The sequence below is a fragment of the Talpa occidentalis genome, unplaced genomic scaffold, assembly GCF_014898055.3.
Source record: "Talpa occidentalis isolate TD23 unplaced genomic scaffold, MPIMG_talOcc4v2.1 talOcc4.9, whole genome shotgun sequence".
NCBI classification, from domain to species: domain Eukaryota; kingdom Metazoa; phylum Chordata; class Mammalia; order Eulipotyphla; family Talpidae; genus Talpa; species Talpa occidentalis.
The window spans coordinates 106,401,434-106,538,961 of record NW_023605305.1 but is presented as its reverse complement, the minus strand read 5'-3'; the positions used below and the strand labels follow the sequence as shown (position 1 = coordinate 106,538,961).

The 137,528-nt window shown below is 52.3% G+C and overlaps 8 protein-coding genes and 2 pseudogenes across 11 annotated transcripts; 3 read left to right on the top strand and 7 right to left on the bottom strand.

The window, feature by feature from the left end:
• The first annotated feature begins 3,962 nt into the window (after positions 1-3,962).
• Positions 3,963-4,509, top strand: LOC129145194 (L-lactate dehydrogenase B chain-like; annotated as a pseudogene).
• A 27,991-nt stretch (positions 4,510-32,500) lies between these two features.
• Positions 32,501-42,567, top strand: EPS8L3 (EPS8 like 3). The gene is made up of 18 exons (XM_054691556.1): positions 32,501-32,531; positions 32,672-32,736; positions 34,332-34,490; positions 34,779-34,925; positions 35,064-35,119; positions 35,385-35,569; positions 35,814-35,920; positions 36,170-36,293; positions 36,381-36,442; positions 36,690-36,764; positions 37,130-37,278; positions 39,636-39,717; positions 39,978-40,039; positions 40,542-40,719; positions 40,912-41,025; positions 41,289-41,362; positions 42,205-42,388; positions 42,556-42,567. Exons 1-18 carry the CDS (start codon positions 32,501-32,503, stop codon positions 42,565-42,567), a joined length of 1,866 nt encoding a protein of 621 aa, XP_054547531.1.
• A 3,608-nt stretch (positions 42,568-46,175) lies between these two features.
• On the top strand, positions 46,176-49,243 carry GSTM3 (glutathione S-transferase mu 3). Its single transcript, XM_037500178.2, has 8 exons — positions 46,176-46,313; positions 46,670-46,745; positions 47,072-47,136; positions 47,858-47,939; positions 48,033-48,133; positions 48,446-48,541; positions 48,629-48,739; positions 49,039-49,243. Exons 1-8 carry the CDS (start codon positions 46,266-46,268, stop codon positions 49,135-49,137), a joined length of 678 nt encoding a protein of 225 aa, XP_037356075.1. The 5' UTR covers positions 46,176-46,265; the 3' UTR covers positions 49,138-49,243.
• Positions 49,244-59,373: 10,130 nt separating this feature from the next.
• On the bottom strand, positions 59,374-63,431 carry LOC119237287 (glutathione S-transferase Mu 1-like). The gene is made up of 8 exons (XM_037501477.2): positions 63,299-63,431; positions 62,967-63,042; positions 62,481-62,545; positions 62,108-62,189; positions 61,911-62,011; positions 61,271-61,366; positions 61,078-61,188; positions 59,374-59,592 (listed from the first exon to the last, which is right to left on the bottom strand). Exons 1-8 carry the CDS (start codon positions 63,332-63,334, stop codon positions 59,503-59,505), a joined length of 657 nt encoding a protein of 218 aa, XP_037357374.1. The 5' UTR covers positions 63,335-63,431; the 3' UTR covers positions 59,374-59,502.
• Positions 63,432-67,617: 4,186 nt separating this feature from the next.
• LOC119236898 (protein SGT1 homolog) lies at positions 67,618-68,664 on the bottom strand (annotated as a pseudogene).
• Positions 68,665-72,904: 4,240 nt separating this feature from the next.
• Positions 72,905-78,272, bottom strand: LOC119237284 (glutathione S-transferase Mu 2-like). 2 transcript variants are annotated; one of them, XM_054691015.1, is made up of 8 exons: positions 78,200-78,272; positions 77,546-77,621; positions 77,082-77,146; positions 76,712-76,793; positions 76,515-76,615; positions 75,690-75,785; positions 75,504-75,614; positions 72,905-73,471 (listed from the first exon to the last, which is right to left on the bottom strand). In XM_054691015.1, exons 1-8 carry the CDS (start codon positions 78,266-78,268, stop codon positions 73,382-73,384), a joined length of 690 nt encoding a protein of 229 aa, XP_054546990.1. In that variant the 5' UTR covers positions 78,269-78,272; the 3' UTR covers positions 72,905-73,381. The 2 variants fall into 2 exon arrangements, with proteins under 2 accessions (XP_054546990.1, XP_037357369.1); XM_037501472.2 differs by lacking the exon at positions 78,200-78,272 and adding an exon at positions 77,915-78,041 and having other exon boundaries at positions 72,913-73,471.
• Positions 78,273-78,280: 8 nt separating this feature from the next.
• LOC119237285 (glutathione S-transferase Mu 1) lies at positions 78,281-84,377 on the bottom strand. The gene is made up of 8 exons (XM_037501473.2): positions 84,283-84,377; positions 83,772-83,847; positions 83,331-83,395; positions 82,959-83,040; positions 82,768-82,868; positions 81,913-82,008; positions 81,724-81,834; positions 78,281-79,826 (listed from the first exon to the last, which is right to left on the bottom strand). The coding sequence occupies exons 1-8, from the start codon at positions 84,316-84,318 to the stop codon at positions 79,737-79,739; spliced, it is 657 nt and encodes a 218-aa protein (XP_037357370.1). The 5' UTR covers positions 84,319-84,377; the 3' UTR covers positions 78,281-79,736.
• Positions 84,378-86,713: 2,336 nt separating this feature from the next.
• LOC119237286 (glutathione S-transferase Mu 1-like) lies at positions 86,714-91,457 on the bottom strand. Of its 2 annotated transcripts, XM_037501475.1 has the most exons (8): positions 91,422-91,457; positions 91,081-91,156; positions 90,641-90,705; positions 90,019-90,100; positions 89,820-89,920; positions 88,986-89,081; positions 88,794-88,904; positions 86,714-86,803 (listed from the first exon to the last, which is right to left on the bottom strand). In XM_037501475.1, the coding sequence occupies exons 1-8, from the start codon at positions 91,455-91,457 to the stop codon at positions 86,714-86,716; spliced, it is 657 nt and encodes a 218-aa protein (XP_037357372.1). The 2 variants fall into 2 exon arrangements, with proteins under 2 accessions (XP_037357372.1, XP_037357373.1); XM_037501476.1 differs by lacking the exon at positions 88,794-88,904.
• Positions 91,458-91,527: 70 nt separating this feature from the next.
• LOC119236897 (glutathione S-transferase Mu 1-like) lies at positions 91,528-112,562 on the bottom strand. Its single transcript, XM_037500831.1, has 7 exons — positions 112,553-112,562; positions 95,431-95,495; positions 95,059-95,140; positions 94,719-94,819; positions 93,891-93,988; positions 93,751-93,809; positions 91,528-91,595 (listed from the first exon to the last, which is right to left on the bottom strand). The coding sequence occupies exons 1-7, from the start codon at positions 112,560-112,562 to the stop codon at positions 91,528-91,530; spliced, it is 483 nt and encodes a 160-aa protein (XP_037356728.1).
• Positions 112,563-119,819: 7,257 nt separating this feature from the next.
• On the bottom strand, positions 119,820-131,686 carry AMPD2 (adenosine monophosphate deaminase 2). Of its 2 annotated transcripts, none has more exons than XM_037499310.2 (18): positions 130,689-130,821; positions 126,843-126,973; positions 126,495-126,625; positions 125,985-126,053; positions 125,785-125,896; positions 125,357-125,543; positions 124,980-125,121; positions 124,780-124,869; positions 124,408-124,537; positions 124,090-124,284; positions 123,873-124,004; positions 123,542-123,705; positions 123,140-123,266; positions 122,895-123,058; positions 122,512-122,632; positions 122,064-122,237; positions 121,810-121,920; positions 119,820-121,667 (listed from the first exon to the last, which is right to left on the bottom strand). In XM_037499310.2, the coding sequence occupies exons 1-18, from the start codon at positions 130,777-130,779 to the stop codon at positions 121,458-121,460; spliced, it is 2,481 nt and encodes an 826-aa protein (XP_037355207.1). In that variant the 5' UTR covers positions 130,780-130,821; the 3' UTR covers positions 119,820-121,457. The 2 variants fall into 2 exon arrangements, with proteins under 2 accessions (XP_037355207.1, XP_037355206.1); XM_037499309.2 differs by lacking the exon at positions 130,689-130,821 and adding an exon at positions 131,652-131,686 and having other exon boundaries at positions 120,553-121,667.
• Between the last annotated feature and the right edge of the window lie 5,842 nt (positions 131,687-137,528).

The following is a 137,528-nucleotide window of genomic DNA, read 5'->3' as shown; positions in this document are numbered from 1 at the left end:
TTCCACCTGTCAGCCAAACAAAGACCTGATTTGTCCTCTCCACCTAGGACAGGGTCCCCTCCAGGTCTAGGTTAAGAAATGGAACAGTGTCTCCACCAGCCGTCATAATGGATGGGTTGGATCAGATGTTCTGCAAACACGCAGCAGTGAATGCTGTCACTGGAACTTTGGGTTTTTCCCAAGTTTGTTGTACACGTGAGGAGCAGGATACACATGGATATTTGGTGACCAGAGGAGTAGACTATGGGACACTTCAGTCACCAAAATCCATTCTCCCTTCTTCCTTCCATTGTGTCAAAGTTAAGGTCAGGCACATGGCTGTCTAACGGGGTGAGGAAGTGGGGGAGTGGAGAGTGGTTGGTGGGGGTGGCAATATTTCCTAGCCCTGTGCATTTATTTTTTTAAAAGATTTATTTATTTATGCAAACTAGAGCTGGGGTACAGGCCAGAGATGCTGGGGCGGGGGGTGAGAGGATTCACCAGAGACAGAGTAGGGAGCAGAACGGGCAGACTGGCTGAAATACACTGCTGAGGGGAGCAGCAGGTTAGTCAGGAGAGATCTGCTGCACCATGTGGGTTGCTTCCTGGACGGCTGGGGATTGAACTTGTGCTGCAGAGGCTGTGGATTGCTTCACAGTGCGGTGCTTAAGCCCTTGCACCACCAGGGAGGCCCGCCCTGTGCATTTAGATGGGGACTTATGGCTACAGAGAAACTGGCATGTGCCCCTTGGGCTATGATGGTTTTAAAATATGAGACAAATTCTTTGACCCTCTTCCCATCAGTGGAGAGGGGGTGGTTATGACCATCCACTTGAACCTGGGCAGCTTCAACCCAGAGCACCGCTACAGCAGCAGTAACATGACTTCTGAAGCGACACAGCTTCCACCTTGCTCTTCGAGCCCTGAGCTGCTGGAAAGGCCAGCTCTATGGGGCACTACGCTGTAGAGGCCACAGGCCCGTGCCCTGGTGCCGCCACGGCCCAGCCCGCTCTTCCAGCCAAGTGCCAGGGGAGTGAAGCTACCTCCAGACAGTTCAACCCCAGCTGGTTAAGACTTCCCAGAGGAGGCCCCAGAATTTGAAAGCAGAGTCAAGCCATGATCCCTGGGCCCTGCCCAAATCCCCACATTCCTCCCAGACCCACAGAATCCGTGAGGATAATGAAACATTACATTTACAGCACTGAATTGGGAGGTGGTTTGTTGCTCTGTGATAGGTAACGGAACCCAATCGAGACCTAGAAAACTCTCCCTGCTCTGTTGGCTCCAACCCAGATGTGGCAAAGACCCGGCCTCAACTATGCGATGACAACTCCCAGCGAGGGCAGAAGCACACGCTGGAAGGAACATGGGCCCCTAAAGGAGCCCATGGAGCTGATAAGAAACACTCACTGTGCGGCTTAGTGAGAGAGGAATAAATGTCTTTATTCCTTAAGCCAAATATACAGCAGTGAACTTTGTAACTTTGAGGCCTGATCCCTGCTCTCTGGGAACTTACATCTTTGACTACAGAGGAGGGTGGCGGGAAGGGTCCCAACAACAGATCAAACTCCTCAAAATTATACAACTGGTCACTCAGTGGCAGTTATAATCAGCTCCAAGCAGAGACATACAGGAAGCTGTAAAAACAACTCCCAGGGCCTCTGATCCGGTGTGGGTGGACATGGGAGATAACCCCAAGGAAGTGATGCTCGCACGGAGACCGGAGGGGGAGTAGAAATTAAGTAGGAAGGTAGGGAGGAGGAAGCAAGAATGTTCTGGTATGGGAAGTAGGTAGAGTACGTGCAAAGGAAGGAGATGGTGAGTTTGAGAAACTGAAAGGGGTAGGGGGAGCCAATGTGGGCCTTCTGGGTCAGGCCTAGGATTTCTAATATGGTCTCGGGGAAATAAGGATCACTGGGGTAATCCCAATAGGAGAGTCGCCAAATCAGATTAGCCTTTGGAGATGTGTGGGGACAGATGGGGTGCAGGAAGAGCATCAGAAGCTATGGAGATCCATCTATGCAGATAGAGAGAAGCGATCAAGTCTGAGAGGTATTTGGGAGATACTTGATAGGACTTGGGGTACACAAGGAGAACTTGTTGAGAGAGGGGTCAGGGGTGAAACAGCAGTGAGAGAATGTCTGGTGAATGAGTAAACTATGACATCGTGGCCAGGGAAACCAACCGTGGCAACCAAGCCATGGCCAAATCCACAGCAGCTCAGCGCAGGGGAAAGGGACTTGCACTTGTGAGCAGTGCCTTTGAGCAGGACGTCTTTCGCACCCTGACATCTTCATCTGTAATATGGGAACAGGGCTGCTTTCAGCATAAGGAGAAGGGCTGCATACACGCCTCCCAAAACATTCAGTGGGCACTACCTACGTGTGCAATAAATAATACTAGTCCATGAGCAAACATAGGTTAGTGACAGCGCTAAGGAGAAAAAGTGAAGGCAGGCCAGGCACTGAAGGCGGAGGGAGAGTTTGAGAGGAAGCTCGGGTATCACACGCTCATGAGCAGGGGGTCCGGGTTCTGTGGAATCTGAAAGCCCTCGCCTTTAGAAAAAGAACTTAAAAATGTCCTACTTCTGCAAATGTTTTGAAAACATGTGACCACATGAAGAGGTTCCGAGGGCTTTGGAAGGGGCAGGTATGAGTGAGGAACTCAGAACATAAGCTTCAAGAAGTTTCTTAGTAAACCCACTTCTGCCTTATGAGTAAGAGAGTTGTGGGAAGGAGAGGCATGTGACTGTGGGTGTCATGAAAAGAACCTGCATTCTGTGACTTACAGCAAGTCATTCAACTACTCTGACTTTCGATTTCCTGACCTGAAAAAATAGAAAACAGTGCCATGCCCGTATAGGGCTTGAAGGAGTAAATAAGGGTGGATAAGTCAAGTTTTTGTTTTACAGTAAGAAGTGGTAGAGCCTCCCTGGTGGCACAAGGGGTTAAGACACAACCTATGAAGCTGTCCACAGCCACTGCAGCACGAGTTCGATCCCCAGTCAGGGAGCTACCCACATGACAAAGCAGACGTCTCCTGTCTTGCCCGCTGTTCCCCTCAGCAGTGTATTTCAGTCAATCTGACTCTTCTGTTCCATACTCTGTCTCTGGTGAATCTCTCACCCCCCACACATCTCTAGCCCATACCACAGTTCTTGTATGCATAAATAAATAAACCTTTAAAAAAAAAGAAGTGGTAGCTCTGATTTTCATTTTTATCCATACCCCACACAGATGGAAGCCAGAGTTTCAGTCTGGGCAGGGACTAGAAAGAACCAGAACATAAAGGGCATTGGCCTCCCACTGCCTGTGTGTGCCGACTCCGAGGCTCAAGGCTCCGGGGATGCACACCCCGTGTGTGTGACATTTGACCTGTGGAACTGGCCTGTGACACGGCCTCGTGTGCTGCACTCTGGGGGACGATGGAGATCACACATCCAGGGAATACCCAGTTGCCCGCACAGATGTGGCTGTGAGAGGGATGAGCAGAAAGAGTAGAGGCTGGACATACAGCTGACATCTCCTTCACACGAATATTACAGCCCCACTCCCTGCACCCGCAACCTTCCCTCTCCTGTGCACAGTGACAACCCATAAGGGTAAACTGACCACACCCACTGCAGCAGCGGTCAACGATCCTGAACAATAAGGTCCTTTAGTGAGGTTGCATGCTGCTACCGTGCATGCCTTCAGCGTTCTGGGGAAGTCTGGCTGACAAACTTGCCCTTGCAGATGTTTTGCAAGATGAACTCAAAGGAGAAAGGATGACCTTAGGGTGACAGCTCCTTGCTTCAGGCAACAAAACCTTGGCAGGTGAAGATGACTCTGTAACTGACATCTGTCACATTGTGGTGGTAACTGCTGGACTCCACCAGCAAGACGGGGACAGCCGGCTCCACCTGCCACTGAGGGGTGTTAGTCCCCAGATCCTGATGGTGTTGTAATTGTGGCTTCCAACCAGGGGATATTTTCATGTGTGTTATGGGGAAACTAAGTGGATGACCCACACACCATGTGAACTGAAGTGGATGCCATCTGGACTCTGCTCAATTTTGCTATCTAATGGCTGGAAATTGGATTTGAGGAGGACATGACAACTCAAATGTGGTTGTGTGGAGTGCAGTAAATGTGGCAGGTACTTCTCTCTAGGAACTGAATCCAGAAATGGGAATCAACGATGATGGTGAATATTGGAAGGAAGTATGCAAGATGGCGGTTAAAAAACCTATGAAGTCATCCAGCTAAGAGGATATACCGACTGGGCTATTAAGGAACTGATCTCATTGACTCCGTAAGGATTCACCCAGTGTCAGCAATGGTGACAGTGTGGCACTGTGAATGAAGTCTTCCTAGCCAGCCACCAACACTCAATGCTCGGGGGTTAGCTGGTACGCTCAGCCACAGACTGAAGGCTGATGAGGCGGCTCAACTCGAGGAAAGTGCAGAGCCACTGTGAGACATCCAGAAGGAGCTAAACGCTGGGCGTCCAGATTACAGGCTACAGACATTCAAAGCTGCCATCCTATGACTCTTTCCCACTCATCCCAGGACATGGCTCACAATTGCAGTGAACCTAGATTCCTCTTCCTAGATGGGTGAATTTGGGCTCATGAAATCAAAGCCCATGTTTGGTTTAATGTTTGCTAGATGAGCCCTTGGATAAATAAAATTAACTAAATAAGGAAAGAGAGAGTGGAGACAGGTACTCAGATGGCCTAGGTTTCAATTCCCCCTGGCTTGGACGGCCTGAGACGTCACCTGTGCAAGGGGCTGCTCCCTCAGCTATCACTGGGTGGGACGGTTCTAACATCACTGCGCAGGAGGGCACGGGGGTGTGAGGTGCACGCCCAGGAGGTCACGGCTTCTGTCTTGCTCCCCTTCCCAGTGGGACACACACTCCGGGATCCATACCAGGCCAGAGATGGGGCTGCGACAGCCTCGGGCACTAGGTGACCAAGAGTTTCCCCGGGGCCCAGAGTGCCACACAAATGCCACCACAGCAAATGCTCCCGGGGATATAACAGAGCAAGTGTGGCCCATGGTGGGTGCTGGTGACGTTCGATGACCTCAAACAAGTAAGCCCATAATCAGAGGGTGCTCAAACTCAGCTGCTGTGGTTGCCTTGCCCACGAGTCACAACCTTCCTGCTGGGATTGTACGTTAGCCGTTAGCCCTCAAAGTTCTGTTGCTAAGAGATTATGAACCAAATGATTTTTTTCAAAAAAAAAAAAAAAGCCACTACAGGATGTTCCAAGATAGAGCCACAATAACAGCCCAAACAGAGAGGATATGCTGTTATTATTAAATCTTTGTAAGGAGCAGAGGAGGAAGAGGGTAACTGTGAAGCAGCCCACCAGGCACATCCAATGTCAATGATTGATTTGCCAAGGTTGGACTATTACAAAGTAGACTCTAGGCTCAGTGGTGAAACTGAGATAGAATATCTTCTTTGTTCTACAAGTTCTCCAATTAACCAAGACTTATTTGTTGACGACCTCTTTGCCTATTTCTTGCACATTTGTGATCACCTCGGCCACATCTAGTTGCAGGCAGTGACTAAGTCTAACATAGTTGCAGCCACAGGGTTGGCAGAGTGCCTGTGTGTGGTAATTGATTAAATGATTTAACTAGCCGTTTGCAGCCTCCTCCGCTATCGGTCTGTTGCTGGGGCAACAGGAACCTATGAACTAACAAGCCCAGCTAGAGGAGGACAGAGGCTCTCCCATCACAGGAAAGTCAGCAAACTGGGCACTTGGATGAAACTGTTGCCATCTGGCGCCTAGGACAGTTCTGCCCACAGGACTTTCCTGGGACAGTACAGCCATTCGGCTCTGCATCTTCGCTCGGTCACTCTACCAGGCAGATGGAGCCATACCGAGTAGCTGCCAGGAAAGGAAATCCAGAACTGGGTGCAGGGCAGCACAATGCCAACCCCTCCAGCCACCGCTGCTTTCTCTCTCTGCTGGGCCCCGGCTGCTGCTGCCTTATGGTGTCCATTTATCTCATTGGATGATGAGGTAATGGAGGGCAAATTGTCTCTCATTTTACAGAGGAGGAAGCCCAGGGCCAAGAGAAATGATGAAGTGTCAAAGTCACACAGTTAATAAGTCAGGAGGCAGACACGTGTCTTCTAACCCAAATGCCAGCATCCTCGCTGCTCACCAGACCCCAGGCACCTTATGATGTGTTGCACAGGAAATCGCTGGCTGTTGCAATGCTCTCAGAAAGGGTCAGTGTTTCCATGGGCTAACCCTGGTGACCCTTGGTCACTGTTTGGCGCCCAGGGAAGGAGAGGAGAGGAGTCACAGCAGTCTGCCATCCTCATTCTCCACGGGGCAGAAGAAGGGGGCATGAGCCAAGCAAACCATTAAGAGCCCAGACTTGGAATCATTTGCCACCCACTACTCGGGCTGGTTACTTAATCTTCTGCAGAGAAGTTTCCTCTCTAAAATTTAGGGCAAGCTTAGTAGCAACCTATTTTATAGGGTTCTTGAGAGAATACATGAGGTTAAGCTGGTAAAGTGGATAGCAGGGTGTGTGAGAATGCTTGGTAAAAGCTAACAGCAGCAGCAGCAGCCACAGCCATCAAACACAGTGACTTCCACCCCCAGCATCATCCACTCCTGTGCAGGCTGGTGCTAATGGCATGCCATTGTAGGCCCCGGTAGTGACTAGCCTGTGCCACCAGGGCCTCTAGTGCAAAGGGGACACATTTCCAGGGCTCCAGAAGTTGAGCTTAAAGAATAGAGAAGCAGCTGTTTCTCTATGGGTTTCTGCACTTGTCTAAATTACATGTGCTCCCAACTGGTTCTCCCAGCTGGAATTCCCCGGTGCCCAGCCCAGGCTGGTCGACGCCACTGCCCGACGTCCCCCACCCTCTATCATGTCAAGCTCCCACCCTTGGCCAGGCCTGGGGGGCTTCAATGGCCGGATGCTTGAAGTGGGAAAGAGCTGAGCAGCCTAGGGCCTCTCCCATGGCCCCTCTAAGTCCGACCATGGAAGGGTGGACTGGGGGAGGGTGGCAGGCTGGAGCAGAGGGTTACAGATCACCAGCCCTGCCACTTGGCACCCACCCCAAGGCAGTGGCTCCAGTTATCCTGTGGGGTCAGGATGCTATTTCTGCTGAGTCATCCTTTCTTGCCCAGAGGGATCCTGGCCCAAAGCCACATTCCTGGTGGGGTCTGAGTGCCACAGAGTATAGAAACTTCCTTTCTCACCAGCCCCCAGATCTCAGCCCCTTGCATAGACTGGTCCCTCAGCAGCCTCTGCTGGCAGCACTGTTCCAAATCTGTGAGTGGCCCCCCAGAGCCCCCTACCCACCCTAGAGTCTGAGTTCCAGGACAGCCAAGAGCACTGCACAGGACGGGAAGTGTGCCCATGTGCCAGTGCCCAAAGGGAACGGGGAGTGGCGGGCCTAAGGGGAGGGGGGGCCAAAGGGGGATTAAGGAACTATTTAAAATTCCTGTCTGCCCATTTGGCAGCCCTTACTGCCGGTGGGGGTCCAGCAGCCCCATGAGAAGGAGCTACTGCTCCCAGACAGGCCTGGGCAATGGCCAAGTCCCAAGCCGACTAAGAGACAAGGCAGACTAGGAGCTCTGTCCCTGGTCCCACACTGCCCCCCAACCAGCAGCTCCAGCATCTCCTTACAGTGCAAAACTCCCCTATTCCCAGGCAAGCAAGCTGGCCATCCCTTCTGCAGAACTCATGTTTCAGGAAAACGTTTTGAGCACCTATGTGCCAGGCACTGTAGTAGGCACACTGGCTCCGTGGCAGTGGACACGACAGATGTGGCCCCGTCCTGATGTCTCTCCCATCCTTTCCAGTCCCACTATCTTACCTCCATGTCCCTGTGCTCGCATTCAAGGCTGCTGGGGTTCCCATATTGGCTCCCCACTTCTAGCTGTGTGACCTTGAGCAAGTTACTTTACCTCTCTGCGCCGCTATTGCCTTGTCTGTAAAATAGGAGCAAGCTGATATCTACTCCATAGGGATGCTAAAGAGGTAAATAAGTTGGTGTGTGTAAAATATTTGAATCAGTTCCCGGTACAAAAAACTCAGCGTGTGTGTGTGTGTGTGTGTGTGTGTGTGTGTGTGTGTGTGTGTCTGTCTGTCTGTCTGTCTGTCTGTCTGATTGTATCTGCCCACTACCTGGAGACTATTTGTTGTTCTTCTTTTCTGTGGGCACCTGTCATTTTAGCCTCAGCAGAGTTTCCAGTTTCCACCAACTGGGGGCAGGTGGTCCTAGGTTGGCACTGGCAGAGCATTTTCCTAATTTGTCAAGAATTTTGCATCCCCTGGGAAGATGAGCAAAGGCAGCTCAGGGAGGTAAGACATCCACCCACTAGGCAGTGTTGGCTGTGAGGAAGAGCTTGAATATAGCCCTGTCCCTGCAGACACCCTGAGGCTATCTCAAATCTCTCATGGGGCCTCCCTGGTGGCGCAAGGGGTTAAGACACAACCTATGAAGCAATCCACAGCCACTACAGCACAAGTTCTATCCTCAGCCAGACAGGGAGCAACCCACATGGTGCAGCAGACCTCTCCTGACTCCCTGCTGCTCCCCTCAGCAGTGTATTTCAGTCAGTCTGCCTGTTCTGCTCCCCACTCTGTCTCTGGTGAATCCTCTCACCCCCAACACCTCTGGCCTGTACCCCAGTTCTTATATGCATAAATAAATATATATATATTAATCAAATCTCTCAAAGTTCAGCACCCAGAGGACAGGGCCCTCCTGGTCCTTCAGAGACCCTGGAGTCAGCAGTTTGTCTCTCAAAGCTCACCGGGCTGAGGAAGACCTGGATTGAGGGGTGCCACCTGACAGAGCCCTGTGGAGGCCCGCAGGAAGAGTTCATCCCAGGAAACTGTGAGCAATGCTGGCAGACCACAGAGCGCCCAGGCTTCCTGTCCTCTCCACACAGGCTGCCCTGTCAACGTCAACGGGTTTGTGAAACCCTGCGGGGTGGGCAGTGGAGACATGAGGGGCCTCAAGGTTCACCGGCTGTGGTCGCCCTGTTCCCTCACGGCCCAGCAGAAGGTGGCTTTCTAGAGACTGCCGGCCACGCTGGGTGGCGTCCAGCTGCTATGAGAGACAGGCACCTGGGGGTGGCCCCACTGTCTCGGGCCTCAGCCTCCAGACTCCAGGGCTCTTCCCCACAGTTTTATTATCTCCTGGGTCCCCACAGATGCAAGGAACAAAGCCATCGGGTGGGATCTGTGGTTGGAGGACTTTGGAGTGAGAGAGACACGGGTTATGAGTCTCTTTCATAACTGCTAGCTGTGTCACTTTGAGCAAGATGGTTAATCTCTCTGCACCTCGGTTTCCTCAGATATAAAGTGGTGAAAATGGTAATTGAAAATAAAAGCACCTGCTTTTGTGTGAGGATTAAACAGAACAATAAATACAGAACTTTTGGCACAGTACCGGGGACCTGGTAAGTTCTTGATAAATAGAACCTGTTTCGTAACCGCTATGAGTGACAACAGAAAACTGGAGTGTGAGTACTGTACTGCTTTGATTTTGCAATTTTTAAAATTAATTAATTAAAACCATCCAGCCCCAATCTTCCTTACTTGAAAGATCTATACTTTTCTCTTGAAGTTTCCTGTCCCTTTGAATCACCAAAGAACCCCAAGTCTCACATGCTCCCAAAGAACGGGTGGAGGGCCCATGTCCCCCCAGCCCCCCAGGCCAGAAGAATGGACCTGTGACAGGTCCCGGGCAGCAATGTTTGTCAACGATTCCCATGTGGTCAGAAAGGGGAAGTTTCCTGTGCCACTAGAGCTCCAAAAGGCTAGATGCACCTTCCAGGGGAAGGACATCAAGTGTGACCAAGGGCAGCCTCTGCCCCCTCCTGGCTCACTCCCCACACTTGTCACTTCTTCATGCCCATAAGTGGCCATTCCCAGTGTTGAGTGTATGGGGCTCCTGGGTTCCCACAAAGACTGGACCGATATTTAGTCTCTTTTCCTTTCTCAGAGGCCCTGCTGAGGTTGGGGGTACTTCTCCTTTTCAGATCCCCAAACACAACTGATCTCACTATTCTCCTGTGTCTGAAAGTTCCTGGACAGCTGCACACCTCAGCCACCCCAGCCTTCACCCTCGATGCCCAGCACCAGTGCTCACTCATCTGGCCAAGAACCAGCAAGGTAACTCTTACTTACACAGCAAGGTAACTCTTACTTACTCCAGTGCGGATCCTGCCATTCCATTTTTCTTCTCAGTAACTAGACAGACATCAGGGAGAAGCCAAAGGCAATGCCAGCACAGCAGCAGAGCTCTTTTTCGTTATGCTCCAAGACCAGTAGATGTGAGCTCCTGGAAACGGGGAATGGAAGGGTATCCCTAGGCTTCCAGAACATGAACTTTCACCAACATGGTGTGACATGTTGATTGACTGATGGACTGACTGACCGACCAACAGCAAAAAACTTATCTGAAGTGGCAAGGATCAAGCAGAGGTGCCAGGTTGGGCAGAAGAGGGAAATCAACCAGGGTAACTGGGTTAGGGTTAGGGTAAGAGTTAGGGTAACTAGATTGGGGGGTGGGGGGGTATATGGGTGCACAGTAGGCATGAGCTGCCTTGCAGGAACAGAGTAAAGACACACTTCTAATGCAGCCTGAACATAAGGGTCATATGCAGCCTGGGTCTAATGCAGCCCGAACATAAGGGGTGGTCAGAGTGGCGCTGCAGATACTGAGGGTGCGGGAGGCATCTCTGCAGTCTAGGTGTGCAGAGCAGCCAGGTTAGAGTGATGGACCTCTCCCAGCCATGTCGTACCTTTCCAAGAACCTACTAGGATCCTTCTGTCCCCCAACCAGGGCTCCAGGTTCAACTGGAAGAGGCTGAGCCTTGGCCCGGGAGCATAGGAGGTTTCTCACCGTGGCAGGGAAATTGCTGGGTTGGGGGTTCGGGCAGCCACAGTGACCGTCTCTCTGCAGGACGGATGCGGCTTTGCTGACAGAGAGTCTGCGGCCTGGACATGCCAGCGGTGCAGGTCTGAGGCCAGCAGTGGGGAGCCGAGCCCACCACGGCCTCGCCCCTCCCAGCAGGGCCCCACTAGGACAAGGCATCTGCTTTCAATCAGCCGCCCCTCAGCCCAGGAAGGAGGCTGAGACCCCCCCCAGGCCTGGCCGCTCACCACGCAGAATGAACATCACGGGCAAAGGAGACAGGGGAAGCTCCAGGGACTCTGGTCAGAAAGGACTGGAGAAAGAGGTTTATTATTGTGGGCGACCTAAAGGAAATCCCCCACTTACTCCCTGTTGCCTGGTCCAGCCCAGCCGGTCCCCCCACCCTCCCCGGACTCCTGCTGCAGACACTACTCTGTCAGCCACTGCTCTGTTCCCCACTCCAGGGCCTGGTATTGCACCATGAGCCCGGAGCCCGGGGGCACCTACCCTGCCCTGCATATGACCCCTCATTCTTCAGCTTACATCCCATTTCCTCAGGAAAACCTCTCCCACCACATGCCTAGTCCCCAGGAAATAATCTAGTGGGCACACTTGAGTCTGTCCTAGTGTATCTGTGTGGCCAGGTCAGCCTGCACCCCTCTAGACTATAAGCCCCAGGCAGGTAGGAACTGTCTTCTTCCTTGAGACTGTACCCCTAAAATCCAGCACAGGACCCGGCACGGAGTAGGGGCTTCATAAATACTACTGAATGAATGAATGAATGAATGAATGAATGAATGAATCATGCCTCATCATTTTCCTAGCAGTTTCCTTCTGTCATCTTCAGTGTCTTGGTTTCCCCTCCATCCGGGACAGTCAGGGCTCACACACCTGTTAGAGGCCCAGAGTCAGGGGGAGCTCCCAGAGCCTATGTCCATCCAGTCCTCGTCTTTTGTCTGGGAGCATGGACTTCTACACTGGGACAGGAGAGGTGTGTGTCCTATAGTCAGAGACAACAGAAGGGCTGGGCAAGGGCCAGAGGGGGCGGGGGGCGCCCGCAGGCTCCCGCAGCCAGGTACTCCCATAAATAATGCATCAGTCAAACCAGAAGCACCCCCCATTTCCAGAGAAAGTCCAGGAAGATAGCCAGTAGGGCTGGTGTCTCATCAGTACCCCCCCAATCCCACACTCCACCCCTAAAATGGCCACAGAACACCTAAGCTGACCCTCAGTCCACCCCAGCCCGAGTGGCACAGGAAGTTTAACTGGAGTAAGCTTTGTTGTCAGCCTCCTGGGACCAGCTCTGCTAGCCCAGACAGCAACTCAACTCTCTGAGCCACAGTCTCACTGTCTACACGATGGTACAATAATAGGACTGACCTTCATGGACCCTTGAACCCATGAAAGTCAAGTGCATAGCACTAAGGGTTGGGTCTCAGTGCTCCTGCGGCCCTCACTGGTCATGGGCATCATTTCTCAGGCATTAAGTGGTCTTTCTTATCCCCCTGCACCTGGGAGCACCTTGAGGACAGGGACCAGGTCTCATGCCTGCCTCTTCCAGTGCTCTGAGGCCAGCACAGGCCCAGACTGGCAGCTTGGTTAGATGCATGGATGCATGAGTGTTTTCTCCATTGTAGAATAAAAGCTTTGCTAATTTTTCTGCTGATGAGAACAAGGGAGCAGGAAGGAAGGCCCATGCTCCACCTGACTGTAAGGGCTGCATGAGGAGTGTGGAAGGCAGGACCGTGGAACAAATGGGAGCTGGGAAAAAAAAACATGCTTTCCAAAAGAGGGAGCAATAAACCCCAGAGCAGGGCAGGGAGTGGGTATGACCACTCCGGGGAAAACCCAGGAAAGAGGTGGCGGTGGAGGGCTGCAGAGGGCAGCTGCACAGAAGTTGGTCTGGATGGGGCCTGCAGCCTGGAGAGGATGCGTGGGGAGGGATCGGAGAACTAGCCTAGTCCTAGGCCTGGGGTTGTTATGACAACTTTCCAGAGAATCAGGCGGCACTCAGAGAGGTAGACCGAAAGAGAGATTTATTCGTCACACCGGCAAGCCCAGCGGGATATCTCCCAAAGTCTGAGCCCCATTCAATAGTATTTATGAAGCCCCTACTCCATGCCAGGTCCTGTGCTGGATTTCAGGGGTACAGTTGCAAGGAAGAAGATAGTTCCTACCTGCCTGGGGCTTATAGTCTAGAGCGGAGCAGGCTGACCTGGCCACACAGATACAGACACTAGGACAGACTCAAGTGTGCCCACTAGATTACTTCCTGGGCACTAGGCATAGGGTGGGGGTGGGGGGTTTCCTGAGGAAATGGGATATAAGCTGAAGAATAAGGGGTCAGTCCTATCCAGGGCAAAAATGGCAGGGTTTTACACAGTTCGTATGTGGAAGCTTGTCACCCCGTCCATCATGGACTTTCTTTATTGCTTGGGAAGGGGGTCAGGGCAGCCGTAGCTACTCCTATGGGCAAGCAGCACACCTAGCAACTTTCCACTCCAGCAAGCAGCAAACTCCAAGCAGGAGACTTAGCAACTTCCTGCTTCAGGGCTGTGAGAAATGAGACTGAAGATGGCAAAGACACAGTATAAATGCAGAGCTCTGGGGCCCTGTGATACTCAGCTGACATGAACTTTGCCTCTGGCTTTCCCTTTGCAGCACAGCCTAGAACAGTGCCTGGCAGAGAGCGCATGCCCAATGCACCATTGTTAAATGAATGACTAAGGAGGAATGAGGTTTTTCTATAAGCATTTTATCTGGTCTGTCTGCCTCCCTCCTGAAGCCATTTCCAAAATGGCCCAGCCGCTTGGAACCTGTGGGTTCCCTCCACCGGCCGGCCACGGCAGAAGGTCCCCGCAGTGGTCTGTGAGCCAAATCCGGATCAAGACCTCTCTTGTTTGCCCTGAGCTGTGTGTTTTTGTTTTGTTATGTGTTGAATTTGAATGAGCTGCTAACAGCTAAAAATAAAGGTGCCCACACAAAAATCTGAGTTTCCAGCTTCTTGAAGAGTTGGGCGGCCATATCACACTGGGAATGCCTGCCCCGGGGGGGACAGTGGCTGGGGGGAGAGGGGTGAAGGGGTGCTGAGTTTTGACCCTGCCCACAGATTGAAGCCCAAAGTCCTCCTCCGCCAGGCCCCCAGGGCAGGGCCTCAGTGACGTGACACTCAGGAAGACATCCCCATCAGTCTGTCCCACTGTCCTAGTGGCCAAGATTCTACTAAACCACGTGACTTCTAATTCCCCAGCCACCTGTACTTCCACATTTCTGAGCACCCACCTAGTGGGACCTCAGCCCTGCTGCCTGCCCCACTACGGGGGTCACGGGGGCCACGGCCAAATGCATCTGATCTAGTGCAAGCTCAAGATCCCTGGGCAGTGGCACCGCAGCTGCCCTGCACCAGACAGCAGAGGAGCTCAGGGCCATGCAGCACACGCCCCTGTCCTCTGCCCCGCCCCTCCAGACTGTGGGCTCAGGGGCCGTGAGAATTGTGGCTCATTCTCTCTTTTCTCTGGTGCCCACAGGACCAGTCTCTGACTAGAGGACAACACTGTGGACCCAGTTCACTGCATTTCTTGAAGCAATGAGTTAAACAGAAGCTCTTGATTTCATGGGTGGCAGGGACATGAAAAATTTCCAAAGAACACCAAAGAGATAGAGAAGTTTATGGCCCTGCCAAGGGCTACATTTTGTCATATGTACCCCCAACACACACACACACACACACTCACATCTACCACATGTGCGCATGCACACACACATCTCGTGCCAACTACCAGAGTGACCCCGTCTTACCTCCACCAGGGAGCCCCCGCTCCTTCACAGTCCAAGCCTTTCCTCACCCGCCTCCCGCCCACAGCTGTGTTCTGAGTTCTCCGTCTAGACCCGCTCCCTGAAGTCAGCCTGCTGAACGGATGGCGCTGGGCAGCCCAGACCAGAGCTAATGTCAGAGGCTGGTCATCAAACGTGGGAGCTGACAGGGACTTCCAGCAGACCCACCCATTTTACAGTCAGCCTGGAGTCAGCCTCAGCAGGGCCTGGTGGGCAGGGAGGCCGGGGAGTAGGAAAGCACCACGGGGAGAACTGAGCACAGCAGGCCTGACCTGATCCTCCTGAGACACAGAGCAGGGTCCCCCCAGGCCACACTTACGGGGGGAGACCACCCTCCACATGGTGGGCTGGACTCGCCCTTCATATGTGCACCCCAGCTCCAAAGCCACGCTCATCATCATGTTGTGAGAGAGGTCCCGGGCCGTGACAGGCACCAGGGACCAGGACAGGGGAAACAGGAGCTAATGTGCCTACTGCGTCACACCGTAGGCAGAAATATCATTCAAACTCCTTCTCATAGCGGATTTATATATTCAGTGAGATAACCTTCCTGCAAACCAAAGTGAAATGTTTGGGAGGAAAGGCAGTTCTTTCTTACAGCCTCCTCCGAGACCCCATGTGGACCCTGGCAGCTGAGGGGGACCATGAGATAACAGTGGGAGAGCAGAGCCCGCACTATCTCTAAGTTACCACCTGGCCCTGTTTTAAAGGGGAAGCTAAGACTGCGCAGGGTGAGCTGCTGGCTCCAAGACTCGTTTCCAAGGACAGAACCCGGATGGGCCTGCCTCTGCCCCTTGCCCTGGAGTGCCCTTCCCTCTCACCAGGCAGGGAACAGGGCCAACCTCTCGTGCCCCAAAGCCAGCCCTGGAAGATTTGGGGGCATTTGTGGAAGGGGGCAGGGGAACTTCTCCCCCACCTAAACCCAAGGTCTCCTTCCCCAGCCCCCAGGCAGGGGTGGAGGGGTGTCCGGGTCCAGCAGGGGTGCTAGTCCTCCCTGGCACCCACCACAGCTCTAGGTGCTAAGGGCTCTATGGGTGCCAACGAGTCTTCTTAACCTCCCCTGACTCTGCCTCCATCTGCTCAGGCTCCCACAGCCAACCCCATTAATCACCTCCATCGCCAATCCCCAGGAATGCGGTGGTCTTATAAAAGTCTGCCCTGGGTTAAACAAATAAACCGAACTGGAGGCTTCTAAGTCAACTTCGAGGCTTTGCCAGCTTTCTGGCCTCCCTTCCTCCGCTCTGCTCATACCCCCACCCCACCACCACGAGGACTTAGAGCCACCTCCCAAACACACTCCAGAACTAGGAGGGAGCAATGTCACCTGAGTGAAACCACCTTTACCACTCTTAGATAGGGCTGGGTACCCAAAAGCCTGAAGACCACCCCCCACCCAAAGCACCCCTCCCCACCTGCTCCCACCCTCACAGCATCTGTGTCCTCCCCCACTCTTCCTCAGGACATGCAGGCCTATATGCCATGTCTAGCACCCCACTCCCTAATTTGGGGTTCTGAAAACCACCTCTCCTCCTGTGTGAGGACCTACACGCATCCTCAAGGGAACAGGATGTGGCTCTGGGAAGATTTTCCAGAGGAAGTCTGGAAAGGCCAGAAAGGGCTGGGGCCAGCTTGGGGGGCTCTGGGATGTGTCCCTTCCTGCCAGTTCTGCCCTCCTCCGTCTCCTCAACCCCAGGACTCAGCACTAGTGGAGACTCCCTAGGCCTGACCTGGGGGCAGATTCCATGCTATCCCAGGGACTTTCTGCTGAAGGGAAAGTGCCTATAAACAAAGTGGAAAATACACAAACACTCAGCCTACTCACCAGCACAGAAGAATCCACAGCTGGACGGAAGGATGCACGCAGGTGCAGACCACACTGCTGCTCAGTTTGCTCACTAAAGTGGCCACACCCAGGGCTGCGGCTCCCACTTATAGGCCCCAGGCCTATAAGGGGCGCCTCAAATCACTAAAATATTCCAGAAAGCCAACAGACATCCTACACAAAGCATGGTTAGGCTCCAGAGATCAAGAAAAAATTCCAAGGTTTTGCTTTTGGCTGAAATTACATCAACTGAATGCAGAAACCCTGGCCACCGTGTGCTGATAAACATTCTGAGGGCCCATGTACAAGTATCAGTAACGGCAGACCGCTTAACTGCCATTGAGCAAAATCTTCCCAAATGTGGAGTTTATAGGAAATAATAAAATGCCTCCTAGATGCTTATGTCCTTAATATACAAAGAGTTCCTATAAATCAATACTTACCCTCAGAGCATTTGATTTTAACTGAGATGCCATTCAACTGTCACATTAACAGAGATTTAAAAATTGATAATTCCAGTGTTGGAGCAGGTGGAAGTGAATGGGCATTCTCTACACTGTTGGTAGAACTGCACATTGCTACAGTGTTTTTGGAAGGGAATATATATATTTAACTTTTCAACACACATCACATTTAATCAGTTGACAATTAATCTATGAATTCAGTTCATCTCAGTTCATCTATAGTTCATCTCAGCATTGCTTGTAAGGACAAAAACTGGAAGCTGTCTAAATGCCCATCAAAAAAAGAACTGGTCACTAAAGTCTTTTCAATGAACTTTGAAATTATTACGAAGAACAGACGTCAATGAGAAAGAATGTCAAGACATAACATTAGGTGAAAAAAGGGCAGGCTGTACAACAATATGGTTATGGTGTTAGCCTGTTAGTATTTTTTTTTTCAAAGCACACACAGTTTCCTGCCTATAAAACGATTTATTTTAGGATTAATAAGAAATTGTTGCATGTTTCCCTGTTTCCCTGGGAAATAGGTGGGGCAAGAGTCAAAATAGGTAGAATGCTTTTAACTTACATACCCTTCTCTGCTGTTACATCACTACCAGACTTTCAAAATTTTTAAATTGATTTTAAAGGCTGTCCTAGTGAGGACAAGATGAGATTCTCCCCAGTTTAGAAGACTGGATGATTACTAGGAAGAGGTCACAGGAGGGCAGAAGGACAGCTGTACCCAGGCCGGGGGGAGCAAGGGAAGATAGGGGATTGGGGGTCCCTTTGCAGAGAAGGGAAGCCATGTACGAGCAGGCCTCTCTCTTAGCCTGAAGAGGAGTCCTTGGAGGGAGGTCTCCCTCTCAGCACTTCCACCCCCTCATTCAGAGTGGAGACAGATGGAGACTGGGGGAGAAATCAACACACACTCACAACTGAGGATTCCTTCTCTCTCTCTTTGACCCAGGCCTGGACAAAAATCTCTGCTCCCATGAGAACAGGCCTTACACAGAATTTTTTTTTTAATGAACAGAAAAAAAGTGAGAAGACTGACAAATAAATGGCTTTGGGGGAACACTCTCTGACCAGAAGATCCACAGCCAGGCCTCCCTGGTGGCGCAAGGGATTAAGCACGAGCACTGCGAAGCTGTCCGCAGCCTCTGAAGCATGAGTTAGATTCCCCAGCCAGGGAGCTGACCCACATGGCACAGCAGACCTCTCCTGTCTCACCCGCTGCTCCCCTCAGCAGTGTATTTCAATGGATCTGCCTGTTCTGTTCCCCACTCTGTCTCTGGTAAATCCTCTCACCCCCACACCTCTGGCCTACACCCCAGTTCTTATATGCATAAATAAATCTTTAAAAAAAAATATGGGAAAACCCACAGCCTGACCAGAGATGGGCCTCTCTGGGAGAGAACATTTCTTGTCTTTGTGTGACTCCTCCCTTCCCTTCCCTCCTCTTGAACTCCAGTCCTATGGAGGCAAAGGGGAGCCACATGGACCTCAATTGGGCCATCACTTCTTCAATTCCTTACCAGGGTTGTCTCTCTCCCTCCCTGCCTCTCAGTCTCTTCATCTGTAGGATCTGGGGCTCCTGGCACCTGAGGGTTCATGTGATAATTAGAAATGCTATAAATACTGTAGCACAATGTCAGCCATATAACAAGTGGTTGTTTAAAAGCACACGGGCACGTAACTGTATCTGTTCTTCATCATTCCCTAAATAGTCTCACCTCCGTGCCCCCTCCCATCCAGGATGTTCCTCCTTCCCCTTCCCACAGAATCCACTAGTGTTTCCGGCCTCACTCCCATACCGCCTCCTTTGTCAGAGAGAGTTCTCACTGAGCAGCGGCTTTCTCTCCCCCGGGGCTCCCACAGCACCTAGCTCGCAGCCCGCAGCTCCAGCCCTGACCCCCTGAGAGATGGGGTATCAGCCTGAGCGCCAGAGCCTTGGGCAGATGCTGCCTTCCATCTTTGCGTCCCTGTCCCTAGCACAGAGACCACAGCAGAAGTATCTGTCAAATGCCTGCTTGAGTGACTTCCCCTCAGCCCGACAACCTGCCCTCATCCTCCAGGCCCCTTGCACTCCTGGGACTGGTGTCCCTCCTTGGAACCCCACCAAGAGTGGGACTTCTCTGTCTCTGGTTGAACCTTAGATTTGGTTTGATTCTAAAGGAGTTGGGGGGCTCTAGAGATCCAATCAGGTACTTCATTATGGTGGGGCTCCCTTCACTGAGAAGGAGGGTCTTGACATGCCAAAGGGAGAAGGGCACAGCTGGTAAGCTGGGCTGGACTGGAGGGTTATGCCCGGGAAGTGGGGATGTCCATCCCAGGGCTGAACTATCAGGTCACTGGGTCTTGAAGCTTCAGTGACCACAAACCAGCCTTTTGAGGAAAGCAGCTGTCTAGCTTCCCCGTGCCAGCTGTGCACAGCTGGGCTGTCCCCTGTGTGCCTGGTGCTCCTCCCCACTCCTGAAGAGCCACCCCACCCAAGACCTGGGCCAAGGGTCTGCTGTGGGTCAGTCCTGCCCCCTGCTGGCCACCATGGGAATGGCCCCTCAACCAGGAGGTAGCAAGGAAGCCCCCAGGGGCTGCCTGGCCACTCTGTGTGGGATTGTTTCAGAAAAAAAAGGCCACCCCAGCCGGGGTGTTTCCCATTGTCCTATGGATATCACCATTCAAACTTTCTGGTTCAGGTCCAAACCCACTGCCCTGGCGAAGTCCTCCAGAACCTGACTGCAATGTCACTTTCCAAATGGATTTGACACTAGTCCCTCCCTAAAGCCTTGGATCCAGGCAAAGCCACTGTGCCCTGACTATGCAGCTCTCCTTCCCTCCAGCAGTGCCCTTGCCTTTTCTCTCTACTTCAAGATCCAATTCAAGTCTCCCTTCCCTCTGGCTGCGGGGGCGCCAGCCACCCTCACCCTGCTGAGCTTTTCCTCTAGTTCTCTCCTCAGGAGCCCAGTCCAGTCGCCTGCAGGTTGTGCCCACCCTCATCAGTGTCAGTCACACAAGCCCCTGTACACAAGCTCAGGGGCTCAGCAAAGGGCCTGCACACAGTCGGTGCATAATCAGTGCTGCATGGGGAAGGTAGTCAATCCCAGCACCTCTATTCCCCCTACCAGCACAAGGGCTTGGGGGAGGTTGGCAGGTGCTTCTATTTAATGTTTAGGACCCAGTCAGCCTCCAGCTTCCTCATCCTCTCAGAACCAGTGTTTAGAAGCCCCTCGGCTGCCAGGGAGAGGCAGGAAGGAGGGTGGGTCTCCCTGACACTCAGCCAGAGATATGAAAGAACCATCTACCCCCCTCCCATTTCTGTGCCCCTAATTTCTAGTTCATTCATTCACTCACTCAGTGATCACCTATTAAATGCCAGGGACTGGTTGAATGTGGTTATTGCACAGAAAAAACCCAAAACCCTGTCCTTCAGTAGCTCATCAACTAGTGGAGGAGAAAATGAAACACTTTACCAATATCTTGCAATCAGGTTTTTGACAGAGAGACACACCAAATCACACCACACCCCTGAAACCAGCTAAGGAGTGATTTTTTTTTTTTCTTAAAGGAGAGAAACTAAATGATTTCTAAGCAGGGGGTGGTGTGTGTAGATCTGAGTTTAAGATGGATCTGTTGAGCAGAGGTGGGGAAGGTTAGGATAGGGGAATGCCTGGGGAGGAGAAATGACACAGGAGGTTTGGGGTGCTGTGGTGGAACAAAGGGGGGGTGCCTGATTATGGCAGTAATAGCAGGGAGGGGAAAAACAGGGGGATTTAAAAAAAAACAGGGGGCCTCCCTGGTGGTAGAAGGGGTTAAGCATAGCACTATGAAGCTGTCCGCAGCCTCTGCAGCAAGGGTTCTATCCTGGCGGGCTATTGAGGCGCCCACATGGTGGGGCAGACCTCTCCTATCTCGCCCGCTGCTCCCCTCAGCAGTGTGTTTCAGTCAGTCTGCCTGTTCTGTTCCCCACTCTGTCTCTGGTGAATCCTCTCACGTCCTGCACCTCTGGCCTGTACCCCAGTTCTTGTGTGCATAAATAAATAAATCTTTAAAAAATAATTAAAAAAACATAGGACTCAGTGATTAGGTGTTGGGAGTGGGATGGTGGGACCATGGACTGAGATGGGGAGACCAGAGGGGTGCCGGAGGGCTATGGAGAGAGCAGGCTCAGTATGGAGCACGGTGAGCTGGAAGCATTTGAGGGACACTGAACACAGATGACTACGAGATGGCCATATAGCTGGGCCAGAGGTACAGAGAGACTCGACCTCGGCTTCTACACTGCAGCCTGGGGAGGGAATGTGGGGACAGGAGAATAGGGAGGTCGAGATGGAAGGTCCTCTTCATTTTAGGGGCTCTATTGCTAATCACTGAGGGTTCAGGGAGGCAAAAGCAAACTAGAAGCAGTGTGGTTAGTGGAAAGATATTCATCACAAAGGGGGAGGTTCAGATCCCATCCCTTCTAGACAGGTGACCATTTCTTCATGTGGCCCTAATAATATCTGCTTTGCAGTATTTTTGAAAGGAAAGGAAATATACCCACAAGCACACCACACAACTCCTGCCAAAGAGGAGTTCCATAAGTGAGAGCCACTATCTTGACCAGCAAACATGAAAACACTATAAAGTTTCCAGAATCTTCCAAGTTTGCCAGCACTTCTAATCCCAAGCCTCTGTCTGCGGACTTCATTACTAGCTGGATGAGCAAATCCAGGAAGGACCCAGACGTCCCCATGGCTCCCACTTGTGTCCCTGAGCCACACGGGTTGGGAGACCCAGATCTCTGGGTCTGTCCTTCTCAAGGATGGGGTTCTCTGGGTATCTGCCACAGCCCACAGCTCCTGACCCCTTTCTTGTGTTTCAGAATCTCCCCTGAAGCTGCAGCTGCTGGCAGAAGGGCACAGCAAGGGCCTCACCTTCTTCCCAGTGCCTGAAGCCTTGTGACATTCCCGCCACACTGGACACCCCAGAGGAATGAAACGGGCTGAGAGGAAAGGGAGGGGGTGTCAGAACTGCTCAGCTGAGGGGAAAACTCCCTAATCTATGGGCCATATAGGCAAACTTCATGCAGAAAGGTGGCCACCCAGGCCTCGGTTTCCTCATCTGTAAATAGATGATCCTTCCAGGCCGCCTCTGAGTCTCCCTTACAGCCCGCCCAAGATTCCACCTTGTCCTCTCCTTTCCTGCCTGTGATTGACCTGCTGTCCAGCAGAGGGAGCCCACACCTCTTCCCAGCCTGCCCGCCTGGAGCCAGGGCCCAGGAAGCCTGCCAAGAGTAGGGAAAGCGTCTTACTAAACCACCACTGTGCAGGGCATGTGACATGCTTAGTGCAACAGCTGGCCTTCGAAGGGAAAAGGAAGCCTTCGAGAAGAGGTAGCCATGGTTGTCTATTTCAGAGAGGAGCAAACTGAGACTCCAATAGTTTATGTGAACCTGGGGCTCTGATGCTGATTCGGCGGCTCCAGGAGGGTATGACACTATCTCTGGGTAACTGAAGGTCTTGCCTCGAAAAAAGGACCCATTAGGTAGACATTTCAAGAATGCAGGCCTAATAATGATCTAAGGAAGAATGTTCCAGGTCTAGGAGGAGCTGGCTGGTTGAGATAGGGACTGCCTTGGCTGTCTGTGAGCACACTATTCAATAGTATTTCAACAGTATTTCCCCCTCCAGCCCAGGGGACACATTCTGAGAGGACTAAAGGGCAGTGTCAGCCCTGAGTCACAGAGGCCACTGCCCTTGCAGGCTTGGCTCCACCTGGGGCCTCACCACTGTCTACCTGGGACATGGTCAGCCTCAGGCATGGAGAGGCTTGATATTTCCTCCTCAGGCTTCTGGATTCCAGTCACAGGCTGGGGGGTCACCTCACTCTCTGTTTCACTGCTTGGCCCTCCTGCTGGTGCTTGTTTTGGAATCCAGGGCAGGGTCTTTGGTGGCGTGGGTCTTATACTCTGTTTTTAAGGGCTACAACCCAGCCTATAGCAGAGCCACCTATATAGTTGGTCAAGAACATTCTGGAAAGATCTAGAGGCTATCTATCTGGGCCTCTATATGGACAAACATTCTGGGTCAGGTTTGGAGGGTCTGGGGCTCCTGACCCGGCTACTGTCCGGTTCCAGAGCAGAGCACAGCAGAACCAGCTTCTCTGGAAAGACATAAATGGGCACACCCAGGGGACTGTGTGGGGAGGACAGGAGACAGTCAGGGGGACAGTGTCCCATGTCCCAGCTGGCCAGACAGCACTAGTCACTAGTCTAGCACTAGTCACTTCTGTGTGATACACTTAAGGTAGGACAAGGCCAAGTGGACCACAGTGGAGCACTGTATCAGAACCAATGGGAAGACTTAAAAAATTCAATTCTGCTGGGACTCCTTCCTGGACTCTCCATGGGGGACGTCTTTCCAGGGATTCCCATAGAGCCAGCATTTGATAAACTGCTCCAGAGAAACCAAGATGGTGGCCTGCCTGGGTACCATACTATTCTGCGGTGGCTGAGGAAGCTGGGAAAACCTGCCCGGGGATAGACACCTCCAAGGGATCAGGTCCATTCCAGGTGGTTCCACAGGGAGAACTGGAGCCGCAGGAAGGACTCCCAGGGCATGCTTTGGGGGGGCACGTTCAAGGGCTGCAGGTGGCCATGTCAACCTGGATGGTCCCCACAGTAGTCCTCTGAAAATGATGTACACATCTCTCTGAGGACTCACATGGGACCATATAACTAAAAGCCAGCGCTAGGGTGCAGTGAGGGTTTCCGCTCCAAGGCCCTTGCTCTGCACTGTGTAGGGTCCCATGGCCCCGCATTGCTAAGGAGGAAACAAAGCCTAAGAGGGTCCCAAGAGCAGCTGGCTGCTACAGACTTGCTTTGTGTGGAAGCTAAACAGCATGGGTGGGAGTGTGGGAACTGAGAAACCAAGTTGATTTCCAGATTCTTCAGTTGGTCCTGTGCTCCTATCTGCCACCCTACATACATACAGACACAGACACACACCCCTGCCCGAAGGCCACCACAGCTTGTCCAACGCCTCCCAGTGCCAATCAGGGTGAGACCTGGCCTCAGCCCAAGACCCATGCGGTGGCCTCAGTGGGGAGGCCTGAGATCCCCCTGGCACCACCCAGGCCCTCTGGAACCCCACATGAGGCCACAGCTGGGAGAGTTGGCCCCTCCCACTGGCCTCCCCAGCCAGGCACCCCCTGCACAGGACAGGGCCAGTGCTGCATTAGGCAAAGCTTCCTAGGACAGCTTTGTCTTGCTTTATTATCTTTAACATTCTTATTTATTCGGTGTTGGATGAGACGGGAGTGGTGATGGCTGGGTGTGCTCTTTGGGGAAAAACTGCATGAGAAGAAAGTAAAACTGCACCCAAGCTCCCACACCCTTGGAGAGGACTAACCTTGCTTCTTGTGTCTTTTCTTCAAGCCACTTCCGGGCTGTGTGACCTGGAGCCAGCTCCTTAACCTCGGCCCCTTGCGCCTCAGTTTCTTCATAAACTGGAGATGAAACGAACAGAACATACCCTGAAGGGTTCTGAGTGTCTCTAAGTCCAGATGCAGCCCCGCTCCTGTTCGCGTGGCGACCATCCCTCCTGTTTGAAATTTTCAGGATTACAGTTTTTTTTTAACAAAATTGAGCATTGCCACTTTTTGTCTAATAAGAATGACATTAGCCTTTTTTGCCTGTTACATCACGAGCATTTTCTACATTCGATTTTCATGATTGCAACGCCTTTCTGCTTAGATTACATGATCACACGGTTTGTTTCCTTTTTTTCTATGTTTCCATGTAGCTGATTTCAATGTATTTACTTGTTGCTCATTTGTTTGTTTCCTGGTCTTACCCAGGACTTCCAGCATCTGCCAGCTGGCCTTTTGCACCTCATACTCCAGAGTGAACTTCTGAATAATGTCCACCGCAGGCCTGCTAGGGCTTAACTAGCAGCCCAGTGGTTTTCTTGGGCAGTGGTGTGAAGGGGGCAGGGGCAGGAGTGCAGGGTGGCAGGGGGTGCCGATCAAGCCCTCCCCACGCCCAGACGTGGCTGTCTGACTCGCAGGCCAGGCCAGGCTCAGGGAGAAGTCACATGCCCCGTCATGCTCATGATGGTGGGCCAGGCCTGAGACAAGCCCAGGTCACACTGCTCGCCTGAGATCATGAGGCTATGTCCTTCCTAAGCAGCCCTTGCAAGCCTGGCCTTCTGCTCCAGTCCAGGCCACCTTCCTGAGAAGCTGACTGACTCATGGTCCAAGGTCCAGGCCACTGTTGGGGGACTTTCCAGCTGTCCCCTGAGACCCTTTCTTCTAGAACTGTCTGGGCAAGCAGGGCCACCTGACCCCCTGATGAAGAGTGGGGTGCAGAGAGGAAGGAATGCCCAAATCCACTGAAGCCCAGCCCCTTACACTCGGCGCTCCACATCAACAGGATCTGCTTCTGTGCGCTCAGCTTACTGACGTCCACAGTTGGTTTAACCAGAGCACGCGGAACACACATACAGGAAAAAATCCATACATAAGGCAGATTTGGCCAAGGGTCAACTGTACTTCTCTCTCTCTCTGTCTTTCTCCCCACTTCTCAACAGCACTTGACCCAAAGGTCCTCTCTTTCCTTCTAGAAACATGCTCCTTCCTACTTCTTCAGTACCTTCCCAATCTCTCAAAGTTGGAGCACCTGGGCTGCGTCCCCAGGCCACTTCTCTCCATGCACCTGCTCGTCCGGTTGGTCCCTCCAGGCTTCTGGCCTTCACTGACCACTTGCAAGTGCCATTTGATGAAAGTCCCATTTTGTGACCTGCCCTTTCACCTATACAGCTGGTGAACTTGCCCACATGTGGGCTTTTGCCTGAGAGTTTTGAAGGGCTGCATTGTGGTTGCCCCACTCCACTGAGCTCCGAGACAAAGTTCCTCCTGCCTTGCAGCTACTTCCACTTGGGAACCAAAACCTCAAACAGAAGCCACCCAGAATGGAACTGACACTCTTCATGCCTCCCTGTCTCCCAGCCTTCTTGGGCAGCCTTCCCCACCTCATCGCTGCCCTTGGCACACACCCAGTTGTCCACACCCTCAGCCTGGTTCTCCTGAAGTCCTCTCTCCTGCACCCTGTTGTAATGCCCAGAGCACCCCGTCACCCCCACCCACATCAGGTCTCTATCCTCACTTCCCTCCATCTGTGATCCCTGCTCCCCACCCTACTGCTCCTTGTCTCCCCGGCTCCACCCCACTCCCTCTACAAGCAGTGTCCCGGCCACAGCAGAGGGCTTCCTCTACCACGTCTGATCAGCTCACACCACCCCTCTGCTTAAATGTCTTCCCATTGCCCTTGGAATAAAGTCAGGCTCCTGGTAGGGTCTGCAGAGTCCTGCATGCTTGATCAGTGCCCTTCCCGGTTCACCCCATCTTGCAGCTCCCTGCCACCCACTCATTCCACTCATCACCCCCCACTTCCTTCCCAGCTGCGGGCTGCGGGACCTCTGCCTGCAGCTCCCTCTCATGGGCACTTCTGCTCACCCTCTCGTTCAGCTGAAGCTCCCCATCTGAGAGAAGTCTTCCCAATCACACGCACCCCCATGTTCTGTTTTTTTCCTTCCTGTCACTTATCAAGGCTCTAATTATCCTTAATCTGTGTGTTTCTTCTACCTCTGGAATGCAAACTCCAAGCACACAGGAAGTCATCTCTGTTCGCTTCTTGCCTGACTCATAGAAGCTGCTGTCCCTGGCCATGTCCAGGGCAGGTGTCAGTCCCTGGCCGGGTCCAGCCCTCCAGCCCCCAGGCCCTCATCTGACTCTGCAGCCTGGCTCATCCATGCAGTGCGCCAGCAAGGGCTGGACTGGCCCTCGCTCATGGGGACTGGAGTCTGGCCCCTTGAGTCCAAGGTGCTCCGAGCTGGCACCCAGTCCTGGGGCTTGGTAGCCAGAAGCCGGCCTCTCACCCAAACATCAAGCCCAGCACTCTCTGACCTTCATAAAAACAGCGCCCTCTGGAATAACCAGAGCCTGCTGTGGAGTTTCTGAGGAGTCAGGCCAAGTTAGCTGGAGGGGTGCCTTGACCCTGTATCCCACCCCTGAGAAGCCTCCCTCTCTGCCCTGAGAACCAGCAAATGACAGCACCTTCCCAAAAGACGGCAAACCAGCCACATCCCTGCCACAGCCTTGTGCAAAGCCATCCTGTGACCTCACTCACCGCCAGGCATGAAGACCCACACGTGCCCTGCTGTCTGCACCCGTCCCCACACACCCTGTCTGTACTCTGGCTAAACCTACTTCCTACCAGTCTGTTACTCCCGCCCATCCACGCCATGAAATGGCTACTTCCTCCACCTGGCATTCCCTCTCCACTTCGTCTTTTGTAGGGACCCTCCGTGATCTTTAAGAGCCAGCCCCAGCATTCCCTCCACTGGGGAGTCCCCGCTGTCCCCCAGAGCTTTGGCCTTGGAACCCAGGATGCCATGACGCATGCATTGCTGTGAGCCCATCTCTCCTCTAGGCTGTGGCAAAATAAAAACAACCCAGGGCCTCAGGGATCCTGGTCTGATGGGGACACGCCCCTTGAGGTGACCTGGGCAGGCACACAGGAATGTGTCTGTAGACAAGGGCCTGGGGAGAGTCATGCAGACATGAAGGCAGGGCAGGTTTCTCCCGGGCACTTCAGGGCAGGTAGCCAGGGACCAAGCTATGACTCCGAGGAATCACTAGCCCTTGTCCCTGATGAGTGCAAAGTACAAGGAACAGGGGGCAGAGGGAGATAAGGCCGGACTCAGAGGCCGGGGCTTGATGTTGGTGCAGCAGCTAATCCATTAAATAGGGGAAATGTCACTGGCCACTACATCTGGGTAAGAGTGAACAGGAGCCTCTTGCGTGCTTCTGTGGACTCACTGACCACAGCAGAAATGATGCCCAAGTGGTCCAAGTCCCCATTTAACAGAGTGTGATATTAAAAGCATTTGTAAGGAATCCTAACTCCTTCAAAATCTAATTCCTAGAATTTCTAAGTTTCCTGGGGTTAATATGAATTTATCCAGTTCTCTATTTCAAAAAGTTACTCAATATCTGCAAAGTTTTAACAAATGTATGCATCCTTCTTTTTTTTTGAAGACCCAGGATAAGGAGTTTGGATTTTATCCTGGAGCAGCAGAAAGTCAGGGATGAGTTTTTCCAGTTTAGGATGATCCTGCGTCCGCAAGGAGAAAGGAAGATAATAAGAGTTAGGCTGGAGGCAGGGAGGCCAGGAAGCCACTGCATGGTCACGGGCAGACAATTTGAGAGGCTCTGAGCGCAGGCCCTGGCCAGGGGGTGGGAGGGGGGTGGACCTGTAGAAATGTGCTAAGGGGGTGGGTCTCACAGGATGGGTGATGGACTGGGTGTGGGGGCTGAGAGAGGACTCCAGGATGGAAGTCCCCAGCTTGGACGCTTGGTTGGGGGGGTGTTCATGCCGTCACTGAACTGGGAGGACAGGTTGGGTGCCTGGAGGGAGACAGTGAACGCAGGCTGAGTTCCAAGGTGTCTCCCAGCCCTATCCAGCACAGTACCTGGCAGGCAGGTAGCCTCGATATATAGCTGTGGGGCTAATAATGAAAGAATGGATGGATGAGGGTCCAGACTTCCTGGCCTCACAGTTCAACGAAACATTCTCTGAGTCACGACTTCCTTCCCTCCCCCCAAGTCCCAGCTCCTGATGCCCAGCTGTGAGCACTTTACCAAAGAATTATATCGGACCTTGAACTTTATTTATGCAGAAGCATCAATTATGCCTCCCAAATCCCCAGGGGTGACCTGGCCTCTCTATCCCTCCTAGTGGCCCTCCGAGCAGGAGGACCTCCATGCTAGCAGACATTCCCAATGCCTGGCCCCAAAGAACATTCCCAATGCCTGGCCAGGTCCGGCCCCCACACAGTCTGTGGCGACTCATGCCACTCCCAGGGCACCCCTATGGCACTGAGTGCCAGATGCTAAGGGTACCTGCTGGGATCCTTGTTTCTCTGCCCGAAAATGTCACTGGCACTATCCCCTCCCCAAGCCCTGCCCCCAGGCCTCCCTGAAGGGGGATAAGGGGAGAGCCTGCTGTTTACACTGGCCACTGACATGAGGAGAGGCTTGAGGGAGGCCTGAGCTGGAGGAACACAGCCTTCTGGACTGGGAGGTAGAATGTGGCTGCATTCTTGATGAAGCTGAGACTGGGACTAGGAGATACAAGGAAGGAACACGTTGTCCAGTCCTGAAAAAGCTGAATAACTAAGTGAGGAGACCCAGGGAGGTCAGAAGGGCAGGTTCTCAGGGGGCCATGGCTGCCCGGTGAACTCTTGCAGACAGGGAAGTCCCCTGATCAGGACAGCGTTGGCTGGGGTGGGGGTGGGAGAGCAGGCCAAGATCTCCTGGGATGTTATCAGGGAAAACAAGGGTTGGGGTGCAGGAGGCAGGCTGTGCCCCCCCCCGACCACACAACTCTGTGACAGACCCTGACATCCCCTGCCCCCCAACCTGGCCCTCTCCCCATGAAAAGCACCCCCATGCTAGCCATTCCCTACTCCCCATTCCCTTCTGCCTTGCTTCCACGGTTTCCACGAATGCTTCACCCCCTCGTTAGCCTGTGAGCCTCCAGTGGCAGGCAGCCTGGCCCACCCTGGGTGCTGGGAAAGTTTTTAAATCAAAGGAAGCACAGAGACCGGACACACCTCACTTTTCCATCCTTCCAGAAGTCATTCAGGATTGACCAGAGGCCTGGGGATGGGGTAGGGTAAGGAAAGAGAGGGGGAGAGCAAGAATGGGGCTAAGAGGGCTCCCTCTGGGATGGGAGGGGACCATGGAAGGACAGAATGTGGTGGGCCCTGCCAGAAAGAAATCCCAGTCCTTGCTACAATGGCCAAGGTGGCCCAGTCCCTGTCCCCATCTACTCTTACAAGGCCCACGTCCTGCTCACGGGCAGCACTGGGCTCACACACACAGGCACACCTACCAGTCCAAAGCTCTCCCGAGTCTGGGCCACCTTCTGGCCCCTGGTCCCTAGCCACAGTGCCCAGACTTCCTTGAACCCGGGCCTCCCTCTCCTTCTGGTCCCAGTCCCCGTGTCTGTTGCTGATCTGGAGCCCCAGGGGGGGTACCCTAATGGCAGAGGGCAGAGGGCACCCTACCCTAAGGACAGGGGCAAGCAGTGGAGGAAGTTGGGAAGCCTGGGTCTCTGGTTAAGCCTGGGACTCCTGCCAGCGCAGACTCTGCCACAGATCCAGTCTTCTGGGTTGGGCAGGTAGAGGCCTGGGGGCCTCCCCACCCAGCAGAGTCCAAAGAGCACAGGTGTGGCTGCCTCATGCTCTCGCCACCATAAGTCCTGCCTGCTCACAGGCTCACCCGCTCACAGGGACTCTGCCTGTGGCCACTAGCAGAGAAGCCACCGCCAGCAGCAGGACACCGGCTCAAACACCAGTCCCCTGGGGGGACCGGCCACCAGGCCTCACTGGCGTCCAGGTAAGGACCTGGTTCTCGGGAAGAGCAAGGTCCAGCTCAGCTGCAGGTATCCCAGGGTGGTGGGGGCAACCCAGTGGCTTCTGAGCCAGAGACTCCAGCCCATTCCCAGGGGCAGCTGGGAGGGGCAGTTCCTCCAGGGGCTTGGGACTCGGCAGCGGCTTGGCTGACAGGGAGCTGGGCAAGGCACCAGGCCTCCAAAGCATCTCTGGGCTGCTCCTCCCAATGTCCATGATATAGGTACGCCTTCCCTTGCTCTGAGCCCCTAAATCTGAAGGATAAATGGGGGGCCTTGGGGGTGGGGGCAAGCTAAGTCAGTGCCAGTCCTCTCCTCCTCTCCTGTTGTTGGGGTGCTGAGCAGATGCTTCCCCACCTCAACCTGCCCATAGGGACCATGCTAGCACAAGAAGGGGGCGCAGGGAGCAGGGCTGACCACATCAGGGCTTACTTTCTCCTTCTCCTCCTGATGGAAAAGCAGGAAGGAGGGGGGAGGCTGGAAGAGCAGTGGCTGGAGAAGGTAGTACAGGCTTCCAGCACCTCTAACCTTTCCCTTTGGAAAAAGAGCAGGGCCAACCCCAACAAGGAAAACAGATCCAGCGCCAGCTCCATAATGCCTTAATTGTTCACCAGCGATTGGTGCCCCCATCACTGAGTCACCTTATCAGAGCCTGTTATTTTCATAACAGTCCTAATAAACAAGGGTGTGTGTGTGCTCTCGCTTACACTTTGCCCAGGATATTTCAGGGTTCTGGATAAGTCAGGTGTACCACATAGGTGTACGGACACCCACACTGCTGACATGATGCAGATAAACCTCATTCAAATAACTCATAACCTTAGGCCACATAATCAACGGACTCCCTCCCTGGCCCTGCCGTTTGCACACATGCATTCTAGACTCCCTCTGTGCCACTAAGGCCCTGGGGGCACGTGGGGGGTGGTTGGAGGGGTGGCAGGACAAGCCAGTCCCCAGGACCTCCCAGCCTGGTGGCAGAGGCACGAATATAAACGATTTGGGTGTGGATCTGCAGCCAGGTAGGTGGGGGTTTCACTCTCTGAAATACTCAGTGACCTCAGGCCTGCTACGCACTTTGAGCCTCAGCTCTGGTAGCAACAGTAGCCACCAGGAGAGGCTGTTTCGAGGGTTAAATGAGTTGATGAAGGGAAAGTCTGTCTGTCCAACAGTGTGCAGCACAGGGAGTCCCGAACTACAAGCGGGGGAAGGGGAGGTGACTGGGGGAGGCAGGGGTGGTAATTAATCTTATGGGGGTGCCCCCATAAGAGGCTTGGCACAGCACTAACCAGCTGCTGTTGGACAGGAATGGAGGAGGTTTGGCCTGGCACTGGGAGGGCGGCTACCTGGGCACAGTGGAGTGGGTCGTCAGGGAGGGCTTCCTGAGGTGGTGACCCTTGAGCTGGAATTTAGAGTGGGGAGGGGCTCCGGACAGAGGGCTCAAAGCATGGAAAACCAAAGAGACAGGTGATTCGGTGAGCCGTTCGAGCAAATGCGGGTCACTGACAGGGCCTCAGAGACCATCATAAACACACACCACATACGCTCCTGAGAAGGTCCCAACTTCAGAGCCAATGGCTGACTCCCTGCAATTTGCAGAAATGAAGCACTTGCACAGGGGCTTGCTTTGGCAGGGAGCCCAACGACTTCCCGGCCGAAGCGGGTGCAGCTATCCATCTGGCATCTGTCACGCTCAGGTCCAGACTGAACCCCGTCCCAGGTGCCCGTCCACACAGCTTCCCTGGGGCTCCTGGAATGGGCCTTACTGGCCTTACTGACAAAATTAGGGGAAGCCAGGAGCCTGCCTTGGGTGTCCCAGGTCCAATCAAATGGAGGGCTCCTCAGTGACGGCACGGTGCGGGGCAGCATCAAAGACCCCTGAAGTCAGGGGCTTTGGGTCTGATTCCCAAGGCCCCAGGTCAGAGTCTGGTCCAAGCCTCAGGCCCAGGTCAGGGATGAGCCGCAATAGCCTGCCCTACCCTGCCCTGGTGTTTCTCTCCCCAGCCCTGAGGGCTCTCTCCGGTTCAGTTTGGCTTCTAGGGAGTCATCTGTGCTCAGCAGCGGATAGTCCTCAACATGTCCCGGCCCAGCAGCAAAACCATTTACCGTAAGCACCACCACCCATCCCCTGCCCTCCCCTGAACACCCTGGACTCTGGATCTCTCCCTCCCCACACTGACCACCCCCTGCAATTGTCTCTATCTCCCCCATTCGTTGGCCCCCACCATCCTGTTTTGTACCCTACAGTGAACCGGAAGGAATACTCACAGAACCTGGTCACAGACCCCAGCCACCTGCAGCACAGGGTGGAGGTGAGTACCAGGGTCCGTTCCCCACGTACCTGATGCCCTGCCACATCCAGACATCTCAGACGAGTCCTGCCATGGATGCCAAGGGCCTAACCCAGCTCCATCTGGTGACTCGGGTCTAGCTGAGCCTCTAAGTGTGAGGAAGGAGGAGCACTCTGTGGGGCCCCACAGGGAAGGCCAGGTGGGAGGTTAGCTGGTGGGTGTCCTGTCCCCAGGCAGGAAGGGGGTACAGGGATGGCTCAGGAGCACCCACAAACACCACCCCACCCCCACCTGTCTCCCGATCCACTCCCTGCCACGCAGGTCCCCAGGCAGCTGCTCTTTGCGCAGACTCTGCCATGGCCCCGGGCAGGAATGCCTGAGGTCAGTGGCCCCTGCAATAGCTTGAGAGGGCCACGCAGGGAGACAGGAGGGGTCTGGCCCCAAGCTCATGGGAAGGGCAGGCAAGCGCTACCTGCAGTAGGAACAGAGTCTGGCCCAGCCTGGAAGGATGACTGAGCCACTTGGAAGTCTGGTTGCCTGGAGGGCTGGGGTCACGGGGATGAAAGCACAGACGAGCAGGGCCTGGCGGGAAGGCACACAGCTGGGCAGGCCGAAGCATTCACGGCAGAAGCAGTCCCAGGGCAGCAGCAGTTTTAGGGCTGTCAGCAGAGAAGCAGGAGGGATATGGGGTGATGACCTAGCAGCTCCATAGAGCAATAGAGGCAGGGTTCCCCCAGCCAGCTGGGGTGGGGGGAGGGCTTCAAGGCAGAAGTGGGGGTTGGGAAGTAGCTTCATTTAAGTCCCAGAGATGAGAACAGCGGGAGGTATGTCCAGGATGGGGGGAGGGGGTCCCCTGATACGCTGGCAGTGTGGTCACTGTGCCAAGGGCAGAGTGATCAAGGGGCAGACAGCAGCCCCCCAACAAGAGCTTAGAACAGAGGGGCGAGCAAGATTTTGACCTATGAGGGCAGCCTCAGACTGGGGAAAGTGGGGTCTCTTTGAGGAAGAAGAATAACAGCAAAAACCTGCAGGAATGGTCACACTAGCAGCTGGGAAGGACCTGAGAGCACCTCAGACCTTGCTGGGCAAGAATCAGGGAGAAGGTGGGGCTTGATCCTCCCGAGAGACCAGGAGGTAAAGGACTACGGGAGGTGGAAAGGCATTCTGGATGTGGGGAACAGCATGAGCAAAGGAATGTGAGGTCAGTGAGGAGAAAGACCAGGCTAGGCCAGTATGTCCCCAAAGGGAGCAAAGGAAACCAGGGACAGAATTGGAGGGTCCTGTCTCCCGCCCAGAGTTCAGATTTAGTTGTTGGGTATTTGGAGCCCACACCCATGGACCAATATCCAGTCCCCCCCACCTGGGCTATTGAAGGCCTGACAGTCTTTCCTCCAGAGTCCTGAACCCCCTTGTACAACTTGGGGCCCCATCCAGGGCCTGCTTCCGGCCCTCACCTCAAAGGCTGCTTTATCAGGATGGCCTGGGACCTCCCCACACAAGAAGTCCAGGGACATGTCTTCCTCCTCTTCTGCCTTTCCCCCACCCCCTAACCTGCCCACCACTACCTGTGACCCGCCCCCCTTAACCTTTTCCCTGCCCCGGCCTCCTCCCCTCAGCACCTGATGACATGTAAGCTGGGGATTCGGAAAATCCAGGAGCCCAAGGATGCCCTGCAGAAGCTTCGGGAAATGGACATTGAGGGCCGAGTGTGGAGCCAGGACTTGCTCCTGCAGGTTAGAGATGGCTGGCTCCAGTTGCTGGACATCGAGACGAAGGTCAGTGCCGCCCCCACCCCATATCCCATAATGGGTCACAGACTACCTAGGCTATAGAACAGCAAGGACCAGACTCCTGAACTCCAGGCCTCCAGGCCCTGAACAAAGCCATCCCCTCACATGCAATCCATGTCCCGGCCTATGAAGAAAGGGGAGACAGAAGCCCAGGGGCCGGGGGGATGCCATCAGTGTCCACCCTCTCAGAGGACTGGAGTGACTCAGGCCAGGTGCTCCCAGAGGACACCATGGCCCTCAGTGACCTCACAGCTGACTTCTCACCCCATTCAGGAGGAGCTGGAATCTTACCGCCTGGATGGCATCCAGTCCATAGACGTGGCCAGCACCTGCTCCTACGACTCGGTTCTGTCCATCACGGCGCAGGATTCAGGGATGCCCGGCATCAGCACCATGCTCTTCCAGTGCCAGGAAGTGGGGGTGAGTGGCCAGAGGTGGTGGGACCAGGGACAGAGTGGGTATGGGGCCCAAAAGCAACACACACACACTCTCTCTCTCTCTCTCTCTCTCTCTCTCCCCCAACGCCCAGTCTGATTTGCCTGATTTCTGCTTCCTCAGGCCGAGCGACTGCAAACCAGCCTGCAGAAGGCCATGGAGGAGGAACGGGAGCAAAGGTAAACAGCTGCTGCCCCAATCACCTCTCGGCCTTGGAGCTTGGACCTGGGTGGGTCAGACTCTGATCCCACATCTTGGAGAGCCTGATCCAACTGGGCCTGGAGCTTGGGAAGTTCAAGCTGGGACCAGGACACAGATGGGCATGGAGAAGGGGCAGTGAGTGGGTGGACTCCTGGAGAGAGATGATGCTCTCTCTGGTCCTGTGGGCAAGTCATTGTCCTAAGGAGCCTGTCAAAGATGTGTCCCCACCATATATCCCACCAGGCCCCGATTTGGAGCCCTCCACCCACAACAGGACAGATGGAGGGGGCCTTCTCTAGAAAGGCCAATTCCTCTGGAGCCAGGACCCCCCGTGGAACGGGGGCCTCCCCTGGAGCGGGTGCTCCCTCCAGAACAGCCCTACAGGATGCCCTCACAGCGGGGGCCTCTCCTGGAGCAGGTGCTCCCTCCAGAACAGCCCTACAGGATGCCCTCACAGCGGGGGCCTCCCCTGGAGCGGGTGCTCCCTCCAGAACAGCCCTACAGGATGCCCTCACAGCGGGGGCCTCCCCTGGAGCAGGTGCTCCCTCCAGAACAGCTCTACAGGATGCCCTCACAGCGCAGTAAGTTTGGAGTGTGGGGGCAGGTGGGAGAAGAAAGTTTAGATCAAAGAGTATCTGGACCATGTTCCCTTTTACATTGCAGACACCTCATCATCCCCAGGACCCCGGTCACGCCACCCCAGTGCCCAAGAACCAAGCATGTTCCCTCCATCTCCTCCAATGAGGTCCCAATCCCCTGAGGACCCAGAGAGGGATGAGGTAACTGCAGCTGTCCTGGGCTGGCTGAGGCTTTCTGGGCCTGGCAGAAGGGAACACACTCACCCCTCACCCCTTGGAGGCCAGGTCCTGGATGACCCAGGCAGGCCCTGGGCTGAGGAGGGAAAAGGGGGTTGGTGAGGCCTGGATTGGGCCTGAGCTTTGGGCTGTGTGGTGCAGGGGCAGACCCTGGGTGGGAGTTCCAAGGCGGGCCTAACTGCTCACTCAAGGCCCCCGTTGTTTGGAGCCCAGGAGGTGATGAACCACATCCTAGATGACATCGAACTGTTCACGAAGAAGCTGAAGGCCCAGGCAAATACCAATCAGAAGAAAAAGAAGAAGAAATTGGGGAAGAAAAAGAAGAAGGAACAGGGGGGTGTGTACTGAGGGCCAAGGAAGAAGCATGGAAGAAGGGGTGTCTCAGGATGGCCTGTGACCCGCCTCCTCTCCCCTTCTCCCCCAGGGATAGCTGAGGCAGAGTATGTTGAGTGCTTTCAGAAGATCAAATACAGCTTCAACCTTCTGGTACGGCTCCCCACAAGTTCCCCACCGCTTCCAACCACCCCCACCGCAGCAACCCCCTCTTCTCGGGTCTCAGACATGCTTCTCCAACTTAACCCCCTGGAGCCTCCCCTCTCCTATCCTGGAACTTTTGGAAAGTGCCAGACCCCCAACCAAGAAAGTCCAGAACAATTATGAGCCTCTGTGGTCCCAGTGAAGGTGGGAGTGGGGTGGGATGAAGGGTGCTGATGGTGTCGCCCTATGTCCCCAGGGAAAGCTGGCCAACAGTCTGCAGGAAATAACTGCCCCCGAGTATGTGCACATGATCTTCCAGATTCTGGAAATGGTAAGTTGGGGCGAGGGCAGGGTGGTAAAGAGAGACAGGCTGAAATTAAGATGGAGCTGAGACCAGGGTGGTGGGTAGAAGGTGGATGGCAGAGGGAAGTTGTGGGGTCTTCCCCTTGCTCACCCATCACACCTTTGACCCCAAGACACCAACCCCACTATGCATAGCACCCCTTAGCCAGTTAGATGGACTGAGGGTAGGGGGGTAGAGCCAAGGACACCAGGGAGATAGGGAGATAGGAAGGAACAACAGGCCTGAAGCAGGTGGGGCCACTGGCAAAAGGGGAAGCCAGGAGCGCCAAGACTTTTCCTGCTCCCATTTGGCCCAGGAGCCTAGGCTTCATGACAGCTTTCCTCCCACCCTAGATCCTGAACCAGTGCCCTGTACCTGACCTAGCAGCCCGTGTCACCTCACCCCTCCTCACCTCCAAAGCCATCGACATGCTGCAGTCCAGTCTTAGCCCGCATGAGGAAGATCTCTGGATGGGGCTGGGCGAGGCCTGGACCACCAGTCGGTGAGTGAAGACAAGGCCTGAGCTGGGCAACGCACATGGGGGCACAGGGCAGTGGCCACTGGAAGTGGCCAAATTCGACATTGTCAGAAACCAGAAGTACCTCAAAGCAAATTGAAGAACTGTACATAGGGGTTCCTCAACTTTTTATTAGACTGAGTTGTTGTTGTTTTAAATGACCACATTTACCATTACCCACCACGCAAGGAAAGGCATTACCTCAGAAAGAAAGAACAATTCTTCCTAAGGAGAGTTGGCAACCTTCCACTAAAATATTTTCTCATTTTTATCAAGGACAAAGTGAAAACTTTGTCTCAGTTCAGCCTAAAATTTAAGAATTGCTGACGTAAAAGATACTGCAAATGTAACATCGGTAGGACTTGGCAAGCACTGGCAGAGGAGTGGAGAGAGAAAGATATTCCGGGCCTATGTGATCGTGAGATGGGCAGCTGGACAAGGTCAAGTTGATAAGAGCTACAAGGAGCTGGGCTGCAAAGCAGCTTGGGCCGGCAGAGCTGGGGCCAGGTGGAACACTGCCCCGAGCAGGTGGAGACCCTCAGGTGCCCACCTGGCTACACATGGAGAACCAGCCGTAGGGAAGTGAGAGATGAAGCCCCCAGAGGTGAGTGCTCCAGTTGGTAGTTCTGGAGCTCCAGGTACCAAGCACTACCCCCCAGGAGAGGGGGCAGCATCTGGGGAACGTCTTCTGCAGGTAGATGGTGGAAGGATAAAGGGCCAAGGAGGCAAAGAAATCCCAGAAAGTTAAGAAGAGAAACAATAAACCAGGGGCAGGAAACTCAAGAGCAAAGAGGGTTTCAGAAAGACAGAGAGGTCAACTGGAAAACGAGACAGTGGTTCTAATGGGAATTTTGTTGAGAAACCAGTTCTTTTCCCTTCGGCCCCATGAAAGGATTTTCAGTTTTGTCCACCCCACTAAAGACACGAATTAAAATTCAATGCATTCTATTTATTTTATTGTGGTAGACTCCACATAAGAAAACACTTACCATGTTAACCATTCTTAAGTGTATGAGCCAATGGTCTCAAGAATAGTCTCAGGACTGTACAAACATCACCACTATCCATTTTCAGAACTTTGTCATCATCCCAGTCACTCTATATCCATCAGTCAAATCAATTAAATAAAACTCAGTACCCACGACTCCCTCTCCCCAATTCCACATAACTTCGACTTTCTCTTTCTATTGTATTAAATGTAAATTTAAGTTAGATGCGCCCTAAGATATTTTCTAATCTCTTAAAATAACTAGAAGTGAAAGACAAACGCAAAAGATGTAAAAACCCTGAAAAGAGTTAAATTTCAGGCAAATCATTTTAAAGTGACTTGACCCAAAGTTATAAATAGCACTAAGTGCTGGGGTGATCAAGAAGGAAACAGACCGTAAGAGCGATCGGGACATCATGGGACTGATTTCAATAAGTAATGGCCGTGGTAGAATTCAGGCTGCGAGAAATAATAAAAGAACCAGAGGTATGAAAATGTAGGCTAGGCGATATAGAGCCGTATTCTCACACATGGGGTAAAGAGGTAATAGAATGGTGGCTTAAAAGGAATACTCATGGCATCAAAGGCTTGAGCATGTTTTTAGGGCAAAGGAATCTAAAAAGACTGAGAACAGGGAATAATGTTTGTGTTCCCCATGAATAAATATGCATCAGTACTTCCTAGGAACCAACCACTCGACTCGGGACACGCTCTCAGGTTCAAGTCATTAATAGTAAGACAGTCGTGGGAGCGTCCCGGGCAGACACCGTGTGAGAGGAGCCATAACCCAGGGGCCCCACGTCCAGCTGTAGTGCAGAAGTAGAAACATTCACCTACGTCTGGTGAGGCAGGAAGCTGAGTAAGCATCCCCAGGTTGCCTAGTGGGGTGTATTCCAAGCCGCACAAGCCTGGAGGCCACCGTAGCACCCCTTTCCTGGGTCCAGTGCAGAGGGCAGGGGGAGGCTGAGAGGCAAGTCCACCCCCACCCTGAGTCAACCGGAGCCACTCAGCTGTGACCCCAAGATGGAGCGCCACACTCTAGTTAGCTACAGTGCTGCGGGGAAACTGAAAGCAAATCTAACAAACATGCAGGAGACTCCAACAGGGTCTGTGGTTCTGCCACTTTAATGCAAACCCCAGCCCTACCTGCCCTTCGTGGGCAGTGATGTGCCGCAGCCTGCCTGGTGGCCTCTGTTCATGCTTTACTCTTGGCTGCTTGGGGGGTGTCCCGGGGCCTTTCATCTGTGCACGTGGCTGTGTCCTCCATTACCAAGAAGCTCCCCGAGGCTAGGCCCTGTCGTCTTCTCCCTTTCCAGAGCCTGGCAGAATGGACTCAGCTTTGCTCTCTCCTCAGGGACAACTGGACGGGCAATGAGCCCCCGCCTTACCAGCCCACGTTCTCTGATGGCTGGCAGCCCCCGGAGCCCTCCAGCCAGGTAAGGGGGCTTCGGACACAGTCCTGCTCAAAGCCCTGGTCCTCAGCGAGTTTCTGCTCTCAGTCCAAACCAGAAGTACATGCTAGCTAAGTGGCAGGTGGGGTCAGCAGGGCACCCATATATGCAGGGCGGGGAGGGGAGGGGAGAGAAGGGGATACTTGGTAGCTGTGTGCCAGGGGGTCTGTGGTCTGATAACCCAGCTTCCCACACCCTGCCAGCTGTCTTCCTGCACTTGTTCACTCTCTGTTGTGTGCCTACAGGAGCCCTCGGGATACCAGGACTACACCTACGCCCGGTATGCCCTAGGCTTAATCCGGTCCACGTGGGAGGGAGGGTCAGGACTGATCCTGTGACTCTCTGGCAGCTGCATCTCAGAGACCCTCGGGGCTCTCTTGCAGCCAGACATACACATGTACAAACAGAACAGCACACGCCTCCCCGACCTTGGATGAATGAGCAGTTTTCACCCTCTTAGTCTCCAATCCCTCTCACACCACTACCCACACACGTCTCTGACTTCCCAGCGCCCAGGCAGCAAGCACTCGGAGGAGAGTTCAGACAGAGAACAGTCCGCTTTCAGGAAGACTCTTGGAAATAAGGGACATTTCAGACCCCTCCCGCCTGCAGAAACAGCCCCCCACCCCCAACCCACCCTGCCCAAGCCCCACCTAATACTGATGTGCTATTAACCTCAGGAAACCCAAAAGTTACTACCAGACTCTAGGTGGGAGATATCTGGGGCTCTGAGGCTGGACAGGGCTCCCTCTCTGAGGGCCCTTTCTCCAGTCATCCTGACTCTGTGTTGGGGTGGCGGGGAGGCCTAGGTCTGGGAGCCCCTCACACTTCGCTCAAGAGGAGACCTACAATGGTGGCCCTGGGGACCAACCTGGCAGGCCCTCCAGTCCCAAATCTGCCAACTCAGCCCTGAGAATGCAGGTCGTATGTGAGTTTGAAGCTAGGAATCAACAGGAAGTGACTGTGGCGCAGGGAGAGGTGCTGGAGGTGAGACTGGGCATGAGCCTGGAAGAGTTGGTGGTGGCGTTCTGGGTGGCTGGTCTGGGCATGGGGCTGCCAGAGTGGGTGGCCCAGAGAGGGAAGGCGCGTGGGGAAGGACCAGGTGGGAGAAGCCCTGCTGGGGAGGAGGAGGGCTGGGGACAAAGGCTCAGAGGTGACTGAGGCAGGGACTCTTGGCAGGTTCTGGACCAGAGCAAGCGGTGGTGGCTGGTGAAGAAGGAGACGGGGCGGCAAGGCTACATTCCCAGCAACATCCTGCAGCCCCTACCATCCTCCCCATCGACACCCCCACTGGTACGACCCAGCCTAGACCAGCCAGGAGGCCTGAGTGGGAGGCAGGCCAGGGAGGGCTCAGTGACAAGTGAAGGAGACAGCCCTGGTTTGACTTAACCCAAATTATCACACACCTACCGTGTGCCAAGCAGGACAGAGAATAAGCACAGAACCTGCCACAGAAGCAAATCATGGAGTGAGATGAGTGATTTGATGGGAGCCCAGATGATGGGGGCTGTGGGTGGCTCTGAGAAGTCTCTGATCGCCTGTCCCCTTGATTCTAGCCAATGAACCTGAGATTTAACTCCAAGCCTGCAGAGGTCACGGCCTGGCTGCAGAGAGAGAACTTCTCCCCTGCGTGAGTGCCTCACCCCGGGAAGTGTGTCTGGAGAACCTTTGTAAAGGGCTCAGAGATCAGCCAAGAAAGCCCAGGGAGGACCTCCCTGGTGGCGCAGCGGTTGAGCGCTGGGTTGCGAAGCTGCCCGCAGCCTCGGCGGCGCCGGTTCAATCCCCGGCTGCTCCCCGGCCACCGGAGGAGGGTCCCGCATGGCGCGCAGACCTCTCCTGCCGCCCGCTGCTCCCCTCAGCAGTGTACTTCGGTCCTTCTGCCTGCTCTGCTCCCCGCTCTGGCTCTGGTGAATTCTCTCACCCTCCCGCGCTTCTGACTGTACCCAGTGCATGTATAAACAAAACAAACAAACAAATAAATAAATAAATAAAACATGCCTCTATTAAAAAAAATAAAAAATTAAAAAAAAAGAATTAAAAAAAAAAAAAGAAAGAAAGCCCAGGGACCCTGACCGCACAGCTGAGCCACCCAGTACCTGGCGGACACACAGGCGCCGCCTCCTGCAGCAACGCTTGTTCCCAGTTAAGGGGAGAAGACGGGGCGGGCGGGGGTGGGGTGGTGTCCCCGCCTTGATAGAGTACAAAGAGGGAAGCCCCTGCCATGGGGAGGCTATAGGGCTGGAGAGGGCGGAAACTCGGCTGCCAGTCACCCTTCCCACCACGAGCATCTCTTCCTCTCCTTAAGCCTGCGAGGTGTGAGACGGGTCGAAGGCAAAATACTTATTTCACTCCTTGACCTCTAGATTCCCTAGTCCCTGAATTCTCCTGGAGCCTCAACCTCCTGGCCCCTACAGAGCCTCAGGCCCACTGAGGAGCTGCTCCCCGCTGACTGTCCGCTGTCTTTGTTCCCAGCACGGTGAAGGCCCTTGGGTCCCTGACCGGGGACCAGCTACTTCACATAAAGCCTGGGGACCTCCAGAGAATGTGTCCGCAGGAGGCCCCACGGGTCCTGACTCGGCTCGATGCTGTCCGGAGGACACTGGGGGTGAGGCACCCTGGGGTCCTGACCCCTATGGAAATGCCGGGAGCTCTCTGGGTGGGAGTGAGAGTGCCAGCCTTGGGAAGGAACTGAGGTACTGGGCACAAGATGTCCCTGAGGTTGCGGCTTGGTATGCCCAGGAATGCCTTGAGGCTCCATGGGGACTGCTGCCATGAGCTCTGGGGGCCCTCACCAGCATCATCTGAATCCTTCTCTTTCCTCAGATAGTCCATTAGGCACCAACTTGGACACATCTGAGGCCAAGGCCCTGTCACAGAGGATTTCTCTTCAGGTTCCCAGTCTGAGATGAACCCCACACCCCAGCTCACACAGAAGAGGATGACAAGCCCAGAGGTTGAAAGGAGCCGTGTGTGAGGACTCCCTGGTGGCGCAAGGGTTAAGACGCAACCTATGAAGCTATCTGCAGCCACTGCAGCACGAGTTCAATTCCAATTCCTGGCCAACCAGGGAGCAACCCACACGGCAAGGCAGACCTCTCCTGACTCTTCCGCTGCTCCCCTCAGCAGTGTACTTGGGTCAATCTGCCTGTTCTATTCCCCACTCTGTCTCTGGTGAATCCTCTCAACCCCCCCCCACCACGCCCCATGCCTCTGGTCTGTACCCCAGCTCTTGTATGCATAAATAAATAAATCTTTAAAAAAAAAAAAAAAACGAAAGAAAGAAAAGAGCCGTGTGTGGAAGTTGTCCCCAGCTACCACCTATTTATTGTATCTCTTTCCTAAACATGAACCACTCCTGCCTCAATTCATCAGGACTGTTTATTCTCTGTCGTCCAGAATAATCGCATCCTTAAGCTTGTCTCAACGCGTCCCTTGCAGCTTCTTCTGGAACTGATGGGAGCCAAAGGCAGAGAGGCAGGAGGGGCTGGGACAGCAGCAGCCCTCTCCCCCCATCCCTGGCCCAGAGTGTTAGGATGAGCGTGGGAGTTCCCACTGCAGCCTGGAGCTGAGAATTCTGGCCCATGCTCTCCTTACTCTCTTCCTAAACAAACTCCAACATAAGGCTATGTCCACCATGCTCCCATGTACATTCCACCCGAGGCACAGCACAGCTGAGGACACACTTCACGGGAGCAAAGGGCACCAGGCGGAGAGAGGTTTTGATCAGCCACATTGGCTGATGATCAGAGAAACACTGTCAGACAAGGCAGGTGCTCTAGACCCTACTTAACAACTTGGCCCTCCTGTGAAGTAAGCCAGTCTTGAGCTCCCTCCCCAGCTTCTCTCCTTAGTGGCAGTGTATAAGGAACTTGGGCCCAGAAGTCAAAAGTCTACCAGTTGGCTGTGTAAACCCTGGGCAGTCACTTCACTCTCCGGGTTCTTGTTTTGCCAAAAGTTCAGTGAAGAATTCAGGCCACTATGGCTTCTAATTTTGAGTGCCCAGGGCTGGCACTCTCGTCTTTCATCTCACACTGTGATGGCTCCCCTGCCCACTGAACAGTAGAGGTAGTCTTACTAAGTTCGTCTGCAGGTAAGGCCTGATGTACCTGTGAGTCAGGGGCTGCTTGAGGGTTCTGAGGATGTTCCCTAAGTCTCTCTCAGCTGAATTTATCCATGCCCCTAACAAAATCTTGGTCCCGGATTATACTATTTTCAGACCGTCCGTGACAGCCCTTCAAGTTCCTGGCCTTAGAAAGTCGCCTCTCTTAGCTGCCCACAGAATAGGAGAGCAAAAATGTGCCTCACAGAAGAGAAAATAAGGGAGACTCTTGGGGTCTGTCAGCGGCAAAATTTAACCAGTAAACTTAATTTCTTTGGATGGAGGAGGAGAGATGAGCCCATCACCCTCTGGAGCGTCACAGAGAGAAGAAACAGTTAAAGAAGACCTGGAGGCAGGGAAGTTCTGGGGGGGAGGGCAGGGAGTAGGGGTGGGAATGTGGTTTAGCCCCATATTTCCCAGCAAAGAGTGAGATGGGGCAAGGGAGGGTCCTGATATCCAAGTTCGGTGGAACTAGCACAAGCTGTACTAGTTTTAGATAGACTTTTGTACTAGTTTTAGATAGACCTAAGTTTGAATCCCAGAACACCAGTGAAAACTTGAACTGAGCAGCTCACCCAGCCTCCCCAATTCTCAGTAACCCTCTTCTATAAAAGGGGCATAATACCTACTTCACAGAGTTACAACAGCTTTTTTAAATTGTGAAACTTAAATTGGACTAAATTAGCTAACATATGAAATACCGAGACTATTACCTGGCATGCCATACATGCTCTGTAATGTTGGTCACATACCTCAAGTTCCTCTGAGACTGGCCCTTGGTGTTATTTTGGAAGGAGAAACCCAGACATTATAAATTCATCTGTCCCTGTGCGTTTGTGCTTTTTTCTTTCTTCTTTTTAGTGAAATGTCCTTGTCAAAAGTCCCAACCTTGCTTCAACTGAGCTAATGGAGAAATGTGATGCCCCGCACCTAGGCTAGGTGGGGCTTAGAGGCTGAGTGTCCTAGGTGGTCCAGGGCACCACCAAGGAAAGCCTCAGACTCTTCCCCGCCCACCCACATGGCACACACCAAACACAGCGATGCCCTAGAGCTCAGGACCTGACGCTTGGTGATACAGTTACGTATGACCAGTCTCTCAGACAGGCATTAACAAATTTGTCTTTCCCCTATTTCCTGACAGGTTTGTCTTTGATGGGCATCAACAAGATTACCAGTTTGTCTTTCCCCCATTTATTGCAATTTCCCCCTTATTTGATAGCTTTATCTTCATGACCCAGCCTCCCAGATGAGCATTTCAAGGAAGAGAAAGTTAAACATCAGCTTTTGAAGAAAAACAAGCTGGCGCCCACCCATCCCAGTGCCAACCCCTTCCCCCTCCCCTTTACAGACCCAAGCCCACCTCCACTTTTTTCCCTTTGTATAAACACCCCTGCCCTCTGCCCAAGAGCAGGACGGCTCTTTCAGACTAAGTGCTGCCCTCCTCATATGCCCACAAATTAAGCCACTTTCCTTTTCCTCAAAGTGTCTCCTTCCATTGGCTGGGGGAAACTGAGGCCCGCGTTCGGTAACACTGGTGCTTACCCACCTGCGCCCTCCATACTCGCTCCCCCAAGCCAGCCCACCCCGGCTCCATGAATATTTTTAAAAGTACCTCACGCTCGCCGGATAACAGGCCCCTCACTGTGTGGGCTGCGGGCGCTGACCGCCCTGAGGGGGCATATTAACCAACCAATCACGACCCCCACGCGCGGGGAGCGCTGAACCCCAAGCCTGGGCGGGTCCTGCAGCGCGGGCCTCACCTCGGGTCGCCCGAAGCCCCGCGTCCACCGGAGCGCCGGACGCGTCAAGGTGGGCGCGCGGGGCGGGGGCGCGTTAGGGTGGGCGCACGGAGCGGTGGGCGCGTCAGGGTGGGCGCGCGGGGCGGTGGACGCGTCAGGATGGGCGCGCGGGGCGGTGGGCGCGTCAGGATGGGCGCGCGGAGCGCCGGGCGCGTCAGGGTGGGCGCGCGGAACGGGGGGCGCGTCAGGGTGGGCGCGCGGGGCGGGGGGCGCGTCAGGATGGGCGCGCGGAGCGCCAGGCGCGTCAGGGTGGGCGCGCGGGGCGCCGGGCGCGTCAGGGTGGGCGCGCGGGGCGGTGGACGCGTCAGGATGGGCGCGCGGGGCGGGGGGCGCGTCAGGGTGGGCGCGCGGGGAGGTGGACGCGTCAGGGTGGGCGCGCGGGGCGGTGGACGCGTCAGGGTGGGCGCTCGGGGCGGGGGGCGCGTCAGGGTGGGCGCGCGGGGCGGGGGGCGCGTCAGGGTGGGCGCGTCAGGGTGGGCGCGCGGGGCGCCGGGCGCGTGGGGCGGGGGCGCGCGGGGCGGGGGCGCGCGGGGCGGGGGGCGTGTGGGCGGAGACTTCGTTGGCCCCGCCCATTACGTCCGGTATAAAGTGCCGCCCGTTCGCCGTCGGAGTTCAGTACCGGCCACCTCGTCACCATGTCGGCCAAGTCGACCATGATCCTGGGCTACTGGGATATCCGCGGGGTGAGCGCCTTCTCAGGGGCGGAGCCGCCTGGTGGGGGCAGAGGGGGGCGGAGGGGGGCGGATGGAGAGGCCGGCGGCGGCGGGCGCCTCGGGGTGCGCGGTCTCCGAGATTGGGGGCCCCGCTAGGGAGCCAAGGGGTCCCCGCGACGGGGCCTGCCCCCGCTGGGCGCCCCGGCCTCGGAGGCCCACCCCGCCCCACCCCTGGGGTCCCCCGGCCCGCCGAGGAGGGCCTGAGACCCGCAGGCCGCGGACGCTGGGCGCGGGGTTCCTAACGACCCGTCGGCCGGCGGGAGGGGGACGTTGGCGGGTGGGACGCGGTCGGGGCCGCGCAGGCGCTGACCCGGCTGTCCCTGCAGCTGGCGCACGCCATCCGCATGCTCCTGGAGTTCACCGACACCGCCTACGAGGAGAAACGGTACACGTGCGGGGAAGGTAATGCCGCTCTGGACACCGGTCACCGCCGTCTAAGCCAGGGGGGCCCTTCCACTGGCCCAGTTTTCTGCGCCCTGAAGGTGGCATCAGTGAGGGGTCCCTTGGGAGACTCTGAACACAATCACCTGGGAAGTCTCTGCCTTTGTCTGCTGCAGCCCAACCCAGCCTTAACTTTTAATTGAATAGGCCCCAAAGATGAAATGGTGACGTTTATAGGGCCTGGGAATGAGAGGTATTGGGGTTCAGTTATTCCTTTAGGTCTTTCCACTCACCTCAGGTGCGCTATTAAGGAAGCTGGGTCCCGCTGCATCCTCTCTCTCTTACAGCTCCTGACTATGACAGAAGCCAATGGCTGGATGTGAAATTCAAGCTAGATCTGGACTTCCCCAACGTAGGTGGCTTTAGGGGAAGGGATGCAGAAGGGCAGGCCATCGGGTCTATCCTTGTTTCTTTTTTCTCTGGCCTAGGAGGATCTAAAATAAGGGCTCTTGACTTGAATAAGAATAGGTAGAATCCAGGGATCCTTGAAGTTGGGTGGAGGAAAAAAAAAAACATTTTCACTTCTAACTACTAACTAAAAGTTAATAGTTCCTTCTATTGTAAATATGGCAGTGAACGGCATGGGTTATTAGCCATGTCTGTGACTTTGTCACAAGTAGAATTCAAGTGTTTTCATACTATATTGCTTGTGTTAGAAATACTTATATCCATCAATACTTTGAAATTATGATAGGTGTTACATCTGCTTGTTATTTAATGCATTAGTAGGCATATAGTTACTCAAACTTTGTTTTTTTTTTTTTTATTTTTTCTGCATTGTATAAATAGATGTCATTTGCTTTATGCATTTACAACCCTATTCTGGGAGAGTGTCCACAGCATGCACGTACACACACACACACACACACACACACACACACACACACACACACACACACACGGTTGAGGAACCCCTATCTAGAACCAGATGGGGACCCAGTCACTAACATCAATTTACTTTCCTAACCCGGCATCTTCTCTCTGCTGTCTACTTCCCCGCAAATCTCATCTCCCCCTGGAGAGAGGCAGGGAGGCAAAAGAAATGTTCATTTGACCTGCCTTTTTCTTTCCAGCTGCCCTATCTCATGGACGGTAAGAACAAGATCACCCAGAGCAATGCCATCTTGCGCTACATTGCCCGCAAGCATAATATGTGTAAGTGGGATGGGGCGGGTGCTGCAGACCAGGCTGGTTGTTCACCTGGGAGTGGATATTGCCAAGGTTTATTTGTTGTCATTTGGCCTACAGGCGGTGACACTGAAGAAGAGAAGATTCGCGTGGACATCATGGAGAACCAAATCATGGATTTCCGCATGCAACTTGTACGGCTCTGCTATCACGCCGACCACGTGAGTTTCCTTCACAGGCATGCACCAAGGAGAAGGAGCACCTGGTACCCAGGGGATAATTCTGCTCCGTCTGCTGCTGCTACCTTCTCAGCAACCCAGTGTGTCAGAGTGGAATACGGAACTCTTATTTTGGGGGGCTGGAGGAGATATCATATACTCTGGTGTTGGCCCTTCTTCCTTTCCATGCTGCGCCCCCTCCCTGAAGGCAGTGAGAGGAAGGCATCTAGGGAGGGGGCTGCTCAGTTTCCCATCACTGGCCCCTGCCCTGATTAGCTCTGAAGGTGATGGCATCTATTCTATCTCTTCTCCCAGGAAAAACTGAAGCCTCAGTACTTGGAACAACTACCTGGACAACTGAAACAATTCTCCCTGTTCCTGGGAAAATTCTCCTGGTTTGCAGGGGAAAAGGTAGGAAGAAAGGAAAGGAGAGGATGCCTTTCTCTCTCTGCAGGTGTTAATGAACTCCCCAGCACTGACATCTCGTTGTCCCTCTAGCTCACCTTTGTGGATTTCCTTACCTACGATGTCTTGGATCAGAACCGGATGTTTGAGCCCAAGTGCCTGGAAGAATTTCCAAATCTGAAGGCTTTCATGTGCCGTTTTGAGGTGATGCTCCCTGCACCTTTCTCTTATGAAAACATGCTCCCCTGGGGTCCAAACCCTGCACCCCGCCCCCAATTGATTCTTGCCCAACACCAGCTTTTGCCTAAAGAGATCAATGATTTGGGGATACTTCTAAAGCTTTAAGTCTTGGTGAGGGCCTAATGACTGCACTCTGAAGGCTCTGTGGTGGGGACATAGTGTGGTGGGGGCTGAGGGGCAGGGGGACGGGCTAGCAGCCTGTGAATATTGCTGTTTTGGATTAGGTTAGAGTCCTTAGAAGGTTCGGTTTGCTTTCCCCTCAGGCTTTGGAGAAAATAGCTGCATTCCTGCAATCCGACCGCTCCTTCAAGTTGCCTATCAACAACAAGATGGCCCAGTGGGGTAACAAGAGACCCTGCTGAACAGGACTTGCACTGCTCATAGTTCCATCCTGTCTCTTAGGGAGCTTTACTCTCCTCTCTGCTCTTCTCAATAAATAGCACTTAGGCTACTGGTGTCCAGCTGTATTTCTCTTGGGAGTACAGGATAGGTAGAGAATTATTAAGATGTGAATCCAGTCACTACAACACAGATACCTCCTCACACCCCCAACTGTGTTCTGGGATTGCAGCTCATGCCCAAGTCTTGAGAGTAAGTTCTGAAAATAAGGGCAAGATCATACAGTTGCAGAGAACAGAGATGAAAATGGCCCCTGTGAAGACCTGGTAAAGATATCAAGTAAAACTGTTTAGTGCTATGGACTTTACTGGAGTTCAGAAACAGACCCTTACATAAATGGGAATTAAGTGTGCTAAAGATTGGCTTTCTGACTGGTGGGGATAACCCATAAATAGGATTGGGACAATTACACACTAGTTACATACTAAAACAATAGCACCCCACCTCACAGCATTTACTAACATTACTTGTGGAATTTAATTAAGGCCCAACATTGAACTAAAATTCTAAAACTTTTCTATGGTAAGGCACAAAGAAACAAAATTAAATGGCAAATGAAATAAAAACAATCACTATCAACTCTACAAAGAACTCTTACAGATCATTCAGACAACTCAGTTTTTTTAAGTGGACAAAAACATAAGCACAGTAAAGAGAAATAGAAATATTGATGTCCAGAAAAAGAAACATTAAAAAGATTTATAATCCAAGGAACTGCACATTGCAACTAACTCTGAGAGGCCATTTTTCCATCTATCAGATGAACAAAAATTAAAACCTAAATGTGACAAGATTTGGGGAACATTATACTCATTTCATGCTGGTGAACGTACAAATCAGTATTGTTACTTTGGAGGGTAGTTTGTCAATGTCTTCTAAAATTCAGATCAGACCCTGTGACCCAACAATTCCATACTATAAAAAATTCTGCCATATATCCAGAGTTATGTGCTAAGATCACGCCATTTTTTTGTAATAAGTGGGAATCACATAAATGCCAACACTATGCAAACCACAAGGCACATAAGAATAAGCATTAACTATATGAACATGGAAAGGTCCCTAAGGCACACTGTTGGATTTTAAAACTTAGATTGCAGATTAGTATGTAGAGCATGATTCCTTTTACATTTTAGGAAAAGGAAAACTTGAGGCATAAACATTTTCTACAGATACATTGATGTATGTGAAGGCCCAGAAAAACAACTGGAGAAACACACTGGAATAACAAGGCTTAAAAGTAAGTGGGGGCCTCCCAGGTGGCGCCGCGGTTGAGCGATGGGTTGCAAAGCTGCCCAAAGCCTCCACGACGCCGGTTCTATCCCCGGCTGCTCCCCGGCCATCGGAGGAGGGTCCCACATGGCGCGCAGACCTCTCCTGCTGCCCGCTGCTCCCCTCAGCAGTGCACTTCGGTCCTCCTGCCTGCTCTTGCTCCCCGCTCTGGCTCTGGTGAATTCTCTCACCCTCTGGCACTTCTGACTGTACCCAGTGCTTATATAAATAAACAAATCTTTAAAAAAAAAAAGGTAAGTGGCAGAAAAGCCCCAGCTCTGGGATGGAAATTAAAGAGGACTTTGGAGACAGGCTTAGGATTTTTCTCTCTTTTTAACTAGGAGGTTGTTTTCCTGTATTACTGTGTAATAGAAGCTAGTTTTAAGGGGAGCAAACTCACAGGAAACTGACATTTGTAGATATTAAATTGGCACCACTCTCATGTGCAGAGCAAAGTCTCAGGGTAGTCTCCAGCCCATGACAGTGGCTGGATAGCTGTCCCCTGTGAACGGTTTAAAAAAAAAAGAAAAGGTGCATTAAATTTGGTGGAGTAGTTCCCCAAAAAGTACTAGGGAAATTCATTTGTATTTATTATTGAGGTTAAGCAACTGGATTAAGTTCCTTCCAGTCAGGAGGAAACAGCTCATGGGATTCAAGAAAAATGTGTTGAGTTATTTCATTGATGGGCTGGGTGAAGTGGGGGATCCTGTTATGCATCTACCTGGAAAGCCACACAAATCCCTTGGAAGCCAACTTACAGGCTTAGGAGGGTGTCTGAACTTTGTAGAGAATTTGCAATCGCTTATCCTTCATCTGCAGGACAAGGTAATGACAATGGCGATGAGCCATGCCAGTGAGAAGAGATTTAGGGAGTTCAGATGGAAGGGAGAAGAGAAGGAAGGAATTGACTTTTAGCCAGCGATTTTTCCTGGAGTGCAAATCTGCTCAAGTCACACCCCTGCTTAAATACACTAAATGGTTTCATACATCTAGGGGAAAAAATTATTTCCTCCAGTTTACAAAAGCATTCATAATCCAACCCCTGCTTCCTTTCCAGCTACACCTCTTGCTACAGCGGCTCTGAATTCCCTGGGGAGCCACACAGACTCTGGAGGCGGGCTGCCTGGCTTCAGGTCCTGGCCCTGTTCCAAAAACACTGTGGCCTCCTGTGTTTTCCCTGAGAGGTTACTTAAGAAGTTAGGAAACCAATATTTCTAGAGTACTCTGATGATACCAGTGTTACATAAATTTATGAACATAAATTACCCCCACGGAGACCAAAATCTACTGCTCGGTTAGATATTTCTCCACTCTGGGAAACTGCTACACTGGCAGTCACAGAATCCTAAGTCAGCAAAAAGAAAACAAATTATTTTTAAATAACCAAAGTGTTTTGCAGGCAAATCGCTCACCAAGGTCACCCCACCACCACCTCCTACTCTGTCACGTTGAAAGTCGCTGGAAGAAAGAACCAGAGATAAGCTATAGTCTGTCTTCAAAAAGCACACTCCAGGACAGAACGCAGGCTTTAGAAGCCTTTCTTGTGCTAGTCCCACAAACAATGTCCGAATAAAAGATCCCCTTTGAAAGCATATAAAACATTCCTCCTTCTTCATTAACCAGAACGTAACCAGATACCCGCTTTACCTCCTCTGCACGTAGCTCACCTGCACAAACTGTATCTGTAACGGAAACCAGGACTTCTGAGGGTGGGATCAGCCTGCAGAGAAATCTGATGCTGCCTTCTCAGGTTTAAATCCTCAGCTTGCTCTGAGTAATCTCTTGAATAAATTTCTCTTTGAATTGCTTCACAGCAGTGGTTACTGCACCTATCCCAGGGTATCGCGTGCTCTTCCATCTCCACGCTTTTGTGCTTGCTGTTCCTTCTGCTTAGAATGCCTTGCCTGTCCCCCACCCACCTACCCACCTAATGCCCATCCATCTTGCGGTGAAGCCTTAGGAGTCACCAACTCTGGGAGGCCCCAGCTAACACCTTGTATTTACAAATCTCTAGTGGTGACTGCCAGAGGTTCTGGCACTATCCTCTTGGCTATGCTCTTTTTTTTTTTTTTAAGATTTATTTTTATTTATTTATACATAAAAGAACTGGAGTATAGGCCAGAGGTGTGGGGAGTGAGAGGATTCACCAGAGACAGAGCGGGGAGCAGAACAGGTGGATCTACTGAAATACACTACTGACGGGAGCAGTGGGTGAAACACTGCCTGCACCCAGGTCTTTATTTACATGAGAAACAGGCATCTGCCCTATTTAAGTCACTGTTACTTTTTAGTTATCTACAGCAGAATTTAATCCTAATTCACTCACTTCCAGTCTCCCTCATGAACGAGGCACAGGCTTGTGACCCAGGCTCTCTAATTGCACACCAAGCTGCAAGACTCCAGGAAACCCACCAGAATCCCACACTACAGTGCACTGCTCAGCCCCCTCCCCTAGCAGCCCAGAGCCCTCTGAACCATGCGAGAACATTGCCACTTACAGGAGAGCTCTCAGAGCTGCTGAATTAAGGAGGGCCTTGGGCACAGAAAAGACCCACCCTGTGCTGAAGAAGAGAAGAACACAAAATACAGAAAAGACCAAGGAAGCTGATAGATCTACTTGTGCCCTCCCGCACACAGCACACATGTCCTCCTACCCACCAGCCCTGCAATCCACCCCAGAAGGAAACCAGAGCCCCCCCTCCCCCCCCATGGCTGACACAGTCCCGCCTCAGTCCAGCCAGGGCCTGAACACTAGGCCAGCACTGGCTTCTGGCAGGATGGGAGCTCAGGACTGACTCTGCAGCTCAGGCGCTAACCAGACTCCCTGAGGCAGAGGCAGTTGCTGAAGGGAAGGTGAGTCCCGCAGACTCTAGCACAGGAAGAAAAAGGTGGGGAAAGAGAAACTGCTGAACAAAAGAGGGGAGCTGAGGCTTTGGAGGGCCTGGGGGAAAGGAGGTTGTAAGCGAGAAAGGTCAATGTGGTAGTTATGAGACGGAAGAGAGAGAAGGAGAAAAAAAGCAAAACAGCTGGATCTGAGAATATGGGGAGGTCCAGATGTTCTCCAGGACCCCCGATATCAGAGACAGCTCTGGCTCCTCCTCCATTTCCAGACCTGAAGAGCCAATTTGTTGCCCCAAAGGGTAAGATTTAAAAGCACAGGGAGAGGGAGGAGGTGACTGGACTTCATGTGGGCAGAGAGCTTCTGTGGGCGCTGAGGAGGGAAAAAAGGAGCTCATATCTCATGGTCTGCTGCCCCCTTCGGGTTCCACAGCCGGTGAGACATAAGGATCCAGGACCCTATATGGCACTTCCTTGTTGGGTCAAGTTATGGCTCATGAGATAGTCCTTTGGGGATCCCATTTCTGTAAATTAATTCTTTAATTTGCTATAATTAGTGATAACTTTTTGTAAGTTACCACAAAGAGAGACTACACTGTGCTAGAGGGTTTATATACACTAGAAAATACATAGGTAGATCCACTAATACCTTATAAGATAGGTTCTGTTATCAGTTTACCTATTATTGAAAGGTAAACTGAGGCACACAGGTGCAGCAGCCTCCTCAGCTCTCACAGCTAGTGAGTGGGCAGGGCTGGAATGCTCCGGGCTCTCCCCAATCCTGGGGTCCTCTGCGGCTCTCCTCCAGACTCATCTCACAGGGCCTGGTCTCCCAGTCTCACAAACACTCTCCCTTCTCACAGGGAGGAGTCTGGCTCCCCAAAGTTGCCCACAACTGGGCCCCAGCAGAACCAGGGGCTCAGAATATGGCCCTGCATTTTGCAAAAGAGACCAGATCTCACCCCATGACTCAGCAAAACCAGGAGGGGAGCTGAGGGAAGCACGTGGAGCAGGAAGCCAGCAGCCCAGAGCTACTCCTTTTAGGAGAACAACGGGCAATTTGTTCTGGTAGTTCAGGGGGTCAATCTCACTGGACCCCACCCTGCTTCATGTTCTCTCCTGCTCAGGAATGATTGACACCACCTTCAGAGATAGAGGGAGGGAAAAGAGGGGACCATAGACCTAAAGGATTCACCTCCTGGGACCTTTCTTCCCAAGGTATCTGAAACCAGCTGCAGGCAGAGGCCACAGCTCTCCTGCCTCCCTCTCTGACTCAGGGGTCCCCACTGTTGTGTCATCACCAAGGAGGATCAGCCAGGGTCAGGACCAAAGTGATAGGAACTTGTGAGAAGACAGATCTCAAATGGGGAGTAGAAGAAAAGCAGATTTTAGAGGGAAGAGTCTTTTGACTAATGCCTCCAATTCATAATGCAGAACAGTGAAGTTTGTCTCTCTGAGGACCCACCACAGGGTGACCAGAGATAAGCTGTAAGGCGAGTCCAGCTTGCTCGTCCAGCTCCCAGTTGGTCCCACAGCCTGGTTCCTGTAACTCTCCAACTGCACTAGCCCAAGAAGGTGGTCACCAGGGCAGGGTCACCCTCTGATCCTCCACCGTGCCTGTCCCAGGGCCTCATCCCCAGGAGTAGGTCAGATTGGGGAAGAGGAGTTGAAATAAATGCACTCCTCACCTTACAGACAGAATCTGGCCATTGGAGGAAGAAGGAAAAAGATGGAGAGAGAAGGAAGCTGATCCAAGAAGAAGACATTTGATAAATCCTTCCCCCAGGGGCACCCACATATGTCCTCTCACCCCATGGTGGGGGATTGGACATTCCTGGACTCTCTCGGTGCTCCCGGACAGGCATACAATTACAGCAAAGCTCTCAGGAGAGGAACAGTGAATAGCGTCTGTGTCTCTGCCACTTACTGTCAACCCCACCAGGCCTCAGCTCTCCTGCTGCCAGCCACACACACGCTCTTCTGCCAGCTGCCTCACCCTACTGTGGGGAGCTGAGCACCCAGCCTGGAAAAGGTCCTGAGCCTTTTCTCTTGAGCCCAGGACTGGGAGAGCCATTGCAGCTGCCCAGGAAAGCCAGAGGATGAAGGCATCCAGCCCAGGCCGTCCTGCTCTGTGAGCTGAGGAATTGCTTGTGCCTCTACCTGAGTACCCTTACCTGTAACAATGAATGTTGTTTTCTTTTTTTTTATATCCAGGACTAGGGAAGCATTGGTGAGAAGAGGAGACAGTACTAAGGAGGATCTGAGGAATCACCACTTAGAGAGGGATGAATTCCTTCAGGGCTGGGCACACATCCAGACACGCGGGCTCAAACATAATTTGTCAAGAATGTCACAAGCCAGGAAACCCACACAGGTGATCTGCAGAGGGAGAGGGAGGGATGGCAGCAAATCTGACCCTTGGAGGAATGACAACCCCCGCCCTGCCACGAGCCCCTCCCTACCTCATCCCCTGCAAACCAAGGCCTCTTCCCCAGAAACTGGGAGTACTGCTTCACCGTCTCAGGGAGTCCTTTCAGGAACTCAAGCTTCAGTTTCTCCTGAGGCACAGAACAGCTGTCACCCCTCAGACACATCCCTGGGCAGAGAGGCACATGCCCAGGAGGCTTCCTGACCCTCAAGTTGCCACAGATGAGCAGCCTGAACCCCGACTGTGCTCCTGAGACTCCTGCTGGGTCCCCCATCTGTGAGCAAGTGAGAGGCAGAGCAGCATCATCTGTCCCCAAACCTGTCCCCACTGTGTCCCCCCATCCATGGGCCACACCCAGGGGAGCTGTGAGAACCCGGCCAACTCTGGACTCATGGGAGAACCACTGAGATAAAGATGTTATAACACTTAGTGGATATATGGCAAGGATGAAATTTTTTATTTATTATTTGATTTTCTTACATCACTCTTTATTTTTCTACAATATTTGATTTCTCCCCTCAAGTGTAGTTCCCATAATTCTCCCTCCACCACAGCACCTGTGACGATCAATCACCATAGTCCCTTGTGCTCTTCCCTCCCATTTTTGCCCCTCTCTCTCCCCCTGCTGGATGCCTCAAATCTATAGTTTGCCTGAAAGTTCTGTCTTTTTCCTGTTCCTTTGTTCAGTTTCCTATATCCTTATAAGTGAGGCCATCTGATGTTTTTCTTTTTCCTTCTGACTTAGTGGGTTTTTTTGTTTGTTTGTTTTTGGTTTTGTTTTAACCTTTAGTGTTTTTGAGAATTCTCCAGTCCCAGCTGCCCTATGATCCAGCAATTCTGCTCTTAGGGATCTACCCAAAGGACACAAAAACACTAATTTGGAAGGAAACCTGCACTCCCGTGTTCAGTGCAGCATTATTTACAATGCTAAGATATGGAAAAAACCTAAATGCCCAAAAACAGATGACTAGATCAAGAAGATGTGGTATATATATAGAATGGAATTAGTTTCTTCAATGAGGGAGCTATTCCCCTCAGGCAATCTCTGGAGACATTTTAATTGTCACAATGGAAGTGCTACTGGAATCCAGTGGACAGGATGCTGGGGATGCAGCTAAACACCCTGCCATGCACAGGACAACCCCAGAGCAAGATTGATGAGTCCAAAGTGTCAGTTGGCCAATGAAGAAGACCTGATCTGTGACAGGGGTCTAAAGTTGCCACTTAAAACACTGCCTGCCACTCCAGCTGGCAGGAAGACTCCAGAGCCCCACTGCCCTGGCAGCCAGCTGGCAGAGGCACTGTCTACAGGGAACACCCGGATTGCCCTGGGGGCTGGCCCTGCAGGCAGCAGGCTGCAGAACAGAGACAAGACAATGAGAGGTGGCAGAGGAGGTGCTGAGGGCCAGGCAGCCTGGCCCTGTGGGTTTAGGCTGTAAAGGGGAAGATCTGGCCCTCTCTGTGTTTCACCCCCTCCCCGGGTGGCCAAAGGTGAATTGATAAGCTCCTAGTGACTGCCAAGTCCGCAGACGAGGACGTCAGTGAGGAGTCACCTAGAAATAGCTCCTTTCCACATTTGGTTGTTTCCAGCTAGTACTATTTCAAATAAAGCTGTTTTGAACATTATTGAGCATGTAGTGGAAACCCCAGGGCAGAGGGGATGTAGTTTAGGCCTAGTAGATACTGCTGGTACTCCTAAGGGCATCTCCCACAACAGGGATGGATCTGGATGGGATAATGCTAAGTGAAAATGGACAAAGACAAACACCAGATGACTTCACTTATATGTAGAATATAGAGAAACAAAACAAAGCATCAGGATAAAAAAAAAGCAAATAACAAACCCAAGAAATCTGACTGTAAGAACTGAGTGTCCTGGAAGGTGGGGGGAGGTAGCTGGGTGGGGAGGGGGCACAATGGACCATGGTGGAGGATATCTGAAGGGTGTGAATTTATCCGAATCATGTACAGAACTATATACCAACATTACCAAAATTTTAAAAAATTAAAAATGTCAAAATAAACAATTTTAGATGGAAAAGACAGCTATGATTTTTTTTTTTTTTTTTTTGTGGGACCCTCGCCGGTGGCCGGGGATCGAACTGGTGCTGCAGAGGCTGTGGGCAGCCTCGCAACCCAGCGCTCAACCGCTGCGCCACCAGGGGAGGCCCAGCTATGATATTTTTTAAAGGTTGCCCTGCCAGCATGAATGACTGCGCTAATACTCCATTAATTGAAAAACAATTGTTGATCCCTTTTGCTTAGCTATATTGGTATGCAGTAAAATCTAGGTATTCATAACTACTTTGATATCTAAATATTTTGATATTTATATGCTTTTCCTATGCTTACTGCTGGTTTTGGGAAATACTTGTTTGAGGCGTGGTCGTGTTTTTTAAGTTGTATTTTGGGATGCATCAATTTTCAATAAAATGTTTGATGATTTTGCAATATTTTCTCCCAACTGAACTTTGTCGGAAGCCCACATCATCAGCAACTTTCTGGGGAGCATGGTTTGAGATCCTGATCTACTAGAAATTTCCCCTTCAGCAGCTCACACTACAGTGAGATTTAAAGTCACTTGCAGGGCCTCGCCTGGTGGCACAGGCAGTTGAGCGCAGCGCCGTGAGGCTGTCCACAGCCTCTGCAACGCTGGTTCGATCCCCAGCCAGCCTGCGAGGGTCCCACATGGTGCAGCAGACCTCTCCTGTCTTGCCCGTTGCTCCCTTCAGCAGTATATTTCGTCAGTCTGCCTGTTCTGTTCCCCGCTCTGTCTCCAGTGAATCTTCTCACCCTCCCACACATCTGGTCTATACCCCGGTTCTTGTATAAATAAATAAATAAATCTTTAAAATAAATAAATAAAGTCACTTGCAGAGGATACAGAAGGAGGGATGGTGCCTAAAGAACCCTGTGGAGACTAACATGCTCATGAATGGAGTGAAGTGGGAAAACATCCAGCCCTAGATTCTCACAGAGGCCTTGGATTTGGATCATCAGAACGGCAGAAAGAACCTGAAACCATCTGAAGTTTAGGGGAAAAGTCCATCTGCAAAGTGATCAAGTCAGACGCCATCACCTTGTCACCAGCAACGCTGAATTCTAGAAGCTGAGTGATCCCATCAGGTGTCTGAGATCTTCATCCGAGAATTCAAGACCCACCAGACTGTTAGATCAGTGAACACCTGCACAGATATTTACTCATGTGCAAAACTAAGGACATTTCTCTCAGGGCACCCAGGAAAATGAGGGCAACCAAGAAGCTAGGGCCTGCCTGACAGCTGTGCAGTGGCCTGGAAAGGCGCCTGGAAATCCCTGAGGGAAGAGCAGGGATGGAGGCACCCACACCTGTGATGAGGTCACTCACTGCAGAGGGGACAATCCTGGTTCTCTCCCCTGGGGTGGGGGACACCAGGGGGAGTCTAACTAACTCCAGGGGGAGTCATACTAACCCACACAGCTGTGCAGTGCCAAGGGCCCTCAAGGGAAGGTTAATGCAGGAGATGCACAGGCCCAGGAAGGGGCCTCCCTTCCACAGAGAGCCCTGCCTGAGGGGCAGACAAAAACAGTCTCAGCTGCCTGCTACCAGCCACAGCCCCTGCCCCAGGCACTGCCAGGCGCCCTAGTCAGACCCTTGGAAGCTGCAGAGCCCGGGAGGCCCCGAGGGAATAAGACAAGACAGAGGAGATGTGATTAAGGCTTTACTGGGGATCTGGTGAAGCTAGGCAGGCTCAATGCCTGCCTAGCATGACAAAACAACTTGCTCCAACCTTGAAATAGACTTGATGGCCTATTTGTTGCCCCACACAGCAATCTTTAGAAACAGTGGGCGTGGGAGGTAGCGGCTGGACTTCATGTAGGCGGAGATCTTCGGCAGGGCCTGAGAGTGGAAAACCGAAGGTCAGATCAAACAGAAGCTGCAAGACCTTTGGGCTCCCCAGAGGTACCCACAATAGGGCCCCCAAGCAGAACAAGTTTCAGACTGTGTCCCTGAAACTTAAAGAAGCCAGATCTCACCCAGTGACTCAGCAAAACCAGAAGAGAAGCTGACAGGAGCATGTGGAGCAGGAAAGCCAGCAGCCCAGAGCTACTATCCCCCTGAGAGGAGACAGTGCAAGACTTGACCTGGACCCTGAGTCTATGTCCTGCTCAGTCCTGCTGCAGCCAACTGAGCAGAGATTCAGGTGTGTTTGGACAACAGATTCAAGTTTCTGCAATTGCCTTTTCAAAGATACAAGCCTGCACCAGCTACAGGCTACAGACAAGCTTTCCACCGCCCTCCCTGCTCTCAGTCGTCAGCTCTTACATAACCATAAGGCGATCAGCCAGCTTCAACCAGAAATGGTGAGAACTTGTTGAGAAAGCAGATCTCTTGATGGGAGTGGAAGGCAATCAGATTATAGGGTCAAAAATCTTATGGCTCTAATTCTGAAATCAGTTATAGTTGATAGGGTATCTTGCAAAGAATTGACTCAGGGCGATCTGGGAGGTAAGTCCAGGTGTGTTCCTCTACACCCAACCCCCTCATTGTGGTTCCAGTAATTTTCCAGCTGCACGGTGGGCTCCAGGGCAGTCACCTACAGGCCCCACTGTGCCAGATCCATGCCTTCCACGTAGTAGAAGATCAGATCAGTAACATGACGTAAAATGTATATACTCCTCATTTCAAGAGAGAAGCTGGGTAATTGGAGGGGGAGAGAAAAGAAACAGGGAGAGAAGGAAATTGCTCCAACAAGAAGACATCTGATGATCCTTCTCCCAGGGGCTCCCACATATGTACTCACATCCCATGGTGGGGGTTGGACATTCCTGCGACCCTCAGTGTTCCCGGACAGGGGTACAATTACAGCAAAGCTCTCAGGAGAGGAACAGTGAATAGTGTCTGTATCTCTGCTACTTATTGTGAACCCCCACCAGGCCTCAGCTCTACTGCTGCCAGCCACACACGTGCTCCTCTGCCAGCTGCCTCACCCCACTGTGGGGAGCTGAGCACCCAGCCTGGAAAAGGCCCTGAGGCTTTTTTCTTAGGCCCAGGACAGGGAAAGCCACTGCCACTGCCCAGGGAAGCCAGAGGCTGAGGGAGGCCAGCCAAGCCCATCCTGCTCTGCGAGCTGAGGAATTCTTATCCCTCCAACCTGGGTGTCCTTATCTTGAAGGAGCAGATGAAAATCATTCTAATGTGTAGAAACATTGTAAAGATTAAAAATAACGCAACATATGTGAGGTGCTTATCTTAAACCATGCCATGGCATAGAAAACTCCCAGCAAAGTCCTCAATGAAAACAGGTTTTCTTCATTTTAGATCCTGGACTAGAAAGACATCAGGAAAAGAGGGAAGAACATTAAGGAGGATCAAAGGAATCACCTCAAAGCGAGCCAGGAATTCCTTCAGGTTCGGGAATGCATCCATACACTTGGGCTCAAATATACGAAGTTTGTCAAGAATGTCATAAGCCACAAAATCCACATAGGTGATCTGCGGAAGGAGAGGGAGGGATGGCAGCAAAACTGACCCCTGGAAGAATCACAACCCCCTCCCAAAAGAACCCCTCCATTACCTTGTCTCCTGCAAACCAAGGCCTTTTCCCCAGAAACTGGGAGTACTGCTTCACCGTATCAGGGAGTCCTTTCAGGTAATCAGGTTTCATTTTCTCCTGAGACACAAAATAGTTGTCACCCCACAGGTGAGCAGCTGTGGACCCTGACTGTGCCCAGGGAGGCCCCAACAACCATTCACCCATCTGGGAAAGCGGTGAGAACCTGGCAGAGTTGGGGGCTACATCAGGCAGAAACAACACATGAAGGACACAGGAGAAGTGTAAAGTTCCAAACATGAGTGAGTGAAGAGCAGACTTGACTAAACTGGAGAGGGGAAGGGAATGGAAGGCAGAGGCACCCCAGGGACACACCCTGAACCCACATGTGCACACCCAAGGAGACAATGGGTTCTAACACAGTGCTGGGCTGACTCCCTGCTAGCAACCGGATTCCCAATGTTGAATTCTCCCCTATGAATGACAGGAATTGATCAGTAGAGTTTTCATTTGACACACTTGGGGTTTGGGGGTCACGCTGCAGATGGACTAGAAAACGTCTTCAAGGATGCAGAGCTCCAAGGAGTTGAGATGCAAACAGGACCAGTGTAGATGGGACACAACAGTCCTGGCTCAAATCAGAAATTATCCACCCCTGACTCACAAACTCAGGGTTGTAGCAGACCCTGGCCATCTGGATAAGGGTGTCCATGGCCTGGTTCTCCAAAATATCCATGCGAATCTTCTCCTCCTCTGTCTCGCCACCTACAGCCATATACAGACTCAACCTCGACATCCCACCCAGACCCACCTATAAACACAGCCTCCTAACCCCACCTCTACCCCACCAGCCTCACTCACACAGGTTGTGCTTGCGGGCGATGTAGCGAAGGATGGCGTTGCTCTGGGTGAGCTTCTGAGCCCCATCAATTAAGTAGGGCAGCTGCAAATGAAATAGGGGTAGGTCGTGTTTGGGCCTCCAGCAGTCCTGCATCCTCTCAGTAGCAAGAGCAGTCAGGAAACCTGGCTCTCACAGCCCCAGGCCTGCAGTAGGGACCAAATAATCAAGTGTCCAGTGTGTGAATGAGCTAGAATATAAGCAACACGGAAGGCAGCACAGAGAGCCAGGAAGCTGAGGGCTGAGCAGAAGGCACTGGTCCCAAAGTCTCTGAGCTGGAGAGAAGATGGAGGAGACACCCTCTCATTGCCACATCACCCCCAGTCCTGCACCTACATTGGGGAAGTCCAGGCCCAGCTTGAATTTTTCATTCAGCCACTGGCTTCTGTCATAGTCAGGAGCTGCGGTGCAGAGAACACAGGTAAACAGCCCTCCCTGAGGCCCAACTTTGTTCCCAGGAAACTGCAAAGGGACCAGCGTCAGGTGGTTCCAGTAATTCTCCTGCTGCACGGTGGACTCCAGGGCAGTCACCTACATGCCCCACTGTGCCAGTTCCGTGCCTTGCACGTAATACAAGATCAGATCGGTAACATGGGAGGGGCTGCATGGGAAGCCTGAGCTTCATCAGAAGGTTTCTTCAGGGTAGAGGCAAAGACCAATGAGCAACCCACCTAAAGATCATTCTGGGGACCCTGAAATCCTTTTCCTGTCTGCCTTGGAAGCCAAGCCACAACCTCCCAGAGGGAAGGGGAGGCAGCAGGTGGCCAGGCACCAAATCAACATGCACAGGGCAGAAGTCAGACAAGACCAGGGAGCCATTACCGTCGCCCATGCTGTACTTCTTTTCCACATACTTTGAGTCTGTGTATTCCAGCAGCATGCGGATGGCGTGCGCCAGCTGGGAGGATGCAGGGACAGACGTCAGGCCCGTGGGGGGTGGGGGTTCCAACAAAATCTCTAAGTAATCTACAGTCGCAGCTTCAAACTTTCTCCTCTCTGCCCGCGCACACACCCAACCAGAGAAGCTGCACACCAGGTGAGGCTGGGCACCAACAAGCCCTGGAGAGGAACCTTCTGGTAACACAGGTCCCTCTGTCTGGCTTTCCGGCACCCTCTCGCCTCCCTCTCACCCACCGGGCGGATCCCTCACTCACCCCACGGATGTCCCAGTATCCGAAAGTCATAGCCATGGTGCAGGTTTCTGGGTTCTGCGGCGGCGCCGGGGCTGTGCTCTGCAGGACTTGTGACTTACCCTTGGACACAGGGAGGACGCAGCAGGAGTGGCGTCCCGCCCCCTCAGCCCTGCCACGCCCCGTCTGCACCACAACGCCCTCTAGGGCCCCCGCTGCTCCCCAGAAGCAGGCCCTCTGAGGCGGTGCAACCCTTGATCTGGCTGGGTTTAGACCAAGGGCAGTCAGTAATCCTTGGGGATCAGGAGCCAGAGGCTAAGTGCCTGCATTGAGCTAATTTCCCTCCACCCTCTTTGGGGCTACGCCCCACCTTTCAGGCCTCTGCTAGGTCCAAAAGAGTTTGTCTTAGCACCTGGGAGACAAGGCAGCGTCATCAAAAGTTCAAGCCTCTCTCCTTTTCCCTCCCCTCCAAGTATTGCTCAACTTGGCCCTGCAGTCTCTGGGAGGCTTGAGCTGCAGGATTAATAGAAATATAGTGGCCTTCAAATCCAGTGTTTAATCTGGCCCTTCCCAGTCACACCATTTCAGTGGTCAGGAAGTTCTTCCAGGTCTATATGATCTGTCCAGCCTCCTATCTACCAGCACAGCCTGTCAGTGGGAGGGGGTTGACCCACCAGGGCAAGGAGTTGTGGTCTGTGTGGTCTTTTAACAAACTGCAGAGGACCCCGCCCTTAGCAAGCTAAGAGAGAGAAGAGCAAACGAAGTTACAGCCTAGCTGGTGACTCCTTCCTGAGCTGGTCCCAGCCCCAGGCAGGGCATGGAGCTGCACCCCAGGCTGGCCCCCAGCAACATGGTCCTCCCACTGACAGGGACAGAGACTAGAAGCTGGAGGTCTCAGGGAAAGTGCCTCAGGGGGAGGGCCGAACTCAGAGGGGCCAGATGCCCATGTCACCGCACTGGGTGGCAAAGTGGGGTGGCACCCAGACGCCCACAGGACAGGGGCACAGCCAGGCCCTGCAGACCCTTAGGGTGGAGACCCTCAGATTTGTGGATTTTGAGCCCTGACCCTGGCTCCTGATCCCGCTGTTAGTTTGGGTATGAGATGGTAGCTCAGGTGGCCTTTGAAGGCATGTGTCATCTGTGCCCCGGGTACAAATTCCACAAGCACAGGGTCCTACCTGCCAACTGTCTACTGTGAATGCAGAAACCTATTTCAACTTAAGAGACTCAGACATAGTTTGGCCAATGCTCATTTTCCTAAGTTAAAGGATATTACACAATTTGGTGATATATGAAAATTGATGAGCGGAACTTGGATAATAAAATGGGTTTACAAGTTAAGAGCAAGGCTGGTGCACTATAGAAATCAGTTTAAATTAGTAGCATTTTATTAGAATGACAAGGTATGCAGCCAGTGTTCCATACTGTTTCAAACCACTATAATGTAGAAGAGTTTTGAGAAAGATACAAAGACTTGAAATAATCCCTGCACATCTCTAAACCGAGAACTGGGAGAGTGTGTCATTGGAGGCCAACAAGCTTTGTCCCTGGGTCCACTTCCACCCTACCCCACATCCACACACTCATCCCCATCAGACCTGCCAGTCCTTGGACTCCAGTTCTGGGCTCAGGCTCAGGATGCAACCTCTGGGGTCAAACTAGATTCCCAAGGAGTTTGCCCACAGGGAGATGGGGCAATGGCAGACTCACAAACCCAGAGCTGGCCTGCTAAACAGTTGCATTTGTCACGATCCATAAAGGATCTGTCATTCTTGGTGTTATAAACCTTGGGCGGAAACAGAAGCAAGGAAGGTAGGAGCAGGGGTAAAGTGTAGGAAGGAGGGAGGGAAGGAAGAGGACAATCCTGCAGAGAGGGGGAGCCTGGCACAGCAGCCTCTCAAAGCAGGTTGCACAGGCCTAGGGGTCTGACCAGAGGGAGCAGTGGGGGTGCCAGGCTGCCAGAGCTGTGGGGAGCAGGGAATCTGGAACTTGGTCTGAAGGGAGGGACTTGAGCCCTGGTGACCTCCCAGAAATTCCGTCCCAATGATTCCAGGTTCGGGATTTACAAGACATCAAGATCTCTTGTGTCCTGTATCCAGTCCAGAGTTCCTGCCTCCAGGCTGGCTTCTGGACTGCATTCCACCTTCCTTCCATTTCTACTGCTAACATTGCAACCTCTCCAGTAAATTCACAGAAGTTCTACATAAAATAACCAGGAATACAAAATAACATATTGAAATAAATACCAACAGACAAATTAAAAAGTGTCTCCTCATGGTAATGTATTAATGAACATATTTTCTGCATAGCCTAGGAAATCCAGGACATAAAGAGTATTTTAAATCTGAGAATAGGGAAATTAAAATAAACATTAACTAAATGCTTTCAAATTGAAATGCAAAAGTAAAATTTTCACATATCTATTTTTAGAATAAGGAATTAGATGAATTCGGCCTCAGCAAACTTTAAGATGAAAGTATGGAGAAAAAGAAGTACTAAGAAGAAAATATGGAAGCTTGAATATTAGGTTTACAAAATCATTAATTAATTATCTGAAAACATTATCTATCACCAGAGCAGTTTTCTTACATCAAAAATAAAACAAACAGGGCCTCCCCGGTGGCACAGCGGTTGAGCGCTGGGTTGCGAAGCTGCCCGCGGCCTCTGCGGCGCCGGTTCGATCCCCGGCTGCTCCCGGGCCACTGGAGGAGGGTCCCACATGGCGTGCAGACCTCTCCTGCCGCCCGCTGCTCCCCTCCGCAGTGTACTTCGGTCCTTCTGCCTGCTCTGCTCCCCGCTCTGGCTCTGGTGAATTCTCTCACCCTCCCGCGCTTCTGACTGTACCTAGTGCATGTATAAAACAAACAAACAAACAAACAAATAAATAAATAAATAAACATGCCTCTATTAAATAAAAATAAAATAAAATAATAAAATAAAACAAACAAACAAAAATGATAGATAACCTGGTTCTCACAGCCCCTGGCCCACACCGGTACCAAATATTCATGTGTCCGATAGTGAAAGAGCTGGACCAAGAGCATCATGGAAGGCAGTGCAGAGAGCCAGGAAGCTGAGGGTTGAGCAGAAGGTACTGGTCCCAAAGGCCCTGTGCAGGAGCAGGAGATGGAAGAGGCACCCTCTTGTTGCCCACATCACCCCCAGCCCTGCACCTACATTGGGGAAGTCCAGGCCCAGCTTAAATTTTTCACTCAGCCACTGGCTTCTGTCATAGTCAGGAGCTGTGGTGGAGAGAACACAGGTAAACAGGCCTTCTTGAGACCTAACTTTTGCTGCAGTTTCCCAGGTAAATGCAAAGAGATCAGTGTCTGGGCCCCCTGCATGGGAGGATCTGAGTCTGAACCCCATCTCACAGACCAGTTTTGGGGGAAAGAGCTCTGATAAACTCAGGAACCTCCATGAGGAAGACTTATTCAGAGTTGAGAAAGCCCATCCCAACTCTTGTTCAATCCACTCTCACTTTTTCCTTGGAAGTGAAGCTGCACCCTTGAAGGGGTTTAGGGTTAGGAGGTCCCTTTTGCATATGGTGGGGGGGCATCACAGGGAGCCATAAGTTCCAATGACCTTGGGTGCTTGTTACCAAATCAGTGTAAGTTGACACAGTCAGAACAAGGCCATTACTGTCGCCCATGGTGTACATCTCCTCGTAGTGAGAGTCTATGTATTCCAAGAGCAGGTGGAAGGTAGACACCAGCAAGCCCTTCAAAAGAAACTTCTGGCTCAGTCTGTCCCTTCTGAGTAAGTGGCATCCCTCCCACCAGTCTCCATCCCTCCAACCCTGATAGACACTTAGCTCACCCCTCAGATATCTTAGTAACCCAAGGTCATGACCATGGTGCTGGTTTCCTGCTCTCCGTGAAACTCTCAGCAGAGCTAGAATTGGAATTTGTCCTTTGGCCAGAGGCAGAGTGAAGTGGGGGCTGATATGGCCCCACCCCTGAGAAATAGGACACTCAGGACACAGGGAGATAACATTCATTTAAATAAGAATGGACTTAAACAACACTTACCTTAACTACAGGGGTTGTACTTTTCTTCCTCATACAAATATTGTATTTACAATTCCATTCAAAACCAGTTTTTAAAAGTAAACAGTGTTAAACTCAGGTTGAAAATCTATGCTCACCCAAGTTGCCAAGTCTAATAAATTTTTAACAGAATACTGCATCAACAGTAAGGCAATTCCCCAAGATACCACATTAACAATTTCTCCCATACCTAGGTGCAGCTAATCCAATCTGGTAGCAAATGATACCACATTCCATTTCAGACTATCTGAAATTCTTATGGATAAAAGTGGTAAGATAGAATCTTTTTTCTTTATTAAGCAGATTAGACACTTGAAAAATAATTTCTAAGAACAAAGATATAAAAAGGCATAAACTTTCAAAAAGATACTCAGTGTTCAAAATTCAAGATTGTAGTGTTAGTACACAATGGGTGTTAGGTGAATATGTTCAATAACATGATAACAAATTAACTTATTTAGTACTTTTTCCTTCAGTATGATCAAGAGGATCGTCAACTTTCCTTTTACCTACATCAGTCCAGTTGGTGCTCAGAGCTAGACCATCAAACTCCATAAATGATCTATTCGTGGCACATTCCCTTCAGCAGAATCGCTTGAACAGATCAGCTAAAATTACGTGTGTAAAGTCTCATTTCCCGGCAAGTTCTCATTTTGTTCCTCCTCTGATCTCACCCACCAGTTTATCCCAATTTCTTGTCTAATGAGATGATGACATGGGTTCTTTGTGTCTGCAATGCTCTGCTTCACTTAGGCAGGCCCTCTCGCCCCTCCAGCTTGCCCCATCTCACAGCCTCTGGCATTTTTCATTTTAATTTCAATCTTTCTTGCAAGTACCTTAAATGTGTTCTGTTCTTATAGAATAAAGTCTCTATTTCAAATTGCCATCCTCTCCAGAAAGAAGTTTCATCAAAGCAATCAACTCTTTTTCTGAGAATTCCACGTTTACATCATTGTTCTGAACATTCTTGCTCCTAAGTGGAAGCCACACTTGAGCATGGTCTTTCCACCCATCATGCTTGATTTGTGACTAGTCTGCCTCATATTGTTCTCCATTCTAAGCTTCTTTACACCTTTTAATCCAGACAATGCAATCAGCAAGAGTAATATCTCATTTCTATCCTGTAAAATTTTCTAGAGCAGCAACATATCTTTCTTTTCTTTGGAAGGTACTCACATACCCTTTGCTCAGCAGAGCACTGGAATTATTTGGATTAAGTTCAAGAAATTTCTTTGCGACAGCATCATGGTAACTCTCAAGAATGGGGCAATAAGCTCTGTGACAATAATGCTATGCCTCATCGGCTTTCTGTTCCCCACAGTTGATCAGCTCCACTACCATTGCTCCAGGGTTGGGGGGGGGGTGGTGCTCGTTGACCAGAACATCTGAGAAGCTCCAGGAAGCCTCTGGACTGCTGCAGGTCCTGCTCCGGCCACACCCTCCGTTACAGATTCTGTTAGTGCTGCTGAAGCTGCTACACCTCAGTTATGACCACCATCCCTCCCAGGGGACAACTTCTCTCTGATTTATTTTTATTTTATTATTTTGCAATTCTAGTCCCCTGCTTTCCATCTGTTTCTTCAGTAGGAGAGATGTTCCTTCACAGACCATGGCAATGTATGGAGACACTTTGTCACAATGGAAGTGCTACTGGAATCCAGTGGACAGGATGCTGGGGATGCAGCTAAACACCCTGCCATGCATAGGACAACCCCAGAGAAAGATGATGTGTCCAAAGTGTCAGTCGGCAAATGAAGGAGACCTGATCTGTGACACGGGTCAAAAGCTGCCACTGGAAAATACTTCCTGCCACTCCAGCTGACAGGAAGACTCCAGAGCCCCACTCCCATGGCAGCCAGCAGGCAGAGGCACTGTCTACAGGGAGCACCCAGATTGCCCTGGGGGCTGGCCCTGCAGACAGCAGGCTGCAGAACAGACACAAGACAATGAGAGGTGGCAGAGGAGGTACTGAGGGCTAGGCAGCCTGGCCCTGTGGGTTCAGGCTGTAGAGGGGGAGGTCTGGCCCTCTCTGTGTTTCACCCCCTCCCTGGGTGGCCCAAGGTGAATTGATAAGCTCCTAGTGACTGCCACGTCCACAGACGAGGACATCCGTGAGGAGTCACCTAGAACAGCTCCTTTCCACTGTTCACCTACATTCAAGGGTCCAGAGACATTCGTGTACATGAATTGGCCAAACATGCAGCAGTCAGTGATTTGCCCTTTGCAGCGCTTATCCTATGGTGACAATAATCATGGCACTTACCAGCGGGACAAGAGTCTATCTTGACTCCAAAGTTCCTTGGACTTGTTAGGAGACATCTCAGCCAGTCTGGTCTTTTCCAGCAGAATCTCCCTTTTCTCTGGGAGTTTCATAGACAGAGATTCATCAGGTGGACATATGCATAACAAATAAACAGTTAGCCAAAGGTAAAGGTGGAAAGACCTTATTTTATTATTATGAACCTATAAAGCTAGCGTAAGTTGCAACTAGGAGCACAAAGAGCCTCAGGGAGGGGAGAGCGAGGTTACATGCCTCCCAGGTGGCAGCACAAATTAATTTGCTCTTACATAAGAATAAAAAAATCCTATTAAAAAGATGTAAAATAGTTTACCCTTTACCCTCTAACGTCTATTTGGGGATTTACCTGCGTAATGGAGTAAACATAGAAGAAAGCATTAGCTTAAAGATGATCATAGTACCGTAAATAGAGGTGAAAAGTTAGAAAGCCACGCAAAAGCCAACAGTATAGAATGGCCAGGCAAATAACACTTTATCTACAGGAAGGAATGCTGGGCACTCGTTAATATTTAGGAGAATTACATGATGAGTAAGCCAATATGTCAGATTTTAGAGCAAATGTGAAGACAAAAACAGATTTAAAAATGTGATGTATGCAGCAATCAAACTGACAAAAGGGGCGGGCTAATTAACAGCCAAAGACGAGCTGCAGTGACTCCCTAAGGTAGAACGTAATCTGCTTAACCACTATTCATAGCTCCCAGTATGTTCCAGCTGCTGTTGTACTGTAATACAAACAGCTGTGGCACCAGTGGGCAGAACAGACAAAGATCCCTCCTCATTGTATCGTGGTTCTCTGGAAAGAGACACATGGTGAAGAACAAATCACATAATACACAAGACAACATATAGTATAATTTTGCTGACATATATATCAGAAGCAGTAAAGGCTCATATCTTAGGTGTGCTCTCTATAGGTTTCGTGTGTCTACTCTTAACGGCATAATCCCCACCCAGATCAAGAGAGAACATTTGCAGCACTTTTCAAGGAAAATCAGCGAATAACCCAACATACACAGGGTCATCGCTTATCTGACCTCCAAAGCAGTGGGTTCACTTGCATGTTGACTTTCATTTAGATGGAATGATACAGCAAGGACTGTTGGTCTCTGCATGATTTTGGTTAATATGGTATCTGTGAGAATCACCCATTTGCTGCATGTAGCAATGGCACATTCAATATTCCTTGCTACATAGTATTCCGTCATACGACCAATGGAATTTTTTTTGTGTGTGTGGGAACCTCATGGGTGGCCGGGGATCAAACTGGTGCTGCAGAGGCTGCGGGCAGCCTCGCAACCCAGAACTCAACCACTGCGCCACCAAGGGAGACCCAATGGAATTATATTAATAAGCCACCCATTGTCTATTGATAGACATTTGGTTGTGGTCACCTATTACTATTTCAAATTAGTGTCTTGAACATTATTGAGTATACAGTGGAAACCCAAGGGCAGAGGGGAAATGTATGTTTAATTCTAGTAGATGCTGCTGGTATTCCAAATTGGTTGCCTCACCAGCAGTGAATGACAGTTGTGTTACTCCAAAAATTAAAGAACAATTATTGATCCACTTATTTTTTTTTTAATTTTTTTTTTAATAGAGGCATGTTTATTTATTTATTTGTTTGTTTGTTTGTTTTGTTTATACATGCACTGGGTACAGTCAGAAGCATGGGAGGGTGAGAGAATTCACCAGAGCCAGAGCAGGGAGCAGAGCAGGCAGAAGGACCGAAGTACACTGCTGAGGGGAGCAGCGGGCGGCAGGAGAGGTCTGTGCGCCATGTGGGACCCTCCTCCGGTGGCCGGGGAGCAGCCGGGGATCGAACCGGCGCCGCAGAGGCCGCGGGCAGCTTCGCAACCCAGCGCTCAACTGCTGCGCCACCGGGGAGGCCCCTTATTGATCCACTTAATTTGGCTTGTATTAGTATATAATAATATCCTACTGTGTTCAGAACTTCTCTGATATCTAAAAAGAACATATTGGATATATTTGGTTATAAAATGCTTAGCCCTTTTATCATTGAGATATATATACATTTGGGATAAGGTGCATTTGATGATTTGCAATAACAACAACTCCCAGCTGAACTTTGAAATCACCCCAAATCATCAGCAACTTTCTGGGGAGCATGGTTTGAGAGATCCTGATCTACTAGAAATTTCCCCTTCAGCAGCCCACTCTGCAGTGAGATTTAAAGTCACTTGCAGGGCCTCCCCAGTGGCGCAGCGGTTGAGCGCTGGGTTGCGAAGCTGCCCGCAGCCTCTGCGGCGCTGGTTCGATTCCCAGCTGTTCCCCGGCCACTCCCCGGCCACCAGAAGAGGGTCCCGCATGGCGCGCAGATCTCTCCTGCCACCCGCTGCTCCCCTCAGCAGTGTATTTCGGTCCTTCTGCCTGCTCTGCTGCCCGCTCTGGCTCTGGTGAATTCTCTCACCCTCCCGCACTTCTGACTGTACACAGTGCTTGTATGAATAAATAAATTTTTTTTTAAAAAAAAGAATGTATAATATACAAAACAAAATAATTAAAACAAAAAGAACTTTAAAGTCACTTGCAGAGGACGCAGAACGAGGGATGGCGCCTGAAGAACCTTGTGGAGACTGACATGCTCATGAATGGAGTGAAGTGGGAAAACATCCGGCCCTAGATTCCCACAGAGTCCTTGGATTCAGATCATCAGAACGGCAGAAAGAACCTGAAACCATCTGAAGATTAGGGGAAAAGTCCATCTGCAAAGTGATCAAGTCAGACGCCATCACCTTGTCACCAGCAACGCTGGATTCTAGAAGCTGAGTGATCCCATCAGGTGTCTGAGATCTTCATCCGAGAATTCTAGACCCATCAGACTATTAGATCAGTGAACACCTGCACAGATATTTTCTCATGTGCAAAACTAAGGACATTCCTCCCAGGGCACCCAGGAAAATGAGGGCAACCAAGAAGCTAGGGCCTGCCTGACAGCTGTGCAGTGGCCTGGAAAGGCGCCTGGAAATCCCTGAGGGAAGAGCAGGGATGGAGGCACCCATAGCTGTGATGAGGTCACTCACTGCAGAGGGGACAATCCTGGTTCTCTCCCCTGGGGTGGGGGACTCCCCTTGTGGTCCCCCATACTAACACACACAGCTGTGCAGAGCCACGGGCCCTCAGAGGAGAGTTAATAAAGAGGACACACAGGCCCAGGAAGGGGCCTCCCTCCCATAGAGAGCCCTGCCCCAGAGGCAGATAGGAACAGAGTCTCAGCTGCCTGCTACCAGCCACAGCCCCTGCCCCCAGGCACTGCCAGGCTTCCCAATCAGCCCCTTGGAAGCTACAGAGCCCAGGAGGCCTGGAAGGAATAAGACAAGACAGAGCAGGTGTGATTAAGGCTTTACTGGGGATCAGGCAGGGCTGGTGGGCTCCACGCTGGGAGAGCAGGGTCAGTACAGAGGCCAACACCGGTCTTCAGGGACTGAGCTCAGGACTGAGCTCCGCAGGGCTCCAGCTGGTTCCCCAGAACAGAAGCAACCACTGAAAGGAGAATATCTGGTGGTCTTTGGTGTAGGAAGGATAATGATGAAGTGGACTTTGCTGAAGAAGAAGGGGGTGCTGTAGACCTTCTAGGGATTGATAACTGAGCCTGGGGAAGTAAAGGTGCCAAGTAATTACTGATGGAGATAAAATGAGAAAAGAACAAGGCAAGTGAACTGTGGGTGCAGCGAAGTCCCAGCTCTGTCGCAAGAACAGACTGGTTCCTCACTCACAGCCCTGGCCCTACAGGGCCTATTTGTTGCCCCACACGGCCATCTTGGAAAACATAGGGCGAGGCAGGTAACGGCTGGACTTCATGTAGGCGGCCATCTTTGGCAGGGCCTGAGGGTGGAGAGAGGGCCAGGTTAGGGTCTGCAGCCCCATTACACAGAATAGATGACTAAAGAAGCACTGGGTTTTAGGCCCAGGTACAATCCTTCCTTGTGGGGTCCAGGGTTGGGGTTCGACACAGTCTTTTTGAGGTCCCCAGATCTATGAACTAATGCTTCATTAGCAGTAACTATGTGATATCTCTGTGAGACTCAGCCTATAAGGAAAATCTGCACTGTGCTAAGTGCTTTAAATCCACCAGAGATCATGACATCAGTTTAGAATCCACCAACTAATCTATTACTCTACCAGCTAATCTACTAATCTACTGAATCCACCAACTAATCTACTGATAGGTTTTACTATCACCATTTGTAAACAGGGAAACTGAGGCACAAACAGGTGCAGCAGCTTCCTCAGCTCACACAGCTAGTGAGTGGGCAGGGCTGGCATGCATCTGGCTCTCCCCAATTCTGGGTCCTTTCTGCTGCTCTCCCCTACCCCTCTTCACAGGTGTGTGGGCTCCGTACCTCATAAATGTTTCCTTTCTCAAAGAGAGGCTCCTGGCTTTTCAGAGTCTACTCAGTGCAACCCAGGGCAAAGCAAGGGGTTCAGATTATGCCCCTGAAGCTTGAAAAAGAGACCAGATCTCACCCAGTGACTCAGCAAAACTGGGAGGGAAGCTGATAGGGAGGAAGTGGAGAGGAAGCCAGCAACCAGGCGCTAATTGTTCCTCTGAGAAGAGAATGTCTAAGACTTGTTTTCTGAGTCTACCTGACCTCCTGCCCAGTCCTGCTCAGCCAACTTGGCAGAAACTCAAGTGTGTTTGGAAAACATTGTCCAAGAGAGGGAAAGTGGGGTCAGGAGGTGAGAGAGAGAGAGAGAGAGAGAGAGAGACCATGTTCTAAAGGATTCAAAACCTGAGCCCTTCCTACCCAAAGTGCCAGACACCAGCTGCAGGCAGAGGCCACAGCTCTCCTGCCTCCCTCCCTGCCTCAATGGTCCCCAAACTTAGAAAATCCCCAGAGGATCTGCCTGGGCCAGCACCAGATCTGGTAAGTCTTGCTGGGAAAGCAGGTATTTTGATGGAAGGAGAAAGAAATAAGGCTGTCGCCCAAACCGTTAGCAACAAGAATCTGAATTTGTAACAAGGTAGACTTTTTTTCTCTGCACAACACTAAAAGTTAAAATCCACAGGACATGTGAAGTGAGTTGAGGCCCTGCTCCTCCAGCACCCAGTTGGTCCTACACACCCACAATCCCTGAAATTCTCCAACTGCACTAGCACAGGAGGGTGGGCTCCAGGTGGGGTCACCTGTGCATCCCCCACTGTGCCTGTCCCAGGGCCTTCTCCCCAGGAGAAGATCAGATCAGTGCATATACCTCATCTTCAGATAGAATCCGAGTAATTGGAAGAAAAGAAAGGAAAGGAAATCATATCAATAAGAAATGACCAATAAATCCATCCCCTGGGGCACTTATACTTCTACCTGGGATTTCCCAGCACCAAGTACCCTCTAGGGACACTCAGTGCTTCCCCAGATATGGTGTTGGTCACTGCAAAGCTCTCAGGAGAGGGACAGTGAACAGCGTCTGTGTCTCTACTTACTGTCAACCCCACCAGGCCTCAGCTTTCCTGCTTCCAGCCACACACACGGTCCTCCGCCAGCTGCCTCACCCGCTGTAGGGAGCTGAGCACCCAGCCTGGAAAAGGCCCTGAGGCTTATCTCTTTGGCCCAGTACAGGGAGAGCCACTGTGGCTGCCCAGGGAAGTCAGAGACTGAGGGTACCCAGCCCAGCCCATCCTGCTCTGTGAGCTGAGGAATTCTTATTCCCTCCAATTGCTTATCTACAATATAGAGGAGATATTTCTCCTACCTTGTAGGAATGAAGTAAAGATTAAATATGACAACATGTAAGATACTGAGCAGAGATCCTGGCATGCAGCAAGTCCTCACAAAACACTAGTGTTTCTTCTTAGGGCCCAGGACTAGGAAAAGACCGGGACGAAGAGGTGCGAGCGCAGGAGAATCTGGGAAATCACCTCAAATCGAGCCATGAATTCCTTCAGGGCTGGGAACGCATCCAGGCACTTGGGCTCGAATATACGCAGTCCATCAAGGAAGTCATAAACCAAGAAATCCACATAGGTGATCTGCACAAAGTAAAGGATGAGAATGTACGAATATGGGGAGAATGACCCCCCGTCACCCACAGCCCCTGCCTTTACCTTGTCCCCTGTAAACCACGTCCTCTTCCCCAGAAACTGGGAGTATTGCTTCACCATGTCAGGGATTCCTTTCAGGTAATCAGGCTTCAGTTTCTCCTGAGGTACGAAACAGCTGTCACCCCTCAGACACAGACCCCTGGGCAGAGAGGCACCTCCCAGGGGCTTCCTGACCCCCAGTTGCGTCCAGTGAGCAGCCATGGACCCCAACTGTGCCAGGTAGGGCCCAGCCATCTTTCACCTAACTGTGCTCCTGAGACTCCTGCTGGGCCCCCCATCTGTGAGCAAGGGGAGGCAGAGCAGCAGCATCTGTCCCCGCATCTGTCCCCACAGTGTCCCCCCCTCCATGGGCCACACCCAGGGGAGCTGTGAGAACAACATAAATCTGAACTACATGGATAATCAAAGAACGAAAATACTTGACAGTGAAAGTAGCAAATTCTACTGGTGGATGACAGCAAGATGGGGGGACAATTGTGGAGTATGTGATGAAATGGGGAGACTCTGAGAGGGTGATAAGGAGTTGCAGAGGAAAGAGGCCCTGAGACAGTCTGGCTGCCTATGTGGCAAAGCGCCAATGCCAGGGGTTTCAAGGAGATAGTGTTGGGCGATCGAGGTAAAACTAGGAAGAGAATTTAACACCGGGAATTTGGGGCTTCTTGAAAAAAGGAAACTTGTCAGTTTTCAGATGACACTATTTGGGGTTCTGAGGGTCACACTGATGGTGGATAGGGTACCTTGTAAGAGTCAGTAACGCTAATGAATTCAGATGCAAACACAAAGTCCAGTCTCCTTATAAACCCTGTCCAGCCACGGGAGGGGACTCACAAAGTCAGAGTTGTAGCTCAGCCTGATCAATTGCATGCGGGTGTCCATGACCTGGTTCTCCAGAATGTCTATGCGAATCTTCTGCTCCTCTGTCTCCCCACCTGCAGCCACACAGCACAGCTCACCCTCAGCTCACCACCCAGACCCACCTATGGACCCAGCCACTGGCCCCCCCGCACACACCCAGCCCCACTCACACAGGTTGTGCTTGCGGGCGATGTAGCGAACAATGGCATTGCTCTGGGTGATCCTGTGAGCCCCATCAATTAAGTAGGGCAGCTGCAAAGGGATCAGAGGCAGGTCGCGTGGGCCTCCTGCATCCCTGCACCCCCAACTTCTTTAAGGGATGAGAGAAGATCTGGCTCTCACAGGCCCACACCAGGTACCAAATATTCATGTGTCCAGTAGTGAAAGAGCTGGACCAAGAGCGTCATGGAAGGCAGTGCAGAGAGCCAGGCAGCTGAGGGCTGCGCAGAAGGCACTGGTCCCAAAGCCCCTGAGCAGGGACAGGAGGTGGAGGAGACAGACACCCTCTCTTTGCCCACATCACCCCAGCCCCGCACCTACATTGGGAAAGTCCAGGCCCAGCTTGAATTTTTCATTCAGCCACTGGCTTCTGTCATAGTCGGGAGCTGTGGTGGAAAAGACGAAGGAAAACAAACCTCCCCTAAGTCAAAATTCTGCTCTCAGGAAAACCAACAAACCAGTTCAGGCAAGACCCACTGGAATCTGAGGTCGCACATTGTACTTTAGGGGAAAGCAGGTCGCACATTGTACTTTAGGGGAAAAGAACATTTACAAAGTTTGTAATCACAGGATGAAGTTTCACTCAGGGGTAAAACAAGTCCTAAGGGGGAACTTCCAGCTACTGTTTGGGGCCCCAGACATCCCCTCTCAGATTCTGCTTTGGAAACCAAGCTGCACCCTCAACGGGGCTTAGAGAAGGGGAGGGAACAGGTGGCCAGGGAATGGGGTGCTTTGTACAAAACAGCATGATGTGGGAAGCAGTGAGGACCAGAGCACATGATTACCGTCGCCCATGCTGTACTTCTTCTCCTCATACTTTGAGTCTGTGTATTCCAGGAGCAGGCGGGCGGTGTGCGCCAGCTGGGAGGATGCAGGGACAGACATCAGAGATTTGGTTGGGGGGAGGAGAGGATTCTGATTGAATCCTCTGCTGCAGGTAATCCCCCAGATACACAAGCCAGCTGCCCCCCTTATGCACACAAACACACACACACACACTCACTCCTACAGAAGCATGAGATGGGTCCAGCTCCAGCAGGTCCTTAAAGGATACTTGTGGTATAACTGGTCCCCCTTACTAGCCTTTCCCTGCCTTGCTGCACCATCCCACCCACCCTGAGACCTGGTTCACCCAAGGTAGAACCCTTGCTCACCCCTCTGATGTCCCAGTAACCCAAGATCATGGCCATGCTGCTGGTTTTCTTGCTCTGAGAGGACCTACACAGAGCAGGACTAGGACTTTATCCTCTCTCCAGGGCTCTGGCTGGTTATACACCACCAGCCTTGGCCCCGCCCCCAGCCTCCACCCCACTTCCGTCCTGAGATGAGGAAAACAACCCTGGGATTGGAAGAAACATGATCCTCTTCAGCCTGGCAGCTCAGAAAACTGAGCAGAGAATTGCTTATCCAGGTACTAAATGCCAACTGGCTGGGCTTGCCTGTTTCTCTGTTGGCTCATGGCTTCCCCAGACCCACTCAGAACTCTGCTGTGCCAGAGGGAGTTTCATTGAGCTGTGGAGACAGGCTTGAGTCACAAAAAACAAAACTTTCTTCCCTCCTTTTCCTCTAGACAGTGCTCAGTCTCACCCAGGGGCTGCAGATTCCCTCAGGCACTGGGAGCTCAGCCTGCCAAGTTAAAAATAAGGAATAGTGTCCTTTTTCATTAATTTCTCCCAGGTGTATCTGGCTTGCTACCAGATCCGTATTAATAACAAGTATAGAAACACAGTAAGGGAATCCTGAGCTACTAGAATCTTCCTCAGCATCTCAGTCTGCAGTGGGAATTAAGGTCGCAGTGGACAAAGGTGGAGACCTGAGGTGAGAAGCTCGTGCATGCTGTGAAGGGGGCAAACATGCAGAGTGAGGGGTAACCAGCAACCCCAAAACTTGCATGCTCTAAAAGGGCTAGCCATCCATGCAGAAAAGACAACCATAATGTAAAAGAACTTTAATCAGATTAGTGTAAAAAGAGAGAGGAGTTAAGAATATTCCAAATAAAACATCCCAAGTTACCCATGCTGTTGTGGGTAAATGTCAAGACAACAGGGCTGGCCCAAAGTGGGGCCTAGTCTAAAGCACCTTCTGGTGGGAACCACAGAAACGGAGCACAAGGAGCCAGGTAAGTCTGGCATAAAGGAGCAAAATCAAAGCCAAATCAAAAACACAGCTGCCACCATCAGGCTCCCCATGTGCCCCTCACCCCTGTGTCCCTCTTCCAAGTGTCTCTACATGTGTTTCCTCCAGGTGTCTCCACAAGTCCTCCAAGTCTCTGGTGCAACTGCAAAGGCTAGAAGCAAGAAGGCCTTCTCCGTGGGTCTCCCAGGCCCACCTGCCTGCCCTGTGGTGTAGCCCCACCTGGCGTTCAGCTCCCACCCTTGTTCCCAGCAGCCAGTCCAAGGCGGCTGCATATAAGTGAGGGCAGGGAAGGCTCAGGAAGGGGCCTCCCTTCCAAAGAGAGTCCTGCCCGAGGGGCAGACAGGAACAGTCTCAGCTGCCTGCTACCAGCCACAGCCCCTGCCCCAGGCACTGCCAGGCTCCCCAGTCAGCCCCTTGGAAGCTGCAGAGGCCGGGAGGTCCGGAGGGAATAAGACAAGACAAAGCAGGTGTGATTAAGCAATTACTGGGGCTCAGTCAGGGATGGGCGGACTCCACGCAGGGAAAGCAGTGCCTGCACACAGGTCAATACTGGTCTTCAGGGCAGAGCTGGGAGCTCAGGTGGACGCCACCAGGCAAAGAGACCACTGAAGGAAGGATGGTCTGGCTGCCTTCAGTATGGAAAGCCACCAATGAAACGTGGTGTGTGTAGAGCTTTAAATGGTCTGCAGGATTAGTGGGATGGGGAAGGAAAGGCCTAATGTGGCCTTGCTGGGGACACTTGAGGGCAGATATCCATCTGGCTCAGGGGTGAAGACGCATTCAAAGCCAGCAGCAGCTCCACAGAAAGGGCTCTTTGTCCCATCTCTGGTCTTCCAGGGCCTATTTGTTGCCCCATACAGCGATCTTCGTGTACACAGGATGCGGGAGGAAGCGGCTGGACTTCATATAGGCAGAGACCTTCGGCAGGCCCTGAGGGTGGGAAAAGAGGGCCAGACCTCACGTCTATTGCTGTTTGGCACATCAAGGCCTAGAGAGTCACAGGAGTTCAGGACTCTGACAGACCTTCCTCTGTGCCAAGTCAGGAGGTATCAGACAATCTTTCCGAGCTACTTATGTCTGTATTTAAAGCCTCTAATTTCTGTAACTAATGCCATCTTTCAAAATTATGACTTAAAAGATTCTACTCTATGAAAAGTGCCTTAATTCCACTAGAGATTAGATTCCAACAGGGAACACACATGATCACACTTGTCTATCACACTTACCAGAAGGGAAACTGAGGCACACACAAGTACAGCAGCCTCCTCGGCTCTCACAGCTAGTGAGTGGGCAGGACTGGAATGATCTGGGCTCTCCCCAATCCTGGGGTCCTCTGCAGCTCTCCCCAGCCCCTCCTCACAGGGCCTGGTCTCCCCGCCTCACAAATACTCTCCCTTCTCACAGGCAGGAGCCTGGCTCCTCAGAGTTGTCCACAACTGGGCTCCCAGCAGAACCCAGGGTTCAGATTATGCCCCTGCATTTTGCAAGAGACCAGATCTCACCCCATGACTCAGCAAAACCAGGAGGGAGGCTGAGAGGATGTGGAGCAGGAAGCCAGCAGCCCAGGCACTAATTTTCCAGTTAAAGGAGAAGCACCAAAGGCTTGTCTTGTGGCTGAGGCCAAGCTGGGTCAAGAAGGCAGGGACTCAGGTGTGACTGGCCACCGAGTTTCAGAGAGAGAGGGAGGAAAGAGACTGTGTGTGTGAGCACGAGCCTGTGTTCAAAAGGATTCAGATCCTGGGACTGCCCAACACATTGTTCCAGACACCAGCTACAGGCAGAGACACCAGCTATGGGTAGAGACACCAGCTACAGGTAGAGACACCAGCTACAGGCAGAGACATCAGCTACGGGGTAGAGACACCAGCTCTGCCACCTCCCTCTGCCACTTCTTGGTCCCAATTCTTCCTTTATCCCCAAGGTTGACCTGCCAGGGCAAAAACAAGAGCTGACAAGATCTAACTAAGAAAGCAAATCTCTTCCAGTGAAGCCAGGAAATCAGATTATACAAATGAGGGATAGTGTTCTGAGTATAGGGCCTCCCTGGTGGCACAGGCAGTTGAGCGCAACGCTGTGAGGCTGTTCACAGCCTCTGCAGTGGCGGTTCGATCCCCGCTGGCCACGGAGCAACCCACATGGCACAGCAGACCTCTCCTGTCTCGCCCGCTGCTCCCCTCAGCAGTGTATTTCAGTCAGTCTGCCTGTTCTGTTCCCCACTCTGTCTCTGTGAATCCTCTCACACACACCCCCACATCTTTGGCCTGTACCCCAGTTTTTATATAAATAAATCTTTAAAAAAAAATCAGTTTAAAAAAAAATGTTCTGAGTATATAATTTCTTTGCATGCAGTTAACCAAGGGTGACTGATGAGGAGCTGTGAGTGAGTACAGGCCATGCTCCTCTGTGTCCAGTCTGTCCCACACACCCACACAGCCTCATCCCTGTAATTCTGCAACCATGTGGGGCAGGGGGGGTGGCTCCAAGACAGGGTCACCTTTGCATCCCTCCTGTCCCTGTTTGGGCCTCATACCCAGGAGAAGATCAAATCAGTGAACATGAGTTAAAATAAGTGGAAAACTTCTCTTTACATAAACAGCAGGGTAACAAGGATGAAGTAAGGGACACAAGGAGAAAGAAAGGTCCCACTAATAGAACAATCAAGATAAACCCTTCCCGGGGCACCTACATATGTAATCAAATTTCAGCCCAACTACAATTCAGGGGTGCAAGTCCTCAAAAAAAAAATGCTAGTTTTTCTTCACTTTAGCTCCTTCTAGAAGAATAGCAGTGAAATTAGGAAAACAGAAAGGGGTATCAGGGGAATCACCTCAAAGCGGGTCATAAAGTCCTTCAGGTTTGGGAACGCATCCAGACACGCAGGCTCGAAGATGCGGTGCAGGTCAAGGACATCATAAGTCAGGAAATCCACATAGGTGATCTGCAGAGGGAGAGGGAGGATGCAGCAAATCTGACCCCTGGAAAATGACAACCCCCTACCCCCACAGCCCCTCCCTACCTTGTCTCCCACAAACCAAGGCCTCTTCCCCAAAAACTGGGAGTACTGCTTCACCGTCTCAGGGAGTCCTTTCAGGTACTCAGGCTTCAGTTTCTCCTGAGGCACAAAACAGCTGTTACCCCTCAGACACATCGCTGGACAGAGAGGCACCTCTCCAGGGGGGTCCTGACCCCCAGTTGCCCTGGGTGAGCAGCCATGGACCCCGACTGTGCCTGGTAGGGCCCAGCCACCTTTCATCCAACTGTGCTCCTGAGACTCCTGCAGGGCCCCCCATCTGTGAGCAAGGGGGAGGCAGAACAGCAGCATCTGTCCCCACATCTGTCCCCACTGTGTCCCCCACCATGAGCCACACCCAGGGCAGCTGTGAGAACCTGAGAGTTATAGACTACATCCGGCAGAATCAAAGAATGAGGAGCTAAAATGCCTGGGAAAGCAGTCATAAGATCCACTAATCACAGAACTTGATGGGCCCTAAACAGATTTGGGGAGATGAGGAGAATATGAGAGGCTGAAAGGAGGAGCCAGAGGTGAAAGGTCCTGAGCTCACCTGTGCTGCCTCCTGCACAGTGTGCTACCGCCTGAGAGTTTCGGGGAGAGGGCCTGGGCGTACAAAACCAACTACAGCCCGTGAAATGATGCCCGAGTCCCTGGATTCTCTCCTGTGACGGATGGGGAGACAGTCAAAGGTGTTCATCTGACGCATTCTGGAGGGACAGGGCTCACTCCGGTGCAGGCGCAGGGAACACTTGGAGGATTACTAGCTCCAAAAGTTCAAGTACAAACTGACCAGAGTATATGGAATGCAAGAGTCCAGTGTCCTCATAACCCATGCAGCCCAGCAGGTGGGGGACTCACAAAGTCAGGGCTGTAGCACACCCTGGCCAGCTGGTTAGCAGTGTCCATGGCTTGATTCTCCAGAATGTCCACGCGAATCTTCTCCTCTTCTGTCTCCCCAGCTACAGTCACACAGCAGAGACTCACCTCAGCTCCCACCCAGACCCTACAGACACTGCCACTGGGCCCCGCACCCCACCAGCCCCACTCACACAGGTTGTGCTTGCGGGCGATGTAGCGTAGGATAGCGTTGCTCTGGGTGAGCTTGTGAGCCCCGTCAATTAAGTAGGGCAGCTGCACAGGAAACAGGGACAAGTTGCTTGGGCCTCCAGCTCCCCTGCACCCCCTCATGAACAAAAGCAGACAGGAAAACTGGCTCTCACAGCCCCAGGCCCACACCAGGTACCAAATATTCATGTGTCCAGTAGTGAAAGAGCTGGACCAAGAGCATCACGGAAGGCAGTGCAGAGGGCCAGGCAGCTGAGGGCTGAGCAGAAGGCACTGGTCCCAAAGCCCCTGAGCAGGGACAGTAGATGCTGGAGACACCCTCTCTTTGCCCACATCACCCCCAGCCCCGCACCTACATTGGGGAAGTCCAGGCCCAGCTTGAATTTTTCATTCAGCCACTGGCTTCTGTCATAGTCAGGAGCTGTGGTGGAGAAGGCAGAGAAACAAAGCTCCCCTAAGTCAAAATCTCCTTCTTGGGAGAACCTACAAACCAGGAGAGGCAAGATCCCCCTTTCAGCTATCTGGAATATGAACCAGGTCTCACACTGTAGTTTGAGCTAAAAGAACATTAAAAGGTTCTGGAATCACATCAGGGTCACTCGGTGGTGAATAAGCCCTAAGGGGACTCTCCCAGCTACTGTTTGGGGGCCCAGACTGTCTCAGGTTCTGCCTTGGAAACCAAGCTGCACCCTCAAAGGGGCTTAGAGAAGGGGAGGGAACAGGTGGTCAGGGAATGGGGTGCCTGGTACCAAAGCAGCATGAGGGGTGCAGCAGTGAGAACCAGAGCACATGATTACCATCGCCCATGCTGTACATCTTCTCCTCGTAGTGTGAGTCTGTGTATTCCAGGAGCAGGCGGATGGCATGAGCCAGCTGGAGTGGGAGGTGCAGGGACAGGTGTCAGAAGTGGGGGGAGTGTGGCTGTGAATTCTGATCCGGGTAATCCCTCATATACAGGCAGGCTGCAGTTCTCAAGCTTTCTCCGGCCTGTACAGGCTCCTGCACGTGAAAACACACACACACACTCCCTCCAGCCCCCTCTCCGGCCTGCACAGGCTCCTGCAAGTGACCACACACACACACACTCCCTCCCTGCACAGGCTCCTGCACGTGAACACACACACACACACACACACACACACACACACACGTGCGCGCCCTCCCTCCCTCCAGCCCCCACTGCCTCCTCCCTCTGGAAGTTAAACAATAAGCTGGCCCTTAAAAGTACCTCTTAGCATAACAGGTCCGTTTACCAGCCTATCCCTGACTTTTTGCCCCATCCCACCCTCCCTGAGACCCCTAGCTCACCCCTCTGATGTCCCAGTAACCCAAGGTCATGGCCATGTTGTTGATTTTCTTGCTCAAAAGAGCACCCTCTGCAAAGCAGAACTAAAACTCCTCCTCTGCAGTGCGCTGTGCACCAGCCTCCAGCCTTGGCCCCTCCCAAACCTCCACCCCCACCCCTTCAGCCAAGAAGAATAAACAGCCTGGGACGGGAAGCAACTTGATCCCCTTCAGCCCTGCAGCCCAGAGAGCAGAGCAGAGACCTGCACATCCAGACACTAGTGCCACCTTGCTGGGCTTGGCTGTCTCCCTCTGCCACTGGCTCTGTGGCTCCCCCAGACCCACTCAGAATTCTGCCATGTCTGATGCAGTTTCATTGAGCTTGGAGACAGGCTGGAGTCAAAAACGCCAAACTTGGCAGCAGCCCTTGCACCCACCTGTGACTATGCAGGTGTTGTTCCTCCCAACCTCCCTTCCAGGGGCAGCTTTTTCTGCCTGCTTGTGTCTGTGCAAGTGTCCTTTATGCGTCTCTCCCCTTTTATAATAAACCTGCCCTTTTGGCTATAAATTTTTAAAAATGCAAAACTTTCGCCTCCTCTTTTTGCTGGAGACTCACTCAGCTTTACCCCTGCAGAGATTCCCACAGGCGTTCAGAGTTCATTGCCAAGTTACACCTAAGGAGAGTCTTTTATTGATTTCTCCCTGCTGAATTTGGCCTGATAAGGCTCCACGAATTAATAACAATTATGGAAACACAGTAAGGGAATCGGGAGCTATTAGATACTTCCTCAGCAGCCCAGTCTGCAGTGGGATTTAAGGCCCCTGCAGTGCATGCCAGAAGTGGAGCCTCATGAAGCAGGTGGAGACCTGAGCTGAGTCGCTCATGGGACAGCGGGCAGTGGGAAGGTGTCGCCTAGATCTTGTGTGCTCTGTGACTTGGACCCTCAGAATGGTAAGGAAAAGTCTTAAAGCCTTCTTCAGATTAAAAATAAGTCCCTGGCCTCCCTGATAGCCCAATGGGTTGTCTCAACGCTATCAAGCTATCACCAGCAACTGAGGCATGAGTTCAATCCCCAGCCAGGGAGCTGACCCACATGGCGCAGCAGACCCCTCCTGTCGCACCTGCTGCTCCCCTCAGCAGTGCATTTCAATCAATCTGCCTGTTCTGCTCCCCACTCTGTCTCCGATGAATCCTCTCACCCCCTCATACCTCTGGCCTACACCCCAGATTTTGTATGCATAAATAAAAAATAAATATTTTTTTAAAAAGATTGAAAATAAGTCCCATCACCAAAAGATCAAGTCAGACTGTCATCTACCTTGGCATTTCCAACTCAAAATTCTAGAAGCTGTAATTTCATCAGCAGTTGAGATCTTCGCCCCAGACTTCTAAACCCACCAGATTATTAGATCAGTGAATACCTGCATAGATATTTTCTCATGTGTTAGATAAGGACATTTCTCTCAGGGGACCCAGAAAAATGAGGGGCAACCAAGAAGCAAATGCAGGCAGCCTGGAGAGGCGCCTGGAAACCCCTGAGGGAAAGGCAGGAATGGAGACACCCACAGCTGTGATGAAGCCACTCACTGCAGAGGGGACAATCCTGGTTCTCTCCCTGGGGTGGGGGACTCCCCCTGTGGTCCCCCACACTAACACACACAGCTCTGCAGAGCCACAGGCCCTTAGGGGAGAGTGAATGAAGGAGACACACAGGCCCAGGAAGGGGCCTCCCTTCCACAGAGCCCTGCCCGAGGGGCAGACAGGAACAGTCTCAGCTGCCTGCTACCAGCCACAACCCCTGCCCCAGGCACTGCCAGGCTTCCCAGTCAGCCCCTTGGAAGCTGCAGAGCCCGGGAGGCCCCAAGGGAATAAGACAAGAGCCAGAGCAGGTGTGATTAAGGCTTTACTGGGGATCAGGCAGGGCTGTGGGCTCCACGCTGGGGGTACAGAGGGGCAGGGTCTGCACACAGGCCAACACTGGTCTTCAGGGCAGAGCTGGGAGCTCAGGGCTGAGCTCTGCAGCTGGGGTCTCGCTAGTCACTTGAGAATAGAAGGAACAGCTGGAGGGAGGATCCCCTGGCTGGCTTAGAGTGGGAGGGCGGCTGGTGGATGGAGAGGGGCCGACACTAAAGAAAGTAGGGTTTTGGGCCTCCCCTGGTGGCACAGAGGTTGAGCTCTGGGCTGCAAGGCTGCCCGCAGCCTCTGTGGCGCCAGTTCGTTCCCCAGCCACCAGCGAAGGTCCCACACACACACACAAAAAAAGAGTAGGGTTTTGAAGAGCTTTAAAAATTCTAGCAGGGCAGGGTGAGTGCCTAAGGCTACAGTGAGTGTGAAAAGAAATAAAGAAAAGAATAAGAGGGGTAACTCTCCGGGTGGGGGAAGCTGAGGTGTCTCGGGGCTCTGAAACAACACGCACAGAACCGGCTCCTTCCGTCCATCCCTGGCCTCACAGGCCTATTTGTTGCCCCACACGGCCATCTTTGAAAACAGAGGACATGGGAGGAAGCGGCTGGACTTCATGTAAGTGGAGATATTCTGCAGGCCCTGAGGGTGGAATGAGGTCAGATCAGGCTGTGCCCAGAGCCCAGTGCAGACACACTCAGTGGGGCCCTGGAATCGGCCTAAGGTGAGAGGCACAAGACAGTCTTTCTGCTGTCCCTACCTGGTAAAATAACTCTTCCAATATTACAATTATTGTGATATAGATTAAGACTTGCTATTCATAGACTCCACACTGTGCTAGATGTTTAAAGGTTCACATGAGATGATGACATAGGTTTATAATCCACCGACATCCCTATGTGATAGGCTCTATTATCACAATTTAGCACCAGGGAAACTGAGGCACACACAGGTGCAGCAGCTTCCTCAGCTCACACAGCTAGTGAGTGGGCAGGGCTGGCATGCATCTGGCTCCCCAATTCTGGGTCCTTTCTGCTGCTCTCCCCCACCCCTCCTCACAGGGGTCTGGGCTCTGTGCCTCACAAATGTTTCCTTTTTCAAAGAGAGGCTCCTGGATTTGCAGTCTGCTCAGTGCAACCCAGGGCAAAGCAAGGGGCTCAGATTGTGCCCCTGAAGCTTGAAGAAGAGACCAGATCTCACCCAGGGACTCAGGAAAACCAGGATGAAAGCTGACAGAGTGATGTGGAGCTGGAAAGCCAGCAGCCCAGGTGCTAATTATTCCCTAAAGGAGAAAGTCTAAGGCCTGACCTGGTGCCTGAGTCCATCTATCTCCTGCCCAGTCCTGCCGCAGCCACTTGAGTAGAGACGCAGGGGTGTGTGGGCACCACCTTCCCAAGGGAGCAAGTGCCCATACATCTAAGGGATGCAGGATGTTGGGACTGGATGCAACAGGCCAGGCCCCACAAGCTGTAGGCTGCACACAATATGTTCCGCCCCCTCCAGAGTGGGCCAGCTCCAAATAACCCCAGCGGGGATCAGCCAGCGCCAGTCCAGAGCAGAGAGAATTAGCTGTTAATATACATTCGTAGTGATGAGTGGGAAAGAAAACAGATTAGAGCTAAAGAACCTGTTGGGCTAATGCCTCTAATTGTCATTCTCAAAAAAAAACAAAACAAAACAAAAAAAAAACTGACCTGTTTTTCTCTAGCCAGAGATCTAAGGGTGACAGATGAGGTGTGAGTTTAGGCCCAGCTCCTCCAGCACCCAGTTGGTCCCACACACCCACAGTCTAGTCCCTGAAATTCTCCAACTGCACTAGCCCAGGGGGGTGGACTCCAGGCGGGGTCACCTGTGCATCCCCCACTGTGCCTGTCCCAGGGCCTCCTCCCCAGAAGGTCAGATCAGTGCATATGAGTAAAATAAATGTGCACCCCATCTTTCAGACAGAATCTGGGTAATCAGAGAAAAAGAAAGGGACATACAGAGCACAGGAAATCACACCAATAAGAAATGACAAGTAAATCCGTCCCCTGGAGCACTTATGCCTCTACCTGGGATTTCCCAGCACCAAGTACCCTCCAGGGATCCTCAGTGCTTCCCCAGATATGGTGGGGTCACTGCAAAGCTCTCAGGAGAGGGACAGTGAATATCATCTGTGTCTCTACTTACTGTCAACCCCACCAGGCCTCAGCTTTCCTGCTGCCAGCCACACACACACACACACAGTCCTCTGCAGTCTGCCTCTCCCACTGTTGGGAGCTGAGCACCCAGCCTGGAAAAGGCCCTGAGGCTTTTCTCTTTGGCCCAGTACAGGGAGAGCCACTGTGGCTGCCCAGGGAAGCCAGAGGCTAAGGGTGCCCAGCCCAGCCCATCCTGCCTGTGAGCTGAGGAATTGCTTGTCCCTCCAACCTGGGTATCCTCCTGTGTAAACTGAGGTGATAAATCTACATGTTTGTCAATTTTTTTGCAAAGATTACATTGAATGCAATATATGCTAAGCAGAGATGTGAGCATAATGCATGTCCTACAAAAATACTAGTTTCCCTTCCTTTTAGCTCCATTCTGAAAAACCGTCACAGAGAAGACTGGAGATAAAAGTGAGGTACAGAGTTAGGAGGAGCAAAAAAAACACCTCAAAGCGGGTCATGAATTCCTTCAGGTTTGGGAACGCATCCAGACACGCGGGCTCGAAGATGCGGTGCAGGTCAAGGACATCATAAGCCAGGAAGTCCGCATAGGTGATCTGCAGAGGGAGAGGGAGGGATGCAGCTAGCTCTGACCTTAGGAAGAATGGGCTCTCCCTGTCCCCAGTTCTTGCCTTTACCTTGTCTCCTGCAAACCAAGGCCTCTTCCCTAGAAACAGCGACAAATGCTTCATCTTTTCAGGGAGACCCTCCAGGAATTCAGGCTTTAGTTTCTCCTGAGGCACAAAGCAGCTGTCACCCCACAGACACAGGTCCCTGAGGCTCCCTGAACCCCAGCTGCCACAGGTGAGCAGCCATGGCCTCCAGCTGCACCTGGTGGAGCCCGAACCACCCTTTCACCCAACTATGCTCCCGAGACTCCTGTGGGGTCCCCCCTCTGCAAGGGCGAGGCAGAGCAGCAGCATCTGTCCCCACATCTGTCCCCACTGTGTCCCCCCTCTCCATGAGCCACACTCAGGGCAGCTACATCTGCCGGACTACATCCAGCAGAATCAAGAATAAAAAACTAGTATTTGAGAAAGGAGTCATGAGATCCACTAATTACAGAATTTGATGGACCCTGAGCAGATTTAGGGAGATGAGGAGACTGTGAGGGGGAGGAGCTGAAAGGGAGGAGCCAGAGGTGAAAGGTCCTGAGCTCACCTGTGCTGCCTCCTGCACAGTGTGCTACTGCCTGGGAGTTTTGGGGAGATTGTTGGGGATACAAGGTAAACACACTGCCTGGGAACTCAACTGAACCCTGGGAATTTTTGACACATCTTGGTAATTGAAAATTGAGTCAGAATTTCACTATGACAAAATCCAGAGCTGTAAAGGTCATTCTGGTGGCAGTTTAGAGAATCCCTATAGGGCTGGCTGCTCTCAGGAGGACAAATGAAAAACCAGACCAGAGTCCATGGGACATATATGTCTGTCTCCTACCAAAACCATGGCCCGCCAACAGGTGGACTCACAAAGTCAGGGCTGTAGCAGGTCCTACCCAGGTGCATGCGCATGTCCATGACCTGGTTCTCCAAAAGGTCCACGCGAATCCTCTCCTCTTCTGTCTCCCCACCTACAGCCACACAGCACAGCTCACCCTCAGCTCCCACCCAGATCTGCCTTAGGCACACAGCCACTGGCCCCCCCCGCACCCCACCCAGGCGCACTCACACAGGTCGTGCTTGCGGGCGATGTAGCGAACAATGGCATTGCTCTGGGTGATCCTGTGAGCCCCATCAATCAAGTAGGGCAGCTGCAAAGGAATCAGAGGCAGGTCATGTGGGCCTCCAGCTCCCCTGCACCCCCAACTTCTCTTTTTAAAAAGATTTATTTATTTATTTATACAAGCACTGGGTATAGTCAGAAGCGCGGGAGGGTAAAAGGATTCACCAGAGCCAGAGCAGGGAACAGAACAGGCAGACTGACGAAATACACTGCTGAGGGGAGCAGCGGGCACGGCAAGAGAGGTCTGCGCGCCATGTGGGACCCTCATCAAACCGGCACTGCAGTGGCTGCGGGCAGCTTCACAGCCCAGCGCTCAACCACTGCGCCACCAGGGGAGGCCCTGCACCCCCAACTTCTTTAAGGGATGAGAGAAGCCCCAGGTCCAACCAAATAAACATTATCTCCGATGAGTGAATGAGCTAGAATATAGAGCATCGCAGAAGGCAGTGCAGAGGGCCAGGAAGCTGAGGGCTGAGCAGAAGGCACTGGTCCCAAAGCCCCTAAGCAGGAACAGGAGGTGGAGGAGTCACCCTCTCTTTGCCCACATCACCCCCAGCCCTGCACCTACATTGGGGAAGTCCAGGCCCAGCTTGAATTTTTCACTTAGCCACTGGCTTCTGTCATAGTCGGGAGCTGTGGTGGAGAAGACAGATAAACAGACCTCCCCTAAGTCATCATATTGTTCTCAGGAAAACCCATAAACCAGTACAGGCAAGACCCCCCCTAAACAGGTGGATCTGGAATCTGAACCAGTTCTCATATTACAATGCTAAGGAAAAGAACAAAGCTCTAGAATCACATGAGCTCACTCAGGGTTGAACAAGCCCTAAGGGAACCTCCCAGCTACTATTCAGGGACCCAGTAATCCCCTCTCATGTTCAACCTTGGAAACCAGGCTGCACAAAGAAGCTTAGGGAAGGGGATGTAACTGGTGGCCTGGGAATGGGAAGCCTGGCCCCAAAGCAGCATGAAGTGGGAAGAAGTGAGAACAAGACCACATGTGATTACCGTCGCCCATGCCGTACATCTTCTCCTCGTAGTGTGAGTCTGTGTATTCCAGAAGCAGACGGACGGCGTGAGCCAGCTGGGAGGATGCAGGGACAGAGGTCAGACATGGGGGATCATGACTGTGAATTCCCTGCTACAGGTAACACCCCCACACACAACCTGGCCACTCTCTCTATGCCCAAGTGGAAATACACACACACACACTCTCCACAGAAGGGTAAACAAAGAGATGGACAGAGCTCCAGGAAGACCTTAAAGGAAACTTGCAATATTGCAGGTCTCTTTACCAGCACTGCCCTGCCCACCTGCCCATCCCACCTGCCCAAAGACCCCTTGCTCACCCCTCTGATGTCCCAGTACCCCAAGATCATGGCCATGGCTCTGGTTTTCTTGCTCCACGAAGGGCTCTCTGCGGAGCAGAATTAGGTATTTATCCTCTGACTGCGCTCAGGTGTGGTCCATGCACTTTGCCTCCAGCCTTAGCCCCACCCAAACCTCCACCTCCAACCCCTCCCCTAGATGAGGAAAGCAGCCTGGGAAGCAGAGGAATATGGTTGCCCTCCGCCACACCTGCCAGGAAACCCCTGAGCAGAGACCTGGGCATCCGAGTACTAAATGCCACCCGGTCTGGGCGGCTGTTTCCCGGGCTGGTTCCGTGGCCCCCTCAGTCCCATTCACTCTGCCATGTCAGAGGGACTTTGGGAAACAGTTTGAGTCATAAAATGCAAAACGTTCTCTATACCTTTTCCTCTGAACTGTGCTCAGCCTCACCCCTGGGTTGCGAAGATGCCCACAGGCTCCCAAGGCTCAAAATGCCAAGTTAAAATGAAGGAGCCGAACCTGCCTGATACCACACCCACAACTTACCAACAATTACAAGAGCGTGATCTACTAGAAAATTCCTCTTCAGCAACTCGCTCTGCAGTGGGACTTAAGATCACTTGCAACAAATGTACCAGGAGGATGGTCCCTGCTGAAGCAGGGGGAGGAGACCTGAGCTGAGAAGCTCATGGCAGAGCATGAATTTGGGCAAACATCAGGCCCTAGAGCCTCATGTGCTCTTTGGACTTGGATTGTAAGAATAGTAAGAAAAAGACATTAAAGCTTGTTAAGTAAAAAAATGAAGTCCAGAATCGAATAGAAAATCCAGAAATAAACCCACAGATTTATGGTCAGCTAATCTTTGACAAAGGAGCAAAGACTATGCATTGGAGCAAAGAAAGTTTGTTCAATAAATGGTGCTGGGAAAACTGGGTCGCTACATGCAAAAGAATGAAGCTTGACCACTACCTCACACCATACACAAAAATCAACTCAAAATGGATTAAAGAACTAGACATAAGACCTGAAACCATAAAATACATAGAAGGAAATATAGGCGAAACACTACGGGATTTGCTCATCAAAGACATCTTTACAGACACATCACCCAAAGCAGTGATAGTGAAGGCAAAGATCAACAGCTGGGACTACATCAAATTAAAGAGTTTCTGACAGCAAAAGAGACAATAACAAAAACAAAGAGAAACCCCACCGACTGGGAGAACATTTTTGCACCCAACACTAATGATAAAGGACTGATCACAAAAATCTGCAAAGAGCTGATGAGACTCAGCAACAACAAAGAAAATAATCCAGTCAAAAAATGGGCAGAAGAGCCAAAAAGAAACTTCTCTGAAGAGGAAATGCAAATGGCCAACAGGCATATGAAAACATGTTCAACATCACTTGTCATCAGGGAAATGCAAATCAAAACTACCATGAGATACCATCTCACACCAGTGAGAATGGCACATATTAAAAAAACTAGCAACAACAAATGCTGGCGAGGGTGTAGAGAAAAAGGAACTCTCCTGCACTGCTGGTGGGAGTGCAAACTGGTCCAACCACTATGGAGAGCTGTGTGGACATTTCTGGACCTACTGAACATAGAGCTTCCACATGATCCAGCAATTCCACTCCTAGGTATTTACCCAAAGGACACAGAAACATCAATTCCAAAGAGCACCTGCACCCCAATGTTTATAGCAGCACTATTTACAATAGCTAAGCTTTGGAAACAGCCCAAATGCCCAAAAATAGATGACTGGATCAAGAAGATGTGGTCCATATACACCATGGAATATTACTCAGCATTCAAAAAAGATAAACACGTGCAATTTGCAGCAACATGGATGGCGCTGGAAGGGATCATGCTCAGCGAAATAAGCCAGAAAGAAAAAGAAAAATACCGGATGGTCTCACTCATAGCAGGAATCTAGAAAACTTAAATAAGGGACCAGGATAATGAATAACTATAAGAAAGTGAAAATCAAAATCAACAAACAACTATGAACCAGAGACACTCTATGGGGGGTGGGGGGTAGGAGGGGAGGGATTGGGGTCAAAATAAGGGGGTTGCAATTGTATGGGGAATATAAAAATAAAATTTATTATAAAAAAAAATGAAGTCCAGGGCCTCCCTGGTGGCACCAGGGGTTAAGCACAGCACTGTGAAGCTATCTGCAGCCTCTGCCGCAAGAGTTCAATCCCCGGCCAGGGAGCTACCTACATGGTGCAGCAGACCTTTCCTGTCTCGCCCTCTGCTCCCCTCAGCACTTCATTTCAGTAGATCTGCCTGTTCTGCTCCCCACTCTTGTCTCTGGTGCACCTCTCACCTCTGGCCTGTACCCCAGTTCTTTATACAGCATTTGTCAAGAAGGTCAAAAGCCAAGAAACCCCCACAGGTATCTGCAGAGGGAGAGGGAGGGATGGCACCAAATCTTGTCCTTGGAGGAATGACAACCCCCTCCCTCCAGAACCCCTCCTTTACCTTATCCCCTGCAAACCAAGGCCTCTTCCCCAGAAACTGGGAATACTGCTTCACCATCTCAGGGAGTCCTTTCAGGAACTCAGACTTCAGTTTCTCCTGAAATACAAAAGAGCTGTCACCCCTCAGACACATCCCTGGGCAGAGAGGCACCTCCCCAGGAGGCTTCCTGACCCCCAGTTGCCACAAGTGAGCAGCCATCAACCCTGACTGTGCTCCTGAGACTCTTGCTGGGCCCCCCATCTGTGAGCAAGGGGGAGGCAGAGCAGCAGCATCTATCCCCACATCTGTCCCCAATGTCCCCCCACCCCACCCCATGAGCCACACCCCCCAGGGCAGCTGTGAGAACCTGACAGAGTTATAGACTACATCCAGCAGAATCAAAGAATAAGGAACTAAAATGCCTGGGAAAGCAGTCATAAGATCCACTAATCACAGAACTTAATGGGCCCTGAGCAGGTTGATGAGGAGAATTTGAGAGGCTGAAAGGAGGAGCCAGAGGTGAAAGGTCCTGAGCTCACCTGTGCTGCCTCCTGCACAGTGTGCTACCGCCTGAGAGTTTCGGGGAGAGGGCCTGGGCGTACAAAACCAACTACAGCCCGTGAAATGATGCCCGAGTCCCTGGATTCTCTCCTGTGACGGATGGGGAGACAGTCAAAGGTGTTCATCTGACGCATTCTGGAGGGACAGGGCTCACTCCGGTGCAGGCGCAGGGAACACTTGGAGGATTACTAGCTCCAAAAGTTCAAGTACAAACTGACCAGAGTATATGGAATGCAAGAGTCCAGTGTCCTCATAACCCATGCAGCCCAGCAGGTGGGGGACTCACAAAGTCAGGGCTGTAGCACACCCTGGCCAGCTGGTTAGCAGTGTCCATGGCTTGATTCTCCAGAATGTCCACGCGAATCTTCTCCTCTTCTGTCTCCCCAGCTACAGTCACACAGCAAAGACTCACCTCAGCTCCCACCCAGACTCACCTACAGCCCACAGCCTCTGCAGCACCCGGTTCGATCCCTGGCCACCGGCGAGGATCCCACATGGTGCACAGACCTCTCCTGCCGCCCGCTGCTCCCCTCAGCAGTGTACTTTGTCAGTCTGCCTGCTCTGCTCCCCGCTCTGGCTCTGGTGGATTCTCTCACCCTCCCACGCACCCCACCAGCCCCACTCACACAGGTTGTGCTTGCGGGCTATGTAGCGAACAATGGCATTGCTCTGGGTGATCCTGTGAGCCCCATCAATTAAGTAGGGCAGCTGCAAAGGGATCAGAGGCAGGTCGCGTGGGCCTCCAGCTCCCCTGCACCCCCAACTTCTTTAAGGAATGAGAGAAGACCTGGGTCTCACAACCCAAGGCCCACACTAGGTACCAAATAAACACATGTCCAATGGGTGAAAGAGCTGGACCAAGAGCACCACGGAAGGCAGTGCAGAGAGCCAGGCAGCTGAGGCTGAGCAGAAGGCACTGGTCCCAAAGCCTCTGAGCAGGGACAGGAGGTGGAGGAGACACCCTCTTTTTGCCCACATCACCCCAGCCCCACACCTACATTGGGGAAGTCCAGGCCCAGCTTGAATTTTTCACTCAGCCACTGGCTTCTGTCGTAGTCAGGAGCTGCGGTGCAGAGAACACAGGTAAACAGCCCTCCCTGAGGCCCAACTTTGTTCCCAGGAAACTGCAAAGGGACCAGCGTCAGGGCCTCCTGCACGGGAGCATGTGAGTCTGAACCCCGCCTCACAGTCCAGCTTTGGGAAAAGGCACTGACAGGGCTCAGGAAGCCACACAAGGAAGGGTCTTCAGTGTAGAGGCAAAGCCCAAAGGGAACGCCACCTAATAACTGTTCTTGGGACTCAGCCCTGCTTGGGGCAGGATGGGGCCTGATGCACCACACTCTTCTCAGCCCCATTCCAGCAACTACCCAATCTCCTGGGCATCCTGGGTCAGAGGGCACCGGGGGCTAAGATCCGGGCTTCTGGAAATAAGACCCTTTTCTACCACCCTGCGCTACTCGTGGACTTGGGAGCCACATTCTGAGGGCTCCTGGGCTCCCCTGCCCCATTCAGGCCTCCTCTAGGTCAGAGGGAGTTGGCAGTGCACTTGGGGGACAAGCCTGAATCATAAAGAGGAAGATTTTTCCTTCTCTTCTCCCTGGAGGCATTGCCCACTCTCTTCCCTGAGCTGCTGACCTCGGTGGCTCTCAAAGGCTCAGACTGCCAGGTGCAGCCAGGGTGGCCTCAATGGACATTAAATCAACAACTATGACAGCAAGACCGGGACACAGGCCAGTCCACAAGTTCCTCCCAGCCTGTGTGATCCACTCCAGCCCCCTATCTACCAGCACAGCCTGTCAGTGGGGAGGGGTTGACCCCCCCAGGACAAGGGGTTGTGGTCTGTGTGGTCTTTTAACAAACTGCAGAGGACCCCGCCCTTAGGTCAAGCTTAGAGAGAGAAGAGCAAACGAAGTAACAGCCTAGCTGGTGACTGCCTTCCTGAGCTGGTCCCAGCCCCAGGCAGGGCATGGAGCTGCACCCCAGGCTGGCCCCCAGCAACATGGTCCTCCCACTGACAGGGACAGAGACTGGAAGCTGGAGGTCCCAGGGAAAGTGCATGAAGGGGGAACTGAACTCAGAGGGGCCAGATGCCCATGTCACTGCACTGGGTGGCAAAGTGGGGTGGCACCCAGATGCCCGCAGGATTCCCCACAGAACAGGGGCAGAGCCAGGCCTTGCAGAACCTCAGGGAGAAGACCCTCAGATTCGTGGACTTGAGCCCTGACCCTGGCTCCTGACCCCGTTGTTGGTTTGGGTATGAGATGGCGGCTTGGGTGGCCTTTGAAGTCACTGTGTCATCTGTGCCCCTGGTACAAACTCCACAAGCACAGGGTCCTACCTGCCAACTGTCTGCTGTGAATGCAGAAACCTATTTCAACTTAAGAGACTCAGACACAGTTCAGCCCTTCTTAGAGGATATTGCAAAGTTTGGTGGATACATGCAGCAAATGAGCTGAACTTTAAAAACAAATAGGTTTACAAGTGAAAGGGCAGGATAGGTGCACTACAAAAATTAACTTAACAACATTTTGTTAGGATAGAAAGGTATGAATTCAGTATTTAATAAAGGTTTCAGGGCCTCCCCGGTGGCACAGCGGTCGAGCACTGGGCTGCGAAGCTGCCCACAGCCTCTGCAGCACCCGGTTCGATCCCTGGCCACCGGCGAGGATCCCACATGGTGCACAGACCTCTCCTGCAGCCCGCTGCTCCCCTCAGCAGTGTACTTTGTCAGTCTGCCTGCTCTGCTCCCTGCTCTGGCTCTGGTGGATTCTCTCACCCTCCCGCGCTTCTGACTGTACCCAGTGCTTGTATAAATAAATAAATCTTTAAAAAATAAATAAAGGTTTCAAACCATCAATATAAAAGTGAGAAGTAAGGATTGAGGACACAGAGACTTACCTAATCCTGATTAAATGCACATCTCACTAAACTGGGACTAGGAAAATATTCACTGGAGGCCAACAAGCTCTGTCCCTGGGGTCGAAACCCCTGCCCACCCCTACCTCCTATTCGTGCCTGCCAGTCCTGGGGCTCCAGTTCTGGGTCCAGGCTCCGGATGCAACCACTAGATTCCCAGGTGGTTTGCCCACAGGGAGGTGGAACAATGGCAGACACACAAACCCAAGTGCTGGCCTGCTAAATAATTGCATTTTTCACAATGCATTAAAGATCTGTCATTCTTGGTTTTATACATCTTGAGCTGCACAGAAACATACTATTTTCCATGAGAAAATCAATTTTTCAAAATCTAGCATGAAATAAAATGACATTTGAAAAGGTTGGATTTAACTTTCATATATTCAGTGGTTTTTTAAAAAAATAATCAATGAGTTCCTATCATAAGAAGTCACTGTGGGGCCTCCCCGGTAGTGCAGCAGTTGAGCGCTGGGTTGCGAAGCTGCCCGCGGCCTCTGCAGCGCTGGTTCGATCCCCGGCTTCTCCCCGGCCACCGGAGGAGGGTCCCACATGGCGCGCAGACCTCTCCTGCCGCCCGCTGCTCCCCTCAGCAGTGTACTTCGGTCCTTCTGCCTGCTCTGCTCCCCGCTCTGGCTCTGGTGAATTCCCTCACCCTCCCGCGCTTCTGACCGTACCCAGTGCTTGTATAAACAAAACAAACAAACAAAAAAAATTAACAAATAAATAAATAAATAAATAAAAGAAGTCACTGTGAATTAAAAAAAGTCCTGCTATTGGACTCTGGAAGTGGGAATTACAAAGGAGGTGGGAATTAGAGGTGGGAATTACAAAGGAGAGAGGATTTCAAATATGGGTCACATTTGTGTGTTTAAATACTGAGAGGAAGTGGAGAGGGGGAGAGGTTGACGCACAAGACAGAAGTAATGCCTGGCAGGACAAGGCACTGCCAACACAGGAGATGGGCGCCAAGCACAAGCTGGTCCCAGAGAAGGAAGAAGACAATTCTGCAGGAGGAGGATCCTGGCCCAGCAGCATCTCAAAGGCAGCTCCACAGGCCCAGAGGTCTTAGTAGTAGGACCAGCGTGGGGTGCAAGGCCACCAGAGTAGTGGGGAGCAAAGAAACTGGACAGGGGCCTGAAGGGAGGAATTGAAACCCTGGTGACCTCCCAGAAACTCAGTCCCAATGATTCCTGGAAGGAAAACAAAGCAGGTGGTAGCCATAGAGGCTGGTGGTGGGCGGCATAAAAAGCCTGAGTACCCCATGTTCCTTATAAGAACCCATTTTATTGATTCTAAAATTCACCTTTTTTTTCACCTTCTAACATCTCTGAAATCAGGACGTCTTACAACCAAGAGCACATTATGATTTACACAGTAGGGTTTTTTTTTAATTAATTTATTTATGCACACAAGGTCTGGGGCACAGGCCAGAGATGCGGGGGGTGAGAGGACTCACCAGAGACAGAGTGGGGAGCAGAACAGGCAGACTCACCGAAACATACCACTGAGGGGAGCAGCGGGCGCGGCAGGAGAAGTCTGTTGCGCCATGTGGGTTGCTCCCTGGCGGGCCAGGGATCGAACTCATGCTGTAGAAGCTGCAAATTGCCTCATCGTGCGGTGCTTGACCCCTTGCGCCACCAGGGAGGCCCCTACACAGTAGGGTTTTTAAAGTTCTTATTTGTCCATTAAAATAACAGTTCATCTCACAAGTTAGAATAGAGTCTCTGTGCTTTTCTCCTCCACTCTGACTTTTCTGTATACGGTTTCTCAGAGCAGACTTGTGTTTTCTGTTAATATTTTGTTACGCAAAGAGTATAGCTGGCCTAGAACACGCCAGCGTGGCGAGGGAGTGGCACTGTTTGCCTCCGAGGACCTGACATGGAAAATGTCAGACTGACCTGCTGTAGAGGGCAGGATAGGACACAGTGCAGGTTTTCTGATCCAGCAGACTGGGCAAAGCAGAAGTGAGTCCTGGAGACCTCGGTGGCTTTTGCATGTCTTTTATTTAGATTTACCAGGCATATGGCAGGCAGGGGAGCTGGGGGGCCGGGAGGCTGGCAGTCCTCCCAGCCTGCAGCAAATCTTCACTCTATCTGGCCTTCTCTCTACTTCTGCTGGCGTCCCCGTGACACCGCCCTTATAAACTCAGTCTCTCAGCCCAGGTGTACCCACTTCAGGTGCCCGCGATCAGGCATGCATTCAGGACCACAGGGTTCCCTCATCTATCCTAATGGCAGGAGGGCAGAAAAGCCTGATACTTTTACCTTACCCTACACCTTCTGATCAGATAAAGTTGGGACAGAACATGTAAATTAAAAGTTTCAGGGGACTACTGATAACTGTTGTCAAGGCCACATGCCTGATTTATGCATTCCCAGCTGACTGTAGCCCTTGCTACTCTGTAACTTAGTTGCTCAGGGCTCAGACTTTGGAGAAAGATCTCCTCTGGGCCCACTGGTATAAAGCCCACAGGCATAAATAACTTCCCTCCTCCTTTCTGAGTGATGCCTGCTTCCCTGATGGAATTCTGCCATAACAGACCAAGTGGCCAGAGGGTACACTGGTATCAGGAACCTGGATCCAAGGTAGTGACACTGGTTTGTGTCACAGGATTTTAGGATAGGGACCGTGACTAAGATGTCTCTACCCGCCTCCTCACCCACTCCAGGTGGCTGGCTGGTGCAGCAGCACCTTCCACTCTAAAGGAGATTTCTTTCACTTGGAAAGTAAGGACTATAATACCTAATCTACCTCACAAGGTGGCTATGCTTATCAAGTGACAATGATCTGCAGGTGCTAAAGGCTTATACCCACTTCAGTATAAACAGGGACTGGAAGCTGTTGTTAAATGGATTAGATTGAGAATAGAAAGATACACAATGGAGGGCATCCCTGGAGGCATAGGGGGTTAAAATGCAACCTATGAAGCTAGCCACAGCCACAGCAGCACGAGTTCGATTCCCCAGCCAGGGAGCTGACCCACGTGGTGCAGCAGACGTCTCCTGGCTTGCCCGCTGCTCCCCTCAGCAGTATATTTCAGTCAGTCTGCCTGTTCTGCTCCCCACTCCGTCTCTGGTGGATCCTCTCATCCCCTGCACCTCTGGCCTGTACCCCAGTACTTGTATGCATAAATAATGTTTTAATTTAAAAAAAGATACACAACGGAATACTAAGCAATCAAATAAGACAAACTCATGCCATCTGCAGCAACATGGGTGGAGATGGAAGGGATTATGCTCACCGATTAAGCTAGAAGGAGAAAGATAATATCAATGGTTTCATTTATATGTGGAATATAGAGAAATAGAACAAAAGATCAAGAAAAAGACAAAACTAGCAAGCTGACCATAGAGCTGAGTCATGCAGCAAGGAAGAGGGATGGGACAAAACAGGGGAGGGAAGAGTCAAGGGACTATGTGATGGATCATGGCTGATGTGGTGGCCAAAGAGCTATATGGGGTCTACACCTGAGGGAAGAAATCAATTACTGTACAAAAATGAACAATGATGTAAAAAAATTAAAAATAAATTAAAAGATCAAAGAGCAGGAAGATACTGTTAGAAAGGCAAACGAGGCACAAGATCTGGGTGGGTTGCTTAATTTTTAAAAAATTCAGCCTTTCCCCCCACCTATGTTGACTTAAAACCATCATTCTCAACCTTGTCTGTGCATTAGAATCATCTGCAGAACTTTTTGAAAATTACTGGGCCCAAGTCCAGCCACAGACCCATGAAGTCAGAATCTCCACGTGGTCACATCACAGTTTGAAAAGCTCCCTTGGGGAGTCTCCTGTGGTTGAACGCTTTACAGCATTGACAAAATATCTGTGCTTTGGGAGTTTGTCTGAAGCTATCATTGTGAACTCTCTGCCATTTGATACTTACCAAATGCTCGGCTGCAAGAAATAACATTCCTTGCATTATTCCTGCATTCCATTCATTCCTTTAGATATTCACATTTTCTGCAGGCTTGAGTTAAAACAGACTTTCTGAAAGTTAGTCCTTAGATCACACTTGATTTAAAAATAATATATTATGGCAAAATACATATAACATGAAATTCATGACTCTCGACCACTTTTGGGGGGGGTCTTCATCAAATGACTTCAAGAGAACAGAGATTTGGTGCCTGGGACATCTGCCTGCTGTTTTGGAAAGCCCTTGGAAAATTCCCCTAATGGAACTTGAGACCCATTGACATCATCACGACACAGGTGACCCTGCCGTGTTCCAGGAGCAGAAGGGATTAACAGCCTGTGACTATTTATTATTACCAAATGTGCTCAAAGACATGTGTTGAGTGCTCCTTCCCAGAGTGTTTAGTATAGACCTTTGACAAAGAGAATCTGAGGTGTTTTAAACCCCTCTGGCTGTGTGTGTTTGTGCTGAGGAAAACAGCAGATGCTCCACCTTAGCAGGCTGCCAGGGTGACCCTCAGAGGCCTGGAGACAGGTGTCTATGTACCTCAAGGCCCAGTGGAGGGAGCCAGCCTGGATCATAGGGATGTGGAAGAGACGCAGGAAGTGTAGGCGCCAAGGGGCTCAGAGCCCTCGTGGGTGGATCCCTGTGCAGACCCTCCCCTTGTGATTATGAGGGTCCCAGATTAGGGTCCAGGAAGGGGAGGCAATTCTTATTTTGGTGGCTCCTAAAACACGTCATTCGAAGGATATTGCAAGAAATAGCTCCCTGAAAGCGACACTGGATTTTCCCTTGTGGATAATGTGGATAGTATTCACGTTAATGGAATTCTGCTGGAAATTCCTTTAAGGGGTCATCACTGGAATGGGGCCGGGGTGGGGGGAGGAGATTGTTCCAAGCCACTGATTCGGTTTTTATAGGCACAGAATTGCAAAACAAATTGTCCTTCATCCTTTGCCTTGAGCTCTGGGATAATCACAGGCACACTCAAATTGTGTCTTCCAGAAAGAACACACGGTGTCATGATGTTTTTCTGTGGAAATCTGGCCTCTGACTCAATGCCTCTTCTCTTCCCTTTATTTCACTATTCCCCCAACTAACTCACTTTCAAAATTTTTAATTTGTGTATATAATTTTATGTCTCTTGCAAAGAGACTTTAAATTTGTGTACGTGGGGCCTCCTCCGGTGGCACAGAGGTTGAACGCTGGGCTGCGAAGCTGCCCACAGCCTCTGCAGTGCCGATTCAATCTCAGGCCACCTGCAAGGGTCCCACCTGGCACACAGACCTCTCCTGCCACCTGCTGCTCCCCTCAGCAGTGTATTTCGTCATTCTGCCTGCTCTGCTCCCTGCTCTGGCTCTGGTGAATTCTCTCACCCTCCCGCACTTCTGACTGTACCCAGTGCCTGTGTAAATAAGTAAATAAATCTTTAAATAAATAAATAAATAAATAAACGTGTGTATGTGTTTTTATAAGTCTCTTGAAAAGAGAAAGACCAGAGGGAGAGAGAGAGACATGGGTGCCTGAGAAGTCTAAGCAAGCAACAGCATCAACAGACACCATCAGATACAGAAGTTCCACTCTATGAGCCAAGGATTCTAAATGAGTGTGGTGGATGCTGCCACTGCCCTCTAGACAAGAGCACCAGGGAGCACAGCTGCTGAGGAAGTTGGGCGGCACACCGTAACACACAGGGAAGAGGGAGAAAGAACCTATTGGAGGATCTGAGTTCTGGTTGGAGGATTTGGGATGGATATAGTCTGTAGTCCCAGGAAGGAGGTGCCTGCTGGAGATTGGAGGCCATGAGAAAGTTGGGAGTTCTGTGATGGGATATTTTGTGGGTCACACAAGAAACCTTTTTGTCTGTGATTAGATAGAGGTACAAAGTGGTCTTGTTAATCTGGGCATTACTTGTACAAGAGGAGAGGAGAGTCCTGTGAGCATCAGAGCAGCCTGCAATGTATGGGGGTCTCACTCTTAATGTCAGATCCGTTCAGGGCATCTAGTTCTGCTTTCTCGCCTCAGCTCCCACCTCTGGGGCAAAGGACGGAAATGCAGATTTCCTCCAGTGTTGAGATTCTGCTGAGCCAGGTCAGAGGAGTGTGCATGGATGTAGTCTGTAGTTAAAATGGAGTTTGTCTTTTCTTCTCCTTCTGCTGTAGTTGCCGTGCAATGACATGGAAGATGCTGGACAGAAAACATTAGCCAACTACAAAATAAGCAATTACCAGAAACAAAATACCGATTTGTCCTTGTAACAGGTTTCCAAGTCAAAAAGCAAAGTGGTGATTTCCTTCTCAGGAATACAATTTTCCTCTTTTAAATAAGATTGATGCTATTAGTTTTTGAATTGACCTAAGTTGGATCAGAATGCTAGTCTTAAGCAGAAGTTGTCCATTTCTGAAGTCAGCATCTTCTGGAAGATTTTTTTTTTTTTAAGATTTATTTTATTTATTTATTTATACAAGTACCGGGTACAGTCAGAAGCTTGGGAGGGTGAGAGAATTCACCAGAGCCAGAGCGGGGAGCAGAGCAGGCAGAAGGACCGAAGTACACTGCTGAGGGGAGCAGCGGGCGGCAGGAGAGGTCTGCGCGCCATGTGGGACCCTCTCCGGTGGCCGGGGATCAAACCGGCGCTGCAGAGGCTGCGGGCAGCTTCGCAACCCAGCGCTCAACCACTGTGCCACTGGGGAGACCCCTTCTGGAAGATTCTTAAGAATCACAGTTTGAGATTTCTAATGGAATGGACACCCAATAGTCAGGAGAAAATGTTGTCTATCCTTTGAGTTGGGAAATACTCATCTAAGGATTAATATTTCAGAATTTCCATGCTAAGTCAGGTGTCAATAACTTATAACTCCTTTTCATCAAAGCTCAAGGATAGTTTTTCTCAGCTGTCTTTTCCAGAACAGCAACTCTCCTGTTGTAGAATCATAGGTAAATGGTTTGGAAAGGCGGCATGTACCTGTTAATGATAAAGCTAGAGGTAGCGTGTGAGTGCCTTGTAGTATTAAGCATATCTCAGTGCAATGGGGTGGAATGTAAGACCAGCAGTGAAGTGTTCAAATGCATGGACCAGCCACTTATTAATTCATAAGGAAATACCTGTGAGTCCCAGAGGGGACTGATCTTATATATTAGAGCTAATATATGTTAATATTTAGGGGAAAGAGAATTTAAGGACATTTGTTAATTTCAGTTTCTAGAATTCTGTTAGTTCTATTTTCCATAAGGACTGTCATGATAAGAACAGTCAAGTTTTAGAGGAAAAGCAAACCTGACAGAGTCCCTTAGTAACAGTATGGGTATAATGAGTGTCTGTTGTAACTATTGAGATAAGCAGAAATTCCCCGGGTCAGAAAACAGTCAAACAAGATTTTGTTTTTTACCAGAGTGTTGTGCAAGCCATCCACAGGGCCAGACAGGTTCACTGTGGATTTGGCCAAATGGAAAAGAAAATCTTGGAGCCCTTGATAGATCTGACAGACCGTATGATGATGATCAGGGAGCCAGGTACACAGGCATGGCAGCAGGTAGGCAGGCAGGGGAGCTGGGAGGCAGGTAGCAGCTGAGTCCCTCAGCCCCCCGGAGAATCTCCACACTCTCTCTCGCTCCTCTCTGGCTTTCTATGTCTCCCTCACACGTGATCTCAGTGTCACCTTACCTTGTTTCATATTATAGGTACATGCACCCCATGCTCACACCTCTCAGACCCAGACATCTGTGTGTGCCCCGTGCTCACACTCCCAAGTGGTTTTTGCACCAACACATTATCATGTGTGGGCAATGAAATCTAGGTGGAAAGCAAGACCCCAGGTGCCAGCCTTAGAGGCCAACAGGAGGCCAAAAAAAAAAAAAAAAAAAAAGCCCAATTTCACTCCAGAGAGCTACAGCTCTTTGGCAAGGAAAGCCTTTAATCTACTCTGAAAAAGGGGGAAAAAAAGCAAATCACGAAATAAAACAAATAACAACCAGAGCATGTTTATAATCCATGCAGGAGGCTTTTGTGTAAAGTCCATCTGGAGGTTTAAAGGGCACTCATGGCTGGTTCCTGGCCTTTGCCCTTCACCCAGTTCACATCATTGGCAGTAGGAAGTATTTTTAAAGTATCCTTGGCAATTCCACTAAAGTTACCCAAGCAGTGCTGTTGCCAGGGTCCTCAGCCGTGAGATAAGCACCTTACTGCCTGCCGTTGGAAATGACTTGGCATTATGAGCCAGCCATTCTGAGAGCCCAAGAATTATCCTTCCACAGCTTTTCCCACTCCTAAATATTTCCACTTTTTCAAATCAGGGGTTTATCCCTGACTTGCTAATCATCTGTTCTAATTCCTCCAAGGCAACTCTTCTCATGGTGATTAAAGGACAACTCTCTTGGCAGAGCAAGAGAGCAGGGTCAGCTCAAGCTTGACCCTGAAGTTCCGGATCTTTGTGCTGAGATGCTGCTCTGACTGTATCTGGCAAAGTCGTTCCATTGCCTGATTATGTGGTTAATCATTTTGAAGAGACTCTAAAAACCCAAAACAATTGTCATGAGGAACTATCCTGTGTGTCTAGAGAGATTGTTTTTGCTTAATGTGGGAAGCCTGGCGTCCTTCCTCTGCACACTTTGGAGGGTTAGCAAGTACTTCACTTTAATCTTACAGCTTGTTTTTTTATCCTAGGCAAAGTGTGTCCCAGAGCTGAGCTGGAATCTTCCTCCGTGGCGCTGACTTCAGCCCCAAACCTTGAGATTTGTGGTCAACTGTTACAACTGTCAAATGGAAATTTTAGAAGACAACTTGATAGGGGGAGGAGAGGATCAGGGAGGCTTCCCGAGACTAAAATGATGGGGAGGGATGAAGTGGGAAGGGAGGCAATTTGGCCTGGAATCTGAGGTGTGAGGGCCTTTGAGATCCATGTTGATAGAGACTGAATTTGAATCTCAGGGTCTCCTGGCTGTTGTAGCTTTTGTGACCGTGGCAGCTGCCAGTCAGCCCCTCTAGGGACACACTGGCTTCGTTAGCTTGATTGCCTGTGTAGGGTAAGTGATCATCAGGCTTTTCTGCCCTCCCGCCATTAGCATTAATGATGGATCCCTGGGGTTCTACATGCATGCCTGATGGTGGGCACCTGGAGCAGGGTGTGGGCCTGCATAGGTGGGCACACCTGAGCCAAGAGACTGGGGCTTATAAGGGTGGCATCACGGGAACATTAGCAGACAAAGAGAATGAGACCTAGAGAGAAAATGAGGAGAGCAACAGGACGAGAGCAGAAGCAGCAGAGCAGCAAAGGAGAAGCAGAAAGCCCAGAAAGAGTGAAGACTGGCCGGGTCCTGGGAGGCCTGCCAGCCTCCTGCCCCCCCAAACCCCTGCCTGCTTTGTACCTGGTAAAAGCTCAATAAAAGCCTGAAAAAGCCACCGAGGGCTCCAGGACTCTCCTTTATCTGTCTGCTCAAAACATAGAGCTCCTGCTCTGTCTTCCTGCCCCTACAGGGGCCTAGAGTCAAGCCCGCAGGCAGGAAGGAAATTGACCCCGCAGCCCCTGCAAATCGTCAAGCCCTTTCTCTGGGCTCTCTGGCTTGGCCTTCTCCTGTGGTCCCGCCTCTCTGTAGTCACACAACTTGTCCTCCGACTCTGAGTGACGCCACCCCTACATCCCTGACCTCTAGGCTCAGGTGTGCACACTCACGCATGCTCCACATCCATGCTCCAGGTGCCCACACTCAGGCATGTATGCCCTGCGCCCACGTTCCCAAGCCCGCTGCATTAACACGATCAAGGCCACAGGAATTAGCCATAGAAGCTAGTGGCGGAAAAAGTCTGACTAATTCACCTACCCTACAGGGAGGGAGGAAAGGCGAATTCCTTCCACTGTCCTCATGCCTGCATGAAAGTCTAGTTACCTCCACCTCCTTTCAGCTCCAGGTGCTGAGGTATAAATGCAGGGGTATGAAGAACGTCACCTCAGGAAATGTCTGCTCCTGACTCTAGGCCATGGGGCGGGGGGTGCAGGGGACACACGTGGACAGAGCTCCGAGCAAGTGGCAGAAACAGAGTCTACACCACCTGGCACGTGGGTCAAAGAGATCCTGCCATTCAAAATTCTGTATAAAAACCAAGTGTCACCTGGGGGCGGGGCGAGACAGAGAGCAGAACTCCCTAGCTGAGGTAGAGACCCAGCCATTCTGGTGGCTGCTCCCTTCCTGGTTGTCCCTCTTTGTTTTCTTTCAAGTTTCTTCCCAAACCGGTCACTCCCACAGGCTGCCGGGAAGGGCAGGTTCAGACACCATCACACCTGTTTCTCACATCCTCACTCAACACCAGCAACATGCTTGGGCGGTTCAGAAGGACTCCAACTGGGAGTAATTCACTAATCTAATTTCCTTCAACACCCTGTAGTCACAAAAAACTAGAGTTTGAAAACTGGTAAATCAGACCCTTTATTGAAATACATGGATGCTGTACTCGGTGAAGTTAGGAAATCAAAGCACAAAACTAAGTGCTCCAAAGGCATTTCCTTTGACTCACACAAGTATCTACAGATGGCCAGCGCAGGGAAGGCTCCAAGAAGGAAAAAAAACTGGTCAAACATTCTGTTTGACCTGGGAATCCCGAGAGGGCAGGCAGCTCTTCACTGGGCCCTGAGTTCGAATCCCTCTTCACCCTTCACCAGCTGAGGCGCCTGAGGTGAGTTATTTCATCTGTGTACTTGACCAGAGTAGCGCCCGCATACCTCACAGGGTGCCTCCACCCACCAGATTTTTATCAAGCATCTAGTATGTGCCAGGCCCTTGTGAAAGTCAGCAGTGAACAAAACAGACAAACGTCCTTCCTCACAAACTTTCATTGAGGAGGTTGTCCGGGTAATAAATCCCCCAAGGGGTAAACAGCACTTCACAAGGCGGTGAGCACGAGCAAACGCCCAGTGGCTGAGCGCCCCCTTCAGTCTGTGCCAGGCGCCGCAGCGCGCGGCTGGTTCTTTTAAGTCTGGGATTCGATGCCAGGTTGGGCAGAGGGCCGGTTCCTAAGGCTTCCAAGAGCCACCCCGCCTGAAGGGGCAGGGTGTACCTTCCAATAGACACACACACCTTTGCCAGGCACTGCTCCCCGGGTGTCTTGAGGAATAATAACTTCTTGAGAGCCCATTTAAGGATGACAGGTATTTAGGGGAGAGTTTCGTTCCTCTCTAAAGGGGCCTCCACATGAAAAAAGGCTCAAATCACTTATAATCAGCGAAATGCAAATCAAAACCAAGAGATGCCACCTCACACCAGTAAGAATGGCCTACATTAAAAAAACAACTAAGGGATTAAGTCTCAGCACTATCAAGCTATCGCCCGCTACTGCAGCACTAGTTCCATCCCTGGCCAGGGAGGTGGCCCACATGGCACAGCAGACCTCTCCTGTCTCACCTGCTGCTCCCCTCAGCAGTGTATTTCAGTCAATCTGCCTGTTTTGCTTCCCACCCAATCTCGTGAATCCTCTCACCCTCCCCACACCTCTGGCCTCCACCTTGCTCTTGTATGCATAAATAAATCTTTTTAAAAATTAAAAATAAAAAAACTAACAACAACAAATGCTGACGAGGACGTGGAGAAAAAGGTATCCTCTTACACTGCTGGTGGGAAGGCAAATTGGGCCAACCACTGTGGAAAGCTGTGTGTGGGTTCCTCAAATTACTAAAAATCAATCTACCATATGACCCAGAGATTTTACACCTAGGAATCTACCCAAAGGACACAAAAACATTGATTCAAAAGGAAACCGGCATGCCTGTGTTTATTACAGCACTATTTACAATGGCCAAGATATGGAAACAACTTAAATGCCCAAGAACAGATGACTAGATCGAGAAGATTCCATATACGCCATGGAATACTACTCAGCAATCAAAAAAGAGAAACCCATGCCATTCGCAACAACATGGATGGAGCTGGAAAGGATTATGCTCAGTGAAATAAATCAGGAGGAAAAAAAAGAAAAACATCAGACAGCTTCACTTACAGGAGGTATATAGGGGAACCAAACGAGGTGTGGGGAAAGAAAAAAAAAAAAGACAAAACTAGCTTCAAACTATATAGCAGAGACATACAGCTGGGGAGAGGGATCAAAACAGGGGAGGAAAAGCACAAGAGACTATGGTGACAGTTCACGGGTGACTTGGTGGTGGGAATTTTATGGGGATTACACCTGAGAGGAGAAAGCAAACATTGTGCAAAAATGAACAATGACGTAATATATATATTTAAATGGGGGGGAGCGGGAGGGGTTTATTTGCTTTTACTGAGATTCCCGACCAATATGAGTGTCTATTACATGTCTGCTGCATGCACTTTCTCACCCAATTCTCAAACCATCTCTTTGATATATTTCTCTTTTTTTTAAGATTTATTTATTTATTTATACAAGCACTGGTACAGTCAGAAGCGCGGGAGGGTGAGAGAATTCACCAGAGCCAGAGCGGGGAGCAGAGCAGGCAGACTGACGAAGTACACTGCTGAGGGGAGCAGCGGGCGGCAGGAGAGGTCTGCGCGCCATGTGGGACCCTCCTCCGGTGGCCGGGGAGCAGCCGGGGATCGAACCAGCGCTGCAGAGGCTGCAGGCAGCTTCGCAAACCAGCGCTCAACCACTGCGCCACCAGGGAGGCCCTCTTTAATATATTTCTAACCCCAATTTATGGATGAGGGAACTGGAGCCAGAGAAACTAAGTAACTCACCCAAGGACATACAGCTAGTAAATGTGGGAGTTGGCAAGGACTCTGCCTTCAGCCCAAGGCCTGGCACAATCCAAGACTCAGCACTGCCCCCAAGGGGAGCTGTAGCTGCATGAGGGGACGGAGCAGGTTCTCTATGCCCCGAGCAGACAGGATAAAGGAGAGTCCTGGAGCCCTCGGTGGCTTTTACAGGCTTTATTGGGATTTACCAGGTACATGGCAGGCAGGGTGACCGGGGCGCTGGGAGGCTGGCAGGCCTCCCAGGCCCCAGCAAGTCCTCACTCTTTCTGGGCTCTCCAAAGCTCTCTCAAGGCCTCCGTTCTCTCTCTTCTCGTGTTTCTACTGGCGTCCCCGTGATGCCGCCCTTATAAGCCCAGGTAAACCCACTTACACATGCCCACACCCTACTCCAGGTGCCCGCCATCAGGCATGCATTCAGGACCACAGGCATCCATCATCAATCCTAATGGCAGGAGGGCAGAAAAGCCTGAAAATCACTTACCCTACAGGCACAGAGTGAAATGACAGGACAGAAGAGCCAAAGACAGTCCAATACTGTCTCCAAACACAGTGGCAACAGATCAGCATGCCAAGCACCGTGGATGTTCCTGTGAATACTTTGTGTCCTTTGTATTCATTATCTGCAAGAAACACGATTTCACAGGCCACAGTATTTCAGTGTAATGCAGAGCCTATAAATACGTGAAGCAGTGTAAACGAGGAAACTGATATGTCAGAGACCATAAACCAGAAGGAATGTGCTGGAAATCTTCAAAAGAAAAAAATCATTGGGCTACAAAAAAATCCCTTTTTTAATCCTTCGGGCTTTCGGATAACTTGAAGATTAGTGAAACTCTAAACACAAAGAAATGCAAAGAATGTGTGCACAGAGTGGGTGTGGCAAGTGGGCAAGGCAATAAGTTAGACCTGGCAAGTGCACACAGTAGGTCAGCAGACTGGAGTTGGGCTTTCTCTGCACTCAGGAGGCCTGACCTGGGGAAGGAGAGATGGGAGACTCTCCAGGCAACCATGAGGATGGGGGTGTGGTTCAGGGGGCACTGTGGCCTGGTAGAGCATCAGAGGTTGGGGACACCACTGGAGAAGGGGCAATGAGAGCTGGGGTCTCAGTGGGCAGCCTGGCTGAGAACTGCCCAATTAAACAGGAAGCACAGGTGATGGAGATCTATGCACACCTGGCTGGAGGGACAAGCAGGCCATGGCTTCGGGACACCTCAGACTCCCAAATCCCAAACCTTCGGCAAAGAAACCAACCCCAACCCACCAGTCACTAGATCACTCAGTGCAAAAGCTGAGGCTGCCTGGGCCATGCAGGGGCCAGGGTGGAAGCCCTTTGAGGTCACCACTGTCACCGCAGAAGGGGCAACAACCCCTCTATCAGAGGAAGAGAAAGACAGGAGAGGAGCGCAGAGGGGTCCTCAGCCATGTGTCAGCAACAGACTAGTAACCCCGACATATCCCATATTTACTAGAGGGAAGGTTGCAATGTAAGTAATTGGTACTGAGGCCAATCCCCAGCCCATTCCTGGGAAGGCAACGCCAGCAGTGCCCCCTCGTGGCCAACCTTGCAGTTCTCAAGCGGGGAGAGGTCCAGCTGGGTCTCTCCAGCTGGGTCTCACCCAGCCTCAGCCCCACCGCTGCTAAACCCCTTGAGCCTCCCACAGGCGCCCTCACCTGCTCTGGTTTCAGTGCTACCCACCTGCACAACTGCCCCTGCAAGGGACAGGCCTGGGCCTGCGTGAGAGGGGCAGCCTAGTAGGTGCCGCCCCAGTTTTTTGAGCTTTTCAGGTTCTCTGCCCAGGGACTGAAACTGCATCCCCCAGGGGTCAACAGGAGACTTTTTTCTTTTTTACCAGTTTAAAAAAACTAAGGGTGGTTTTTCTTATTTTTACACATTGTGGTGAAATTCGTATAACATATAAAGAGACATTTTAAAGTGAGCAATTCAGTAGTAATAAGCACATTCATAACGTCATGCTACCACCACCTCTATCTAGTTCCAAAACTATTTTTATTACCCCAAAGGAAATCCTGTATCTATTAAGCATTTGCTCCCCATTATTTCCCTTCCTCTGCCCCTGGCAATCACCCATCTGCACTTTGTCTCAATGCATTTAGCTATTCTTAATCCTTAAAGTTCTTAAAACAATGCCTGGCATATGGCACTCAATAAATATTATTACTGAGTATCATTGAGTATTATCCATTGAGTAATATACTCAGTAGGTTGAGAATATTGAGTATTATTGAGCAGCATTATTAATTATTAATATGGTATTAATTGATACAATATTATCATAAATATTGGTATTACCACCCTTGATGGCTAAATCCAGAACCCCAAACTCCCTTTCAGTGCTATCTGCTGAGCACCCATGAGAAACAGAAATTACCAGATTAAGCCAACGGATTCTGCCCCTGCCCCCAAAAGGCAAAGAGATCCCCCCAAGCCCCATCCTCGGGGCCAAGGGCAGCGCTGTCCCCTTCTCCTGTGGCTTTTGGGACATGACCCCACATGGGGGGGTGAGGCAGAGATGACCCCAACTCAGCTCCAGGATGCCTCGGAGGCCTCACCTTCCTCCATGCTGGATCGCCCCGGACTTGCAGAGCTGGTCAGGGTCTGCCTCCACCTTGAAGCCCTCCCAAGTGCCCAGTTCCCCCAGCGTCCTCTCCACCCGGACCACTCGCAGCCCACAGAGACCTCGCCAGGGCTCTTAGAAGGAGCCTTTTCTCCTCCACTAAGAACGAAGTACAGCCAGTGCGTGGGGCTGGCAATTAGGCCCTCCTGGAAGCTCTGAGGGTTACAAGAAAATCCACCCAGAAGAGATGGAATGAGCTTGTGCGGAAATCATCTTGAGACCAGTAGATGTTCCAGATGAAGAGCAGGCGCAGACAGGAAACCTAATTAGGATCTGCTGAATGGAAAAAAGATGTGGCCTAGGCATGTGGCCCACAGGCCTTAAGGAAGAACGTGGTTTGGAGAGACTGGGAGTGGAGAGGGCCCAGGTGTTCCTCTACGGCCTGCCCATGGGAGGGTGTCCATGTCGCCAGGCATGGGAGGCTCTCGTCCCAGGAAGTCCTGGTTTAGCCTAAGTGGTGGCCTTACTGGGCGGTTCATAGTTGAGCCAGCCCTTCTATGAGCAGGTGGGATGATACCCACAGGTGCTCAGCAAAGGAGTTATGGGGCCAGGAGTCTGCAGGGGGTGCCCCAGCCCAGCCCCAATGTGGGCAGAAGAGGGCACATGCCCCAAAGTGGGCACATGTTTTCTCAAGTGTCTCAGTACCACCACTCTGTGGGCAGATCGGGAACTGCAGGGGCCTGCTGAGCCGCCTAATAGCTCAGAGGCATTCCCCGGGGAAGGCTGCAACCATGCAGAGAGGAAGGACGCTCCTTTCTCTCATCAGATCGTAGTTGTGGCTCTAGTCAGCCCAGAGAGCCTTCCCGCCTTTCCAAACTCGCTCAAAGGTGACAGGCTGGTGAGCATCAGGCCTGGGTTTGTGCCATAACCCAAGTGCCCTAGCAGCCCTGCAAGAGACCTGGTGCACAGGGGCAGAATGTGGTGGAGGGAGAGTCCTGTACCTGCATTTGTCACTCTGAGGTGATGAACTGGGAACACTTTAGCATAAACAAGTGTGCTCCGTGGCAGCTCCAAGGCCCCCACGCTGTATGTGGGGCCTGAGCCTTGTCCTTGCTAGGACAGGATGGGCATAAAATAGGGGTGCCAATAGCTTCATTTATTTACAAGCTCATGTAGGAGCTGCCTGAAACTCCCAAGCCCCTCTGGGTGACCTCCCCCAAAGCAGGCACAAAGCCAGTGTGTCAGTGATGACCCAGCTGCCTGCCCCTGAGCCTGCAGGAGGCCAGGAACCCCCAGGCTGCCAGGCTCAGGCTGACAAGCCCTCCTGAATGATGAGCAACAAAGCCAGCAGCTGCTCTGCTCACCAAGCCTGAGGCTGTGTCTACCCAAGGAGGGGGGAGACTTTCTAATCACAAAGGCCTTCTATGAGCTAGCCTGGCTCAGCCTGGGACCCATGGGTGCTGAAGAGATGGGGGCCCAGAGCCAACAGTCTGTTCAAACACCTGCTGCCAATACTTGCGCTGATGGTTGATTTTGAAAAGCTCCCGTGCTTGGTGTCTTGATGAAGCCGGTGTGCGCTGTTAATTTAGGCCTGGAACCGCCACAGGTTCTTGTTCCACTAATCCATAAAAAGGAGTTCACAAGCGTTTTAAATAAGTAAGCAGAGAGAAACAAACTTTGTTCAAAGTACAGTTTATTTAAAGGAAGAAAGCAAGGACTCCGGACTCCCAGGTGCACTTGACCCAGGAGGGGCAAAGAAGTCCCATAAGGGCCTGTGTCTGGGGGCTATTTAAACCCTTTTTTCTCTGTTCTAAAATCTCATCATCCAACTTTGTTATTGGCTTTTCTCCTAATGGCCATACTCTTCCCGGCAGATGGGCCCATTTTCCCAGCTCCTATCTTGGAGTTTACCTGTCCAAGAGTTACCCTGTCCAAGTTCTCTTAAAATTTACTCTCCTTATTGGCCTTAAAATTTACTGTGCTCGGGCCTCCCTGGTGGCGCAGCGGTTGAGCGCTGGGTTGCGAAGCTGCCCGCAGCCTCTGCTGAGCCGGTTCGATCCCCAGCTGCTCCCCGGCCACCAGAGGAGGGTCCCACATGGCGCGCAGACCTCTCCTGCTGCCCGCTGCTCCCCTCAGCAGTGTACTTCGGTCCTTCTGCCTGCTCTGCTCCCCGCTCTGGCTCTGGTGAATTCTCTCACCCTCCCGCGCTTCTGACTACCCAGTGCTTGTATAAATAAATAAATCTTAAAAAAAAAAAAAAATTTACTGTGCTCATTAGCCTGCCTGGATTTCTCTGCCCTTATCTCAGAAGCCTCTTTAACTCTCCCAAAGTCCCTGTCTGCGTTGTCCCTGAAGCTGCTTAATTAACCCTATGTAAGGGCAGGAATGGCTCGGGGCAGGTGTTCTATGACCCAAGCAGACCGGGTAAAGGAGGAGTCCTGGAGCCCTCAGTGGCTTTTGCAGGCTTTTCTTGGGATTTACCAGGGACGCAGCAGGCAGGGGTGCTGGGGGCTGGGAGGCCTGCCAGGTGAATCCATCTACCTATGCCCACACCCTACTCCAGGTGCCCGCCATCAGGCATGCATTCGGGACCACAGGGTTCCGTCATCTATCCTAATGACGGGAGGGCAGAAAAGCCTGATACTTTTTACCTTACCCTACACCCTAGCTTGCCCTAGGACTCACACCCGCTGTGGCAAATGCACAATGGGCGTGCAAAGTGGAAAATGGCTGGTGCACTCTGCCCATTGCTCATCACCCCCAAGCCTGGGAAGTCGGGGAGGAGCAGGGACTTGCCTAGATAATAAATGGCAGCCTCAGATTTCAATTCCAGGTAGGTTTCTCATCTCCAAAATGGAGACAGAAACTGCGGTCACACGTGTTTGCACAGATCTAGAGAAACACCTGAGGTAGGAGCGGTGCTCCCTGTCTGCCCGCCTAGTTAGGGAGGCAGGAGGGTGAGAGGCCCGGCTGGACCAGAGGCTGTGCTATCCCTCTACCCCCACACCAGAGCAGGACTGCCTTTCACAGACCCTGCATCAGGCCCCACCCTCATTGTAACAAACATCACAGGCACCCACATTCCTCATTAAATGTAATGCTTCTTTGCTTCAAATGTAAAAGGGATTTTATAAATTTGCTTTTGAAATGACTATGAGTAACATTGAATTGAATATTCGCTATGATTTCTCTTCAATCATCCTGAATATCCTGGAACTCTTGCCAAGAATCCAATTTACAAATTGTTGTCAAATAGAAGGACATCTGTATGGGCACCAAACTTAACAAACGCAAAAGTTGATATGTTACTTCCTGAGGCATTTAGTTAAACATTTATCAATTATGATGTCTTTTTTCATATTTTCATGGGCAGTGAAGTTTTTCCCAGGGCCTCTGAAAGTCCCAACCTGGCCCCTGGACAGGACAGGTTTGCACGCAAAGCCCTGGGATCCTCTTCACCTCCACACATACAGACCAGCCCCAAAGGCCCTGGTGCAAAAACACTCAGCCCAGATTGCCGGGGGCACCCTAATTTGAGCAACTTTATTCTCATTCTGAAAACAAAAAGATTTGCCAACGTTGAATTAAATGGGATTGAGTACTTCCAGCCTTATTGGCATTTCACACAAAGGAATGAGGCAATACTTTGATGGGCAGAATGTTCGAACAGAGGGTTTGGAAATCAGGATCCCTGTCATCCTAATCAACCACCCACTCCCTCTGGGAGGCACAGCACCACCTCTCAGCTCCCCCAGGAGGGGATGTCAGTGAGGTTCCCTCCCTACTGGTCAGCCCACTGCTCAGCCTCCAAAGTTTTGTGATTGACCTGGGACTAGCCCCAAGTGGGACTTCATTCAAGGCTGGTCCCCAAGGGCAGACTGGGACAAGGTCATTTATCTTGCCTGTCCTGTTGCGCTCCGTTTGGGCCTATTCACACAGGTCAGTTTTTATTATTTTATATATATATATTTTTTAAGATTTATTTATTTATGCATACAAGACCTGGGGTACAGGCCAGAGGTGTGGGGGGTGAGAGGATTCACCAGAGACAGAGTGGGGAACAGAGCAGGCAGATCTACTGAAATACACTGCTGAGGGGAGCAGCAGGCGAGTCAGGAAAGGTCTGCTGCACCATGTAGGTAGCTCTCTGACCGGGGATCAAACTCGTGCTGCAGTGACTGCAGATTGTTTCATAAGTTGTGTCTTAACCCCTTGCGCCACTAGGGAGGCCCAAGGTCAGTTTTTAAAATTGCCTCTGCTGTCCACCACCGTTCCCCTCTCCTCTCTATCCAAGTACAGGTGCCCAGCCTCTGCACTAGCTGGGAAGAAGGCCATCAGAGGGGGTGAGTGGATTCCAGGTAAAGGGAAGTGGTGGAAGAACAGCAGGGGAAGACAGAAAGAGGCAGAGAGCAAGAAAAGGACTTCTGCCTCGGTTTACACAGTCAGTTCATTTTTATCAAGAAGCAATGAAAAAAATTATTTACCTTGGACCTGATCATTTCACTCATGGGCATCTAGGAGAATAATCTGTAAAAGCTTATATGCAAAGATAATAATAGTTAACATTTATTGAGCATTTTATTCAGTGCTTTATATTCAGAGACTGAATTGACTGAATCCAAAATCAGCCTATGCAGAAAGTGCTAATGTATCACCCTGAAATGGGTGAGGACCTGGAGGCACAGAGAAGCAACTTGGCAATGGTCAGAGTCAGAAAGAAGCCAAAATTCAAACCCTTGTGGTTTGGCTCCAAAAAAACCTTTTAGCTGCCACCTTAGACCACAGCTATTCTTAAGGAGGCTTGCCATGGGCCCGTAAACAGAAATTAACATTTATATTTCCCTCCCCACGCCCACTCCACTGCCCGTCCCCTCTGGTTGCCTCAGTTTGCAGACAAGTGTTAAGAGTTTGTTATTGGCTTGGATTTGACTGACCCTTAAGTTATGTTTCTCTACATTCCATACTTGTGGTATTTGTGTTTTCCCTTCTGATTTATTTCACTTAGCATCACTGATGTGCCACCACCCCAGGCTAGGGAGGTTCATGGTCAGTTCTCTCAGATGAGAAAAAATTGGAGCCTTCAGTGGCCTTTGCAGGGACTTAATGGACTTAATGCTGAGACAGGGCACCATACACACAGGCCAGCAGAGAGAGACTCCAACTCTGAGCAGCAGAATAGCAACCCCACTTCCTGGCCCCCCTACACTGTTAAGTGCCCACAGACACACAACTGATATATTGTTGCAAATGCAAGGCCCATCTGTTGTTTACTAGCTGTCCAACGTAGAAAACAAGGTATGGGCTGTCTGTTGTATAGAAAGTGAAAAATAGACTGATTTACTCATTTTCCTTACACTCATACTTTCCAGTTTCATCCATGTTGTTAAAAATGGCAGTTGATCTTTTTTTGCAGCTGAGTAGTATTTGTGTGTGTGTGTGTGTGTGTGTGTACATTTTTCTTTTTTTTTAAAGATTTATTTATTTATGTATACAAGAGCTAGGGTACAGGCCAGGGTTTGGGGGGAGGGGTGAGAGGATTCACCAGAGGCAGAGTGGGGAACAGAACAGGCAGATTGACCCAAGTACACTGCTGAGGGGAGCAGCAGGAGAGTCAGGAGAGGTCTGCTGCACCAAAATTTTTCTGATCCAATCCTCTGTCTTGGGCACCTAGGCTGCTTCCATAACAGCTATTATAAAAAGTGCTGTAGTGAACACAGGATTATGGATATCCCTTCAAATTAGTGTTTTTGCCTTCTTCAAATAGATACCTAGGAGTAGAATTTCTGGATCATAGGTAGATCTAATTTTAATGTTTTGAGAAACATAGGGACTGGACCAGTCTACTGCCAGCAGTGTAAAAAGGTTTCCTTTCTCTCCACATCCTCAGCAACATTTGTTTAAAGAGTATTTTAATAAAATGCAACAAGACAAGTTAAAATACTTTAAGGGCTCCCTGGTGGCACAAGGGTTAAGGTGCATCATGTGAAGCTATCCGCAGCCACTGCAGAATGAGTTCCATTCCTGGCCAGCCAGGCAGCAATCCACATGGCATAGCAGACCTCTCTTGTCATGCCCGCTGCTCCCCTCAGCAGTGTACTTTGGTCAGTCTGCCTGTTCTGTTCCCCTCTGTCTCTGGTGAATCCTCTCACCACCCCGCCCCCCGGCCCCCATGCCTCTGGCCTGCACTCCAGCTCTTGTATGCATAAATAAATAAATCATTAAAAAAATACTTTAAAAACACAAAATTACAGATATGACCTCAACTCAAAACAGCCTTCTTTAAAAAAAAGAACTTAAAAAAAAAACCACTATATTTAAAATAAAGAAATACATCTCAGGCATGCAGATGAGCAAATATTTGTGAAAATCTGTAGACTTTAAGGCGGCTTCTTTTCTCCTCTGTTTTCTGTACTTCCCAAATTTCTTTCATGAAAGTTACTTTCTTTTCAGATAGGAAACAGCACTAAGGCCTTAATGTTTTAGAATTATTTGCTCTCAACAGACATTTGGAAGAGAAATTTCTAAGAAACTAAAACACTAGAAGCAAATTTTTTAAAAAAAATATTGGGGAGGTTGCTAAGAAACCCTTTAAATTGGTAATATCTTTAGGACTAGGCCTCAGCACACACTGAGAAGAATGTACAAGGGACAAGAAATTAAACAAACAAGAAGTTAATATGGAGTCCTGGCTGTCCTGAGTGCTGACAAATGAAACAGGCAGCTCATGCCTTGGAAAGAACCTTCTGGAAAGGCCTTCTAATCCTATTTTCTTTTACAAATGAAGAGACAACACCTTTTATTACTGAATATATTCACCTTCTTGGAAAATAAGTTCCCTTCATCCTTGGAAAGCACCTTTCCTTGCATAGATGAGGCCCCTTGTGGCTCTATACCCTAGACCATCCCCCTGGCTCCCATCTGGGGCTGCCATGGCTGCTTGCACCTCCTGAGCCTCTTTCTCCAACCAGAAATTGGCCAGAGTTATGCATCCCTTGGCCATCATCCAGCACACACACTCAGCTCTTCTGTATATAAATTGCTGGAACAAATTGACAGAAGATGCCTTGAGAATGAAGGTGCCAATTTGGCCTGTGGCACTCAGGGCAGGGGAGGGGCAGCAGGAGAGCTCTCTCCCAAAGCTGTCCCCCATCTCTTCCCCTCCCCACAGGCCCCAGTCTCCTGCACAGGAGCAGGCAGGGCTGCGTAGAGTTGCTGACTCTACCCAGGAGGGGAGGAACCAAATCCCTGGCCCAGGCCCTCAATTACATAGGCTCCACAGCTGTCCCAAGGCTCAGTTTCTGAAGCAGCCGGCCTGTTGTTCTCCTTGGAGCAGCAGCAGCAGCAGCATCTCTGCCAGCCAAGAGCCTGCACAGCACAGGGCACATCTCACTTTCTTCCTTCACACAGACCAGCAACCTCTGTGCCCAAAGTTAATCCAGAAACTGTGTTAAGCACAGACAGTGCCTAGTGGGCTAAGCCTGGGTCCAGGCGGCACAGGTGTGCTGTGGCCCCGTGCAAGAGAATCTGCCAGGGAGCTCGCAGGTTTCCATGCCACACCTTCAATGAACTGGACTCTCAAAGGGTAGGACCTAGGATGGCAGGCCAGTGTGAAGACACAAATGGGAACAAACCCTCCAGGGGACAGCAGATGGTCCCCTGTCGTAGCCTCAGGATCTGCTGCGCTTCACTGCACTTTGGAGACCTCCCTGTTCCCTCCTTGGCCCTAGGACCCCGCCTGCGGATGTGGGGTATGTGGGGGGGGTGTGCATGTGTCACAATGAAAGGTGGGGTGGAAGGGGTTACAGTGTCGGGATGTGGCCCTAAGGCTCACTCCGCCTTCTTCACATGGATGTTCTTTCCAGAGCTTGAGGAACCAGGGCCAGGCCAAGCAGAGGCGTTGGAGCGGGCTGGGGACTGGGCGTACGGAGTCTTAGTTACTGAGTTCATTTTCAGTAAGTCCAAGTTTGCGACATTGGTTTTCCAGCAAAATAAATTGACTGCTAAAAAAACACAAACAAACCAGAACCTGCTGTCCCTCCATCCAAGATGTTCCTGGACCAGCCTCAGTCACTTCCCAGCCACCACAGATCTCCCAACAGACACCACACTGCCTTCTTATTACTTAAATAATTTTTATTTCTCATGCACTAGGAAAGATGGGATTGTATGAAACACTGCATTTCACAGCAAAGGCCAAAGTCCAGAATAACACAGGGCACGAGCTGGGACCCAGGGCTGGTCAAAACTCAAGGGACCACACTGGGGATCCTCCCACCCAGGGAGGGGGGCAGATCCAAGACTCTCCAGCTGCAGTGGCCCCAGACATAGCACAGGGCGCTGCCCCCTCCCACAGAGGCACAGGAAGCCCACACCAGAGAACACGTGGACCGGAGAAGGCTGCGGCAGTGACTTGGTAGAGGCAGTGGGCTGGCACCCGACGCCTGGCGCCCAGCAGCCAGGACTGTGGAGTTCTCAGCCCAACTCCACCCGCATTGGGCTACTGGAGCCCTGCAGCCCCCAGTGCCTGTGGTCACAGGGGACATGTGCAGGCCCCACCTGGGGGCCAAGAGTCAAGCTCCAGCCAAAGCCCTGATTTAACCAGGCAGAACCCCAAAGGCTAGAGGGGCCAGCCCCCCACAGCTGTCCCTAGCCCCTGCGGACAGACGCCTGTGGGACAGCTGGGCTTCTGAGGAGCCTGGGACAGGGCAGGGCCGTCGATGCCAGCCGGGCTGAACCAAGAGCAAAGCAGACCCTGGGCTCCGCTTCACCGCAGTGGCCCAGGGACAGACACAGGTCGGACACATGCAAGACAGAACACAGACGAGCGGACACATGCAGAGAGACAATGGGCCAGAGAGGCCAAGGACAGACGTGACGTGGGGGCTCTGCGAGGCCCAGGCTCACTGAGGCCCAGGGCTCGTGGGGAAGGCCGGCTCCTCCGGGATGGTTTCCAGCATCTCGCTCTGAACAGCCTGTGTGATGAGCGCCAGCTCCTGGCACAGCGTCTCGTAGCGGTACCCCACGCGGATGTCGGGCACGTTGGTGCGCCGGATGTCGTTGCCCTCGGGGCCCTCCTTGGTGTAGTTGGGGCCCAGCCAGTGGCTCTTTACCTGGCAGGGGGTAGAGGTGACAGCAGGGCTGCAGCCAGCACTAAAGGGCCAGCCCAAGCCCTGAACCATCCAGGGCCAGCACCCCAGGGACCTCCCCAAAGGTGGGGTGGGGGGGCATGCCATGGAGGCAGTGGAGTGGTACCTTGTGCGAGAAGCCACTCATGAGCACACTGTTGCGCGCCAGCTCACACATGTCACAGGAGCTGAGCTTCCACACCTGCGTGGCGATGCTGTACTCCTCCATCAGCGGCTCCTGCGCAAGGCAGTCCCTCAGGCCCTGCTCCCCCGCCTCCTGGTGGGCACGCACTGCACTCCCCCAGCAGGGGGCAGCACGCGCCCTGAGACCCCAGCAGCTGGCAGGCTGCCTGCCCGCCCTCCCACCTGCCGGGTTCTCACCTTGGTGAAGTGGAACTGCAGGGGATCATCAGTGGAGAGCGAGACCATGAGGCCACGGGACAGGTACTCGGGTAATGGGTTCCGGTGGTAGCTGAGGAAGAGGCTGTTGTTGCTGAGTGGGGACATGGCGATACCAATCTGGGCCAGGTAATACAGGTACTGCAGGACCGGGGCCTGGACAGGCCAGAGAGGGAGAGAGGGTGGGCTGTCAGGTGGCGCCCAGGCTGGGGAGAACACCTGGTTCTGGGGATCCCTGGCAAGAGTGGGGTAAGAGTCCAAACTGGGCAGATGTTCCAGGGTCAGCCACAGCCAGAACCCAAGCTGGGGGCTCCGGGTAGAGACAGGCGCAGGGGGGTTCAGACGGGGGGCTGAGGAGGATCAGCCGCTGAAGGGGCCCACGGGATGGGACGTGAACAACTGGGAAGGGAGGCGGGGGGCAGACTGTGACCTTGCGCAGCAGCAGTCCGTGGGAGATGTTCTCAGCCAGCATGAAGGCCGACACCAGGTGGTGGATGGGCCCGGCCTCCCCACAGTGCGGCCGCAGGACAAACGTGTGGAAGCCCCTCTGCCTGGGGGCATAAAGAGAGCATCAGCCCCGGATTGGGACTCACCTGGGCACCCCACCCTCACTCCCCAAGTGGCCACATAGGCCTGAGACAAAAGGGGTAAGGGGAGATCCCTGGCTGCAAGGGATGAGCCACGGTGCCCCAAGGGCAGAGACAGACCCCCATCCAGTCTAGTAAGGACGCCAGTCCAGTGCAGGCCCACAGCAAGGACCCCCAGGCCTGTGGGGAAAGGGCGAGCAGAGCACAGCCCTGGCAGAGCGGGCACCTGCGCAGATGGTTCAGCATGGCCATGTTGGCGAAGGTGTAGTACAGGTAGTAGGCATAGGGCGGGTTGTCCTCCTCCATCCAGGCCTCGGGGAGGGGGCTCTCCAGGTTGAAGACGTGGTTCTCAGGCTTAGATTCATCATCCACGCTGTCAAAGCCGTCCACCTGCACAGCACCCTGGGGTCAGCGCGCAGCCAGGCCTGAGGTCAGCATCCTCCCATCCCTGGCCCTGGGCCACCCCCTCACATGCTCCAAGAAGAGGTGCAGCTCTGGGTGACTGGCAGGATGCACAGTGGCCTCGAACAGCGGCAGGAAGATGTTCGCCAGCATCTCCTGGAAGTTGGCCAGCTGGCCCTTGGTACGGTACACATCACTGCAGGCGGGAGGCACACGTGTGTGTGCTCGTCAGGCCAGCATCAGCACGCCCAGCAGGCCCCTGGGTGGGAGCCTGGCCCGAGATCACACGCACACTTTTGAAGCACACTGGGTAGGCCAGGCTGAATGGACCACGGGGGACTCAGGGAGGCCCCTCCTGCTATCGAAGCGCTCAGCTGGGATGGAGGTCAGCCATCCCAGGAGGGCTAGAGGCCATCCCTGGACCCTTGAACTCAGGCCCCCATGTTGCTTCCCTCTCCACGGGACACTCACAAGAGGCGGGGCACCTGCACGAGCCAGCGCACGTTGGGAGAGTGGACTCGGTGCATCACAGCCCAGCGTGCCAGCTTGTCCCACTCGTCTCTCGAGCGGCCGTAGATGGAGAGCCGCAGCTCCGCGTTCTGGTATTTGCTCTCCTCCAAGTCTGACATGACCTCCTAGAGACACACACGGAGCACCCGTCACCTTCAAGGCTTCCCACTGTCCCTATTCCCGCACCCACCAAGGGTTTAAGCCGCTCAGTTACCTCCCTCAGCAACGACCGGCCCAGGCTCTCGCTAGGTCAAGCGGAGGGCTGCCAAGGCAAAGCCACCATCCCCCTCACCTTGATGATGTGAGCAAAGTATTTCCCAGAAACCCTGTTGTCGGTCTTGATGAAGATCTCTCGGAGGACAGACTCCCCAATCGGGTTGTATTTGGCATTGAACTTGTCAAAGCGATGAAAGGTGTTCCTGTCCTGAGGAAACGGGGAGGCCCAGGTCACCCCTGCCCCCCAGCCCACATGCCGACCCAGCCCCTCAGCCCCGGCTGCCAGGACGAACCGCATGCACGTCGAGTGTGTCCACGCTCAGGTCGTAGGCGGTGAGGTTCATGCTCTCGAAGACCTCCCGCAGCGTCTGCTCGCGACCCTGCTCCACGTGCACGATCTCCTCCAGGTGCCGCTTCATCGCCCGCTTGATGAAGCGCAGCAGGTGCTTCTGGTTCATACAGGACGAGGCGTGGATGTGTGTGTCCACCTGGGGTGGAACAAAGGGCTGCTGGGTGCACCCAAAGCCAGGAAGGTCTGAGGCCTGGACAGCAGGACGGAGAGGACCCCCCAAGCTGGATGCTTGAGTGGAGGCCATGGGGCGAGGGCCCACCTTGCGGATGTTGTAGAAGTCCCGGTGTGGCACCTTCTTCTGGGCAGCCAGCTCCTTCATCTCGTTGAGCAGCACGTGCATCTGGAACTTGGAGCTCAGGTACTGCAGCCGGCGGTAGCAGAATGACTTTCTGGGCAGGAGGAGAACAAGGGCTGAGTCAGGGCCAAGGGCAGCACCCACAGGGGCAGGACCTGGCGCGCAGAGCAAAGGAAGGAGGCCGGAGGGAACAGGACTGAGGCTGCCCAGGGCACAAGGGGCTGGGAAAGTAGGCCTCAGTGACTCTGTCGGGTGAGAGACTGGGTGACAGTCTCAGCAGAGGAGAGGCTGCAGACAGAGGCCTGGGAGAGAAGCCGGGGACAGGCGGGGACTCACATGGGGCCATTGATAATCAGAGCCATCAGCACATTGACGTCAGCCACAAACTCCTGCAGGTCGGGGTACGGCAGCTCCACCTCTGAGCAACTGGCATGTAGGGGGAGCTTGGGTGAGGAGAGGAAGCCAGGCTCTGTGGGCCCTCCCAGGCTGAAGCACACCCCCACAATTTCCCCCAGCACACCCCACAGCCCCCTTACTGCTCATCAGGTTCCCTGCGGGTGTAGACGTGCACCACGCCCCGAATCATGCGCAGGCCCAAGCCCAGGTCCCCAGGCATGGTGCTTGGCTCACAGTGTTCGTACGGATGCTGCTCCAGCGCAGGGGGGTGCACCGGGGCATCTGCAAGGGTGGGTGAGGGAGTCAGGGCTGGGAACTTCCAGACTGCCCACTGCCCAGTCCTGAGGCCTGACAAAGGGCCAGAGGCCCCAAAGGCCCCAAAGGCCCCTGCCTCCACCCCCGGTTGTGGGCAGCAGCAGGCAGGGCCGAGGTTCTGGGCTCCGTGACCTCTGGGAGGTCAGGTTCAGGGAGCCTGGGGGGACAGGGCATTGGAGGAGGGCAGGTATGGGGGTCCCACCAGCAGACACAGGGGTGTCGGGGCCCTGCTCGTAAGTCCGGGTCTCCAGAGGCTTCTCAGCCAGCTGCTGCAGGTACCGCCGGGTGGTGGGGCAGAAGCTCTGCAGCGACAGGGCCATGTACTTCTCCCGGATGAAGAGCGCCCGCACCACGCTCTTGGCTGCATCCAGCAGGTCTGTGAAGGGCACCTGGAGACAGAGACCTGCTTGCACTCCTTGGTCGCTGATCCCCACCAGGCTTGGAGCCCCTTGAGGCCCTACGTCCAGAAACCCGCAGTCTGTTCCTAGCATGCCAGTTTGCACCCAGCCAGGCCTTCCGCCCCTCAGCTCCTGGAAAGAGAAGAGCCCTCTCCAGCCCCTATTCCCACTCCCCAGCCTGGGGGTGCCCCATGGGACACAAGGAGAGAGCCCCGAGGCCCTGCACACTCACCCCACACTTCTCCTCCCCGGAGATGGTGACCCGCTGGAATTCCCGCTCCAGCACCACATCTCGCTCCCGCAGACCCCGGTCACCCTGCCCCTCGCCCTGCTCCTTGTAGAGCCTGTGGGAGGAGATGCGCACAGGAGGGGGCTGGAGCCAGCAGCGGACAGGCCCAGCCCCGCATCCCCGGTGCCCCCTGCGCTCCTCACTGGAGGTCTGAGTCACTGTCCGTCTTCAAGAAATCTTGCTTGGCCCGAAGCAGGATGTCCGGCTCCAGCCTAGAGATGAGGGGGTGAGAGGTCAGGCAGGTTTCGACGCTCGGCCCTTGCTCCGGGGTCCCGGGCCAGGCTCGTGCCGTGCAGGGCTGGTTCTCAGAGCACCCTGTGCTGCGAGGGCTGTTCTTGGCCCACGTTAGATGAGAAAGCAGACCCGGGAAGAAAGCAACGTGGTCCAGGCCACCCCAGCGGGGAGAAGACCGGAACCCAGCATCCTGACTCCACAGCGCGTGCTGCACACCGCTGCTCCGGGCTGCCCCTCTGTGGCCGCCAAGGGAGGACGAGATGAGAGAGGGACAGAGGGGGGACTCGGAAAGCATCCGCATGGCAACAGAGGGACGCTGGGCAGACCACGCACACGCACGCACACACCACCCCCCCCCACCCGCTGCCTGCCTGTGTCCCCGCCCCACGATGCTTGCCTGCCCCGGGGCTGGGGCTTACTTGACATCCTGGCTGATCTGCCGCTCCAAGCGCTGCCGTCGCTCCTCCAGCTGCTCGATGGGGCTCTCCTCCGGGAACTCGTACGGGGCGCTGCGAAGCTCACTCTCAGCCAGGGAGCGGCTGAACAGCTCCTGGAGGAGGGAAGGAGAGTCAGCGCGGCCTGGTCCTCAGCCCCAGGCCCTCCCTGTCAGAGTCTGGGCGTGAGGGAGGGCAGCAGGAGCTGGGGGCACCTGGGAGAGGCAGGGGGAGCAGGGCACAGCCAAGCGTGAGATGAGGACAGCTGAGGTGGAGGGGGTCAGGGAGCAGAGTGGGGCCGCGGGGTGAGGGCGCGGCACGGCCAGGCGATACCTCGGCGATCTCCTTGCATTTGCCATCCATAGACGTGCGCAGGTCGAGCGGGAAGTGCTTGAGGCAGGGGGCAGGGCCTGGCAGGGACCTGGCAGACTGCAGCGGAGGGGCCCCCAGCCCACCCCGAGCCTCTGTGGAGACAGTGATGCCAGTGCCTAAGGGAGGAGGGCCGGGCCTGGGTGCACGGGAAGCCCTGGGCGCCTCCCCACCCCAGGCCAGCCCCAGAAAGGCCAGGGCCTAGGAAGTGGGCTGTCCCTCCTCGGAAGCTCAGTGAGCCTGCGTGTGGCTCCCAGGGTGCCCTCAGGGTGGCATGGGGACCCGTCACCCATTCCAGGCTTGGGGTGGGAGTCCTGAGACTGCCTTAGAACAAGTGGGTTCATTCACTCCAAGAGTGACAACCTGAATCCTGGACTGGGGCCCACTGCCCTGGGCACACACGTGCACACACACTCCCCCCAAGCACTAAGGACCAGGCGGTCACTGGGCGAACCCCCATCCCACAGCGTCCAGGGCAGGCAGTCCAGGCTTGGATGTGCCCCGGAACGAGCAGACCCTCCTCTCAGAGGGCCAGGCGGCGCTGGCGTCCCTGTCCTACGAGCACACTATGCCATCAGCTCTGACCCGGGGACCGGCCCTCAGGGGACGAGGAGCAGAGGAAGTGAGGAACCTCCTCCCCAGAGGCCTGCCCTCTCCCCCAGGACCCCAGCGCTGCCAAGATGTGGCCTGCCCCTCCTACTGCTGGCTGCCCCTCCAAAGGGAGCTGCCACAAACAGTCTGCGCCACTCAGAGGCCCCGGGATCTGGGCAGGAGGCCCCGGGGGAGGCTAGGAAAGGAGCATCAGGCGCCAGGGGTCTCTCAGTGGAGGGCAGAACTCCTCGGCGGCACCACCAGGGAAATGCCACAAAAGGCCCCAAAGCTGCAGGTCTGTCTCGAGGGGCTGACTGAGTTCCCAGCAAACCCCCCCCCACCCCGCCCCCAGGACCCTCCCTGGGCTCACCAGCCCACCCTCCCCTGCAGGAAGCTTCCACGCCCAACTTGACTCTCCCAGCTAGCTCCACGGGACGCTCCCTTTCAGCCTCCTCTCCCCTTTGCACTGTGGCCCAGGGGAGAACTGGAGGTCTGTCCAGGTGGCACGCCTTAAAGTCTTCAGGCCCACGTCCATGGACCCCAGAGACTCAGGAGGCGAGACAAAAGGAAGAGGAGGTACCACCCCCGCTGGTGCCAGTGCCTGCCTGGGCCCTACCTGCAGAGTTCAGGCAGCTCCCCAGCAGCCCTGTGCCCCGTGCCCGCCTGTGTGCTGAGCGGAGCTGCAGCCAGTCCCCCAGGAGCGCTCAGGGGCCAGCACGGGCTGTACCAAGTTCAACTGTGCGCAGGGGAAGCCCTGGGATGATGGCAAGCAGGGGGCTGAAGGAGTTCAGGCGAGCTCAGAAATCAAGGGAAAGGGCATCTGAGTAGGGAGATAAGGGGAACCCCAAAGTGAACAGGGCCTTAAGCTCTACAGCACCAGGGCCCAGCTCAACGAGGGGCTCCCAAGAGGGAGGAACAGGGTTGACTGATACGGGCAGGCTGGCAGGGAGGGGCCAGGCCGCCTTAAAACGCACTGCCCTGGGGGACAAGCAGTGGGTAGGGCCTGGCTGGCCGGGGGTAGGAGGGGAGAAAGCGCCTCCTCAACTCCACACCCAGCAGTCCCAGGCCAGCTTCCTCTGCCAAGGGCTTTGTTTTGTTCACCACTGACCTCTGGGTCCCTGACACAGGGTCCCTTGGGAGACAAGGCCTCTGCTGGGCAGAGAAGTCAGCTGGCAGCTGGGAAAGTGCTTAGTCCAGGTGGGGCCAGTGACTGAGTTTCCCTGCAGCCCAAGAGGCTGCTTCATGGCCCCCTAGACGGCTAACCCCTGTGCCAAGCCTACTGTCGAGACGGGACAAAGTGCCCAGAGGACATCTTTGGGAGAAGGGAGCAAGAATTTGGAAGATTCTGTTTCCACATACTAGAAGACTCTAAAACCCCAGGGGCTTCACATCCTGTCTATAATGGGGTGATAAGCCGGTCCTGCCCCGCCTAGCTGCAGCTGCCGCTGGCTCACATGTGCTGTATAATCTGCAACCGCCAACTCCGGGGCACTCCCAACGTCCCACAGGCAGTCCCGCCCGCTGGAGGGGGTGGCAGGTTCTGGGGCCCAGTGTCGGCCAAGGCAGCTGAGCAACGAAGGGCAGCAAAGAGAACAGACTTGGCAGGGGCAGCCAAGGGGGTGACGCTATCTTTTAGTAGGAAGAGGCCAGAGTGGAAAGAGGAAGGACAGATGGGTAGTGCCCCCCCCACCGCCCGCAGGGCGTAAGCCAGAGCCTGAGGTCCCTGTTTGCCCAAGAACCCTGGTCCTACACAACTCTCCCCAGATACAACCCCCTCAGGGAAGGCCGACCACAGACGCCCCCAGCTTTAGAGCTGGTCTGTATGGAGCGAGCAGCAGCTGAGCGAAGGCCCTCATCTCAGCTCCCTCTCCCAGCAGGGGGCCCAGGACCTCCACAGCAATGCTGAGACGACCTGGACAGGTTCAAGCAACCAAGTGATCCCCCAGCTCCCCCCGCCCCAACTACCAGGTCACCACATAGGGCAGGCTGGGGTTCACCAGAGGCAACCCACAGGCAGTAAGCTCCACACGCCCTGAGGCGGGGTCTAGAAAAGCCAACTTTCTGCTGGTCCCTTCTCCCAGGGACTGCGCTGGAGGTGCCCAGTTGCAGCACCATGCATGCGCGTACATACACACACACACACACACACACAAAAGTCAACCAAATGCCAGGGGGACTCCTCCTCAGTCCCTCCCACCAACTCCAAGATTCCCGTCACCACGTCTATCCTCCTGACACAGCCCCTCACACACTGACAAGACCGCCTCAGTAGGCAGGGAGGGGCCAAGGCACTGACCCACAGTATCGGATGCCGTCACCTTGGGACCACCCAAAGGTGGATAGACCTAGCTGCAGGAGACATGCCCTTCGGATGGCACCAATCCGGTTGCACAGAACTCCAGGGCAGCACTGACCTCAGCTAGCGTCTCCAGTGCATGAGAAATGCAGGGGGCAGGCCCTTGAGCTATAGGTACTGACACCTGCAGGGCTTGACCAGGTCATCAAAATGGGGGTGGACCTTCCCTTGACAAGGCCCGAGGGCAGCAGATGACAAACAGCTATCCCTCAGCAAGCATGGGCCAGGCAGTGAGCATCACGGAGGCAGGCATGGACGCACCACGCTGCCTGCTCCAAATGGTGCAGCGATGCCTACCAGAGAGGAAGATAAACCCAGATGCAGGAGCACACGCAGCGGCAGCAGCCCCGACCTGGGCTTCTGCATGGGCCAGCCAACACCACCCCACACCTGGGAGGAGGCTGCGACAGACCAGGACCAGCTGAGGAACTGGCCAGACATCAGACCCCACGATGGAGCTAGAAATCTGGGGCCACGGAAAGAACTGAGCGCAGGAGGGCGGCCTGAGCTGAGCCTGCCTGGCAAAGACACAGCCACCGGCGGAGCGGCCAGTCCACAAACCAGTCAGCCGCACACATCCCCCACTCCATTCACACACACCCCACATGCGAGGCTCCGCACATCCACTCACTGACACGTGTGCAAACACACCGCTCACTGCACCCACACCCACTCCTGACAGAGGGCAGCATCCCAACACAGACATGTCATCCTGCGCTGCGCGCCCTCCCCACACCCCCTCCCAGCCTGCTGGCCCTAGCACCCAGGATGAGGGGCGCCCCCACAGAGGGTGCAGAGGCCCCGGGTTGAAGCCAAGACGTGCGGGCACAGCCAGCGCCTGGGGGCAGGAAGCACGCACTCACCTGGGACTGCAGAGGCGGCCTGCAGGCTGGCCCGCTTGGCAAAGGGATATTTGGCCTTGGGTTTGCTGGGACCAGATGGGTAGGATGCCATGGCTCCGGCGGCGGGGACAGAGGGGGAGTCTGGAGCGCACCAGCTGGGCCTGGCTCTGCCACATCCAACCCCGTGCTCGCCCCGCCCCCAGCGGGAGTGACTGATGCAGGAAGCCGGGCCCCGCCGGCGGAAGAGGCCCCAGCCACGATTTCTGATGTTGTCTAGGCAACCCAGGGACGGGGGCCTCCATCCCCGCCCCGCCCCAGCCCCAGAAGTGACGTGACCGCTGGAAGCTGGGCCTGGGGGCTGGAGAGGGAGAAAACTAAGTGGGGAAGGGCCAGCCCCCGCTCTCCACCGCGCCCCCCGGGCGCCCCCGACCCTGGCCAGGCCCTGGCGCACCGGAGCCAAAGTCCGGGCTGGCCGAGCCGCGCGCTGGGGCAGGGGAATAACCAGCCGGCGCCGGCGCGAGCGCCCGAGCTCGGAGCGCGCTCTGCCCAGGGCGGGCGGGCTCGGGCAGCCCAGCCCCTCGGGCACGGCCGCCTCCTTCCCTCCCCGCCCGCGCCAGGGTCGCCCGCGCTGCAGCGAGGGGCAGGAGGAGGACCCGGCCCGGCAGGCAGGGAGGAGCCTGACTCGGGAAAATTCCACTGTCCAGCAGAAGCGCCTTCCAGGAGGGCAGGAGGCCGGGTGGGGGGCGGGGTCTGGGGGTTCTGGGGGGACCCCGCGCCCTGACGTCCCGCCTGTCCGCCCTCGGGAGAGCTCCCCGGACCCTGCCGGGGACCGGCCGCCGCCCAGGGCTGCGCGCCGCGCGGACACCCCGCGCCCTGGCCCCCAGGCCACTGCGCCCCCAGCCGAGACCCTCCCCCAACCCGCGCGCGCGCGCACACACCCCCTCTCACACCCCCTCACTCACACACACACTCACACTCACTCACCTGAGGCCATGCTGCCCGAGTCCTGCGGGGTACGGGGGAGTCTCCCCGCCAGGATCCGCCCAGCCGGGGCGCCCGGCTCGCGAGGCAGGGGAGCAGGGCTGGGGGTCCCCCGATGGGGGTACCAAGGTGGTCTTTCAACCTCGCCAGCGGCCAGGAGGCCGAACCCCGCAACCTCGGCCGCCGCTGTGCTCCCGAGACCCCCGAGACCCGAACCCAGACCCGCACCGGAGAGGCGAGCGGGCCACGTGCTCCCCCGAGCGCGGGCCCGGAACTCGCCCGGCGTCTCTCCTCTCCCCGGGGCACGGGCCGGGCTCCAGCAGCCGGGTGCGGGGGAGCAGGCAACAGGTGCGACCCCGCCAGAACCTCGCCCGGCCGCCGCGCGCCGCCGCCGCCCGCCCCCGAGGCCCCGGGGCCCCGCCCCCGCGCGCCGGCCCCGCCCCCGCCCGCCCGAGGCCCCGCCCCCGCCATGTTCCCCTGCAGGGCGCCACGTGGGCTGCGGCCGCGCGGCCGTCGGCGGGGCGGGCCGGGCCTTGGGCAAGCTCAGGGCGTCAGTTTCCTCCTCAGTGAATGGAGCAATCGCTGGAAGGAGTTATAGCGAGGGTTAAACGTTATAAGCACCTTTGCACGATGCCTGGCACAACGTCGGCGCCCAGTAAAAGGTGGCTATTATTGACTCAGGATTCACTTTTAGCAATCTCACCCAGGCGCTCACTCCTGGCACCGGGGGCCAGGGTGTGTCCCGCAGTTCTGGCTCCCAGTCCCATATTTATTTATTCGTGGTTAAGAACTTATGCTCCGCAGCCAGAATGCCTGGGTACAAATCCAGACTCCCACCTACTTCCTGACCGACCTTGGGAAAGTTACTTAAACTTTTCTGTGCTTGCATTTCATCTGTAAAAAAGCGTGTAGAGAGAGCCGGTTTTATCCGGTGGTTGTTAAAATAAATGAGCTATTATAGTTTAAGTGCTTAAAAGGGTCGGTGGCTTACAGTCACTAACTCAGCTAATGTTCAAGCCTTATCATTGCTATGTCCTTGATCTTGGCTCCCTGTCGACATTCTGACTGCCTAGAAGTGAGTTTTGGACTGTTTTGGGAACGGATGCACCTCACTCAACCAGTACCCCTTCCTCCCAGGTGCCAGGGAATCCACCCTGAAGGGAACTTGGGGGCAGTACCTAAGACTCCACTGAACAGAATTAAATGTATTAGCAGCCATTGGATTTTCTCTAGTTCTCTGCCTTGTGGGAGTCATTTCCCCCTCCAACACACCCGGTTGTACTAAGGCTATTTGTCCAGCTCCTCCCAGTTCTCACCACCCCCACAGCCAAATTCCTCCCCAAACTCTGCCTCTCCCATCTGTCCCCAGCCCGCCTTCTACATCCTGAGCCCTCTTCTCTACCTGCATCAGTTGCCTCCACTGATCCTTGCCCGGTGCTCCCCACGCTTGACTAAAACTAAAACACCAAGGCCTCCAAAAATGGGAGGGGAGGTGGAATTCACTTCATAAAGGATCAATAAAATTAAAAAGAGAAGATGGAGTATCATGTTTACTCATCAAATAGCAAAGATTAAGGAGAAAAACAACCCTAATGCAGGCAAGGGTGTGTAGTTAAGTGAGCTGGGGCTCTCACATACACTCTGGAGGCATGAATGTTGATAAGATCTTTCTGAAAGCCATTTGGCAATATATATATATATCTTTAAAAGGTTCCTATTATTTGACTCGGTAATTCCACTTCCAGGAAATTTTTTCAAAAAATTCTTACAAAAAAAAAAGCCGCCAGAAAAATAGGCACAAAGTTGTTTATCACTGCAATATTTATCATATAGAAAGGGTAGAAAGCTAAAGTTCCAACAAAAGGGAATATGTTTAGGTATTCATTTCATACAATGAAATAGTCATTCAAAATTACTTTTGGAGAATTTCTTAATGTGGTGGAAGTGTTTACAACATAAAAGGTGAAAAAGTGGATGCACAAAATTGCACATACAGTATGGCCCTAATTATGTGATACCAGGCACAAAAAACATACTAAAAAGTTTGCACAAGGGATAGAATTGTGAGTTTTATTTTCGTCTTTATACTTACCAGCATTTAAAAATTTTTCTATAATGCATATCCATTTCTTCTATAGTCAAGGGCACAGAAAACAATAAAAAGCCTGTAATAATTTGTAATAGCCTCAATTCCCACCCCAAACATATGCTCCGAGGTCTTAACCCCAGTCTAAATTGGTCTGGGGGTCCTTAGGAATTTGAGGGCTCTCAATCATGAATACAGTAAATTTCAAAAATTTAAATCAAGCACCATGTAATCATGTAGACTATTATCTATATTCTGATACGACACAAATTTTAAGTAGTATCTTGCATTGGGTCAGATAGTTTGGGTCCCTCCTTAATCAGACCTACCTATTTATATACCTACCTAACCAGTCAAAGGTGACAAGACCCACCCTCCAATTTCCAGGCAAACTGGTTCACTGCTTTCAAGCTTCTCCTTAGTCCCATCTGTAATACCATCACTACGTAACCCTCCTCGATTTCCAGGCCATGTTGTCTTAGCTAAAAAGTATGCCCTGATTACAGCTAAGCATCAATCTCCTCACCTACACAACACCAGCAAGAATCTCAGTGGGGTTTCATTGTCTATGTAAAACAGAGTTTGGGAAATGTAGTGAGTCATCCCCCTATGGCCTTCACCTTTTTTCTTGAAGCTTTAATGTTGTCTTTGAGCTTCTGAGATCTATCCTAGCTCTAAACACAGCTTCCTCTCCTCCTAGCCAATTCCCCAGATGGTTCCTTACCTGACCCTTCCTGAACCCTAGGCCTCCACCGAGGATGAACTGTTTCCCTGAAGAATTGCTTCTCTTCTGGCCTGCAGCACGTTTGTGAGGTCAGTCTCCTACCTAAGCCAGGCCACTCTCCACAGAGATATTAGACTTGGGAGAGAAAACCTGTGGTCTCAACAAGATCCTGAGTCAGGACAATTCCCTATGCCTAGATCCTTCTAGAACCAAACCATTCTGTTGTTTCCCCACGTGTCCCAGCAGAGAGCCCCCTACCCCACCCCAACCAGTGACCCACTGTCTCATAGCGCCATGCAGCTGCATCCATCTGTCTTCCATGGATTTTAGCCAAACCCTTTGTTAGTCAAGGCCCTTGTATGGCTCACACCACCTCCCCTTCCCCCAACTCCCCTCCACATACCTTTCACTCCTTCACTCCAGCCCAGTCTCATCCAACTCTCCAGTCTTCCCCCAGCACTTTTTTTTTTTTAAGATTTATTTATTTATTTATACAAGCACTGGATACAGTTAGAAGCGTGAGAGGGTGAGAGAATTCACCAAAGCCAGAGCGTCTCCCAGCACTTTATAGGCGGGCCTCCATGCCTTCTCCCATGCTTTCTCCCTGAAACGTCTATTCCAATTTCTATTGTTGTTCTGCTCCTCTGTTCAAAGTTTGCTAATTTTACCATCACTCCCTCCTTTCTTTCACTATAAGATTTGAGTCTGATAGTTCCTGTGTGTCTGACTGTCTTTCTACTGGGGATGGAGAGCAGGTTTTAAACAGCTCTGAATTCTCCATCACGAGCACATTGTTCCTATAATTGTTTTCCTTAGAATTTACCCAACCTCCTCCTTTGGACTGGAAGGTCCTAAATGTAGTTCTTTGTTCTTTCTATTTCCCGACCCACATCACTCAATTCCATCTGGAATAAGTTTTCACCCACAGTCCCTACCACTGAGTATGAGACAGATCCTGAAGTCTCCCCATAATTCAAAAAACAACCAAATGTGGTGGGAAATGATTTTTTTTTCTGCTCAGAATGATTTGGTCCAAAAGGCTGTGCACTATGACATCTGAGCTCGAGCCAATTCTAACTTGCTTAATACGAAGATGACTTTTCTGTGCTTCAGTTCATTCACCTCTAAAATAGGAATAGCATCTTCATGCCTTACCTACTCCACCAAGACATGGCCCCCAGATAAAATAAAGTAGAACAGCTGCAGGAAAATCACAAGAGGCAGGAGGAGGCCGCTATCAAGGGGCCCAGGCGTAGTAGCGAGCTGTGCAGTCAGAGCCCAGGAGTTCCCTTACTCAGCTTGATGTTCGGAATAGGGAACCCAGCAAGCTTGGAAACAAGCAGCAGCAGCACAGAAGTTTGCAGAGGTGGTAGCTGAAAAAGGAATAAGCTCAAGCATTTCCCCATGTGTGAAGCAAGTTAGTGGTTCCTGTAACAACACGAGTGCTGCTGGTACTGAGCTCCTGCCTGTCTCTTTCGCCCAAATGTCCTTTCACTGACTACTTATGTGGAGGTAGTGAAAAGAAAGATCGCTCAGTCTCTTTACTAAGCTCTAAGAGCTTGAACAAATTGACTTGTATTTTAGCAAGTCAAGTCTCAGTAATCTGGTCTATAAATTGGGGACAAGATCACTTACCTTGAATTTTTGTGAGAATTAACTGACAGGAGCCCATAAATTGTTAGCACTGTTTTAGGCAGGCCCTTGCTCTTGTCAGTGCAGGCGTTAGCCCAGTTCTGGCCTCGGTATCAGTTACCAATATTGTGGGCTGGTGAGGTATAATTACTGAAACCTTAGAGCCAAGATTCCAAGATAGTCACAATTTCAAACACACTCTCTTATTTTCCTTAAGTCAACAAGCACTTGGCAAGTTTTGATTGGGAAGGCTCCTCGGTGGCTACCAACTTCTCCATCAGCCCTGGAGACTGGGCTCCAGGCCCAGGCCTTGCAGCCAGATACCCAGATATGCAGCTGAAAGGTGGTGGGAGGGAAGAAGATGACCGGCCAGGGTACACGGTTTCTGGTAGGTGGGAGGCCTAGGTTCTTGTCCCACTTTCTCAGTCCAACTGGACCCCACTGCACACTCCCAGCTCTAAAAGGAAAGAGCAAGTCAAATCCCCCGAGTTCAGAGGCTCTCTACCTTGCCTGTGCATTAGAATACCTGAGGAAGTTTTAAAATCTTCATGGCTCCAGAACCAATTAAATTTCAGTATTAAAAAAAAAAAAAAAGTCTCTCTAGGTTAATTGCAATGTATACCAAAAACAGAGAACCAGGGCCTCCCCGGTGGCGCAGCGGTTGAGCGCTGGGTTGCGAAGCTGCCCGCAGCCTCTGCGGTGCCGGTTCGATCCCCAGCTGCTCCCCGGCCACCAGAGGAGGGTCCCGCATGGCGCGCAGACCTCTCCTGCCGCCCGCTGCTCCCCTCAGCAGTGTACTTTGGTCCTTCTGCCTGCTCTGCTCCCCGCTCTGGCTCTGGTGAATTCTCTCACCCTCCCGCGCTTCTGACTGTACCCAGTGCTTGTATAAACAAACAAACAAATAAATAAATAAATAACATGCCTCTATAAAAAAATAATTTAAAAAAAAAAAAAAGAAACAAAAAAAAAACAGAGAACCAGTTTTAGATGGGGTTCTTCAAACACGCCAGGCTCTGGAATGAGTATCATTATTAAAAGTTTACTGGTTCTGAAACACAACCTTTGGAAACCTGTTAATGTTGTAACATCTTAGAAATCAAGAGTGTTCGTCCCATCAGTAGCAGCTAAGATTTGCTAAAATACAAAAACCAGCCTCCCAGGTGGCCTAATGAGTAGGCAAGTTTGAGGGAACCCAGTTAGCTCCCTAGTACTCTAGGGCACTGCTTCCCAACCTCCCATGTCCTTAGAATAACCTGTGATTTTGCTAACATGCAGGGTCTACATCAGAAAGTCTGGGCTAAGGCCTGAGAGTCTGCATTTCTAAGTCTCCTGGCTGGACCCTGGACCACATTTTGGGTGGCAAAATTCTGAAGTGTCTCTTTTTGTGGAAGGGTCAAACCAGCAAGTCTCACTTCAGAAAAATGGAATTACAGGCATG

Bases quoted from the DNA above. Each gene is read 5' to 3' on its own strand.
- LOC119237284 (XM_054691015.1), bottom strand. From the start codon at position 78,268: ATGAAACTCCCTCTGGCACAGCAGAGTTCTGAGTGGGTCTGGGGAAGC. The intron at 77,147-77,545 runs GTAATCATGTGC...TTTCCACCACAG, and splicing joins GAAGTACAGCATGGGCGACG to CTCCCGACTATGACAGAAGC. The intron at 73,472-75,503 runs GTGATTTCCCAG...CTCCACCCTCAG, and splicing joins AATTCATGGCTCGATTTGAG to GCCCTGCCAAAGATGGCCGC.
- EPS8L3 (XM_054691556.1), top strand. From the start codon at position 32,501: ATGTCCCGGCCCAGCAGCAAAACCATTTACC. The intron at 34,491-34,778 runs GTCAGTGCCGCC...CACCCCATTCAG, and splicing joins TGCTGGACATCGAGACGAAG to GAGGAGCTGGAATCTTACCG. The intron at 36,294-36,380 runs GTGTGTACTGAG...CTTCTCCCCCAG, and splicing joins AAAGAAGAAGGAACAGGGGG to GGATAGCTGAGGCAGAGTAT.
- LOC119237287 (XM_037501477.2), bottom strand. From the start codon at position 63,334: ATGGCTATGACTTTCGGATACTGGGACATCCGTGGG. The intron at 63,043-63,298 runs GTGAGTGAGGGA...GCATCCTCCCAG, and splicing joins GATACTGGGACATCCGTGGG to CTGGCGCACGCCATCCGCAT. The intron at 61,367-61,910 runs GTGAGTCAGGGG...TTTGTGTCTCAG, and splicing joins TCTGCTACAACCCTGAGTTT to GAGAAAATGAAACCTGATTA.
- AMPD2 (XM_037499310.2), bottom strand. From the start codon at position 130,779: ATGGCATCCTACCCATCTGGTCCCAGCAAACCCAAGGCCAAATATCCC. The intron at 124,538-124,779 runs GTGAGTCCCCGC...CCTCCTGCCCAG, and splicing joins CTGATTATCAATGGCCCCAT to AAAGTCATTCTGCTACCGCC. The intron at 123,059-123,139 runs GTGAGGGGGTGG...GGTGCTGTGCAG, and splicing joins TGCACCTCTTCTTGGAGCAT to GTGGACGGCTTTGACAGCGT.
- LOC119237286 (XM_037501475.1), bottom strand. From the start codon at position 91,457: ATGGCCATGATCTTGGGGTACTGGGACATCAGAGGG. The intron at 89,082-89,819 runs GTGAGTCCACCT...TTTGTGCCTCAG, and splicing joins CCTGCTACAGCCCTGACTTT to GAGAAACTAAAGCCTGAATT. The intron at 86,804-88,793 runs GTGTTTTTTTTG...TTCCACCCTCAG, and splicing joins AATTCATGACCCGCTTTGAG to GGCCTGCAGAATATCTCCAC.
- LOC119237285 (XM_037501473.2), bottom strand. From the start codon at position 84,318: ATGGCCATGACCTTGGGTTACTGGGACATCAGAGGG. The intron at 82,869-82,958 runs GTGAGTGGGGCT...GTGTGACTGTAG, and splicing joins CGCCCGCAAGCACAACCTGT to CTGGGGAGACAGAAGAGGAG. The intron at 81,835-81,912 runs GTAGGGAGGGGC...CTCCCTCTGCAG, and splicing joins CTTGGTTTGTGGGAGACAAG to ATCACCTATGTGGATTTCCT.
- GSTM3 (XM_037500178.2), top strand. From the start codon at position 46,266: ATGTCGGCCAAGTCGACCATGATCCTGGGCTACTGGGATATCCGCGGG. The intron at 47,137-47,857 runs GTAGGTGGCTTT...TTTTCTTTCCAG, and splicing joins TAGATCTGGACTTCCCCAAC to CTGCCCTATCTCATGGACGG. The intron at 48,740-49,038 runs GTGATGCTCCCT...CTTTCCCCTCAG, and splicing joins CTTTCATGTGCCGTTTTGAG to GCTTTGGAGAAAATAGCTGC.
- LOC119236897 (XM_037500831.1), bottom strand. The intron at 95,141-95,430 runs GTAGGTGTGGGG...ATCCCTTTGCAG, and splicing joins TGGGCCTGGACTTCCCCAAT to CTGCCCTACTTAATTGATGG. The intron at 91,596-93,750 runs GTACAGGCCAGA...TTCCTCATCTAG, and splicing joins ATGCTGTATAAAGAACTGGG to GGGAGGGGTTGGAGGTGGAG.